Source organism: Xiphophorus couchianus, chromosome 15, assembly GCF_001444195.1.
Source record: "Xiphophorus couchianus chromosome 15, X_couchianus-1.0, whole genome shotgun sequence".
NCBI classification, from domain to species: Eukaryota; Metazoa; Chordata; class Actinopteri; order Cyprinodontiformes; family Poeciliidae; genus Xiphophorus; species Xiphophorus couchianus.
In genome coordinates, this window is record NC_040242.1 from 15,874,302 (window position 1) to 16,013,898 (window position 139,597).

The 139,597-nt window shown below is 41.0% G+C and overlaps 11 protein-coding genes across 19 annotated transcripts in view; 7 read left to right on the plus strand and 4 right to left on the minus strand.

Moving 5' to 3' along the window:
- Positions 1-4,821: 4,821 nt before the first annotated feature.
- naa30 (N-alpha-acetyltransferase 30, NatC catalytic subunit) lies at positions 4,822-11,963 on the plus strand. Of its 2 annotated transcripts, XM_028039571.1 has the most exons (5): positions 4,822-5,871; positions 6,819-6,942; positions 7,071-7,126; positions 8,189-8,353; positions 9,281-11,963. In XM_028039571.1, the coding sequence occupies exons 1-4, from the start codon at positions 5,044-5,046 to the stop codon at positions 8,324-8,326; spliced, it is 1,146 nt and encodes a 381-aa protein (XP_027895372.1). In that variant the 5' UTR covers positions 4,822-5,043; the 3' UTR covers positions 8,327-8,353; positions 9,281-11,963. The 2 variants fall into 2 exon arrangements, with proteins under 2 accessions (XP_027895372.1, XP_027895371.1); XM_028039570.1 differs by having other exon boundaries at positions 8,189-11,963.
- On the minus strand, positions 11,186-25,377 carry armh4 (armadillo like helical domain containing 4). 2 transcript variants are annotated; one of them, XM_028039568.1, is made up of 8 exons: positions 25,167-25,377; positions 22,644-23,467; positions 20,239-20,616; positions 19,203-19,322; positions 18,960-19,118; positions 18,654-18,685; positions 16,551-16,700; positions 11,186-16,472 (listed from the first exon to the last, which is right to left on the minus strand). In XM_028039568.1, exons 2-8 carry the CDS (start codon positions 23,443-23,445, stop codon positions 16,398-16,400), a joined length of 1,716 nt encoding a protein of 571 aa, XP_027895369.1. In that variant the 5' UTR covers positions 23,446-23,467; positions 25,167-25,377; the 3' UTR covers positions 11,186-16,397. The 2 variants fall into 2 exon arrangements, with proteins under 2 accessions (XP_027895369.1, XP_027895368.1); XM_028039567.1 differs by having other exon boundaries at positions 20,239-20,619.
- A 1,025-nt stretch (positions 25,378-26,402) lies between these two features.
- Positions 26,403-32,787, plus strand: actr10 (actin related protein 10). Its single transcript, XM_028039569.1, has 13 exons — positions 26,403-26,619; positions 27,580-27,652; positions 27,735-27,817; positions 27,952-28,060; positions 28,268-28,375; positions 29,143-29,210; positions 29,332-29,411; positions 29,931-29,966; positions 30,304-30,383; positions 30,532-30,605; positions 31,168-31,249; positions 31,350-31,551; positions 31,779-32,787. Exons 1-13 carry the CDS (start codon positions 26,543-26,545, stop codon positions 31,958-31,960), a joined length of 1,254 nt encoding a protein of 417 aa, XP_027895370.1. The 5' UTR covers positions 26,403-26,542; the 3' UTR covers positions 31,961-32,787.
- A 5,969-nt stretch (positions 32,788-38,756) lies between these two features.
- Positions 38,757-44,687, plus strand: pgfa (placental growth factor a). Of its 2 annotated transcripts, XM_028039407.1 has the most exons (7): positions 38,757-38,912; positions 40,846-40,879; positions 41,125-41,321; positions 41,402-41,463; positions 41,540-41,566; positions 41,645-41,707; positions 44,260-44,687. In XM_028039407.1, the coding sequence occupies exons 1-7, from the start codon at positions 38,871-38,873 to the stop codon at positions 44,276-44,278; spliced, it is 444 nt and encodes a 147-aa protein (XP_027895208.1). In that variant the 5' UTR covers positions 38,757-38,870; the 3' UTR covers positions 44,279-44,687. The 2 variants fall into 2 exon arrangements, with proteins under 2 accessions (XP_027895208.1, XP_027895206.1); XM_028039405.1 differs by lacking the exon at positions 41,402-41,463 and having other exon boundaries at positions 41,125-41,401.
- A 1,725-nt stretch (positions 44,688-46,412) lies between these two features.
- Positions 46,413-54,532, plus strand: cipcb (CLOCK-interacting pacemaker b). The gene is made up of 4 exons (XM_028040781.1): positions 46,413-46,588; positions 48,553-48,720; positions 48,807-48,991; positions 50,172-54,532. The coding sequence occupies exons 2-4, from the start codon at positions 48,624-48,626 to the stop codon at positions 51,033-51,035; spliced, it is 1,146 nt and encodes a 381-aa protein (XP_027896582.1). The 5' UTR covers positions 46,413-46,588; positions 48,553-48,623; the 3' UTR covers positions 51,036-54,532.
- Positions 54,533-54,732: 200 nt separating this feature from the next.
- On the plus strand, positions 54,733-67,813 carry znf410 (zinc finger protein 410). The gene is made up of 11 exons (XM_028039705.1): positions 54,733-55,174; positions 55,274-55,332; positions 55,471-55,603; positions 58,696-58,881; positions 59,397-59,615; positions 61,682-61,850; positions 62,189-62,370; positions 63,825-63,914; positions 64,016-64,135; positions 66,743-66,862; positions 67,647-67,813. The coding sequence occupies exons 2-11, from the start codon at positions 55,300-55,302 to the stop codon at positions 67,745-67,747; spliced, it is 1,353 nt and encodes a 450-aa protein (XP_027895506.1). The 5' UTR covers positions 54,733-55,174; positions 55,274-55,299; the 3' UTR covers positions 67,748-67,813.
- A 33-nt stretch (positions 67,814-67,846) lies between these two features.
- On the minus strand, positions 67,847-78,745 carry entpd5b (ectonucleoside triphosphate diphosphohydrolase 5b). 3 transcript variants are annotated; one of them, XM_028039707.1, is made up of 14 exons: positions 78,418-78,745; positions 75,435-75,655; positions 75,086-75,165; positions 73,868-74,011; positions 73,415-73,490; positions 72,979-73,014; positions 71,724-71,812; positions 71,561-71,643; positions 71,255-71,316; positions 70,889-70,990; positions 69,897-70,040; positions 69,537-69,593; positions 69,236-69,351; positions 67,847-68,487 (listed from the first exon to the last, which is right to left on the minus strand). In XM_028039707.1, exons 2-14 carry the CDS (start codon positions 75,646-75,648, stop codon positions 68,404-68,406), a joined length of 1,287 nt encoding a protein of 428 aa, XP_027895508.1. In that variant the 5' UTR covers positions 75,649-75,655; positions 78,418-78,745; the 3' UTR covers positions 67,847-68,403. The 3 variants fall into 3 exon arrangements, with proteins under 3 accessions (XP_027895508.1, XP_027895509.1, XP_027895510.1); XM_028039708.1 differs by lacking the exon at positions 78,418-78,745 and adding an exon at positions 75,775-75,795; XM_028039709.1 differs by lacking the exon at positions 78,418-78,745 and having other exon boundaries at positions 67,878-68,487; positions 75,374-75,552.
- A 671-nt stretch (positions 78,746-79,416) lies between these two features.
- LOC114158333 (methylmalonate-semialdehyde dehydrogenase [acylating], mitochondrial-like) lies at positions 79,417-92,687 on the minus strand. Its single transcript, XM_028039704.1, has 12 exons — positions 92,498-92,687; positions 92,176-92,220; positions 89,142-89,216; positions 87,625-87,786; positions 87,463-87,541; positions 84,872-85,174; positions 83,695-83,816; positions 83,403-83,592; positions 83,066-83,247; positions 81,226-81,405; positions 80,431-80,529; positions 79,417-80,306 (listed from the first exon to the last, which is right to left on the minus strand). The coding sequence occupies exons 1-12, from the start codon at positions 92,534-92,536 to the stop codon at positions 80,202-80,204; spliced, it is 1,581 nt and encodes a 526-aa protein (XP_027895505.1). The 5' UTR covers positions 92,537-92,687; the 3' UTR covers positions 79,417-80,201.
- On the plus strand, positions 92,204-95,135 carry LOC114158336 (sterile alpha motif domain-containing protein 15). 3 transcript variants are annotated; one of them, XM_028039712.1, is made up of 4 exons: positions 92,204-92,314; positions 93,032-93,122; positions 93,259-93,357; positions 94,845-95,135. In XM_028039712.1, exons 2-4 carry the CDS (start codon positions 93,051-93,053, stop codon positions 95,097-95,099), a joined length of 426 nt encoding a protein of 141 aa, XP_027895513.1. In that variant the 5' UTR covers positions 92,204-92,314; positions 93,032-93,050; the 3' UTR covers positions 95,100-95,135. The 3 variants fall into 3 exon arrangements, with proteins under 3 accessions (XP_027895513.1, XP_027895512.1, XP_027895511.1); XM_028039711.1 differs by lacking the exon at positions 92,204-92,314 and adding an exon at positions 92,773-92,845; XM_028039710.1 differs by lacking the exon at positions 92,204-92,314 and adding an exon at positions 92,788-92,857.
- Positions 95,136-95,819: 684 nt separating this feature from the next.
- Positions 95,820-121,587, plus strand: lrfn5b (leucine rich repeat and fibronectin type III domain containing 5b). Its single transcript, XM_028039703.1, has 6 exons — positions 95,820-98,354; positions 110,787-111,702; positions 112,761-112,935; positions 118,276-118,609; positions 119,335-119,635; positions 119,924-121,587. Exons 2-6 carry the CDS (start codon positions 110,812-110,814, stop codon positions 120,626-120,628), a joined length of 2,406 nt encoding a protein of 801 aa, XP_027895504.1. The 5' UTR covers positions 95,820-98,354; positions 110,787-110,811; the 3' UTR covers positions 120,629-121,587.
- Positions 121,588-134,402: 12,815 nt separating this feature from the next.
- yy1b (YY1 transcription factor b) overlaps positions 134,403-139,597 on the minus strand; it is a 6,258-nt gene continuing 1,063 nt past the window's right edge. The window contains exons 2-5 of one of the 2 annotated variants that reach the window (XM_028039851.1): positions 138,207-138,369; positions 136,997-137,057; positions 136,378-136,536; positions 134,403-135,490 (exon numbers count right to left, since the gene is read on the minus strand). In XM_028039851.1, coding sequence (XP_027895652.1) covers positions 135,308-135,490; positions 136,378-136,536; positions 136,997-137,057; positions 138,207-138,369 — 566 coding nt within the window. In that variant the 3' untranslated portion in view covers positions 134,403-135,307. The remainder of the gene's footprint in view (positions 135,491-136,377; positions 136,537-136,996; positions 137,058-138,206; positions 138,370-139,597) is intronic. The other variant, XM_028039852.1, reaches the window with a different exon arrangement.

Sequence of the window (139,597 nt, forward strand, 5' to 3'; positions counted from 1 at the left end):
CGTTCTGTCTTCATTTCTCCTCCGTTTCCCCTCCTCTCTTCTTCTGTCTCCGCGCTCCTCCCTGAGTGACAGTTCAATGCACAGCTCTCCCAGGCTTATCTAGCCCCAGCAGATGGTTGACTTGGATCACTGTTCGTACGCCACGATCTGGGCTAGCGATAAAGACTGCTACGGAGGGAAATATACGCTATCTGTCCCTCGCTGGTGCTTTCTTTCCTTTGACTTCTCCTCTCTTCGCCTCCTCCTGATTGTCTCTCCTGATTCGGCACTCTTCCCGCTCCGGCCTATAGACCTTTCCACGCCTCGGTCCCGGGCTCCCGCCTCAATATCACTCCTCACCTCGATACATCCCTCCATCTCCGTGCATTGAATCTGGTGCTGGGCGATTGTCTCTGGTTCCCCGCTGGGCTGGCGCCTGTCTAAAGGGCCCTAGGATTCCCAACCACCGAGGGGGCGCCAGCCATGCCAGAGGGCCCTCCTCTCCTTCCCCTCTCCTCCGCTCTGATATCTCATCTCATCTGGTCCCTCGTCATCTCTGCGGGACAGATTAAAAGGTCAAGCCGTACCTCTTCTCTGCCTCTAAGCGCTTTGCTGCGTCTATGCATTGCAGACGCATTTGAGAGGAAGAACAAACAATCCTCAAAGTGAAGCAGCATTTCATTTCTGTGATCGCCACACTCGTGCAACTGATGTACACTTCACAGGCAGCCTTCGCTCGTTTAATGTACACTTCACTAGCTTGGATTGCTCACATGTAGGCTTTTTTCTTTCTTTCTTTCTTCCTCTTTCTGCAGGAGTCAGGGAACAAAGGAGAGAAGAAGCATTTTAGCTGTCACTCGAAGATGAAGAAGGGAGCTGGGAGTGATTTGAACAAGGGAACACCTTGCGTGGCGACGGGGAAGTGGAACCAAACGTTCCACGGATCCAATCTGTGATGTGGGAGGGAAGGGCGTGAAAGCTAGCTTGAGTCGGGACGACTGCGATTACGGATTGTTCTGAGAAGTGAGAAGAAAGACTGTTGAAGTTTGTCTTGCGATACGAACGGCCATGTCAGCATGGATGCTCCTCTGCCTTTGACTTGTGTAAAAGTGTTCATACGCCTTCAACTTTTTATACTTTGAAATGTTGCAACCACCAATGTCACACGATTCTATTTGGTTAAGGGAGCTGAAACAGTCGTGATGAAACGATTATTGAAATAATAGTCAACTAATTTAGCAATTGACTAATTACTAGCTGGAGTATGCAGGCCCAAACAAAGTCCAGTTGCCAAAAGAACATACTTAGCAGTAGCTAAGCCAAACCTAACAAACCCAACAATGCATGGTCTAGTCAAAGTGATGACCTAAATCCAATTGAGACTTAAAAAGTGATGAGCATAGAGATTCCCAATCCGATCTGCAACGTAGTAGAAGTTCAGTCTTTAGATGTCCTAAAAAAAAACTACCAAAGATGGTTTAGTAAAAATACAGACTCAGGAGGGACTGATACAAATTCATGCCACATTGTCCTGAATTTGATTTACAGTAAGCTGATACTTTATGTTACTCCATTGCATAAAGTCCCAATAAAATACACACAAGTCTGGGACAAAATGGGGGAAAGTTCAAGTGTACTTTCATAGGCCATTGTGTTTCTCCGATGCCCCAGATAATCCGCAGCCATCTTAATTTGAGCTGTGGAACCTGGCAGCCACTCGGGAGCACCTGCATCCGTCCAGCCTGACCCGCTTTTGTTCAGGTGTGACCCCGCACCCCCAACTTTGTCCCTAATTAACCCAACGGAAACTAATTAAACACAGCTATGGCGGACCAGACGCCTGAGTGAGGAAAAAAAAAAAAAGCAGGAGGATGAGGAGACCAGCCCGGCATCACAGGCAGAGGAAGGAGGTGGAAACCCAAAAACCTGAGAGACAAAAACTAGATTGGAGTGTCAGTCCTGTAGCGCCTCACTGACCTCATACCCCTTCACTGGCTTTTTGTTTTTTCAAGGTATTTTGGGTCCTCGCTCGCATGCAAACACGTCTGCCAAAAAGCTGTAATCACAAGCACACCAGTCACATGATGCAACCGACACCCCGGAGATATTTGGAAAACGGTAGAGGCGGTATGGAAACAGCGGCGAATAGAGACAGAAGCGGTGTATAATGAAAGCGGGAGAGGGGGAGGGGGAAACGGGAGGAGCGGGTACAGTGGCGGGGGGTAGGAAGAGGCAAAGGACGGGCATGTGAGAAAGAAGATAGGCCTAAATAAATATAGGCTCAAAGCAGCCAAATGACTCTGGCAAGACACTTTCTGCTCTTAGTCCCAAGCAAGCGCAGCTCTCTAAGTGATAGAGAAAGTAATTAAGAGAAGCCTGCTCAAGTAGATAGGCCTGCAAAGAAGATTTGAAGGGGAACTGATTGTGCATGTCTGATTTCAGCTCTTCAGTTAGTTTTCAGCCCCCAGGCTTAGCCCGTTTACAGAGCCGCCGCTCTCCCATTCTGTCGCTTCGCCTCTGCCTTTGTGGTAATTCTTTAGAAGCACTATGTTGCTTTTATTTTCTCAAAATATCCCATTGTAGATATGCAAGAACATGTCAGAAATGGTTGAGAAATATTTCAATCTAGACTGTTATTTGTTTGTCCGTTATTTGTAGACATGGGTGTGTGGCTTTGAGGATGAAAGGTTCTCACAATGTCTTTACCAAACTAAAGCAAACCAGCTCCGGGTACCTGGAACCACCCAAGGACAAGTAGAGCAACATTGCCACCCAGGAAAAACACAGCCACACTGCAAAACAAGGAATAAAACCAGATGAATTGGACTATTAAAGTGAGGGAGATCTTCCTTGATGAATACAACACCAAACGTTGCACTTTTCAGTTTCTGTGCCTTAGAAAAGCCACAGTTTATGCCCAAAGTGCAATGAGCGAAAGGTTTAAGGATAAATATCTGAACATGCTTCAAGAAGCATTGCATTGTCAGAGGAGTACCGGACATCAAGTTCACAAGCCTGAGATTTTTCAGAATTTTCTCATTTTCAAGAATTGAAAAAATAGAAAATACATTCAAATAAAACCCGCAAAAGCTGCAGCATGGATTTGTATCCCAGAAGCTTTTGCTGCAAATGTAGCAACCGTCTTTGCCCATTTAGTCTTTTTTACAGTCTTTTTAAACACTTTTTAAAGTGTTTTTGCTACATTCATCTTTCCACAAACGTCGCCCGACTTCTCTCCCCAGATAAAAATAAAAAGCATATCCACAGCATGATGCTCCCACTTCCGTGTTTCAGCTTCAGTGTATCATGCTGTATAATGTTTTCAGCAGGCCAAATGATTACTCTCTTCCTTATCTGCGCTGTGTCCTCTGCATGGAGCTACTACAAATGGTGGTTCTAACATCTTTCGTTCAGGATTGGCTTTTCCTCTAAAAAGGTAATATCTCATATACAAAAATACTTTACTTATCCCAAAGGCAAATTAAATAATAATAATAATGGTAAACCTCTTAGCTTTTATTAGAAGCATTTCCAGAGTTACTATTACGGGTCTTTTGGCTGCTTCTCTAAATAATGCTCTCTTTGTCCTTGTTTGTGTGTAAACATTTCTTAAATAAATCAATTTTTTGTTCCACATCATAATGATGCTCTACTCCCTTCGCATATAAACCAAACAAACTGCATTAGTATTTGTGCTAGAATACAAAAAAAGTTTAAGAGGCATGACTGGTCTACGTTTGCAATGCACGGTACAGGAGGATTTTTTTGTGTATGTTCTTTTGCTATTGGCTATGGCAAGAACAAAAAGCAGGGTTATAAGCATTTCAGTTTCTCTCCTGTGGTCTCTGTCCTCCGCAAAATACTGGTGAAATCAGATACTTATTGTATATCTTTTTTTTTTTTTTTTTTTTTACCTTAATCCGTAAAGTTGTGGATTTAAAAGCCTTGCTACTGTTTCAGATACAGCACACATTACGGTAAATTAAACTTTAAACAGGGAATTATTTGTGTCAAACAAATCTACTGGTGCCATCTGCTGGAGAAACTGGGGTATTGTAGTAATGAGACTTACAGTGTCAACTTTTCGCCCTCTTGTGGTAAAGAAATGGATACCAAGAGTTACGCTTATTTTTAATCCTCTGGAAAAAAATATATGTATTTTTAATGTTTATTCTTTACGAGGGCCAAAAGTGCTACAATTCAAAACATGAACAAGTAATTAAAAATACCTATGTATGTGAAAGTTTAAATAAAACTGAAAGTAGATGCACTAAATAGCGTTTCAGTGATTGTAAACTTAAAAGTGAAATCATTCATTAAAACTGAATACATGAAAGCATTTCTTTTACTTATTTTACAAGGTTTAAGTATACAATTTTTTTTAAAAAAGTTTAAGGTTAAAAGAGTTAAATTCTGATTAAGGTTAAAAAATGAACAATATTGCACTTGGAGAAACTTCTGTTTTATTTAAAATAACCCTGGTGGTGAGTAAATATTGTTTTTTTAAATGGAAAAATATCTTCTTTGCCATTTACATGACAAGAACATGACAAAATGTATCCCAAAATAAGCTTAAATTGCGCTTCTCTTCAACAGTGTTAATGATAGTGGATCATATCAATCACTGAAAGATTTAGCTTTGTAGAAATTTGACTGTAGCTAGTCCAAAAGGAGTTTGTATCTTTATCTAGAGAAACACGGGGCGAAAAAAAACATTTAGATACCTCAAATATGTCTCTTGTTACATGTTGTGTTTAAAATATATATCTTTTCTCCAGTCGAAAGAAGTGTTGTTTTAATTAAGTCATAAAAACTACAACACCCACTGGTTACGCAACTGCCGTAAAACAACTTCTTCTGTTGCAATGGCGTTTGCGGCAGCAGGGAAATTGAGGGGAGAGCAGTGACAAACGTCGCCAACGGTCACGTTATCTCCTCAGAGTCGCTCGGATTTTTACAATATTCGGCTCGCTGTTTCAGATATTGGTTGTGTAATTATTCGCTTCGTGAATGAGATTGTGTTGGACGTTTCCGAAGCGCGTCTCTCCACTTTAATGCGGTGGGATGGCCACAGTGCCGCCTGGGCCTAGTAACGCACTGCCTTCATCCCCGGTTGAAGTTGCTCCGTTCTCCGGGGCAGGGAGAGCGGAGCCGGCGGTGGAAGCCGGAGAGGCGACCTACCGCGTGGAGGACAGCGTGTCCGCCGGTACGGGCAAGAAGTCGCAGCCGGCGAACGAGGTCAAAGGGTCGGCCAAGAAGAAGCATAAAAACATGCTAGCCCGGGCTAGCCCGGCGGCGCTCCACTTGAAAATGCAAGCCGGAGAGCAGCAGCAGCTAAACGGCTTGGTCAGCCCCGCGGAGGAGCCTGACGACCACCAGCGCGCAGGGGGCCGACCTGACAATCTCAAACCGTCCGAGGACAACTGTGACAGCAGCTGTGGCAGCGAGGCTGCGGCCGCCATGAACAGAACGGAGCACTGTCAGCACGTAGGCCGCAACCCCTTCTCCAAAAACGGCAACCACTCTCCTGTGACCAACAGCAGCGTGAACGGGATGCCGGCTTTCACGAGAACCGAGGCGGCCCACGCAGTCGAGGACCAGTTTGACCACACGCAGCCCAGAAGAGAACCGGGTGACAGCGACGGGCCCGGTGGGGAGGAGAGTCCGGCCGAGCCGCAGCTGCAGCCGCCGGCCGTGGAGCTGGCCCGGCTGGACCTGAGCGGCTCTCCCGGTAGAGCAGAGGGAGACAGCCACGGCATCCGCTATGTCCGCTACGAGTCCGAGCTCCAGATGCCGTGGATCATGAGACTAATCACCAAGGACTTGTCTGAGCCTTATTCAATTTACACGTACAGGTACTTCATCCATAACTGGCCGCAGCTTTGCTTCCTGGTGAGTACGACCCTCAAAACCTTCCACGGAGATTTTGTCCTCAACTCACAAACGTCTTAACATCCTGTGTTTCTGAGCATTTTTCACCTGTCAGTTTATTTCATACGAGGCATTTATACAGCAACTTACCTGTTATCAAAAGAGATTATCGAGGTATGATAACTTTGAATAAAAATACCGCAGTTTTACAATATTCAAAATATAACAGAATTAACGTAAAACAGCACAGCATTAAATATTTTCCACACATTGATCGCTAGAATTGTAGAAGTTGCAGCAAATAATCATTAATCAGTCCGTACTGCAAAATCCGATTTTTATTTTGTTTTTTTTTAAGATAAATACATCAACCACCAACATTTGATTCATTTTTTTGTTTAGTTTAGTAAAGCTTGTGTATAGTTTGGTGAAAAGAGTACCTCTATCTATTTATATGGTTTGATGCATAAATGAGGAATGTAATTGCAGTTTGTTTGTCCTCTGTTAGAATTACACAATATATAGTCAACATTATTAAAATAGGGGCTATAAGTGTTGTAAAAGCCATTGCGGAGGTGAATATTTCTTGTGTATTACGTTCTAATTATGAGTAGTTTGAAAGTTTGCATGTCAATATGTTTTGTCTGAAAACTGGAGCCAAAAACACAAAAAAAATCAGAGTTTTGGTAAGATCGATAAGAACTCTTTTCCTCGTTTGTTATTGGTCTTAAACGAAATCCCACAGTCAAAAAAAATGCAAAAATACTCTTTAAGTTCTGAACTTTCCACCCCGAAAGGGTCAGAACCGCCACATGAGCTGCTAGAGGAAGCATGATGATGAAATGAAAGTCAGAAGGCGACTCGCGGAGCCCGTGGATCTGACAGGATGACTGATCCGCTGGCGTCCTGCCTCTGACCCCGGCTGACACTCAGAGGAGCAAAGTACTGACTTTGTGCCTCTGTCACAGGCCATGGTGGAGCAGGAGTGCGTCGGGGCCATCGTTTGTAAGCTGGATATGCATAAGAAGATGTTTCGTCGCGGCTACATCGCCATGCTGGCTGTGGACTCAAAACACAGAAGGAAAAGTATTGGTGAGTGGCTCGAAACGCTAAAAAAACCATCTGGTAAAATACATCCAGACTTTAATCACTGTTATGTTTTGTTTGTTTGTTTTACTTAACTGATCTTCTTTGTTGGCTCTCTCTCGTTTTGTTTAAAGGTACTAATTTGGTGAAAAAGGCCATCTATGCCATGGTGGAGGGGGACTGTGACGAGGTAACACCAGTCAATCTCTCTTTTTTTTGTTTCGAGTCCAAATTTTAAAATAAATCTGTAGGGGGGGGGGAAATACAGTTTTGATTTAATCCTGAAGCACATTTATTGTATTTGTGCAAACCTGAGATAGAGCAACACATGGAAAATATGATTTTTGTAACATTTGGTAAGAAATGTATTGGTATCTAAAAATATAAGTTCCTACTGGGCTCTGTTTCTACAGTTCTGTTAAATAAATTAGTTGTGAAAGCACAAAAAAATCTAACTTTTAACTACTTTCATAAACTTTACAAATATTTTTTGAAGTAAGAAATGTAATACATTTTTGAACAAACTGTTTTTGTTTAATATCAACCGTACTCTATCAGGTTCTTTTTACTCCTGCACTAGGTTAAACGTGCTCATTCTCAAGATCTGTATTAATGCTTTGAGACATCTTATGTTCTCCCTTTATCTAGCTTCATTCAGTCAACTTTGCACTCCCACAGCATGATTCTGCCACCACTGTGCTTCACTGTTGGGACGGCGTGCAGAGACCATTCGTTTACACTGGTCTGTGCTACTAGCTAGCTGCGTTTCCATTACAAATGTGCGCAAATCTTCGTCTGTATTCTGCTGATGTTGAAAAAACGCAATTTCTCAATTGCGATGCTTCTATTAAGTTAAATATTCAATTAAAATCACGAATGAATAAGCTTGTTCACGCAATAAGGTATTAAGAATAATGGCAGTCAATAGTAATTTGTGTGTTGTGAAAAAAAAGTGTTTCCAGTGTAGTTTTGCGAAATCCGTCAATTTTGACCGGCAGACATTTTCTATCAAGAAACACAAGTCTTTTCAAAATTGCCGTGTTTCCTCTAAGCAAATTTATGTTCATAATTTCAATTTGCGCAGATTGAAACGACTACATCTGATCAGTCTAAAAATGTGGTGTGACTGTTCCAAAATGCTAAAACGTCGACGCAGTACGGCGGTGCACGACGTGCTGTACTTGTGAAAATTCAATTCCACTTTTACCTTCAAGAGTCTCCGCTTACTAAGCGATCCTCTGTGTACCCGCAGGTCGTCCTGGAGACGGAAATCACCAATAAGTCGGCCCTGAAGCTGTACGAGAACTTGGGTTTTGTCAGAGACAAGCGGCTGTTCAGATACTACCTGAACGGGGTGGACGCGCTGCGGCTCAAACTGTGGCTCCGCTAGAGGGGGCGCGGGGCGGCGGGTCTCCAGGTGCTGCTCACCTCTAACACTTAGAGCTCAACAGCCTGAGCTCTGCCCTTGGTCATTACACACACACACACATACATACACACAACAAACACCCCCCGTGTTGAAACGCGAGGAGTTAGCATCGACTCAGACACACCTACCTTTCCTCCTCGACGTCCGAACAACTATTGCTTAGGCGGAGAGAGACTGAAACGCCAACAGACGTGTTTTATTTTTTACAAAGAGGGGTGGCCTCTTCTCCTCCTTCGCCCCCCCTCACCCCCTGCACTGTGACATGACAGGATCCACGAGGACAAGCGGCATCACACCAAATAATCCTGCAGAACACTGGACCAAACAGACCTGCAGGAAATGACACGCAGGGAAGCAGGAAGCGACGACCGGGAGGAAAATATTTGTGAAGTTTCTTTTTTTTTGTTTGTTTTGCTTTTTTTTTAAGCTTTTGTTTGGTTGGGGAGGGTTAAAGATCTAGTCTGACTCATGTGTTTGTACTGCCACATGGTCTTCTTTTTTGGGTGTGTGTGTGATTTTTGGTTGTATGTGCTGCTGTTGGTTTCACTGAGATTTAAGCGAACATGTTCTGGGTGACTGCTTGGATGCGTAATGTATGGTTCAGTGTGTTTCCCGTTCTGTCCACTGGGCGCAGCGCCCCCTTCTGCTGTCTCTCCCATCACCCTGGACCAGAGCCTGTAAACACCTGTTTGTTTTAATGCGAGAGAAAAACAAAGCTCCTTTTATTTATTTTTTTTTTTTTTTCGTCCGGAGCAGTTGTTCAATTCAAATCAATCCACAATCACCTCAAACTTTTTGCCCAACTGCTTTTTTTTTTTTTTCTTTCACTTTGGATGTCTTTCACGATATCCAACCCTTTCAGGGTTATCTTGGGGAGTTTAATTTCAGTTTTTTTTGTTCTCTCTCTCTCTTCAGTACACTGCCAGCCTCTGCAAAATGCCCCCAAAAGAGACTCTTTGCCAAGGATGGTGTGGTCATACATGTCCAAGCTGTCTCTGTTTGCTAATTAACATGAGCAGTCCCATTCTCAAGTGCCACTCTATCCATTAGGACCGACTGGAGTTAGATCTGCACTTCTGTTCCCTATGCTGGATTCCTGTTTGAGTATGCTGTGTGTATTTAAACTGTTGATAAAAAGAAGAAAAATAGACAAGTATTCTTAGCAGATAACATTTTATGCCTTTTGTTTAAGCTCGGTTTATTTAGGATTTGTCCACAGTATGCGTCAAAAAAGCAAGCTGGGTCCACAATACTCGATGCACGACTCGCCTCCAGAACCTTCAGAGAGCTCACACTGACTGGCAAAGAAATACTGCTTCAGCTGGTTTGGGGTCATTATTTCCTTTACAACAAAAAAAAGTAAAAAGTAAAATGAACAAGGTCAGATGCACTTCTTTTTAAACTGCTGCAGTGTGTACGAGTAAAGAAGAGTGTGTGTACTGCGACTTTAACAGCAGCGTGGGTCGGTTCTGTTCAGATTTTCTGCGTGGTTAAGTCGGCTTTCTTTGCGAGCTTCGCCTCAACTTCCTTGGTTTAGTCGACAGTATTCAAAGCACCGCTGGATGCTGGCATGCGGCACTAGTGGAAATGTTTTACCTGTTATTAACTAGTAGGCATGGGCTGGTTTCACGGTTTTTACGGCACGGTATTAAACCACCTAAATGTTTATTACTTTCTAAATTTCCCTAATTTAGACGCCATGGTAAGAGTGAGTCGGCGCTGTCTCTTCTCCTGCTCTTCCTGCTGTTGAAAGCCGACAACATTTTACAAGAAACACAAATTTGTCTCTTTGGGAATATTTTCTACCACAAAGAAAGTATTGGCTGGGAAGGTAGAAATGCGCCACCCATATCTAATGAAGCTAATGGTGTTTTAAAACCACAGCTTGCTAGCGCCTAGCTATCCAGCATGGCTAGTCATATAAAACCTAGCAGAATTAGCTGTTTATTAGCATTGTCAGGGAGTTTTTATTACATTATATTAACGGTGGAGTTGACAAACAGTGCGTTTTGTTTTTGTACTCGACAGTTTTGGGGTTTTTTATTTTTTTTTCCAAAAGCAAGCACACCCCGCGACGAACTCCGTTTCCATTTTAGCTACGCGCATTTAAACTAATAAATTCTTAAATTATTGTGTTGGCTCTCTTGAGTTGAACATTTTTTCTTTTGTGACTGGAACACGTTAAATAGATAAACAGTTCAATAGCTGTCGATAGTAGCCCAGTAATTTGCAAACCTCGCTGGTTTTCGGAGTTAAACCCGTCAGCTCGGAAGCTCCAACTTCCGACGATATTTGAAGGCACCACCTAATGCCTTCGTGTTGCATTTGTGTTACTCTCCGTGTAACGGAACAGCCAAAGTAAATATACCCAGTGCACCAGGAGCACTTGGAAACTACAACTAAATTTAGTAGATATTTATTTTAAAATGCTCGGCTAATTCTATTTATTCACAGGTAAGATGATACAAACGTCCTTATGAGTAATAATTTTGTAACTTTTAGCAAGTGTAGGGACAAAGGTAATCAGAACATGTAAATTTTTTGTTTTAAATTAGCTTATTAATACAGTGAAGTGTTCATTAAACGTACAGTGGGACCCTCAGCCCGGCCCATGCCTAATAACAGAGCACGCATGTTATCATTTGAAGCTGCCATGACAGTCTATGGCTGAACGCCTCTTTCAGATTTACACTACATGCGTTTGTTGGCGTTTCAGGTTTATTGTGGATGAGCCTAAGAACAGAGCGGCCACGGTCTGTGTGAGTTTGTGTCTGTGTGTATTTGAAGCCACTGATCGGATTACCTATTTTCCTTTATTCAGATTTGTATAATGGTGTTTTTTTTTTAACGTGTGGGGTTGGGACAGAGTTATTTGACTAGATTTTTTTTTAATTATTTCTGTGATACTTTAACCCATTCAGAGGTTCGGTGAGAATGATGAGCAAAAAATATATATAATAACCTAGACCCTCAGAAGCAAAGTGTTCCTGCTTGTCTGACATCCTTGAGTTTTATTGGTGACCCTCTCTAGAGCTCCAGGTTCATTCTGAAGGTTGACCTTTCCTCAGTCTTTCCCACCGGTTGTTATTGCTTTTGATGAAAACGATCCACAATTCTGCAAGTATTGATCACTTCCTGGAATTTCCAGGGCATTACAGCCTCCATTCAGGCCATGATCACAGACTGAAGGGCTTTGTCATCATCAATTCACAGCCACTGACTGGTGTTGCAGTCGTTCCATAAAGCGTCAGCCGGACGAAGTAAGGCGGCCGGCTGCCACCCAATAGTTCTGACCATAAATTCCCAGCCAAAAAAAAAATAACCCACGCCCCTCAGATTATTATTGGCTCAGCCACACAGAGGTTCCTGCAAGTCCTTCAGAGACAGACGCACCACCTCCAACAAGAGACCCACGCGGCAGGAAGAAAGGGGGAGAGGAAGTCGTTTATTTTTGCATGTCTGTCCCCACACACACACACGCTGCTCCTCTCCCCCTCACCTCTCCTCTCTTATTCATTTTCGATCTGGAAATGTCCAATGGCTTTTATTTAATGTGGAAAAAGAACACAGAAATAAATTATTTGATTTCTTTTTTTAATGCTGTAAAACTGAATTGTCTTGTCTGCTGTCTGACTTGACACACACACACTTATCCACACACTCAGGGCCATTTCGATGTTTAAATGCGTGTCATAATTTGGGTCTTTTCTAAATTGCATTTGAGCAACATCAATGATTTTATTTTTAAGTACAAGAACAAGTTTTAATTTATGGCAGAGTTATGCATGCAAGTGCAAGTAAATCCATACTACCCTGTTTATATTTGGATAAGTATACTTGGTTAAGTTCCCGCCAACAATCGTTTTGCTTATTTCTGGCTATTTCATATCTCATGAGAAGTAGCATAGCTTTTCTATCATATTCCTTAAATACTTAGTAGCGTTGAGTTGAGAACTGCAGGGAAAAATCACGCAATAAGCTTCCAAAACCAGTCTGAACTTACTGTATGTTTGGAACCTACAACTGTGTTGAAGTCGGTACAGAAGTTGAACGTTTGGAAGGAATCGAGTTGCTTTGTTTCTTTTTAAAACCGTAAGAACACACGGTCATGCATGGAGGTGGTAGCGTCATGCTGAGGGTGTGTGTTCCTGCTACTGATACTGGAACTTGTACATAATTGGCTCTTTAAATAAAAAAGATTTCAAACACGCAAAACTCATTTGATAAAGTACATTTTATTCATACAGCACAGTAAAATCCTATTTGCTTTGAACATTACATCTAAAACATTTTTTAAAAAGGCGGCAACAAATTAAAGAGTCAAATATTTTTATTAAAAACAGGTTTGTTGTGGTCAATAAACAAAAGAAAGACATCTACAAGAAATGTTTATTTGATCACAACTCTTTGTATTTACAGACCGTAAACATTTTACATCACGCTCACATTAAAACAGAAATATGTAAACAAGCAGGAAGCAGGTCTCACTGATGAAAGGTTCCACGTGTTTTAATTAGACCTTATTGGTTATTGCTTATAATCATCCCATATCTTTAATCCCAGTTCACAATTCTGCTTTTTAAAAGCGGGTTAAGCAAATAAACTGAATCTCCAGAGATTTGGAAACATCTAATCTTTTCTTTCTACTCTCCCTCGGTGCGTCATGGAGGTCAAAGATGAGAAAATAGTCCAGCGGAGATGAGTTTACATACCAGTTATTTTGTACATCAGAGTGTATTTTATGCTACATGTTGTAAATAGAATGACGATGTTCAGTATGTGCTTTGTTCCAGCAACTTCTGTCAAAAGAATTTTATATAAATTTCCTTTAAAATATCATTTAAACTAGACATCGTTTCTTTGAAATAGATCACATAACTACAACACACAACAGATGTCATCACTGGAAATGACACGTAGAAATTAAATTCCAATTATTGACACTTTTAACTAAATCTCCTTATCATGAATAGAAAGCAGCAGAGAACCCCAAAGGCTTTTTTTTTAGGTCCAACATTTTGCTTCTATAAGCAATAATAATGTAACAATAAGCTCATTTTATCTCCTGGTGATAACATAAGGAGATGAGATGAGCTCATTTACCTCTTGAAAGAGTTGAAAGATTAAAAATGTCAAAACTGGTTCAATTTAAAGCTTTTTACAGCAATGTTACATCAGGCAGTCACCACTGACCAAAAGTTTGATCCTCATAAAGAAGCGAATATTTATTTTTACAGAGCAGTACGGTTTCTTGCAAAAGTATTCACACCCCTTGAGCTTTTCCACAGTTCGAAAGTCACTGTGTTTTACAGAACCACACGCAGCAGTCAATAATCATTATAGTGATTATAGTGGGCTGAACACATATATGCACACTTTTCTTCATTTTTTTATAAGTTTATTTGTTAAAAAAAAGAGTAAACAATTAAAATTTGCATTGAGGTTTGTAGCTGAAACGTGACAAAGTGTGAAAAAGTACATGAATGAATACTTTTGCAAGGCCCTGCGTGTGTAAATCTTAGTGTGAATATGATCTTGACACCAAATTGGTCTTAATAAGGGTTTCTTATTTTGGGAAATAGCTTTCTAGTGTTTTTTTTTTTTTTTTCTTACAACAGCCCAATTGAATGAGACATCATTCTAAAAGTGTCCAGGTGAGCTATTTACAGTCAGCTATACCTTCTTGCTTCTTTTATTGACACAAATATAAAACCAAGCTCGCAATAAAAGATGAAAACTGATTAAAGTAGCTTCTCTCATAAATCCTACAGCGACAGGATTAAAGCAGCAGTAGAAATATCTTGCTTTTTTTATTTTTATGATTTTAGTTATTCCACGACTGCTTCGGTTCTCAGCTGCTAAACATCCGAGGCTTTTGGAGGCCTCCTGATGTTTTCAGCATCCAAAACCCCACAGGTCACTGCGAGGCCTTCCTCAGTGAAGTGTGAACTCTGCTTTGGCGTCGGCGTCTCAAGGCTCCGACTCCAGCGCCGCCTTTCATATCGGGCTTATCTCTGTAAACTGGTCGGCCTCCGTTCCTCTCAGCCAGGCAAACAAAAGTCTCACCTCGAGTTCTTAAAAAGCTTTATCGGGACAAACGGGCGAGTGTTTGCTCATCGCTGCTGAGCAGATGTTTTGGACACAAGACTGCTGCGTGAGCCCTGTCAAAGAAAACGCTATCGCGAGCGAAAGATTTTGGAGGTAAACATCACACTGTGTGCAGAAAATGCTTAGATCAGGGTTTTCTCCAAGAAAACAATAATTAGGAACATGCAGAAGTTATAAAAAAAACAAAATAAGTTGAACATTGAGGAAAAGTCGTAAATAATTCTGAACTAAATATGCAAAACAGGATGTTTTAAATGTCTCCCTTTTTGCCGCTTGTCATTTATCTATAGCTGACATAAATATATTCTATGAATAGTTACTGCTAATAAATTATGAGTCTGAATAATTTTGGGCTGGACTGTGAAAGATTCTGTTGGGTTTATTTTTCAAGCCTACAATCATGGTAGAAAGAAAGTTAGCTCTCTTTCACAACCAGGACTTTATCTACGAAAACACATTAGAAATGATCCGGTCTTTATCAGATTCAAAATGATCTATTTTATTTGATAAATAATCAAATAAAATACAAAATGCCACTTTTCATAACGGATGCCTATTTTTAAATTATTCAACCCCTTCATGACGAGCATCTTTAGCAGCATTTTGCTTTCATGATCTGTTCCAAACATAATTTATAGCCAGACGCCATTTTAGAGCTTTAGGGAGTGTTTGAACTTTAGTTTCTGCAGCTGCCGAACACAATTGAAGTGAGAAAGATTACTAGACATCATTTAGGACAGTTGTCAATCCAGGTGAGACTCTACAATGCTCAAGAGAATTTAAATGTTAAAGTTTATAATAAGATGTTCTTTGTTGAGACCACATTGGAGACTGTTTTAGCTACAATCGTCTACAATCGTCCATATTTCCTGTATTTTGGTTACAGCCAATTGGCGCCTAAGAAAAATGAAAGGCGCTCCTGGATTGGCTGGATTTGGACATCTAGCATTAGTCCAAAGTGTTTCAGATTCCCAAAGTGCATTTTCTTAAAATATTTTAGATATGTCCAATGGAAGAATGGTCAAATAGGTAAGTTTTCTGCAAATTCAGATCTGAACAGCCTAAAATTGCTTAGTGGACAACAAACTCCTCTCTGTATCCAGACGTTTTCTCGACCTTTAGGTTAGCCGCGCGAATAGGTCAACAAAGCTGAAGTTGTTTCCCGATTCCAGCTTCCGGTGCGGGAAATGGCTAAAGGGCGATCCCACCTAATTATTCACTACCTTCCGCATCTTTAATCAACTCTAGTTAAAAAAAACTACAAAACCTAAATGTGGCTAGGTGCTGTAGTTTTGAATTAGAGCAGATCTAGTGTGACCGAGAAAAAGGACAAAAATTGTCCTTTATTACAGTTTCACAAATCAGGAAAAAAAAATTCACAAATCCCAAACATTGTTTTAAATATTCTGCTATTGGAGCAGAATAATCCAGTCCACGTTTGAAGTGTCTAGGTGTTGTCGTTTTGTAACTAAGAGTTGATTAAAGATGCGGAAGGTAGTGAATAATTAGGTGGAATCCCCCTTTAGCCATTTCCCGAATCAGAAACTAACTTCGGTTCAGCAATAGGTCATGTGAAGGAGCGAAACCGTGACAATATTTTAGCCTCGTCTTTGCTTAAAAAACCTGGGACAGAGTGTAAAATCGGTGTGTGTTTCTGTACATTTAAATATCAAGAACTGAAAGTTTGTGCACCTTCTTTCTGCAATGACTGTATATAATTTGAGGAACTTTCACACACACACACACACACACTCTGTTTACATTGCAAACAGTGTGTGCCCTTCTTCTTCTTCTGTGTGTATCAGATGAGCCGCGCCCAAACAGACGAGACTGATGGGGTTGATGCTGACGGAGACATCTTCCAGACCGCTCCTGCTGGAGAGCATCTGCTGATGATCGCTCACAAAAACAAGCCTGAATGCTCTCAGAATTCATCCTCGGAGCTGTCAGCCAGCAGCATGGCCTGATCCTGACAGCTCGTGCCAGGCTCCCGGGGTTGCTGGGCAGGAAGACATAAACAAGTGTTAGAAAAGTAGGAACCGTCCAGCCAAAGACTAGAAACGACTGGAATACCGACCTCCGGCTGCCTGGCCTTCCTCCTCTGGTGTTTGAAGCTGTTCCTTCTCTTGCGGTGGAGCATTCGGATGCTGTAGAGGGCGCCGACGATCAACAGGGCCCCGGTGATGCCGATGCCCACGGGGGCCAACATCCCGGACACATACCCGGCCTGGAGAAGAATAGAGACTTAAAAACTTGCCCTTTCTTCTGAGTAAAATACCGTTCGGTCAGATTGAAAGGAGAGTTTGTGAACTTCAATTTTCAAGTACAAGAGTGTCAAACTTTCATTTTGGGGCAAATCAAAAATCTGAATATTCTTAAAGGGCCGGTTGTGCCACAATGTATTGATAAAATCCATTAAGCTGTTAAAATATTAATAAATAGCTTGTTTGTTTCAGCTTTAAATAAGTGCTTCTTAAAATTAAATAATACCGAACATCTGTTCACACTGATCAATCCTCCATTTTTAAAGTTTTTTTGCAATCAGAATAACAGATTTTGTGACGCTGATTTATAAATATTTGTAGGACATTTTTACGATATTTGCATTAATCAACCTTGTATTAATTACCTTATCAAATTGATCAAAAACCCAATGTCACTGATCAATTTTGAGAAAAATCTGTAGTTTTCTGATTTTTTAAAAACTGCAGGGAGCTGCAGATGTTACCTGGAGTCTTGCGGGCCACATAAAGAGCTACGGCGGGCCAGATTTGGCCCCGGACCTTGAGTTTGACACATGTGCTCTATAAATATGTCTGTACACTGAGAGGAAAGTGAAAAAGAAGTCCTTGTTTGAGAGCACAAATTTGCCTTATAAAAATTTATTCTGGGTCTGACCGAGTATTCCATATTAGTTTTTCATATTTGACTCAAAAAAGTACATTTAGGTGTAACACCAGTGCCTGTGGCAAACCCCTCATGGCTGTCTGTCAACAGCGGTTTTCTTCTTGCCAGACCTCCATAGATGTCAGACGTGTAGCGTGAACAACCAAAACCTTTCTTGTGAACCAGTTTTTCCCTCTGAGCTGTGGATTTCTGCGGTTACTCCTGGATTTGTATGGATTTCATGGCTGAGTCACCGATTATCGATCTTCTTCAGCATCAGTTTAGGTTAGTCTTTCTCAAACTGGTGGTCCGCGGGCGCCCCTTACTGGTCCGCGAGGTACTGCATGTAAACGACCGTTTGTTTTGCCGTGACGTCAGCTCAACGTGCGACGCTACAGCTAGCTTACCAAAGGACTGTGTTAAAAATAATGATGGAAAACTGGGTTAGTCAAAAGAAAAGCTGCAGATACCAGTGGAAAGGAAACAACTGATCAATATTATATGATCAGAGGAAGCTAAATCATAGCTGCTGAGGTTAGCGGTAGGAATCGCTCCAGTCAGAACTATTCTTTGTTTTTATTACTTTGCTTGGTAATGAATTTTGCTCTGCTTTCAGGTCAACAGCAATTGTTCTTTTTATTTAGTTAAAAATATCAAGTTAAATAAATAAAATGGACGGAAATGGGTTAATTATTTATTTTTTATATTTAATGGTACAGAAAAAGATTTTTTGTTTCTACTAAAGCAGCTCAAGTCTATTTTTCTTTAATTGTGCTTCTAAATCACAAATAGTCCTAGATGTTATTAATGCACATAACACTCGGTAGTAAATAACAACTTCTTTTTTTTATTTCCATGTGTTTGACGTCATAGAAAAGCTTAGACTCCACACTTTCAAAATCTATAAATAACTCAAAATGTCCAAATAGACCTGTTCATGGCTTTGTCGTGGCCAGTCACATTTACCAAACAGCACCACTCTTATAATTTGGATGAACAAATAAAACAATAATACGTGAGTTAACAGACTAATATTTTCAAATTAGGTGGTCCGTAACTGTTTGTTAAATGAGTTAAGTGGTCCTTAGCCTGAAAAAGTTTGAGAAACACTGATTTAGGTGAACACTCAGCAGGTGGTTTATCTGTGTTTTTAAAAAAAAAATGTTCTCATGCAATTTAATCTTTAATTTTTATAATTTGAACTGTACTGAATTAAATAATTAGTTAATTTTGAGAACATGCATGGAGACCTAAAAACCAGGTGACATACGAAGACAGCAGGGGGCGGTCTTACCTTTTCTCTGATCCGCTCTGCCCAGCTGCGCACTAGAATATAAAAAAAAGAAGCAGAAGAAGACGATGCTTACATGATAACACATCCTGGGGCTATTTTATTAGTTTTGAAAAGGTGTTATTGTACGGAAGAGGATTAGGGCCACCAAAAAACAAAAAAAGAATTCTGAGATTAAAGTCAGAATTCTGATATTAAAGTCAGAATTCTGAGATTAAAGTCAGAATTCTGAGATTAAAGTCAGAATTCTTTTTTTTTTTCTTTTTTCGGTGGCCCTAATCCTCTTCCGTAGTTATTGTGCGCTCGTACTCAGCCGTTGGTTGCGCTGGACCCAGACCGGTGGCGGAGGGATCAGGCTGTACGGTGGCTGCGTGGAGGACGTTTCTGGCGCTTCTGTTAGGTCTTCTTCACTGTCTTCTTCCACCGATTCCTCAGAGTTCTCGTGGTCTTCATCTTCATCCAGCTCCTCTGAAGAAAGAAAAAAAAGAAAAACAACAACCGTAACAATTTTGTCAATAAAAAAAATATATTTTAGAAGTAAAGATGACTTACCCTCAGACTCCATCTCCTCTATTCCCGTTCTGGATTTGTGCAGGAGCTGGTGGCTCGCAATGGTTGTTATTGTGTTATGGCGGGATGTTCCTGCTTCAGAGTTTGTGGTCCTCACAGTTCCTGTATCAGAAATAGGCCAGGTAGACTTTGCTCGATGTTTGCGTTTAATGTTAGCTGCTCTTTTTCTGAATATCCAGGAAGATTTTACAATAATTACAATTTGCAGTTGATAAACAGCAGCAGTGGCGGATCTAGAAATGTTTATATGGGGGCTGGAGAGCGAAGGGAATGACAGGAGGTCCTCCTCAGTGAAGAATGTTAAAAAAAAAAACCTTATGTACGTAAGTAGAGACAACAAAATGCCCTAAAGACAAGATAAAAAATTTATTGTACCACTGTCACTTGGAAGCTTTAGGTATAAATGCTCTTTTCCTGTACTTATTTCATAATTATTTGTTCTATCTTTTCAAATTGTAACCTAAAATACCAGAATTTGCACACGTCGTCCTACTTCGTTATTCTAATGACATCATTTCTAGATATTAAATTAGGTTTTGTGAACAAGTACTCATTACTCTTTCTAACATTTACTTTTAGACTCAAGTAATTTTCTGGACGGCTACTTTTTACATTTATTCGAGTAAAAATATGTCAAAGTACTGCTACTTTTCATTGGGTTAATTTTAACCACGTCTTTTAGTTTGACTTGGCAGATTCATTCGTTGAATTTGGAATTATAATTGCACCTATAAATACGTATTTTTGCAGAATGAATCTTTAATTTGAAGGCTATAGGAGGCTTCCGGACAAGAAAAGAGTTTAGATTTTTAAGTGTCATTTTTAAAGTCATAAAATGTGTTAGTTGGTGGTGGTGGGGGCGGGGAGGTGGCAAGGCTTTGCCCCCATGGCCTCCCTGTGGATACGCCCCTGGTCGATAGATACAAGCATTACATCCTTTCAGCGAAATGACGTCCTTGTGTTTAATACATAAAGTTATTGGTTTTGTTGACCTTCAGATTCATTTATCCTTCCTCACCTGTCCCTGGATGGTCTTCCTCCTGCTCAGTCTGGACCTGCCGCTGTGAGGCAGCGGTTCCGGTGCCGACCGGCTCCAGCAGCTCCGAGCCAGACGCCTGCCAAGGTGAAGTCCATTCGGATAGAAGAGCCGGCGGCTCTCTGGAGGGGCCATCGCTCGGGTCAGAGTTCACCAGCTGGTCCGGGTCCGCCTCTGACGTGGGCGGCAGCCTGGTTGCCATGGCGCCAGGAGACCCGACTGGTGCCTGGGAGACCACCGCTGCTGCTCCGGCTGGTCCCTCCTCTGTGGCGTCTTCGAATGGCTCGAAGATCAGAGGCAGGGCCTCTGAAGACGTGGTGGCCTCTGTGGCTTCGTCCTGAGGGAGCGGGACCGCCGTGTCTGCTGGAGTTTGAGGCCATACAAGAGCAGAAATACAAGGCTTTGCAAAAATATTCACACCGCTTGTACTTTATATATATCTTGACCCCATACAGCCCAAAAAGTGTAATGGATTTTATTTGACAACACCAACAAACTGCAGGCCAAGTAATGTAAAACAGATAATACTTAACTGCGCTCATACTGAGTATAAGTGCACCACTCACTTTTCAGATTTTTGTCATATTAAATGTTGATAGTTATGTATAACTTGCCTTCATGTTCACAATTATTCACTTTTTTGTGTTGCTCTGTCACATAGAATCCCAAAAGGTTCAAGGGGTTATGAATACTTTTACAGCGGCACCATAGAGAAGGGTGCTAACATTTAAATCAACATTTAATATACAAAGGTCACATGTTTTTGGAACATTAAGATAAAAAACGCAGTCTGATAATGCGTTGTGATCATGCTGGATTTAACTGTAGAAAAAAAAAAAAACTTAAATGAAGTAGCAATGTTCACAAGTCCTGCAGTCTGTTGAGCAAAAAAACACATCTGACGACGGAAATAAAATATGTATGTTTCCTATTTGAGATGAAAAAATTAACTGTATGGATCAGCAGATGCATGTGTAGTATTTATGATGGGGTGAAGCTGCTTGGAAAAGGTTTAAAAACACTTTCTATAAGTTATGGCACTCCATGAACAATAAAATAAAAATGTTGAAATGCTATTTGGGAAAAAAAATTGTGCTCTTATTCCTGATTAGATGTCTAATGTAGCCCTGATATCCATATCATATCTATAATCCTTTCACGTGCCGTCACTTTGGGGACTGGGGCTTTTTGTCGACTTCATTTCCTTTTTTCCTCCCATTTCTGAAATAAATCTTTCTCAGACAAGACATAACTGTGAAAAAGTATTCAGCCCCTCACAAATTTCTCTGATTTACGTTTTGTCTAAATGTTTTAGATCGTCATCACACAACTTCTAATATCAGACTAACATAACTTGTAATTTTCAAATATATATAAATACATATATATATTTATTTATTTTAAATAAGGGCGAAAACATCCAAACCAACCTGATTGTATATAAATATAACTGTACGCATTGCCAAATCAATCAATTAAAAGTAGTAAATCACATTTTCACAAGTAGGTTTGATGTGGTGGACGTTCAGGGGAATCACGAAATCACTAATAGTACCTGTCACACAACGTGAAGTAGACTGGAAAGCAACACACCGAGACCCAATCTACAGAAATTAAAACCAAACTCACTAATGCCTATATATTTGTAAATATCTTTATTCTTAAAAAAACTCCAAAATACGAGTGAATTAAAGCAGAAGAAGAGTGGAACAAAATTCCTAACATAAAAAACAAAACAATCAATTCTTATCAATGGTACAACCAGAAGGGGGGATTACTGCTCGTTGATTTGGCTGGTATTTTCCCTAATGAACCAAATCCACATGGTAATAATAACAATCTGCCTGGCTCTTGTAACAAATCCTGCCACTAACCCTCTCCTGGCTGTTGTGTTCTTCTCTTTTCTCTCTTTTTTTTTCTAACTTGAGTCAGGAATAGAAAGTAATTAGGCTGCCATGAGTCCCAGCTGGGGTTCAAAGCGGAGCGTGGAAAAGCAGCAGCTTTCTTTCCCAACCATCAAAGCCAATCTCTGACTCTACACACACTTTTCTTATATATATATATACTGCTCAAAAAAATAAAGGGAACACTTTAAGTGTTAAACACCTGTTTAAGTGTTCCCTTTATTTTTTTGAGTATATATATATATATATATATATATATATATATATATATAATAAATTATTTATGTATTTATTTATTTATTTCTGCCACGTTTTTTAATGAAACTTCTCAGAGGATAATGAAGCAAGCTGGAAAATGTCTCGTCTCTCAGTGATAATTACTGGAAGATCGAAGCTTTGAAGGCGATTTTAAAAAGAAAGAGAAAGTCTGACCCAACCTGAACTAAGATTTTTTTATTTTTTGCGTCACTTTTGAAGCGTTACCTCCTGCAGGTCTCGTCGCCTCGGTCCAAAGACTCTCCAGGCCATCGTCTCTGGGCATCATGTTCAGCGGTCCGATTTCAGGTAGAAGGAGAAATGAAGGCGAGGATTTCGTTGGTCTGTCGTGGCCCCACGGTGACGGCTGTGTGGAAGTCCGAGGAGTGACCAGCACCAACGGAGGGACGGGACTAAGGGAGACCGGTTTGGGGGACCAGAGGGGAGTGTTTGGAGAAGACTGCAAGGTCGCTTCAGAGTATCCATCCTGTCCAGAATCAAAAGCGGACGATTTGGTCGCGTCTGTTCCGCCCTGTTTGCTCTTTTGGCTGTAGGAAGAGTCCGTCTGCGGCGCAATGGAGGCCCAGATACTACCTGAAGTCCGCGTGTGGGTGTTCATGTCGGTGTCCACCTGTTGTCTCCCATCTGTTGGACCCACAGGCTTGTCCTCCTTTACAAGATCTACATCTCCCCCCTCAGGTTCGCTCTCGGTCTCCTTTCGACCAGCCTCGCTCAACCCAAATCTTCCACCAGCGCTGATCCCGTTTCTCGCCTGCGTCACTGGACCTATCCCCTCCGGCCCTCCATGTGGGCCAGTCCCTCCTCCTGCGCCTACATCCAGCATGAAGCTGGTAACGCGCTCTTTCTCCAAGGGGGCGGACTCTGTGGTGCGCGCCACCCGGTCTGTCGCGCAGCGCTCTTCGCAGGAGCTGTCCTGCGTCCGGCTGAAGCCGGGGACGTACGTGGGGGCCCCGCAGACGTAGAGGCAGGCCTCTGCCAGGAGGAGCGCCTGGAGAATGGAGGGCATCATCTTCTCTGTGTCTTCTCAGCGCCTGTTGACAGACAGCAGCGAATTAATAAATGCTATAGCAGGCTTTGAAGAGAGGTGGGAGGGACGGCTGTCTGCTGGAGGTTTGTGGTGTTACTAGGCAGACATGTGGCTCCAACACAAACCAGGGATGACGAGGCATAACATGTTGGGGAAGGCTCCTTAATAAGAAGAAGAATAAAAAAAAACAGGATCGAATTGCTTTACGACTCAGTTAGCCTCTGAACGAGTCTTCTTTTTTTTAATGCAAATCCAACCAGTGGGGAAGTTAACACCCTCAAGGAGCCTGGAACCTGTCACGAGGTGACACAATATGCCATTTTAACATATTTCTTTGCATCTACATTCACCATAATAAAATACATTTGCTTCGAAATCGGCTGCACGGTGGCGCAGTTGGTAGCACTGTTGCCTTGCAGCAAGAAGGTCCTGCGTTCGATTTCCTGCGTCTTTCTGTGCGGAGTTTGCATGTTCTCCCTGCATGCGTGGGCTCTCTCACAAAAAACATCACTGTCAAGGTTAACTGGGCTTTCTAAATTCTCGTGTGAGTGTCTGTCTCTGCTGCCGTGCGCAGGGCAGCTGTCCTGCATCCGGTTTCCTTCGGTCGGATGCAGGACAGCTCCAGGGTGACTGTCCAGGGTGACTGTCCAGGGTGTACCCCGCTTCTCGCCCGGAACGTCAGCTGGAGAACAGCCCTCCTAACCCCACTAACAAGGGCGTTAGAAAATGGATGGATGCTTCAAAATCGTGGTTCTCTTTTCTCTTAATTAGACTAAAGACTGCAACTGCCATGTCATCACAGCTCCTTTTAAAGAGCACATGACTCACAGTCAAGCTAATTGGCTTTTTATTTTTTGTTTTGTTTTGTTTTAGTTCTCAGTAGTTGTGATTAGTTGGAAAATGCCGAATCATTTTTGGACGATGAGGTAGAAATCTTAATTTTCTTTTTTCTTTCTTTCTTTTTTTGCGAGGCTGCAGATTCATGGCTTCGCCCAGGTAGTGGAGGTGGGTGTGAAGGGAGTGAGGGGGCGAGTAACTAGGTGAAAATAGAAGAAAATAAGGAGGAGGAAGAAGAAAAAGAAGAGGGAAAGTGGGAAACAGATGGAGGAAACGAGAGGAAATCTGACACAGCAATCCTCAGCCCCGCTTCACTTCTGCTATAAATAGCACCGCTATAGGATCCACTTCAGAGGCTTCAATGCAGATCGTTGCAACATACATAGAAAATACACCCAATACCAAATGCAAAAGCTAACACTGCATGATTTGTGCAATAACATGTTGATACCCGTTTTTTTGCTGTCTCGGACAAGAGAATATATATATATATATATATATATATATATATATATATATATACCAATACCATATATACCATATATATCACCCCCATTCGATGCAGCATAAGATCAATGCTTCAATCAAACCCACTTTCCATGCCCTTGCAATCGATCCGATCAATATAATCGATCGGCCCCGCCAGTGCGCGCGTGCAGACCACCTCCCACCACCTGACAACACGGCCACGCCAGCATCTGGACTGTAAACAAATTCCCCACTGCGGTACTGAGTCACATTTCTCCAGCGTGACAGCTCGGAATCAGCCCCCCTGAGACCGCAACACCCTCAACACCACAAGCTGCGTGTCGACGGTCGCATGCAGGGCTAAAAAAAATAAATAAAATAAAATAAAACCAGAATACCTTTCAGAGCTCATGGTGGGTCTTCTTGCGCATGGACGCCGCCGAGGTTTCTCTTGCAGTGTGTAGGAGAATGCCAAATTGATGCTGCGTTACCAAACAGGGACTGAATTCAGTAGAGTAGAAACCAAGCTGGAGAGAGGCAGACTGTCTCTGTCCGTGCTGCTGCCACTTAAATGCTTTCAGCCTGCGAGGGGGGGGGATCTGTCTTTGATTTTCTTTTTCTTTTTTCTTTTATTCTGCAAGAGCACATCTCCCTTATTTTGTGGTCATCCTTCAGATTCCAGGTGGTGGTGGCAGCACCACGCTGCGGGGGGATTGACCTATCGACAGGGGGCAGCGATGTGGAGAGTTGTGGAGAAGATGGGCGGAGTTAAATACAGGGGTCAACCGTGGAAGGAGGCTTAACTCAGCAACATGGGACAGCCGCTGCAAACATCCAATCAGAGCAAGGAAAAACGTTTAGATATGCAAGCATATGTGATGATTTATAACCTTAAGTCGTAATAAAACTTAGACGTTTGTGGTTGTAATTTCACAAAATGTGTAAAAAGCTGAGGCTATTCTATAACTAACATTCTTTTTTTGTCATTTCGTTGAACGTGACTGTAAGCTGACAAATGCAGTAGATTACAACATAAGCATGATTTTGCGCATATCATGCCACATGCAATCAATTTGCTCAAATATTTGAGATATTATCTAAAGTTCAATATTAGGGGGTCAGATAAGATTAAGTTTTATTTATTTATCTATTGTTAATAACTTGCTTTGGCAGCTGTTAAATGATAATAAGTAGTCGTGCTTGTGTCTGCGTCTGAGGAAATGAGGTCAGCCGTAACCAGGACACCAAACAGGTGACGTAGCAAAAGAAGTCAACATATTTGAAGGTGTGGAGCTGTTTCTATAGGATTACATCTTAATCACATCTCTAAACCAGTTTCATGGAAGTAATAGTTATCAGGACAGAGGAATCAACAGTACTTTCTTTGGTCTTTTTTTGACAGATTGTAGAAGAGGAACGTTGCCAAGACAACAGATGCGTTTCAGTGCTTCATGGAAACTAGAGATTTATCATGTAGAGCTGCTTTTTAAGTTTAAATCTGTAATGTCATCTCTCTTTTGTTTTTTTGGATGGCATTTTCTAAATTGTAAATACTGCTATAAAGTGACATTACTGGACATAAACCTTTCCCTGACTCGAGCATGTTATTGAGTTGCTGTTTCCCAATTGCGCTTTTCCCCCTGCAGTCCCTCCAGTCTGTGAAGCGGCAGCCCAGGCTAAGAGGAAGAAGACAACTAGTTTTTTTATTATGCGATGCAAAGCCGTGACTGTTAGCGTTAGTAGCTAAAACCATTTTCTGAAATAAAATAGTAAAATGCCAATATTTGATGGGTTAGGAAGCGGAGGAGAGAAGACTGCCATTGTGATTGATTTAGGAGCAGCATACACAAAGTGAGTATGCGTTGTTAGCAAAACAGGCTACCGCTACCTGGTTAGCATGCTAACATTTAGCTTTTTAAAAAGAATGTAGCCCATATTGTTGATTCTCTCGTTATTACGATGTATCAAATGTTAGAAGAATTTACATGTTTGTGGCTAGCAGTGGAATTGGGCCGCATATGTTCAAGTTACAAGGTAGTGAGTTCCTCTAATATGCTAAGCCTATTAGCTAATGCTAACCTAGCTGCAGCTGACAGTTTTAGCTACAACTGGGTGGAATGATCAGTCAGCCGAAAACAAAACCCTTCAAAATGCTATTTGTTTTGTTTAACTAATATTGAATGTTGGTAGAAACGTTTTAACTATGTATGTTTTACATATGTAAGCTCCGTAATGTACTGGCAGTTTTTCCAATTAACATAAGCTAACACAGCGCCCCAAAAATGTTATTCACATATTTATTTAGCAGAGAAACTGACTTGAAGTCACATGCAGATCAAGTGGACTGCTCTCCTCTTTTATACAATGTTTTCCTTTGTGAGTCCAACAGCATAGCACACAGAGACCTAGTGTTAATTTGTTGATAGCAGATACTTTAAAATTAGAATTGTTCTTGGTATTCATTTTATTTATTTGGTAATGTTCAACTCCCATTTCAATATGGGTTTTTTTCCACTGGGTGCACACAGTACTTTAAAAATTGTGGAAAAAGATTACGTCATTATTTTTAAACCATGATAATAGTATAATAGGTTAAGGCAGCGAGCAAATCTTTCTGAATTTTTGTAGTTTTGAGATTATTCTACAGCAAGAAAAGATTTATTTTTATTTACATCTTTGCAATGAGTGGCAGAAGATTTGTGCCATACACCCATATTGAAGTGAAAAGAAGGCTTAGTTGTAAAGCTTACAAAATTTGTCATATTTGTAAACATGCATACCAGCTCTGTTGAAATAACTTGTTTTTTGCAGATGCGGCTTTGCAGGGGAAACGGGGCCCAGGTTCATAATTCCGAGCGAGGTCCGGAAACCGGGACAACAGCAGGTAACTCTCATGATTTACTGTAACTAATCAGTGTGTGGGTTAGCAACATGTGTGTCTTAATGCTGTGTGCTGTCTCATGCAGGCCACCAAAGTGGTCCAGTACAACATCAACACAGAAGAGCTTTATGCCATCCTCAAAGAGTTTATCCACATATTGTACTTCAGGTGACGTGCTTTTCCTGCAACGAGTGTGCTTATTTCAAAACTGTTGTGCTGTTACAGTAAACGAACACCATAGATGATGGTGCATTGTAACTGAGTGATGCAGCCTCATCAAATTAGAATCTATCCCCCATCAGGCACCTATTGGTGAACCCTCGAGACCGAAGAGTGGTGATCATCGAGTCCATCCTCTGCCCATCCCACTTCAGGGAGACGCTCACCAAGGTCTTCTTCAAACAGTTTGAGGTGCCACAAAAGACAACCATTGTTGTTACAGATGCTTGGTTAAGATTGTAAACGGGATTGTTCAGTCTCTCTGCTTCACAAAACTGTACATGCTCACTTGTAATGAATGGAGTGAAAACATATCTGATGCTTCTGAGTTGCAGACATTTGGACTCGGGTTTAACTCTGTAGCTCGACAGTGAATTTTCTGTTTTGTTTTTAATCCAGGTGCCCTCTGTGCTGTTCACTCCCAGTCACCTTATGGCCGTCATGACTTTAGGCATCAACTCTGCTCTAGTGATGGACTGTGGGTACACAGAGACACTCGTGCTGCCTGTATCCTTTACTTATTTTTGGTGTTATTGAGTAATCCAAAACAACAAACGGCAAGGCTGTAAAGTGATGTTTATGCAGATTGTTTAAGGGGAACCAATGAGATTTTTGATATTTGTTAAGAGATTGTTAGTAATCTTGCCGCAATAGGGATTTCTCAGTGAATCACATGTTAAATTAAAATGACCTCAGAAATTTCCATTCTGATGATAACATTTTTTTAAGGTTAATTTTGCTTACAGAGACATTTTATTCATTGTTTCTGATTGTGTTTTATTTTGGATATTTAAAACGCCTCCCAGTTACAGGGTTGAGGTTTTTTTCTTTTCTTTTTCCAACAAAGTTCATGTTGAGCCATTTTTGAAACAGCAAACGTGCATTGTTATGCCATTACCAGTACACTACTTGAAAATGGTCTCAAAACAACAATATTATTGTTTATTGCCGTAAGTACGATAAACGATAATATTATCGATTATCATCCAGTAAAATGTATTATGTCAGTAGATCATTTAGCATAAATCCAGATCAGTTTTACACTTTGACAATTCAATTTTATGAAATAGCACTTAATTGTAGCATTAAACAATACTCTACTTGCGTTCTTCACCACGTTTCAGTAGCATTTTCATTGTAAGCATGAAGGGATTTATTTACTTTCCCCTGTTTCTTTCGTGAATAAGGTTGTACTGTTCTCTCTTTTTCTAAAGTAATAACCAAGATTTACTACGGGTGCTTTTCTGAAAACAACCTTAACTTTGCTGCATTAGATTTATGAGTGTACTCCAATCCTCCCGGCCTGGGAGGCTCTGCCTCTTGGAGGGAAAGCCATTCATAAGTCAGTACCTCGTTGCCTGTTAATATTTTATTTTGCACTTACTTCACTGTGGCGGTTTTGCCTGTCAGGGTTAATTTAAAACGGCATTGTTTGTTGTTTCCGTTGTGTTTTCTTATTGCAGAGAATTGAACGGATTTCTCGTGGAGCAGTGCACCGTGGACACAGACACCACCACTGGGCAGAGCGTACCAGCCGCCATCGGTAACGACAGGCAGCTTGGACTTAAAATGTCTGCGACCCATAATGCATCATTCACTATTCATACGAAGGGCTTGTTTTCGCTCAACGTTCCCGTGAATCCCTTGCTCTGTTTTTAAATTATGCATTCAAAATGTCTGTGTTAGCGTTTCCGCTTCAGCTTTTCTTAGCAAAGGTAACCAAACTGTATACTTCAAATCGATAATAATTAAAAATATATATATAGATAACATGCTGAATAATTTACTACATCTTAGCGGAAATCGCAACAGATCTCGAATAAATGTATTGATCCTCTTTTTAAAAATTATTATTATTATTATAAAAATAAAGACTGACACGTACTCTGAAGTCCGTCTGCTGCTGTTTAGGAGATAGCAGCAGTTCCAGCTGTTTTTGAATCCTAATTAAATATAACACCAAGTCATTATAATTAATCTCTGCAGCAGTGTCAGTTTAGATTCACGTCATAAGTCTAATTTAGTGATGCAATAAAAAGTGATGCATCTGTGTTTTTCTCAGGAACCATCCCAGAAGAAACAGTGGAGGACATAAAAGGTGAGTTTAATTGGCACTTTCTACTTTTCCTTAATGAAGATCATTGACCAACTACAGCATTATGTAAGAGACATAATATTTCAGCCCCAAAAATCAGCATTTCAGAGTCGCATAACTCAATATCGAGGCATTGCTGCTGCCGTAATTCTATCACTGGGTGGCTTATACAGATCAGATTGGTATTAAGACATTGTTTCTGCTTAATTCTCTTTACATGTTTTGCTAATAGATGGCCTAACCTGTCTGCAAGTAACACCTCAGTTCAGAAGTCTGAGTAGATTGTTGATGTTCACGGAAGGAGTGTATTGATTTATGTGTGCTGCTTTGTTTCTTGCAGCCAGAACATGTTTTGTCAGCGATTTGCAGAGAGGCCTCAAGATCCAGGAGGCCAAATTTAACCTGGATGGTACGGCTGAGGTAAGAGGAGTGTTTGCTGCGCTGGTTTCATTTCACTGTTTTGGTTCTCCAGAAAGTTTGGATGCAAAAAAAAAAAAAAAAAAAATCTAAAAGGGCCCTAAATGTCGTAAGGTTTCCTGAAATCTGTGTAACTTGTGTGTCTTTGCAGCGTCCAGCCCCTCCTCCGGATGTCGACTATCCTCTGGATGGAGAGAAAATCCTGCATGTTCAAGGATCTATTAGGTAATCTTAAGATCTTTTCATCTGGTTTCAGTTTTTGCAATTTTATAACAACTTTATGCAAGTTCTTGTGGTATTTCTCATTGAAGAACATGTAAATTACTGTCTGGACTGTGCCGTTTTAGAGATGCAAAACTTTCAGTGTCTTAACGATTCGATTCAGAAAAACAAATTTAATTCAGAAACCAATATTTTATATTTAGTCTAGAAATGATGGTTAAATTATGTGACTGACCAGAGGAAAAGACTGTAAATAAATATAACATTTATTTAAAACAATTATGAAAGGTTCCATTAGTTTATATTTCAACAAAAATAGGTTTGTGCATAAAATTCTGTAACTTAAATTGCCAGTAATAGGTTAGCTTGGCTGCCTGGCTTTTCCTTAAATTAGAAAAAAATATCAAAGAATTTTTCAAAATACAATTTTACAAAAAACACAAAGCAAGCTAAAATCAGGTTTTGAGTGTTTTCAGTTGATTCAGAATTCCCAGGACTAGAAATTGCGATTTTCTATAGAACCTTTTTTTTTTCTGCACCAGAGTTATTTTGTCCGGTCTTGCAGGGACTCGGTGATGGAGATCCTGTTTGAGCAGGACAACGAGGAGAAAAGTGTTGCCACTCTGATCCTCGACGCTCTGGTGAAGGTACGCTGTCATTTAATAAGCGCGGCGTATCAAACAGATGTTTTAGTTTTTATTTTTATTAATCTGTAACCTGTGGAAATCTTTATTGTTTTGTTCTCAGTGCCCCATTGACACGCGTAAAGTGCTCTCCGAGAACCTGGTGGTGATCGGAGGCACAGCCATGCTTCCCGGCTTCCTGCACCGCCTGCTGGCTGAGATACGCCTCCTGGTGGAGAAACCCAAGTACAGCAACGTGCTGGCTAGCAAGAACTTCCGCATCCACTCCCCACCGGCGAAGCCCAACTGCACCGCCTGGCTCGGAGGTACTCTTCAAAAGAGCATTTTCAGTGTTATTTCCTGCTTTCTTGCTGACTCTCTAAGTGAGCAGATTGAAAAAAAAAATGGCTGTGTGGATAAAATATTTCTTCAAAATCAGCACTTAGGAGAAACGACTCAGTCAGCTATTTTTCAGAGCTTCAAATGCATTCTTTTCAGCATCTGTTGTTCCCTCTCTAAACTTTTGCTTTGAATTTCTCCTGATGCCCCCCAGGCGCCATCTTTGGGGCCCTTCAGGACATCCTGGGCAGCAGGTCGGTGTCCCGGGATTACTACAACCAGACTGGACGCATCCCGGACTGGTGCTGCTTGAGCTCCCCACCTCCTGAGTCTTTCTACGAGGCAGGGAAGACCCCTCCTCCACTGATGAAGAGAGCGTACTCCATGGAGAAGTGAAACATAGACAGATAGTTTTTCACTCAACAGTTCGGTAATCTTTAACATCGCAACACTTTCTCAGACTGATGTGTTGACTTCACACACAGATTTTTGAATGTCAGCTAGGTAAGATTTCAAAAGCTAATTGGTGTTGTCCTAGTTTGCATGTGTGTTATCCATAAATTTCCACCATAATGAATGGAATCTCAACAGTATTCCACTTAAACAGTAAATGTAGCAGCAATCCCTTATTGATTTGCAGTTGCACATGCTATTAATAATTAGATGAACACGGGGCTGAAATATCAAATGCAGACATGTCATCGGTCACAACGCTGTACGTGTGTGTCTTCACACTTCAATATTTTTATTTCCACTGAATCAGGAGAAAATTTGCTGAAGTCAGCAGAAATGTTGAAGATGACGTCTTACGACTGTAAGTTTTGTGTTTATCACAAAAAGTGTTGCTTATGTAATCAGACTGTTATGTCTGTTAAAATGAAGAAATTACCCATAGAGATTACAAACAAACAATTTTCACTTATTTATTGTTTCTACCTAGCTGTTGGAGGTTTTGGATCGTTTTTTACCCATATGTTAAAGCAATTCTGGATGGATTAAAATTTAGGTAAAGATTGTTGACTGAAGGTAAAAGGTTTGTTTTGCTCCAACACTACCATTAAAGGTGTAATCCACAATTTAGACACTCTTGACAAGATGTGGATTTCACTTACGTACCTGATAATATATTTGTGTGTCTTGTTTTTGGGCTATTCAGAACATTCCTTTGAAAATTCCTCTGTAAACCATCATCACTACAAATAAATGTCCAGAATTGAGTCTAATCTGGATTTGTGTTATTTTGTTTTAAAGTCTAAGAATCAGTCTTTCATAAACCTTATTTGTTGATTGTAAGGTTTGCACCCAAGGTGTTACCCCAGTGTATTGTAAGCCTGGCGGGCTACCAGACTTTACTTCTGCCCCCACCAGGCTTAGCATTGCTTCCTTTTTTAAAGTTTTTTTTTATATATATATTTGCATTTTTTAAGACTTTATAATTGGTGTTCAGGTCTTCCAATCGTTCAATAACACATAGTTATGAAGTGATATTTTCACATTTCCTGTTAACTTGAAACATTTTTGAACTCAAAAACACGACGCGGCGCTGGATGAATCACTGCCCTAGCGCCCAACCACTGGGCTTAGCGAGGGAAAATCTTGCCACCCTTAATAGTCCACAAAAGCACAAATTTACCATTGCATCTCATATTTTTAAAGTAAATGACATTTGCTGTAAATCTTCAGACTTCCCAGATTGTCACTGCGACATATAGACCAAATATGCTATAATGTAACACCTTCCAGACAGGTGACCTTTCATCGTCCACAACCAACCTCAAGTCATTTTGTATTTTTGTAACCTGATTTGTTGTACATTTTTTGTATCACACTAGAGTCCGGTTGGTGTTTTACGAGCATTATTGAAGAACATTTATTTTGACACAAATTATAGGGGTCTAATAAGCTGTTGGTTTAAGTAGTACTAAACATTTTAAGCAAATAAAAGCCCATTTTTCATACATCAAAATTGTTGATGTATGAAACTTTGAATATGATCTTTTAGTCAGTTGGATAACATGTTTTAAGTGGTCTTTTTTTTATTGGCTGTCTAAAATGCCTTAGCCTTTAGGTTCCCCAAGTCTGCTTCTGATTGGTTGACCCTCATGATGACTCCTTCCACTGAAGCGCTTCTGAAATAAATATCTCATTGTTTGCATTGTAAGTAGTCCACGTTTGTGTAAAATGAATCCAAGATTTTATTTCCCCACCATACACCACAAATTTATACTGTCAGTAAATGTCACATATGTTTACCTTTCAAAGTAGACGGAATATGTATTGAATAAATAGAGAAAAGAGATCAAAAGCCAAGAAACCAGATGAAATCATTGTGTGGACAAAAATCTTGTGTAATAACAGATCAGGCTGAGACTCTGGCAAATGGCAAAGAGCAAAGCTTTATTTCGTCTGCAGACGGAGAACAAACACAGCAGCAAGCTGCTCTGAGTTCTGATTTGGAGCTGCAAGCCCTCACAATATATAGAACTCATGTTACACAATGAATTTGGTCAGCAGCACCAAATTCCTGGGGGTGCACATCACTAATGACCTCACCTGGACTGTGAACACCACGTCTCTGGTCAAGAGGGCACAGAAACGTTTGTATTTCCTGCGGAGGATGAGAAGAGCACACCTGCCCCCGCCGATCCTCAAGACGTTCTACAGAAGCACCATAGAGAGCATTCTGACCAGCTGCCTCTCTGTGTGGTGTGGAGGCTGCAGCGCCTCCGACTGGAAGAACGTGAGGAGAGTGGTGCGGACAGCGGAGAGGATCATCGGGGCCCCCCTTCTCTCCATTCAGGACATTTCATCCCAGCACTGCGTGTCCCGAGGCCGAAACATCATCAGTGACCCCTCACACCCCCACCATGGACTGTTCTCCCTGCTGCCCTCTGGAAAGAGGTTCCGCAGCATCCGGTGCAGGTCCACCAGTTTCCAAAACAGCTTTTTCCCACTTGCCATCAGACTGCTGAACTCTTAACTGGACTGCACTTAAAATCTGGTCTCCACTTTATACCTTGCACATGTACAGAGCTAAATAACTTATATTTTACTGTCAGTCCTGCACTTTATATTTTATATTCATATTTTATACTGTATTTTATTTTATTCTGGAGTAACCTCACAACATTGAAAGCTCAAAACATTGTCCTGAGCCGTATGCAACGAAATTTCGTTCTGTATACACCCTGTGCATGCAAAATGACAATAAAGTCAGTCTAAGTCTAAGTCTAAGTCTAGTCATTCCAGTTTCAGTTGAACAATATACAAGCCACGTAATCACACTGGAGGGTCAGTTAACTCCGTGGATTATAAACATCTTGTTCAAATATGAGAGTTTCCAAAAAGTCAAGTTTGCTAATGGAACAATTTTGCATAACAAGAACATTGTCAAACCAGGATATCCAGCAGGTGCATCAATTTTTTAAAACTCTGAGCTGGTAATATTCCATAAGGAAACTTCTTAAGCCTCAGAACTTCTATCTAAACTATCTGTTCTTTTCTGTTAACAAATTCTGGTGCCTTGCTGTCGCTATCAGCCTGCTGCAATTGCTGCAGAAACCTAACTGGTTCTGCAGAGACTCTCTAGCCTTCACACTCTAACAGGTTTTAAACAAAACTAATGTGGTTAAATGAGTAAAAGAATTAAATAAAATTGTTAAAAGAAATAAAACAATTTTTACTTCACAATTGCTTCTGCAGTGTGGCAATTAGATCAGCTGATTTAATGTCAAATGATGGCTTATAAAAAAAAGGTTCCTCACTACCAAAGTATTACACAATACCCCAAAAAGTTTACGAACTGCAATAGTTCCAGATTTTCTTTTCTAAACTTCTGAAAAGCTGTGTTTCAGCTAACTTTAGTCAATATTCTCCTAATGTAAAAAAAACACAAGTAACACAATTCCGTAATTTAGATGCTTCCTTTAAATAACAAGTGCAATTAAAATCACACGTGAATAGGTTTGTTATAGTGATAAGTTGTTCAAAAAACCACTTCTTGTTGTCTTCTTTGTCTTTTCCGCCAGTAGTAACAACCAGTTGTTGATCACATGACTTGATCGATGTGAAAAAAGTGTTTCCATCGCATTTTTTTTTTCTTCTTTTTTGCAAAATACACAAATTTAGATGCGGCCGAAAATCTCATTCTTACCCAAAAAACTTTTAATAAAAAATACTTCTTTTTTTTTTTTTTTTTTTTAAATTTGGCATGTTTGGTATTTCCAATTTGCGCTGTTACGTTCTCAGTGGAAACACATTGTAAGCTGCATATTGTTGGGGTGTGGCACTTTCACACAGTCAGCGGTGGAGAGAAAAACAAACTGCGCTGCCCTGACTGTGGAGTTAATCTCTGACCTTCTTGAACAGAGTTGCACCTGTTTGGCGCTTTGGGTCACGTAAATCACTCAGCTCTGTTACGTCAGGCTACTGGAGCCAGGAGCATTACCCACAATGCTTCAGCGGCAGCTTAAAGTGTGGGAATTTGGTTAGTTTGGAATTTTAATCGCGGACATAAAAACAATTAACAGAGCATCACAGCGATGTAACTCTGATTACTAGGACCCTGTTTGGCTCTTATATTCAGAAAGTAAGGTGTTTCTGTAATTTTTCTCCCAGGCTTCTCAGTGTGGTCCTGTTCAATGTGCGCTCTTTTTCAGGTGATTTCCTTTTTCAGCCATGACCTTGCTCACATACAGCTGTTCTGTCCCACCTGCTGCTCCAGTTGAGGACAGCCGTCCTCCGACTGGAACTGGGACCAGATCCGCAGTGCGGTTCCCAGAGACGGGAAGCAGCAGCTGTCCGACTGACCTCTGCTTTTCCGGCGTAGCTAGAGGTCAGGAATTATACTCCCTGCTATGTGGGTGAAGAATAAGAAAGTGTCTTTTCAGAAGACTATGAAGATTTTTTTAAAATAATTCAGAATAATCTGAAATGGGATAGAATTTGATTATTAAATACATTCTTTTTTCCATTCTCCCCCCGCCACGCAATAAGGGACTTTTCAATAATTGTCATTCCCCTGGACGTTTTCTACGTTTAACTTCTACAAATTTTTTCCGTTTCTGCTGATCGGAGTTGGGGGGAAAAAGTGAGTGGATACATGAACGTGGTGGGTCTGACCCAGAAAAGCAGCGAGAGCTAAAGCAACTTAAGTGGCCGCAGAAAAGGCTGCCGAACTAAACCGATGTGTTCATCACACAAACTTCGACCTCTGGAGCAGATTACAGCCGGAGAAGAAACATTTAGTTGTATGAAAAGAAACTACGGGCCCCATTATGTTTCATATTTCTTCTAATAAGCAAATTATTTCTAATTTCTTAAAAGTTTGAGTGATGAGTGACTAAAACTATATGATTATGGTAGAAGTAAAGAGAGATGTATAGCTCTGGAAAAAAATAAGAATCCACTGCACTGAACCCCATTGATAACCTCCTGGTTATTTCACCAAATATTGATTTCTGAACTCTTCCTGACTTAAAACATTAATATTGTTGTTTCTAAATGAATATGAACTTGTTTTCTTTGCATTAGTTGAGGTCTGAAAGCACTGCATCTTTTTCGCTATTTTGACCATGTCTCATTTTCTGCAGATAAAAACAAAATCTTTGCTTGGAATTTCAGAGACGTGTTGTCAGTAGTTTATAGAATAAAAGAACAAACTTCATTTTACTCAAACACATACCTATAAAAAGTAAAATCAGAGAAACGATGTCATCCCTGCCCAACACAATGACGGCACCAGCGAGTCATTTCCAAGTAACGAAACGTGAGATGGGAACTTCAGGGCAGACTGCCATGGAAAAAAAAACCCTGTAAACTAATTGGCGCTGTGAGTAGACCTGGTCCACTGGTCTGGCAACAAATCCCACTTCTTCCCTGCGTGCGATTGCACCATGCTCAAATGCCAAGTCGTCAGAAAATGTCAACAAGACCACAAACTGTGAGCAAGCAGTACCTGTCTCAGGACACGTACCGGGCCTTGAACATCTCATCCGTCTGATGAAAATACCAAACTGTTAAACAAGACGGACTTAAAACAGTTTTCGAAAGACTCCTTGTTTAAATCGTTGCTTCTCCCAAACCTTTTGGTTCAAGTGAGATTTGAGAACCTGGTTACTCATTTTGTTTTTTGTTGGTTTGTTTGTTTCCAAAAGTCGGGACGGGCAAGAACCTGTCCAAGTCTGTGGCAATAAATTTTTACAAGCGTAGATTTTGGGTAATGAGCGCTCAGCTGACTCAACAGCAGAGTTAACGGTGATTGTGGTCAGATGGCGCGCTGCTTCCATCTTTGTTTTCGTCTTTACAGCGATTGACTGCAACAACAAGTCAGCCCAATTATCCAGTAAGCAGCACTTATGCTCATCTGAGCTCGTCCTTAGAAATGTGAAAGCAGAGAGAGGGAACAATATGTACACTCACGCAAACCGTACAATAAATCTCGACAGTCACGCACGCCGTTATCTCCAGTGGAGCATCACTGGATATATGATTTCCATTCAGTCCCCTTTTACTCCGATACCCTTAGATAAAATTCAGCTGAACCAGAATGTTTGTAATTCAGTAAACTGCAAGCCACGTTTGTCCTATTAAAAGGTTTGAGAATAACTTTTGAGCATGTGTGAAACATACTTTTGTATTTTTAAAAAATATATATTTTTTTAATAGTCAGATGTAATATTGTCATTTTAAATGTCATGTCTACATTTAAAATTTCTGCTTACATTAGCTGTAGGTGGAAATTAATCATAACCAACAGAAATGAAGACTTACAAACGTCCATCTGCTAATAAATAATCTATATACTGTTTCTCTTACTGTTCACGTTTCTGGATTATATTGACTTTTCAGTAACATGCTAAGGTATTTAATTGGTCTGTAATGTCAGTATTAGAAATCTCCCAAAACAAAACACCTGACAAACTTTGGTAGAAGAAAACAAATCTGTGTAAAGACATATTTTCAGCACAACAAGCAGACCATGACCGATGGTTGATTGACTCACTTTTATCCAAACTTTCTAAAGCTGCTTTTGAGTCACACACTCTTACTAGATGTAGGTTTCATCAGTCACGAGTAAGTCGATGGAAGTTGATGCAATTTTGTCTGAAGAGAAGTCATTTGCTCAAATTTCTCAGAAATTCTGACGGTGGTTTCCGCTTAATCACTTGTTGTCCATATAAACCCTCTTGCAACGGCGACGGCTCCATTTTCCAGCCGCTCCACGCCCCGTTTGTTTTCCTTTTTTCATTTCTTCCTGACTGCCTGGAAGACGGGACAGGGTAGGCTCGTCCTCTTCAGTGGCGCCATGTACCTCCTGCTGGTTCCTCTGCTGCTCACTCCAGTCCAAGTAAGAGGTTTTTTTTTTCTTTATTTTATTCATAAAGCGCACTCTTTCCTACATGTTTCTGTTTTTTTGTGCGTTTCAACTTTTTTCCCCACAGTAAAGTAGACCTTTTCAGGCTCTCCAGGTTGCATGAAGCAGCAGTACGAGTTTCTGCAGGATTATTTATTCTACCTGATTTCACACATTTTCTCAGATATTTACAGTTTTTATGAGATTACAATCACAAACTGTACTTTTGAGCAGATACAAAAGTCTGACCTCTGGAGTTGCAAGTGGCCCTTAAGGCCCTTCATAGTGGCTCTCAATAACTTTGGCCAAAAACAAATTGACTAATGTTTTATTTAATAATAAGGTGATTAAAAAGCTAGTTTTACCAGTTTTTGTGTTTTCTCTGCATAGACGTTTTGCAACCGAATTATACCAGAGGAGTAATAAACATTTTTCTTGTTCTCTCGTTTGTTTAGGTCCGTAATGATGCTGCATTTTACATTTATTTTGAGAGAATGAATTTGTTCCCTTTTTCCCTAAAAGTAAACTTTTTTCTTCTTCTCTAGAACCTGAAATAGAAATAAGACTTGATTTAGTCAGAACACATACTGCTTCATTTTTACGGCAGGCATCTGGAAAACAGTGAAGAGAATCCAGAGCATGACGCCTCTGAGAAGAGAAAGCCCACAGCATTGCTTTACAGTATTTATCTTTTATTTCATGGCGAACCCAGTGGGAGCGTTCGTTGCCAAAAAAGCTTCATCTTAAGTCTCATTTGATCAAAAACCTTCCATTTAAAGTCCCAGTAAAGCTCCACAAACTTTATGCTTCTGCTAATAGAACAGAAGGTGTTATTATTATTTTAACATGCTTTCCCCTTAGTGAATGAAATATTAAATCTCCCCAGTGACACTGGGTCTCCAAAATGGTGTTTAGGGTTTTCTACTTTGATGCATGATAGTATTTTTTCTTTCTGCAGCGTTTAGGTGAAACGTGTAAAACCACCGCTGCTGGACTGTATTCCTCATGCAATGACATCTGGTTTTTACTATTATCGTGAACGCAGCTGTTACACGCAGCTGGTTTAGGTTCTCTTGCGTCAGATTTAAGCACGACTTCCTAAATAGTCAGGAACACAGTGCAACTACTCACAAGAAGTAAAGGAGAGCAGCAATTACAGGAAGAAATTATGATTTGATTCTAAGCCATGTTCTGGTTAAGCAAACAGAAAAATCTAAGTACCTTTAATTATCAGATAGCTACGTTTACCTGATGTCCCTGAATGAACACTTAATCACATATTATTCCAATTTTATAGTCATTTCTGGTAGAGTTGAACTAATTTTTTAATATAACAAACATGTTTCTTTGACTGGACTTTATTTTAACTTTTTGGAGTAAAGAATGACAATTTGACATGTATATTGTAAATAAAAACAGACGCATAATATGGAAGAGTTTAAAACCACTGAAAAATAATGCAATAATTCTTTTTTTTAAATGTGGTTTCTTCTGGATATAACAAATATGTATTCACAATCAATACTCTTTTTACAGAACGGTGTTAGTTTTTGAGAGAGCGGCCTTGTTTGATTCCCTCACAAAAACAAACTCACTGCTTGATTTAAAAAAATTAAATAAAAAATGACTGCAAATCCAAATCTGCTGCGGGGTGTGAATAATTTTGAGCCCAACTGGACGCAGCAACATTTCATATTTTTCTTTTTTTCCCCCCCCCCAAGAAATCAAATGTTGAGCGTCGTTATTCCACCACCACTAGAGGGAGCTGTGCGACTGCTAGACGCGATTCCCCAAACTCCATTTGCTGCACATTTGCTTTGTACTTGTGGCCTAATCGTCGCAGAAATGAAAAGCGACCACACATGCGTATTGCTCTGCAAAATGGTCTATATTTGTTTATTTATTTATATGTTTTGTTTCTATTTAGATGCTCAATCTTCCAGGGAAGGAAAGGCCAACGGGTAGGAACGACACACTAATTTATTCTTGTTGATATAACTGCGTATTTTTCTTACCATGATTTACTACCCAGCGTTTATAGTTTTTTTGGGTTTTTTTGCTTGTACTGTATATATTTTATGCCTTCTGTAAGAGATCTACCGTTTTAATTCGTCTTAAGTATATCTGTTCTGTTCTATATTTGATCCAAAGTGTCTCCAAACTTTTTTATTTATTTTTATTTATTTATTAATTTATTTTTATGAAGCAATGGGATTCAGGGAGGTGCTAGACAAGAGCTTTTGTCGACCGATCGAGCAGCATGTGAACGTGGAGACGGAGTTCCCTGGCGGCGTGGAGGATTTCTACATACCTCATTGCGTCTCACTGTTCCGCTGCTCGGGCTGCTGCATTGATGAGACTCGGGAGTGCTACCCTGTCGTTGAACGCAACATCACCTTGGAGGTGAGGAGCGACCACGGGCGCTTTCAAACACAGTCGATTGCACGAAACGTTCACTTCCCTGCCCTCCCTCCTGTCTGCAGGTGAGTCGGTCGAATCAGGTCGTCAACCTCACGTTTGTGGAGCATCAGGAGTGTGGAGTGAGGTAGACTAATGTCAGACACGCCTGGTTCGGTTCAGCTGCTATAAAACTGGAATATTAAAGTTGTTCTCCCTCCTAGGCTGAAAGAGTATCAGAATAACACAAGGTCAGTAAATGAAAGGTTTTATCTTTTGGGATTTGAACTTATCTATGACTTCGTAATAATTTTGTTCCTCCTCCACAGCAAGGAGGACTCTCTCAGGGACAGACCTCGAAGGAGGAAGCACAGGAGGAGAAGATGCGAAAAGTAAGACCGATCTAACTCCTTTTTCACGGTCTGTGCTCGGCATCTGTCGTCGTTTTGTCTTGACTCGGCCTGATCGTCGTGAACAAAGCGTCCAAGACATTAAAAGTCATCACATATTATTATCTGCCTTGTTGCTCATCACTTTTAGAGGACCTTTAATCCAAAGCCATTTCCGGAAGGTCGCAGAAACTTTGACAGATTAAACCGAGGATAAACATTCTACAGATTTAAAGTAGGAAAAAGAAATCATTTAATTTGTCACCGGAAATATTGATTGGAGCAGATCACGAGATACTCCAGGGTGACTGTTCGTAGCGTGACTGCAGAGTCTTTAAGGAGAAACTTGACTTTTGAACAATCTCCTTTTTGTTATGCAATCAAACAAGCTTCCCGGTGGTTCTGTAGAGTAATGATTTCCATTTAGGAAGATTCTCAGGAAGAGAAACTGAATAACTCCACAAGATCAGCAGCTACTAAAATAGACTAGGTGTGGTACAGGTATAAATGACGGTCAAACATATGCGAAGACTCCGACTAATATTTGGGAACACGCCTTTTTTGTAAGCTGCAGAGAAACCACATGTTGCCATTAATAAGCTTGACAGAATGGCGTCAATATGAAATAAGTTAGTTTTTCTGGCAACTTGACTTGAGGTGCAGTCCGTGTATTTTCACCAGACCATTCCATTTCCAGTTCTGACAACATGGTAATATCCACATTTCAACCACCTACTGACTGGAGAAATTGGAGATAGTTCCAGCTATTTTTTGATGACTTCCCTCCTCTTTGTGCATTTCACCTGAACCACTGGGACAGAGCACAGCTGCCCCACTTGCGGGTCACTGCAGATTTTCGTCAAGTCTGTTGGAACAGAATGTGGTTAGAGCAGAACAGAGGAAGTATTTTCAGCCATAAACTCAACAGGATCTACTTTATAAAGAAAATGAGTCAGTAACACAGAATCTAATAACTAAAACTTATATACCAGTCAACCTTTTAACAATACTGTATGTTGCAGACGCTCAAATCCTCAACTCACCACGCGAGCTGTGAGCCATCTGGCAAACGGTTTAGAAGCCGTGTAGATTCCAAACTTAATTGGTCCCTACAACAGTCAGAATTTAAATAAAGTAGGCATGTGGTGTTTTGTCATGCTGCCGATACTCTGGTCTGATTTCTTGGTTTGTTTACTCGCTGGGATGTATGCGAGACTGTGCGATATTTTATTGAGCAATATGTGTTTTTGATTTTACCGTGCGCTGTGTATTTTAACGGCTTTATTTAGCGTATGATGTCCGAGTTAAATTTTCCCTCGGGGACAATAAAGTATATATCCATGCAACTTTTACTTTACCCAACTTCATGTTGTATTAAGTTCTTTATCTTGATTAAATAGCAGACTTTTTTCAGGTATTTTAGCGGTCTCTTCCAGTGCTAAGTAATATCTGCATCTGTGGTGTCACTATCAGCAATTTTCTTTTTGGGGAAACGAGAGAGAGAGAGTTTGAGGAATCTGGGTCAACAGCTTGCAGCACTGCCTGCAGGGCGTCACCAGCTCCTCTGCTTCACAAAAGGAGAATGCAGCAGTAGGAACACACACATTTTCCAAATCACTTCACCTAGAAGCTGGTTATTTTGGGCTTGGGGTCACTGGCAGGGTACCGCTGAATTCAACAGTACGTTTGGTTTCCCTGGAAACATATAGATGTGTTGTTTCATCACTCATACGTGTCAGAGCGATCATTTCGCTACATTTAAATGCGATTTTGACCCATTATCTCCTTACCGACTCTCCGAAACGTCAACAAAAAGTCCCTTGCAAACATATTCACCAACCTTTTAACTTTTTCGCATGTTGTCACGACAACGCCAAACTTCAGCGCAAGACTTTGTGTGATAGATGAGCACAAGGGATTTATCGACAGTGAGGCAGAAGGGTTTTGATGTTTTCTGTCAATCTGAAAAGTGTGGCCTGGATTCAGATTCGTACCCCACTCGGAGCAGCCTGTTGCATATCTAGAGAATCACATTTCTGCCCGTTCTTCTCTGCAAAATAACAACGCACGGGCACTATATAAAAAAAAGTATCCGTTACACCTTGAACACGTTTTCTGTCGCTTTTAACTTTACATAACTCAACAGGATGCTGCTGAAAAAACAGAGGATATTTTGCATGCTTTGTGCAGGAATACACTGGATGTTTTCCAACCCCCAAAACTTGAGAGGTCTGGAGGAAGGAAATATTCACTCTGGGTCCTAATTATGAAAGAGCCGCCACTGGCTCCATCTGTCTCCCTGTCCAGTCTGACCAGTTTCCCCGTCCTGACTGAGCTCTGCCATTTTGGCCAGAGTCCCATCTCAACTTTTAGTTGCTTTATAGATTCATTTCAAGCATTTCAATGCATCAAACAAATCAAAAGCGTGGTAAATGAACGCCAGGTGTTTTCTAAGTGAGTAAGAATCTGAAATTCAGTTGGAATAAGGGAACAAAAGATGCTATCATGCAGTTCATAGCGGTTTGAATTCATTTCCATGTATTTTGTCTTTCCAGGTGCCAGTTCTCTCACTAGAAGATACATCTTCATTGACAGAAACGTCATTTGGGATCAATATTTTCATCCTCTGTACATAGATAACTTCCTGCATTCATCCCACCAGAGGCCAGTTCTTCTTCTGCAAGCTTCTCTTCATTATTTATCAAAGAAAAAGGATCAGCCTTTGATCCTGGTTGCTGCTTGTTTTGGACCAAAGTCAACTCAGTCTTTCACATCTAGATCTTCTCATGTGACGTTTGGACGATGTACGTAAACTACGGAACACAGAAGACGTTTATTTAAGCTTTTTTATATACATATTTTTTATCAGTTGTTAACACAAAGACAATGAATAATGTACAATAGGCAAGGCATATGTGTGTATTTTTAAGGATTTATTTAATTAAATAATGAGTTCAGTGAATAAAAATATATGTAAACAGCAGTGATTCTCTGTGGTCTTTATCTAAGCGTCAAACACTCTGATACATTAAGGGTATTTAGACAACCCTTAGAATTAAAGGGTTTATAAGGGTTTATACTATTTATAAGGCAAGAAATCCCACTTATTAACCTGACAGGGCAGGTTGACCTATGAAGTGAAAACCATTTCGGGTGACGACCTCCTGAAGCTCATCAAGAAAATGCAGAGTGTGTGCAAAGCAGTAATCACAGCAAAAGGTTGCTACTTTGAGGAAACTAGAATATAAGGGGTATTTTCAGTTGTTTTACACTTTTTTGTTTAGTGCATATTTCCACATGTGTTATTCATAGTTTTGATGCCTTCAGTGTGAATCTACAATGTCAATAGTCATGAAAATAAAGGAAACTCATTGAATTAAAAGGTGTGTCCAAACTTTTGGTCTGTACTGTAGGCTTGTGATTTCACGTGATACGCTAACAGAAGGTGGGCATAACTGAAAATAGATGAAAGGATTCATAGTTTTCAAATTCTTACCAGTTTAGCGCGAGTAGGAGGACTGCAATTTTTGCTCATTTTTACATGCAGACAAGCTCAAATCTAATCAGATCAGATTAATGACCTCATTGTCTTGCCACATATTCTAAGTTGGATTTAGATTTTGACTTTGACTGTCTCTGTGTTCAAAGCTTCGGATGTTGTTTTGTCCTGGCTGATTTGTCGCTTTATCTTGATGTGTTTTGCTCACTTATGTTGTCTAACAAAACTTTTGAGACCTTCACAGAAAAGTCACATTTAAACTGAGCAGCTGTAGCACGACCAAGAGGAGTGGATACTTTTGTGTTTAAAAAGCATTCTCAGTCACTAGACTAGCACAAACGTGAATTGATACAGGTGAGGTTAGGTTTAACAGCAAGAATGTGTCTCAATTAGCAGCACAACAGAGTGAACTTGGTATACATTTTTTTGTCAAAGTCAAGCCATTGTTTGATTTTCTGTTTTCAAATGTGGCATCAGTTTAAACTTAGAGAGATTTTGAATATGAAAGACTTTAAATTTCCAGAAGCCGTTCAGATTTGCTCTCCCCAAGTACGGATTCATAATTTGATCATAAGCCTGTAATCTTATCCTCAGCGTAAAGATATGCGTAAAGGTTAAGATAAGAGCAGAACGCGTGCACGTGTTCCCGCCTTGTTTTTATGGGCAAAGTAAAACAGCTTTGTTTACTCGCCGGGACACGCTGCAGCAGAGCACACTAGTAGCTCTGCTTGGGTTAGCGCCAGGCCAAACCTTTAATACACCAGACGCTCCCACGTCACTGTACTGCTCTACGTCGCCCTGCTCTGTGTACAGTTCTAATCTCGATGGCAAGACAAACGCGTGGTCCTGAACTTGCCACACATTTGGCTCTAGTCACGTTTTTCAGCTGCTGGCGGCTCCAGCCAATCAGAGACTCGGACTGCGGTCACATGGGAAGGGGTGGCGGCCAAAACAATGTGACGTACCGGATGCTTCTGACGTGGCCACGCCCTCAAGCACCAAATATGGAGCCACAGCTGAACTAAATATATTATTTCATCCCGTTTTTATGTTTAAATAACAAAAAAAAAAGGTGAATTAAAGAAGGGGAAACAATTTACTATTATTAACACACTTTTCGTTTTGAAGCAAACAGGACAGACGGAGAGCGTCTGCAGTCGACTGTCGCCACGGTGCTCCGCATGTGAGCTGGAGGACGTGGGAGGAGCGCTGGGTCCCGTGGACGGCACCGTGGAACAGCCCCGTCCAGGCTGTGAAGCTGGGCGGCTGCAGTTAACCACGGTACTGAGGCAGACAGACAGGGTCAGCCGTGACTTCAACCCGAATAAAGGTTCCTTATTTGGTGTTTTTCATACCGCCTCTTTGGAAGAACATCTCGACTACAAGTACGTGTGTTGTTTTTTGTTTCCTCTGTCGTGTCCGTGTCGTGCTTTTCTGCATTTTCGACGACTCACACTTCGTGGGAGTCGTCCCTCATTAGCATGTCTTAGCCTCTAAACTGCTCACTGCAGTCCGGCGAAAAATAATAATAATGCTGTCGACTTTTTCCGCTTTATTGAATGCTAATTTGTTCGTCCTTGTTAAGTCACAAACATGGAGTTTCACACCGCTTGGTAGTTTACGTATGTGAAGTTTGGTTTTCTGCAACGTTTACACTACAGTCAGGCCTAATGAAGACCAAGGACGAGCGTCAAACTTGTATCCAGTTGTATACGTCAATGTCGGATTATCCAGAAAATATTTATAAATTAAATAATGGTTGAATTCTTCCTACATGGACAGTGCCTTGCTTGGGTATTCATTCCTTTTGAACGTTTTCATATTGTGTCACGTTACAACGCCACATTTCTGTGTTTTATTTGATGGATCAATACCAAAATCTTTAAAGAAAACGTGGGTACATTATGTTAAAAAAATATTTAGAAAAAAAAACACCTCCTCACTCTGACACCTCTAAATAAAATCCAGAATCCGAGAAGCAGCTAGGAGCTTTGTGGCAGCTTTGGAGGAGCTGCAGAGATTCTCAGCTCAAGTGGAAACAATCTGAGACAACAGCAACTTTGTGCGTTCCACAAACCTGATGCCTTCTGTCATTTTTCCAACCCTAAAAGTGGTTGGAAAAATGACACATTCCCACGCTGGACTGTAATATTGACAGCATCACACTGTAGTGATGTAGAAAACCTGTTATATCTTGCAGAATAGTTGAGGCAGGGCCAAGGTACACTTTCCAGCAGCGTGAAAATCCAGCTAGAAATGGGTTCAATCAGAGCATGTTCATGTGTAAGAGTCGCCCAGACTAAGTCTAGACCTGAATCTGTGGCTAGACTTGAAAAGTGCTGCTCAGACCCGTCAAACCTGACCTTGCTTCAGCTGGTTTGCTAAGAAAAGGGGTAAAAATGTGACAGAGACATACTGCTAAAGAATAGCATCTGTAATAGTAGATGGCTGCATGTTTTTGCAAAAACATTGCTTCTTCTTTATGCTTTAAGTTGCTGGCATGTCATGTATAATAAGTTAGCGAAATTACTTACACCAGTTGCAATAACCAATAAATCAATTAATTGCATGATAAATTAAAGAGAGGTCAATAATTTCTATTCTGATGATAGACTTCATAATCTGTTTCATTTATGGTGTTAGTTGTGTGTGTGTGTGTGTGCGTTTGTTTCTAATACCTTGTGGGGACCATTTTCCTGACATATACTACGTTGTGGGGACCGAAGCCTGGTCCCCACAAGGGGAAACGCTGTTTTTGGGTCAGGGGTCAGATTTAGGACTAAGGTGTGAATTGAGTTTTGGTTAGGGTTAAGGTTAGGTATGCAATGGTTAGGGTTAGGGTAAAGGTAAGGGTAAGATTTAGGCTGTAGAAATGAATGGAAGTCAGTGGAAAGTCCCCGCAAAGATAGCTGCGCAAACGTGTTTGTGTGGTTTTTATTTCCATTTCATCTGTTTTTGGTCGCTCTGTGATTTATTTTTTTGTCTGTCTAAATTACCTTCCAGTTACAATTCAATATGTCTCTTGAAAATGATCTCAAAATAACAATATTATTGTTTATTGCAATAATTTCTTGGACAGTTTGTCATCTAGCAAAATTAATTATTTATTGAGACAGATGTAGCATTGCTACCTTAGCAGTTCACTGTAAAATGGAGATGATAACGTAAAGCGATCCCAACTAAACATGGAAGAAAGTATTTGTAGCATTTTTAGTTTTTTGCTTAGTTGTAATCACCAATATTTACATGCAACTTTTCAATGTTGCTGCTTGTGTTTTTAGCTACTTGCCACAGTGTCATACGCCACCTGTTTGAAAAGAGGGTCAACTTAGTGTTGTTTTGTCCGCAGCTTTAGCATTTGATATGCCGAACTAGTTTTGGGGGAGCTTGTGGACGAGAGGACACCGACGAAGGACGAGGATGATGAGCACCAAGAGGAAGGCAGAGAGTCTCCGACCTTGCATCATGAAGTGCAGAGGCTCCCAGGTGGACTCAGAAAGAGACTCTGGATTCTCAGGTTCTCTCCCCGACCCGTAGGGCGTTTTGAGGAAAACTACAGACGTCCCAGTGGAACCACAGCTAAAATTTCTGTCTGCCCTACAGACGCCAGCTCAGAACACCAGAGCACCATGGACACCACGGACTCTGAGGATTCTCCTCAGCCCAGAGGGCAGAAAGGGGCGACGGGTGCTGGTTCAGGCCCAAAGCCCTCCCAGCTGGCTGTGGTTGGAGGCTCCTACTCCGGACTCTCGCCTATGATCATAATGAACAACGTTGTGCTCAAGCAGGTAACAAGATGAAACCTCTGCTCTGAAATCTGCAACTTATGTGGGGCTGAAGCAAGCGATTTATTTTAGTAATTAACTGATTAATCAGATAGAAAAATGGCACATTCTGCTGATTTTTTAAAATTTATTTAACCACTTATTAGCCTTATTTAATACATTATTGGAATTACATAAAAAATACCAATAAACACATAATTCAATTTTATATTATTGTCTAAAATGCAATAACACAGCATTCTTTTAATGAACACTTGATCATCTGTAGCAAAAGAGGCATCTGCAGCTATAAAAAATATAAACATATAACAATCTCTGCTTGACTTTAACATCAATACAGTGTAGGGCTGATCTGTTGAGTATTTTATTGGATTAGCTGAATAGCAAAAGGAGATTTTTTCCCCTGAATTTTAACCAGATAAAGTTAAAACGGCTTAATTACTACTCTAAGTATGATGTTCTTATGGCCTTTATTGAGTCTATATAATCCAGTTAATAATCGATTAATCATTGACTAAATCAGTTGACAGTTATTTCAGTAATAAATCACAATTGATCCAAATAATCTTCTTAAACTTTTATGTTAATGCTTCTCTGCTTTTTCTTCAAGTCTCAACTTTGATATTCAGATGAACTCTTATGTTTTTGTTTTATATTGGTATTTGAGTGACTTTGAGTGCTCTTAAAAATAAAATGTATTAAAATAAAAACCTTTTATTATAGTTTAGCAGCAGCATGAATTCTCAGCACCCCAAGTTTAAACGCAAGAGCCGACTAAATATTACATCCAAGTAGTCCTTTGCAAATGCAATATCAGTTATAATAACACTGGGACGACTGTTTGATATACTGTTCAACTTTTCTGAGATGGATTTTGATGTAGTAGAAAAAACAGACATGTCGACATTGCACATGGAAAATGTATTTATAAAATGTTACTGATTTAATTCCAGTTTGCTGAAATGAATGTGATCAAAATGTTTGAGCTGTTCAGAAGAACGCTTGGAGTCAGAAACTTGTTGAGTTTAATGTTGTGTCTTTAGGATATTTCCATAAAACTAGTGTAAACAAGCTATTTGTCCCCAAAGATCATCTGGTTTAATTTAGCATTTAAAGATTTGGAAATGAAATGAAGAGTAGAAGCGGTTCTATGTGTAAACCTGTCGCCCTCCTTCCTCTGCAGCCTGTGGAGAACCCGCCCTCTATGAAGCCGTGGGGCTTCAGCCCCGCTGTGGAAGTGGTGCAGCCCGTGGTGCCGCAGTCGCAGGTGGTCTTTCTGCAGCCGGTGGTCTCCCGCCAAGCTTCGCCATCCTCCAAGGAGGCCGCCTCCAAGCACAGACGCTCTAAAAAGTATTTTCCAATCTTAAAGTCCTACCCTAAGATCGCCCCTCATCCTGGGGACAGCTCTGCTTCCTCGGGAAGAGGAACTGCTTCTTCTTCTTCTTCTTCTTCCTTCTCCACCACCTCGTCTTCATCGGGGTCAGAGAAATGCAGCTCGTTGACCTCTAACCTTTGGGAACAATGTCCGAGAGAGAAGGTGCAGAGATCTCTGTGTAGCAGCACCAGCAACTCCAGAGCTGCTTCCCCCAGTCTTCCTGGTACTCCCAGTACTCCCAGTACCATGTCCCCGCTGCTCCAGAGCAGACTCTCCCTCCCCGCAGCAGAAACCAGCAGCGGCGTCACGCCCGCCACAGAGAGGCCTTCGTTGGCGGCCGACGCCCCGCCCTTCGGTCACTCCACGAACCAGGCGCTCACGCTGGACAGCATCTCCTCTCTGGAGTGCAACGAGAGCGACGGCAACCCGGACACCAAGAGGAAGCGCTTCTGCAACACGTACAACATCCTGAGCAAGTCGGGGCTGCTGGACATCACGCTCCGCACCAAGGAGCTGCTCCGGCAGAACCAAAGCACGCAGAACGAGCTGGACCGGCTGAAGAAGCACACGGACCTGTTCTTCCAGGCGCTGCAGAGCGGGGACACCAGCATCTGCATGAAGCTGCTCACCAGTCTCCGGGAGGAGGACAGGGACAGAGCTGCTCAGCTGTGAGCCGGTAGACTCAGAGGAAGACCTGGAAGTGGGGAGAGGGGGAGGCGCGGCGAGGCAGATGGGCTGAAAGTAATGCGCTCTACATTAGCGACCCCTCCCCCAGACGCACACAGACGACACACTGTGGCCTACATTTCAGCAGTCATTTGCCTTCGGGTCGGTTCCTGATGCACCAAACTGACCTAAAAATCATCAAAGCACTTGTCCGCTTGCACTCTACTTGTACAATGTTCCATAACACTGTAGCTGGATCCTGCAAATTTCCTTCACTAATGCGTCTGAGGAACAGATTCAATCCAAAGTCTTCTTGCAATGCACAAAAAGAATTTCTAATGTATTTAGTTAATTAGAGCATCAACAAACATTAATTACTACAGAGTGCAATTAGGAATGCTAAATATAGTGAGAAATAAATATAGCATGATGTTGCTCAGAGCACAAAGCGTAGAATTAGACTGAATAGATCTACCCTTATGAATTGGACACATTTTCACTGATTTCTTTTCCATATCGGATCAATACAAATATTAATATCGGATCAGTTCATCTCTAGTGTGTATAGATTATGTCCCCTACTGCTAAGTTGTGCCTCCTCCTGCAGAGATGGTCACAAATGCAGTGTTTGTTTTACTTTTTTATTTAAATTTAAAATTTTTGAAAGATTAACAAACCTTTACGGCTGTAATCACTTTAATCTGAATGCCAGAATATAAATGCTGGAAGATATTCCAACTTTTATGAGTTTAAATCTCTGTTTAAAAGGTCTTTGAGAAGAGCTTTACTTGGTCTGTGTCTCCATGGAGACGCTTAAAGAGGAGGTCCACGCTTCCAATGATTACATTTTTCCACGCGTTACTGGATTTCATCAATATATTTCATTTAGCATTCTGTAAAACACTTCAATGTCGAGCCCAAGTTGTTTTGAGTCAATTGTCTTCGATCAAAACTACAGAAGTTGACTGAAAATATGAACTTAAAGGAGCGAAAACTGAGAAACGACTGAGTAAAAATTCTGGAGATATTCAGCTAGTATGAAACGATTAGCGAAAATGCAGGGAGAGGAAAAACTAACGCAGAAACACAAATTTAGAGGCCAACAAGTTTATTCTGTATGGGGGAAAAATAGAGAATTTCATCCTAATGTGCGCCTGATATTCTGACAACACTTTATATGTCATCTTGTTACATTATCTCTCATTCATTTGACTCTCTAAACATAATTTCACAGGTGTGTTTAACTGACTCCAGGTTTGGACATGTTGAAAATGTTAAGAGCATTTTGCCAGTTTGTAGCATAAAACAGCCAAACGTGCATGAAGTGTACTTATCCTCTGCTTGTCTGGTTTAGCTGTTTTATGTTGAGTGTTTTTGTGTTGTGATCTCATCAGGTTGGCAGACATTCATGCTCAAATTGACTGGAGAAAAAAAAGCGTTTAATGACCAGTTAGATTCCTCTGCGATAACGGTTCACTGTCTTGGAGTTAAAACATGTTTATTGGTCACTTCTGAACGGGTCTGTACTCTTTTCTTCAGCTTTATTGTTTTTAAATATTCAGAACAGTGTACAGTAGGGTGACTGAGTCTGTTTTTATGTTGTCTTTTCTTCTGTATTTTTTTAAAATATTTTTTTTAAAAAGTGTGTATTTAAATTTACTTTTGTTCAAAATGTCAGAAGTATTAAGGCAGCTACTGATGAAAGCCAGTAGTTTTCAACCTCATCAATCCAGATTTTTTTTTTTTTTTACTCTAAATTTAAATTTGTTTTTAGTAGATCATGGCCTTAAAATTTTAATTACATGCAAGTTGAAGAAGAAATTTGCACTAAAATCTAAGAAAAGCTTTGAAACAATTTGTGGCTGAATTAAATGGCAGCTGTGGCACTGTAGCTTAAATAAGATGAACATCATTTTTTACTTTTTTATTTTTACACTAGGTGCATTACCAGACATTACAACTGCACAGCCTGAACGGTGTGGCGATTTTTATTTGATCTAATTGTAGTCAACTCGTAGCTATTTGATATTTGTTGTTTATACTGAGATACAGTGGTCCATATTTAACATCATGTGTAAAATACGAGTTTTATAATATTGCCATCTAAACTGCTGTAAATAGGAAAATGTTGTTTAAATGGAGAATGTGAGAAAATATTTCTTCAAAGCTCAAAAGTAATGTTTGTAAATTACACATTTTATCCCATTTTAATGACTATTTTTGCTTTAATAGACACATCAACAACTCTGTTCTCCACACTGTCAGTTAATATGTATGCACAGTTCATACTATTAAATTTTTTTATTATTAAATATAAAGTGGATGTTTTGTGGCTGCTTCACAAAATCGATTTAGCGTGAGCTAAGAGGAGCTTTGTGTTAAAGATGTTGGAGGTCATCATCACTCCTCCCATTGTTTTTCACTGCAGTGCACCATTTCCACTATCAGCGGACCAGCTTTATGCTGTACAGTCTTTAACGTTTTACGGTCTGTCCCAATATTATATCTGTTCATCTGAATTGATCTCTACATGTTGATAGATATCCGGAAAACCTCACGAGTTGAAAGGTTTTCACCTTCTGACACAAAGACTCACCAATACAAACCTTTTTTGTTTTTCTCTCTGATACGAATTACTTGTCTGGTATTTGTCTACAAACAGTCCTGCAGGTGCTGCCTGACCTTTGACTTTGCTGCTCTAAAAGGCCACAGCTTACATCGTTTCCCCCCCTCTAAACTAAATCAAATTTCTCATTTGTAATTTATTATCTTTAAAGCCTTAAAATGTCCAAGGTAGAGAAGTAAAGCCTTTCCTTTTGTGAAAACATAAACCGGTTTTGCTATTTCAGCTTAGTTTAAATGGTTAATTTGTAGAATGTTTCTGAGACGGAGATTAATAATCTATGATTTAATTTACTTTATATAGTTTGATGGCCTTTAGCTGACTCAAACTCTTCCAGTTGGGATGCAGTATATGTGCTCTTGCAATTGAATGAATAACACTAGAAGTCAAAAGATCGTTGTAGTCATTGTGACGTGGTCATACTTGGTCATGAGAATTTACAATGTCGGCTTCCAAAATGTTGATTGAAACAAAGTAGTTTTCATGTACAATGGGATACTTTTGAAGTATGCTTGAAAATTGGCAGCTTTAAATTCTTTTGTCTGCGTATTTTTTTAAAATGTTAAGCATTGGGATTGTTTATTAAAAATGCACGAATGACGATGTAGATATTGCGAGCTAGCATTTTTTAAAGGTGTAATAAAAAACTAAATGAGTTAATTTAATCGAGTCATTCTGACTTGCAAGCAATAAGTTCTTGTTTTCTAACATTTGTGGTTGGTGAACATAGAAAACTGACTAAATCATAACTTTGTATGGGTTTTAATGTGAACTCACTTCAATAAGACTGAGTTATGGTTTGGGTTAATATCCTGTTTTGTTTTGTATGTTTACATTTATGATGTAATTGCCTGTGTAATAAATATTATTTAAAAATATATATATCCATATGAGAACGGTTTCTTATTTGGTCCATTGTTTTTTCCAGATTTTTCTAAATATTAAAAAACAAGGTGCAACCAGTTGCTAAATTGCAAGCTACAAATACCTAAATACATTTATTTTTCTGCCCGTACTTAAATTGACATATTTGACCGCTGGATGGCGACAGTGAGATGCAAGAGTTTTGCGCGGATGAGCAGGAACATTGTACCTCTGGAGCCTCCGTAGATCACAGCTGCCTTCTGTTTTGAGAAAATTCTTAAGCTATTTGGTTGTGTCGCAGTTGCAGCACTGTCGCTATGATGAGCGGTTAGCTTTCTGGCATTGAAGAGTTGAAATAGTTAAGCAGACATACAGTCAGTCGGTGGCCATGTTTCACAGGGAAAGGTAGCTGTATTTTGGAGACGTAGCCCCGGGTAGCTAGTTTTCTCCTGCTAGCCAAGCTAACAAGGCAACCTGTCAGTTTTATCCAGCGCGGTTTTCAATGAACACCGCCGTGGCATCCTCTCGCCATCAGTTTTGCTGTTGTTAATTTAAAAGTTTGAGTGTATGAAGCTGTTTGTTGTTGCTGGTCGTGGGATGAGTTTGACTCAGAGATGACCTACAGCTGCTGACCCACAGGAAGTCTCACCCTTTCACGGTAAGAATCAAGCTCTGCTCTGCTCCTCTGTCTGAGCTGATCTCATGTTTACAGTCACTATGTCGGCTGATTGATTCCTGTGGTATTTGTATTAAACAGCTGAGAGCTTCACACAAGGCTGACTCATGCTTTCTGATGAGCTGGACTCTAAACCAGAGGTGGGTAGAAGCTAGCCTTGTCATTTACACAGACTGATGGGAGTGTTGAAGTACGTTAAACTGTAGCAGCCAAGCTTAAAGAGTGACATTATTGTAATATTATCATTATGATGGTGATGTTTGTTTTTGTCTTGTCAGCTGCTGGTGCAGTTTGTCCAGAATGCCTCCATCCCATTGGTCCAGAGTCTGGAGGACTCGGAGTCCAAACACTCCTGCCTGCCTCTGCTGGCCCCAGCTGAGAGCTCTCTGTGCTCTCCTCTGGAGCTCACAGGTTGGATCACAGTGCTGCCTCACTGTTGGACATATTGTTTACATTTAAAGGGGAATTATGCTCCAAAGTTTACTGCTGTTGTCAATGAATTACTTCCTTAAATCTGGAAATATAGATTTTAACCAGGCGGTGTTGATTCCTTTTGTGCGTTCCCATTAACGCCTACTTTTGTTTTCTTACTCTAAAATAGATCACAGTGCACACAAAAAAATGAACAAATAAAAGCGCATATATTTCTATCTTCCTGACACTCATGTCAAACATATTCTGTGTATTGGCGGAAAAAAAGCAGAGCTGAAATGGACAAAAAAAACATTTAGCAAATACGGAGATGCACCCATAAAGCTTTAGCTGGCATATGCCCGTTTCTATTTTTATTTACTTTAATTTTTAACTGTTCAGATGTTCCTTTTTAATAATTATAATCGCTGTATAATAATATTAAATGAAGGTAGGGAACTGTTTTCTCTAGTAACGACTAAGAGCATATAAATTAATTTCATAATTGTTCTGAAATCTTCACATTCAACAATATTATTTATGTAATAATTGAACTTATTTATCCTTTATAATGCCTTGTTTGTTTTTGTTGTGTTAGTAATTGGTAGTAATTGTTTTCTTTTCTTTTTTCCCCCCCTCTTGATAACCAAATCAGGTACAAACATAGTAAGCACTAAAATGTGACACTTTACACCTGAAATAGATTTTTGTATCTGTTTAAAATAAATGCAAAAATAATTCAACAAATTTTCAAAATAGTAACTGAACATTTTTATCTGCTATTTCAACTGTATGTTCAGTTTGCACCGGTACAAAAAAGCCCAACAACAATCATATAACCAGAGTTAAATCACAAATTTCAACTAGAAAACACTTTAACTTAAATGAAGCTTTTAAATCTGACACTTTTATAATGGAGAGGAGGGGAATCCAGCTACTTTGACCCGGTTTAGTGAGGTAAATTGATCAAGTAAATCTCTAGCATCATAACAAGCTCATTTCCTCCCACTTTTCTGTTCAGCCGTAGCAGAGCAGCTGCTCTGTGACTTTTTTTGTCGTTCTGCTATTAGCTTTTAGAAAAGTAATTGTTTCTGTCGACGCTTTAAAAACCACCAGCACGCGTTAGAGAATTATCCTAGACTGCAGCAAACGAAGCAGGTGCAGTGAGGCCGTTCTGCAGCAGTGACGTGGCTCTGACCGTGCAAGAGGAAAAAGGTAAATCTGCTCAAACATGCAGCTTTTTGTTGCATCTATTTTAGTGAATCGGAGAAAAAAAAAGGTTTGTTTCTCTCTAGTAGGAAGCTGCAGTCACGGTTGGCCCGCTTGTGGATCTCCTCGTTTCACCACGTCCCTGCAGCAGTGCTGCATTGCTTACGCCCAATTATTCACATCGGCTTCTTCTGACTCTGCGTGATCTAATGAGCTGTTAGAGAGAGAAGCGCAGAATCAGGCTGGCTGTATTCAGAGATTCCTAACTTGGTTTAAACCCTCAAACGCCACATTAATAGTTTGCATTCTCGAACCTTTATGACATTAAAGTAGTAGTATTATTAAAACATGACATTCTTATAGTATTACAACCTGGAATAATCAAACATTTAGGATTAACATAGTTAAAATACAGTCCTCTAACTATGGTTATAAGCTAAGAGAGGTAAAATCTTCCTGGCTCTAATAGTTTTATACATCTGTCTTTTTTATGAAGCTGGCTCTTAAATGTGTTAACAGCCTTGTCCCAGAGGTAGTCGTATTATTTTAAAGCCACCCAAAGCAAAGCTACACACAGAGACTGTAATCAAATAAGACAGGCAACATCTTCTAAAGAACTCCATCTTTGGAACAGTTTGTCACCAGGAATTGTTGACTAATTTATTTTATTTTTTTTACATCCCAGATGAAAATAAATGCTTGGAAAAAAGCAAATCTGTGCGCTCTGAAGTCCAGCTCAAAATGATCAGACTCGTCGTAGATTTAATCTTTTAGTTTTGTCAACATGTTTCTTCTGACGGGAAGTAAAATCAGCCAGGGCTGCGTGATAAATCATTGTTAACTTTGGTATCAGCTGATGGCAAAGACTTGGAGCTAATCCCAGCATTTGATGATTTCTCTACAGTGTCCACTAGTATTTTGAGCAGCGGTATCTTACTTTGCTATGCAACAAAAGGCAGCTTAGCAAGAATAAGAAGAGTTTCATTGCAAAGGTTTCACTCGTCACTTCCTTAATTTTGGATGAGCTGTGATTGGCCAATTCTTACATGTGAAACTGATCTCATCCACCGACGTTGTTTACTTCTGCAAAGGTCTGAAAGTCAGCCACTGTCCAGTTGTGCTCTGCTGTGAGAGAGAGCAGCTAACAGTAGTCATCCCACTACTGCCAACGTAGCAAATTAGCAAACTGTCACTTTATTTAGCAACTTTTCAGACAAAAGAAAAAAAAATGGCAGCAGCCAAAATCAGAATCAGCAGATTAGGGTTTTCAAAGATCAGTGATCGGTCAGAAAACTGAAATCTGTTCCACCCAACTCTTCAGAACATTTGTGTGTGATTTTTCTAATGCCACTATATTTACTTTGTACAGAATATTATCTCTTTATGAAGTTCATCCCTTTTATGTTGTAACACAAGTAGAACAAGCTGACATTAGCTGGTTATTTAGTTGGGGTTTCTGTTCAGAAGGAGCCTGCAGTCTTCATTTGAAATTATTCGCTTGACGCTGTTTTTAATTGAACGTTTAAAGAGCGATGGCGGCGCTCGTTTTGTTTCCGCTCAGTTTCAGTCTCCACTCTTTGAAACTGGGAATATTTCATTATTTACTGGAAGCTAGGGGTTATACAATGATTTTTTATTTTCTTTTTCACAAATTCATTGCTTCAGTTTCCATAGCACAGAGTAAGGTTTGGCTTATCTTAGGTCTATTCTTTTAATTCAGGTCAACTCAAAGATGAGATGGTTGGAATAAAATCCAGTTTTTGAACACATTCGCTGTCATTTGTAGTTTATATTTAAGAAAAGGCAAAAAAAATTGGTTAGAATTGAATCAGATTTTATTTTTGATCCACATTGCTTTTATTTATTGTTAAACCGTTTCCCAGGTGGAGGCCTGGGCCAGGAGCCGGACAGTTCTTCCTCGCTGCCGGAGTTCGGCGGTGTGCCGCAGCAAAGCCCGCTGGTGGTCCAGACCCACGCTCAGCCTCCGGCGCCGCAGAGCCCCCCGGCTATGCTGCACGACCTGCAGCAGCCCGACAGCACCTCCTACGTCCTGCTGAACCTCGCCAAAGGTAGAAACGCCCAGAGCATCGCTCACTGTACCGACCGGTTAATTAGTTATTTACTCGCAACTTTTCCTGGTCAACTCCCAGCTGCATCTCTGGACTTTAGAGAAGAAAAAAAAAAACGAGAGTTCAATTCTGAGACTGTCTGTGAATTTATAATCGGAGGCTCAAACAGGTAATTAAAAATGAACAAGAGAATACATAATGAAAGGAATCCTTGGCTGCGGCCCACATCCAGCATAAACAAGTTTCACTGAAGAGGCTCCAATCTAAGCTCGTTTCTGTTCTTCGTGTTCTCAGCGCAGCAAAGAAACGAGGTGACACATTTTCCGCTTAAAAAAAAAATGTTATCGAGAAAGAAAGAAGATCTCTGGAAAGTGTGTCCTTTAAGTTCATTAGCCCGTCGCGGGAGAGTTTCTTCACTTGTCTGTGTTCTGATTTAAATGTAGAGCTCTGATCTAGAAGGATACTAAACTCTGATTTGTGTTTTTTTAAAGTTTTTAATTCTCCTTACATCTCAGGCATCACGGCCTCCTCCGAGTCGCTGATCTTTGCCGCCGACGGCACCGTGGACGACGAAGACGAGGGCATTCCCTCGGACTACGGGATGGACGGCAGCGCCCCTTGGTACCTGAGGGTTCAGGAGCTGGCACACGACAGCCTGATTGCGGCGACGCGGGCGCAGCTCGCACGAGACGCCAAGGCCAACCAGGACGCCAGAGCAGCGGGCGTCGGTAACGGTGAGGCGGCGGAACCGTCACCAAAGCGATTTTCGGTCCCGTTAGCGATTTATAAGGGAAGTTCAGTCTGGAACGAAAACAAAAACAAGAAGCTCGACCGCGCTGCTGCCAGCTTCTAAGACCAAGCAGAAAACGAGGTTGGGGAGATGAAGCTGTTGTGTAATCAGCAGTGACTAAAACTGAGCTCAACACTTGCCATCACAAAGGCTCCAAATCAGACCGAATTAGTCACTCTCTCTTGATGCTTCCGTCAGTTTGACAGCTAGTATCCCGCGGACTTGTAAATACCACAGCTTTTCCAGGCATTGGTCGTCGGCGGCTGCGTATACGGTCGGGCTCATCCATCTAATCAACTCGCCGCCGACCACGCAGTCGGCAGCTAATAAGCATCAGGAATGAGCTGTCCGCCTGCAACTCCTGCTAAAAGTAAGACGCATGATGAACGGGCATCTCTTCCAGAATTTACAAAGCCCATAAAATCGTCCAAATACACGCCAGCGTTCTAGCAAGGTGTCACTGCTGTTATCAAACTGTTTACACAGTCTCTTTCTCCCGTCTGAATCCAATCCCAAGCGTTTTTCTGCGCATTATCTATTATTTATGGCCATATCAGTCTGTGCATTCATCTCCTCTTGCTGTGAAGCCTCTGCTTTGATTTGAAACAGACCTTCAAGTCTTGCAGCACGCAGCGCCGTTGCAACCTATTGACTCACACCACAAGTCAGCACTTCATCACAGGCCGTCCTCGGCTGCCTCCGCAGGCCGCCGTTGAGAGAGTTTACCCGTGACATTTGGGGGGCATTATGACTCCCAGCTACATGTCTGATCTCTGAACACCTCCTGAGTCAGTCTGTGGCTGGAGGTCGTGGAGGAAACGTAACGTGTTGGGAAGTTTTCATCACCTCTCTCCTGCAGGTTTTTTCTTTTTTCTTGATTCCCCTCTCCTACATTTTCATCCTGGGATGTTACTTTTCTTAAATGCTGTTTCTGATCATTTGCACATGAAACATAGAGCAGAGCGACGCATGTATTTGTCATACTTGTGTTTAAAATGGTTATAAATGGTGTCATTAATCCTAGACTTTGAAGCTAAACAGCAACTTCCAGATAGAAAATGAGCAGGAAATTATTTTTTTGAACCTTTTTTGGGTTTCTTTTTTTCCCCCCCAACTCAGTTTATGTAGTGGCAACTCACAAATTTTTATGGCATTCACAGATAAGTAGAACTTATTTTTGTCACTCATATCAAAGATAGATGAGTAACATGTCATCACGTCATTTTCATGATTGTGCATGATAATGAAAACCCCAAATTCAGTGCCTCACATTATGAAAATGTTATAGAAAGTTGAGTGGAAGAACAAAGGTGTGGTAGGGAGAAGTGGACCTGAAGGCAGCTATTAAAGCAACCGGTGCATTATTAGTGTAATTCATGCAAAAGGAGCCCAGAAACCTGACGTGTTTCTGTTTACAGTGTCCATTTTATTGATCTTTACTAAACTTGTTTTCAGGAACGCTGCATTATCCAAGCGCCATAACAACCAAAATTGCACAAAACAAAGGGTTGGAATATTTCACTCTGCTTAATGAATCTATATATTAGCTTTACCTTCGGAAACGAGGGAGAAAAATCTCAAACTTTTTCATGACATTCACACTTTTATATATTTTTTTTCTTTAGCCGCACCATACCATATGGTGATGTGCGGTGCTTCTCCGTGCAGCATGGAACTAAAACTGCTGGAGTCAAGCTGCTGTAATTGACGCCCTCCCACTAACTTGCATTACATCAGACAAGTTCCCATCAGCTCGTCACTGGCAGAAAAGTAAAAAAAAACAACAAAGAAACGTGGGCTGTTAGAGCCGCTCGAAGCGGGGCGCCCGGTCCGGTTAAAAGGGAGTGATTGCATTCAGCTCTGGATTGTTTTCTTTTCCCTGCAGCTGTTCAGCGAGTCGCAGTCAGTGGCTGGTGATTTTATAGAGTCGAGGCTCTAGAGGCCAGCCACCTCGCTCTCGTGGCTTGATTACTGCGCTCACCCGCTCCCGTTTTCCCCCCGGTTGCCTAGGTGACCACCACACGCACGGCTCGATCGAAGACGGGGAAGACAAGCGGGAGCTGCTGCCGCCTCGGCCCGGCCGCCCGCTCTCCAAGCAGGTCCTGCGCTGCTCGTTCGAGGGCTGCGGCAGGACGTTCACCTGGCCAGCTCACCTCAAGTATCACCTCAAAACGCACAGGTAATGTCAAACTACGGTGGCCCTGAGGTGCAAACCACGTCAACTAATTCAAAAACACAACAACATTAACAGAGCACAATTACAAATTTTTTAAAGCAGTAGCTGCAGATGAGAGATTTGTGTCAGTTTCTGTAAGATTTCTGCAGATAGAATTATCTAATCAGTGTTAGCGCTGTGGAAACGCCTACATTTTAGGTAAATATTCCTTTATGCTGCAAATTTGTCTGAGTTTACAGGCACCAGTCACACTCTGAAAGTTGTTCATGTTGGAGCTAAGCTGAGCAGGAACCTTTCTAAGTTGATTGTGTGTGTTCCTTGCGTTTCTGCCTATTGTCCAGGAACGACCGGATGTTCCAGTGCAGCGCCGAAGGCTGCGGGAAGAGTTTCTACGTGCTGCAGAGGTTGCAGGTTCACATGAGGACTCACAACGGCGAGAAGCCCTTCATCTGCAAGGAGAAGAACTGTGGCAAGAAGTTCACCACCGCTGGAAATTTAAAGAACCACAGGCGCATACACACAGGTGGGCAGGCGGGGAGATGGACGTCTTAATAAGTTCAGAGATGCTGCAGGCAGTAACCGGCCGAGGTCATTTACTGGTGGAATGCTTCCTTGGCGCAATTAAGCTGCAGATTTGAAGAGTCAGCAGTGCTGATGCCTCCGTTTCACTGCTGCACTTAATTCAGGGTGACATTTAGATCTTTGATGGTCAGTTTTATAGTCTGAATCTTCTAGTGATTAGTTAACAGACCACATGTAGCAAATAAAGTTCCAAGATGCTGCTTCCTCAGGGGTGTGCTAGGGGTCACCGTTTTATGAAACATCCTTCTCATAAGCATTTTCTCTTCGAAATGAGGCAAAAATGACTGGAATGCGATCAAAAGACCCATTGCCGTAGTAAAAGGAGCATTCCTATAGGCGTCAGTTCTCTGGCTGGACCCAGAAAGAACAAGTTTGGTTTTATGTTAACCACTTCATTCAGCACATCTAATTTTTTCCTAGCTTTTTACAGTGATCACCCGGCTGCACTGCATTAGAAAATAATGCTATGTATGCCTATTCTTTTCTCAAATCTGCCACTGGACGTTGTTTTAAATATGCCAAACCCACAGGGGGCAGTGTAGCGCAAAGCTAAAACCTATGTCAACAATCAGATTGCTTAAAAAAAGAGACACAACTTCCTGTTAGGAATTAAACGTTGTGTCAGGAGGTTCATTTGGTGGAACTACTTTTAAATAGCGTATTGGAATATAAAGTTATTTAAACACAAGACAAACATCAATCGAGAATCATGTTCAAACGTGGCGTATTATTTGTCACAAACTCAACCCCAAATTTCCTTTTTACAGTTTTCTCAAATTTTCACTTTGGTCAGAGCTTTTATAAATGTTTTTAGTGATATTAAACTGTGACTGAAAGACCAAAACACATATAAATGTATTTACCAGATATCCGTCTTTTTTCTTTTTACGTTTTTACCATCCGTTTAAATGGCGGCTTTCTGTTTTGGTTTTCAGATAATTTTCTGTTCTTTTATGTTTCCCTCTTTACGTACTAAACAGACCACGTCGTTCTCTGCTCACTTTCCCCCCTATTTTCAAAGAGGAATGCACAACCAGCAGCATTTACGGAACAAATGACCTCGGTGATTGGATTGAACGTTATTACCAACACGTCCCTTTTAATGAATGATTTAATTACACAGAATCAGCTGCATGCGTGCCACGAGTGTCGGACCCGTTTGTTTTCTGTTACCCCGCTACGCCAACAAGCTAATTATTTACCATGTAGAAATAACATTGATCAGAAACGGCGATTTGTCTGGTTAGCGATGTTGGTCTGCTGTTATTCTGAACACTTGCTTACACTGAGCGGCACTTGTTAATCTGCCAGTTTAAACTAATTCTAGAAACTTTAATTAGGTTTCATGTGTTCACAGATGTGTTTTTTTGTTGTTGTTGTTGTTTTTTCTTTCAGGTGAGAAGCCTTTCCTGTGCGAGGCAGATGGCTGCGGGCGGTCCTTCGCCGAGTATTCCAGTCTCCGGAAGCACATGCTCGTACACTCGGGTGAGCGAGGCCACAGTTGTTTCTCCGTGTAATCCTTCAGATGTTTCGCGTGCGGCAAAGAGAGAGATGGCATCACTTTGAAACGCCTCCCTGCCTCCCAGGTGAGAAGCCTCACGTGTGCGGGATCTGTGGGAAGACTTTCTCTCAGTCCGGCAGCAGAAACGTTCACATGAGGAAGAGGCACGGGGAGGAGGGGCTGGCTGCTGACGGCAGAGAAACAGGTCTGCATTTCACACACATCCGCCCACTCAGTGCGATAGGTAGATATGCTAATGGCTGGACTGCGTCGCTTCAAGCGGCTCATACTACCTGCTCCAAGATGGGCATCAATTCAAGCTTAAAGTGAGGAACGGCGTTTGATTTAAGGACTTTCACCTCGTTTTGTGAAGAACAGCTATTGACTGTAATCACAAAAAACGACACTGTTATTTAGAAACATGTCTTTAAATCTCCAACTGCTTTATTTAAACACCCTTTTTAGGGTTCTTGCAATGTCTTTTAAGTTTTTAAAAGGCTGTATTTAAAATAAAAATGAAGTTAAATACTTTGGCCAATGAACCTGATGGATTTAATGAAGGGAAGGACAAACCGATTAATGATCCGTGCTTGAAGAACCCATGGATCATCAGTTGGGCTTTCCACAATGGCTGGATGTGGTTCTGTCGATGTTCTCTGCGTTCGTCTGCTACTTTTTATACTCTTGGTGGCGGAGAACCTCGCCGAGCGGAGTAGCGGCATTGTTTGCTCGCGTGAACGGCTGATTGCGCTGTGTGGGCCTCTGCTGCTGCCCGGAGACGGGCCTGTGGTCCCGGAGGAGACGACGGGGCTGCAGGTCTGGAGTTAAACGGAGGTAGAAGAAGAGACGGCGCAGGCCAGCGTTACTGGCGATTATCGTGGGGAACGTGAGGTCTTTGGTAAATTGGACAGACGAACTCACAGCACTGGTTAGGACCCAAAAGGAGTACTGGGAGTGCAGTATCTTCTGCTTCACGGAAACCTGGCTGCACTCGCTTATTCCAGACTACAACATGGAGGTCCCTGGATTTTCCTTGGTACGGGGGACAGGGACTATTCCAAGAGTCGGAAGAAGAGGGGCGGCGGGATTGCACTTTATGTGAGTGAGAGGTGGTGTATTCCCGGCCATGTTAACGTGAAGGAACAGATTTGTAGTCCGGACATTGAACTTCTGACTGTGGGAATGAGGCCGTGTTATTTACCGAGGGAGTTTACGTCCGCCATTTTGATCGCTCTTTACATTCCCCCATCAGCTGATGCAGCGGTGGCCTGTGACGTCATCAGCGCTACTACAGCCAAACTCCAGACTCAACACCCGGACGTTGTTATTGTGTCTTGTCTTGTCTCTATGCTGTAACTGCGAAGTAATTTCCCTGCTGGGATGAATAAAGTACTTCTATTCTATTCTATTCTATTCTAAATAAGTGGACAGATGCAATATTTAGGTAATGCAGAGCATCCTTGCAAAGTTGTAAATTAGTGCATCTAAAATTAAAACCTTAAAATGTCTTAATTATATTTTAAAAATATAAGTTGGCCCTAATTACGTCAATCACAGGACTTAAATCTTCTGTCCTGGCAAGACTATTTAATCTGTATGTAAAAGGATTCGGGCTGCTGGGAAAAAAAGAAGTCAGATTTTTTTTTTTTTCCCAGAATTTTGACTTTTATTTCAGAAATCTAAATTCTGAGACAAAAAGTCAGATTTATTTATTTTTTCCCCATGTGGTCCTAATTCTCTTAAGTAAATCTTGCATCTTCTGTGTGGTTTTATCTTTTTTCTCGTGGGACCTTTTTGTCAGACGTCTTCATTGCTAGCTGCTAATCGGTGTAAACCCTAGCTAACTAGGTTTTTTTGCATCTGTCACGGGCAGTTCGTCTTCACCGTTGGCTCTCTTCTGTCGTCAACCCATACAAGGCTTGGTGAGCTCTGTGGAAAAATGTCAGCACTATACCGTAGAGAGCCCTAAAGAAATATGCAATTTTCTTCTGTACGTTTCTGTTTCTGTTCATAGCGGTCTAAAAAGGCTCAATTTGAGTTGGTGAAAGCTACAGAAACCCTGTAACAGGACAGGAAATGGACTGGAAGTAAATTCTTCCTCTCTCCATACTTACCCAGACTCTGAAAATACCTGAATCACACTCTTCCAGTCGGTGTGTGTGTGTGTGTGTGTTCCCTACGTTTTGACTTTACAAATTGCTGACACGTGTACCGTGTTTTCACGAATCTACCGTTTCTCAAACGTCAGCCGTCATAGATCAGGAAATTCTTCGGGACCAAAGCGTTTCACAGCGAGCTCTTCACCGTTTCAGACCAATCGCACAAGACGCTGGAAATTCATGTTTAGACAGAAACAATGACAGCAGACAGCGCAGCATCCTCTCGCCTGTCATTTTCGCTCGGCGGCGGCGGCGGCAGCAGGGGTGAGTGGGGGGGGAAGCGTCGCAGCTGAATCACCACACGAAACGCTGCCAAAGCTCTAATTATAAACAGATTTATTCGGGTCACCCTCCCCGAAGAGGCTGGTCGTTTGTAAGAGCCGAGCCAGGGAAGACGCGGTTACACAACAGACGGGTAGTCTCTCCGTTCTACATAACACAATTACCGGATGAATTATTAAACCGACTTTCCCTCGGCTCTAAACAACATGGAGAGGCGAAACTCGGAACAGCGAGGCGCAAGTTCGTTTCTAAACGCTTACTAAGAACTCACGACCCTCTTTGAAGAACGACTCGTTTAAGAATCTGAATAGTTTGTGAAAAGTAAGGTGTTTTTTTTTTTTTTTTTTTACTGCCTGTCTTGCTCTCCACAGGAGAGGCTCTAACACAAAGCAGCCTGCTGGAGGCAGATGGTGAGAATGGAGGTGGTTTGGTCACCATGACAACAGCTGTGGAGCCCATGAATCTTCATCATGCGATGCTGAGATCACCAGGTAGGCATTAGAACATGAGGGAGAAAGCACACACACACTCAGTGGGAGGAATTACAGTCAACACGTCCGACAGCGTTACCGTTAATGCAGCAAACGCCTATTTGGAGTTAGATCATAAATGTCCTGTTGCTGTCAGAGATGCTGAGTCAACTTGTTACCAGTGTGTTGTCAACAGGGAGTCTTAGTCATGTCTGCTCCTTTTTAGCAGCCTTGATTTAAAGGTTTCTACGACCTTTAATCGATCAGCAGGCATTCTTTGTGGCGCTCCTGTTTCATTTCAAGTAATGTTTAACAACCCGACGTGAACGACGCAAATGTTTTTAGAAAATCTTGGTGGGTTTTTTCGTAGGATTCGTCGTTGGGTAAAGAAAGTGGTGAGAAATCGGTCATCTTTTCATGAGTCAAAGACAAATTAGTCAAATTATGTTCATTTTTTCCAAATTTTGAGAAAGTAATTTGGAAGTAAAATGGATTCATAAATCTGAAAAGTGTGGCATGCTTTTGTCACAAAGATGAAAGCTACCCTTAAATAAAATCTAGTGCATCTAACGATCAAGCAGCCAAGATGTCCACAGCTACAAGTAGTCCTCTTGTATCTATGTTGATACAATATGGAGGTAAAATGTGAAATAGGGGAGTGAATACTTTTGCAAAACAGTTGATCCACAACTATGAGGTGGTGATTGGTTCAAAGATTACTTGACTAATGTGGAATTATTAGTGCAACTAAAATGTTTTCCATCTTGTTTAACTTGGCTTTTTTTTCTTGTTCCTTTCATCACAGGATCTGCAGACTCGGTGGTAGTCCTTGCTCAGCCGCATGAGCTGGTGACCATGACAACGGAGGGCCATGCTTACGGAGACGACGTGGTTGCTCTGCTTTAGTCTATTTCAGCAGCATTAGACTGACAGGCTCAGTGGGATAAACATAGACATGGCTGTTTGTAAAAACAAAAAAAAAGAAAAGTCTTTAACACTTGTAGATATTTGTAATTAGCAAACAGTTTTATTTTGACACGTGTGACATGGTGGTGTTTGTATGAGCCACATTCCCCCCCCCCCGCCATCATGATTTCTAAAAGCAAATGCTCCCAAAGAAATGCAGAAACGGGTTGGAAACGATTATAAAGCTACGACGGAGGAAATGCAGCAACGCTTGCAGACGTGAAAACGATTACTCACTAACCTCAGTGGCTGCTCCGACGGTCACACTTGCATTGTAACACACGTACCATTTTTATGGTAAAAAAAAAAAATTTACTCTTTTTAATAAAAACAATCATGTTTTGCACAAACAGCCAAAGCCCCCTGTAGTAAACATCTATATGAAGCTAAAATAGTTTTGTCCAGTTCCAGCTGACAGCATCCAGTGCTTCACCCGCTCTTGCTAATGCAGATTTACAGCAGAATATATTGACACCTGAGTGTTTAAAGTCAGCCAAAGTTATTTCTGTCTCAACAGCTGGTTAGAAAAGGCGGTAAAAACGGAATCAGTTTGAAGGCGAGCACCGTATAAATCGACCTCTGTTCATTACTGCTCCTTAGTGGATCGTCAGCTTGTGAAAATGGTCCAACATGGCACCTAGCGCCCAGCTAGCCTCCACATTCTTCACTTTCTTGGTTAACTAGAAGGGGAAAAAAATAATCAGGTCACTAAACTATCTGCATTTACAATACAAAGAATAACGGTTTGAGCATTTTTTGAGGTAAAGATAAAAGAAACTGCATATTTGAACTAATGCAATGAAAGAAATGCCTAATTTATGCAAAATCATGCTATTGAATTGGAGTTTAAATTTAAGTCCTGAGCTGAGTAGGGACAAAATTAAATTTCCTTGATGGTCGTGTCGGATTGGTCTCAGCATGTTTATTAAGTCTGCAACACAGATAAACCTCGACAAGAATGCACAATATAAAGTTGCATTAATCTATTTCTTTATAGTATAATAAAGGTGCAGAAGCTCATTAGACAGTAACAAGCACAGCGCACGCAGCCCCGCCCCTGTCCTGCTCTTATCAATCACACATCCCAGAAGATTTGCGCTTGACTCACCCTGCGGTTACAACAAGCAACAAAACGGAGCTGGATGTTACACAAAAGCTGAAAACGGGAGAAGTTAAACTGCTTACTAAAATTATAGCCTAAAAACAAAAGCAGTCAAAGCTAAATAAAACTAATATGCCTGGCTTACTTCAGGCTCGGGGCGATAATTCAAGTTAATTAGTCGGACTGGGCCCTGACCAGGTCTGGTTGGATTTTTTACGCCCAAACTAAACTATGTTCAACTAAAACACCAACCAAGGCACAATGCTCCCCCAGCCTAAAAGAGACTGTTGTGTCATAAAACAAGGCTCTTCACTTTGCTCCCTAACCTGCAGGACGGTGCTGTCCTTGAAGCCAAATCCATCCTTCAGCAGACAAGTGATGTAGGTCAGGTCCATGCACAGGAAAGGACTGACAGCCGGGAACTCGCTCATCTTATTGCACGCTGAGCAGGAGACAAGCAACATCATCTCCGTTAGCTTGGATAATCACTCATTTGTATTCTGCTGACAGATGAGGGCAGCATTTCAGATAGAAACCACTCAGGGTCCATTGAGATGCGCGCTGTGTGTCAAGTGCAGGGAGCAGCAGATCTGTCATCGTAATGATGTATTCCTCAACCGGTCTCACCCTCTTTCGCTCTCTTCTTGAAGTCTCTGACCCGCACCGTTCCTCCTTGGACATTATCTACAATGGGAAGAGAGGGATGAGTGGGGGGGGGGGGGATCATTATATATTTAAAATGCCAAAACAGTAATTACAACAGATCATCTACATGCACATTTATATAGTCCTAATAACAGAGCTGATGGCCTTTCAGTGCAGACTGGCAGCGGGACGACAATTTCTATAATAACTGCACAACTATGGCTCATCAAATCCCCTGATACAGGAGCAGATGACTCACATTTTTCAGCCTCTGTCTCGCATTCAGGCGCTGTATAATTATGTAAGGTGTGGACAGGGAGGTGTGTGTGCACACACACTTACTGATAAGGCCCGCATCCACAGCTCTGTCAAAGTAATAGGAGAACGCGTAGAACACGTTGCTGTCTTCGAGCTCGTGCGGCTGATGAATAATCCCCTTCACCACCTTGAGGACTTCCTGATAGCAAGGCTTGTATCCCGCACGACCTGAGGGGCAAAACGGAGGCAGGCTGGCAAATTATGTATGTTCTTTTTGAACAATGTTTGCTGAAACTCTTGGAAATGTCAAGCTGGATAATGCTCAAATGTATCACATGCCCTGTTTTAGCCAGTTAAAATGATTAAGGAAAATTACGAAATGCTTTTATAACTTATATCCGACCTGTATCTTGTGTCCTTTACTATTAAGTAGAGCTGAAACGATTCGTCGAGTGATTCGAGTACCTCGATTATTAAAATTTGTCGAGGAAAATTGATCTGCCTCGAAGTTTCATTAAATTATGCTTTATTATTTAGCGCGCGTGTTCCACCCGGGTCATTATTTGTGGTGGGCAGCGCTCTCACTTCCGCCCATGAGTTGTTGCTAAGCGCTAGCAGCATGACGCTGAATTGTCCAGCGTTTTCTGAGGTTTTGGGAGACAAACAAGTATTGTTGAATTGTGTGGGGCGATGCTTGGAGTACAACAATTTTTCTGCGCTCAGAACCGCGTCATCAGCGTTTTGGAGCGAAAGAGAGAGATCTGATTACTCGATAATCGTAAAAATATTCTATAGAGTACTCGATTACTAAAATATTCTTTTACAACAGCCCTAATATTAAGCCTCATAGCCTCCCGTCTGCTCAGGAGAGCAGCAGATGTCACGGTTGGACAGATTAGAAATAGGGTGGTTGGGTGTCCCGTCATACCGTCAGTTCCCAAAACCACACAATCAAAAAATAAATAACCTTGTAAAAGTGCATGCAGGGTCAGTGTGGCCCCATCAGAGGGCACAAAGCTTGCGAAGACCCCAACAGGGTCAAGGTGCCTTCAGTAGACAACTTGAACCGATCTTACCGTCCTGCTCTCCGCTCACTTGGTAGGTAAGACCTCCGAAGCTCCAGTCGTCCCTGAACTTACTCGGCAGGCAAAGGCTTTTAAAAACCTGCCACTCCAACCCTGGGAGAGAGAGCACACACACAATTAATCTCCTCAACGGTCCAACAGCTTCACACCAGCTTATCACGGCCCGAGCTCGCTGATACCACACCGCTTCTGCAGAAGCTCTTCCCTGACTAATCTCCAGTTATAACATGATATGTATATTAGCATGGAAACTGGAAGTACACCCTTTATCTAGATGGACTGAAGGAAGACTCTCGTGAGTCCCTGCAGCACTGAGAGGCAAAGCGATGACAATGAAGCTCGGTTAACCGTTTGTACCTTCTGCGCCCAGAGCACCCAGGGTGGAGAGACGGGCGGCCATTAGTCCATTTCCAAGATAACTGCAGGAAAAAAAAAAAGACACGAAACCAACCAAGTGGATTTAACCGGTCATTGTGAAAATTATATTATAGCTAAAATAGTGGTTTGTTACTAACGTCACTTTAAGAAGGCACTAAAAGCTGTACTAAGTACATCTACATCCTGCGACTGTAAGATATCATTTGAAGCTTTTGCATATATTGGCATTTTAAAGACAGAACAAATCTGAAGCAGTAATGCCATCTGCATAATGAGATCCGTTACCTGTGAGTGTACAGCTCAAACGTTGAGTTGAGGAAATCAAACCTGGCAACATAATTGCCGTCAGGAGCGCTCTCGATCGTTTTCTGCAGCAAATTATAAATGTGATATTAAGCTGGTGCAGTTTTCCAGAGAGTGGATCAAAAGTACAGAAAAGTAAGCCGACCCTCAGTTTGGGCAGGAACGTGATCTGTGTGGATCCTCCTCCCAAGTCCAGGATTCCCACAGTCTTCGTGGCGTGAGCGTTCAGATGACCTGAAAAACAAAATGAATCACTGTAATCCAGCATCTGCAGCCGGGAGCAGCTAATCGCTTCCCACCTGAGATCCTATCTTCAAAAGGCCCGCTTCGGCAGACGCGCACCGTTTGAGAAAACATTCCGGCTCGCTCCGTCGGAGAAAGATCACAGAAGTCGGCTTTAGGGAACAAACTCATCCTTGCTCTCATCGGCTTCTATTTTTGGACGTCGGCGCGTAACGCAATAGGACGCCAGGTTAGGAAAACGCACAGAGTCAGGAGAAAACACAAGTCATCTGTGTTACGAAGGAAACAGTTGGATGTTTCGTTAACAAGCCTTGAGCCTTTTATTTTCCACTTTTAGTCATGTTGCAACTGCAACCATGTATTTTACTTGGATTTTAGGTGACAGATCAACACACTGAAGTGCGTTAAATGTGAAGATTGGTGCATTAATCATTATCAGGGAAAGAATTGAATGATAAGAAGTGCGACTTATTGTAGTAAGAAACTGACGATTGTTATAAACAGTATAGTTGGCCTTGTGATTTATGCCCTCTAAACTATTTTGTCATTTACCCCATTAGGCATGTCAATATTTATAGAGGTGAATTTTTAAGTCGGTATTTGTTGTTTATTGCACTTTAAGTTTATCCTGATTCTCATTTTTATAATTTTGCAACAAATTCCAAAAGCATATTGTGATAAAATTCTAAACACACATTGGCCGTTCACATTGTGAAGTTAAGGCAAAAAAGATGCATCGTCATTTTCGCATTTTTTTTAAACAAATGTCTGAAATCTGAAAAGTGTGGCATACATTTATATTCAGCCCAGTGAGTCAGGGTATTTTCGCTACAAGTACAGCTGGAAGTGTTTGGGGTGGGTCTTTACCAACTCTACAAATTTAATACTGGAATACAGCATGATGCTGCCACCGCCGTGCTTCAGGTTGGGGATGGTGGGGAAGCATTTTGCATGTTGTCCAAAAACTGTCCATTTAGGTTTTACCTTACTACACCTGTTCCAAATGGCCATTTTATTGCTTGTTATTATTGTTATTTTGCATTGCTTTCGTCTACATAACAAGTACAGGTCACTTTGTGTCGGCCTGTTTGTTGTCGTGAGCGTACAAATTGTCAAAATGTTCCAGCTGTATAAATACTTCGATTTACAGTACTTGCCTGTTAGAAAGTTCAGAGAAATCCAAGCCAGAATGCCTAGGTTTGAAAAAAAAAAACACAGGGACATATTTAAAAAGCTGTAATTTCAGAAGACAAAGAAAAAAAAAAAAACACACACACTTTGAAACAAATTTGTGAAGTGCAAGCGCATGCAAGGACAGCCGAAAATGCTGACCAACCAATTATCCGGCTGTACAACAGCCTCTTAATTACTGGCTTTTAGGGCTTGAAACGACTCCGCTGAAAAACTTTTGTTGTTTTTAATGCGTCATCGCAAAAAACATCTATAATCTTCTGTAATTTAGTTAACTGCCTTCATTAAGCGAAAGGTCCTGACAGAAGATCCATCGGGCGCATCGTTAAGATGCAGACACCTTTGAAACAACAACAACAATGCAGAGGGGGGAGAAAGTGCTTGTCGGGGCAGATGCTGTACCTTCGTTTGTGCCGTTCATAATGCTGACGCTGTTGTCTGGCACCAGAAACGGGGATTCGTCAAACACGAGCTGGACCTGAGAGCGAGGAGAGGAGGGGACGTGAGGAGGAGGAGCGCAACAGGAAGTGGGAGCTAAACGGGCCGAACATTATCAGCTGTAATGGCAGCTCATCCAGAGGTGCCCTCCGCTGGATGGGATTAATTCATTCCCTCTGGGACAGATTATTAAAGTATAATTCATCTTCCAAGGTGCCTCAGGGCTACCCCGTTTTTTTTCCCCCCTCTTTATCCTCTTAAACGATAGCCTTTGACACTGAGCTTACAGCTGCATAACTCTCCGCTGCGGCATCGACGGATAAAAACGTACCGTCCACACTAAAAGGTTACAAGGCCAAACCGCGTCTCTATGTTGAGGAGCTGCTGCCTACTTTTGCTGAATCGTTACGGTCTCACCTGGTCCAGAAGCGCCTGGGCTTTGGCCGCAGGCAGCAGGCGGAGTCCGGCTGTGGCTCGGAGGACCAGCGGGGTTCTCTTCCAGTCCAGACGAGGAACCGTCTTCTTGGCGACCTTCAACAGCATCCTCACCGTTTCACCGGCCTGTGAGAACGGAAATGTTCACCGCAGAGCAGCAGTGACCCGGAAGGTTCTTTGGTGAGGTAGAGACATTAAACGCGACAGATTTAAGTTGGGGGCAAAATACCGCAGGTTAATTTGCTAGGATCGTCCTTTGTTGGGAATTTGGTGAAATAAAAGCTTAAGATTATAATGTAAGTTTTACTACAAATACACAGCAGGGTTGAAAACATAAATGTTATGTTATTAACATGAATAATGAAACAGCACCATGAATTTAGGCATTTTAGAGACAGAAAGATAGTTACAAGTCAGAACAGTTTTGTTGCACCTTTTGCTTCACTTTTATTCAAAATGACATTTTTCCTTTGCGGGTCAGAAACTCCTCATGTCGACCCCTCATACACTGAAGAATGTTTGCAATGTATGGAATAATAACTGTTGTTGCTCTTATCAGCAACATATAAACTGCATTAATCAGGACAGGATTTTGGGAAATCTTTTGAACAAACTAAAAAGAAGTGGACTAAGGACACAGACTTGAGGTACACCAGAGTCCACTTTTGTAAATTATGATTTCCAGCTGATTGTGACTCACAAGTGTCAATCATTTAAAAGCATTATAAACCCATCTTACAAACGGGACAATTTCAGGTTAAAACTATTTTAGTAAAGTAAAAAATAAAGAATTCATGTGCACTGCTACATGGACATAGGCAACTGTTTGATTCTCGTCATCTTAGTCAATTCAGCCGTTGACATCAACTGCTCCAAATATGAAATTGCCAAACCTCTAACATGTTTCTACTTGCATATCAACTGCTAATAGACATACTAATATGTAAAAGTGACATTAAAAATGTATTTTTGTATTTACTCATAAACAGTTGCATCTGTAAAAAAAAGCATAATCTAATTAAGCCGATGAAACCGGACCGTAGTTCAGAGAAATAACGTTACTTCAGACCTCATTATTTCAAATTTCTCTCCTCTTTATTATTTCCAGCAGGAACAACTCCCGGCTTTGTTTTCAGAGGCTATTCTTGACCTTTCACCTCGGCGAAAGTGTCCCTGATCACATTCTGACGATGAGCTCACCGTTTCGGGGTAGTCGGCGTACGCTGACAAACCCGGCTTTATGGAGTGGAACATCTCATTGTCCAAAACAGGCAGCGGCTCTGGAAAGGCACAACATCCACCCACGTCATCAAATATGAAGCAGTCGCTAAAAGCCCTCAAATGCCTCAAACCTCTTAGCATGCGTATGCATGATTTAGCAGGCAAATTAAGGCCTATGTGACTTATGGCCTCTGAATTTACAGGTTTAATGAAGTGTGAAAATGGAGTAGGTGCCAAGCAAACTTCTATTAGTCAACCAAAACACACATTTTGGGGAAGCGTTTTAGGAGAGAGCCGGAGCGAGAGAGAGATCTCTTCCTGGTTTTACCCGAGTTGCTCTGGATGAAGGTGTAGACGTGAATGCGCGTCCCCGTGCTCCCCGCGTCGAACATCACGGCGTAGAAGATGCGGCTGTGGTTGGCCGGTCGGCTCAGGCTCGGCAGGATCCCGGACAGATCCAGGAGGGACGTCCTGAACTGGGCCCGGCTCAGCTCGGCCGCGGCGAGGAGGACCAGCAGGAGGAGCGGGCCGGACGGCTTCATCTTCCCTCTGCGGCATAAGAAGGAGGAGGAAGGGAAAAAAAAGAAAAGGAGGCTGATAAGTAGATGTGTTGAACAGCAGAAAAGCAGCTGAACTGGGTGAAGACTTTGTTCCGAGGGTTAAATTACAGGTAGCGGAGGCATGAGAAGACATCGGGTTATTTACGCCGTCGGATCTGACCACGCCTCAGGCGAAGATGATGTCCAGCCAACCAAAAGCAATGTTTACCGTCTGCGTCGGCTCGCACGGAAAGTTTAAACACGTCGCTTAACAATCAGAGGAGGCGGCACACCGAGTTTCAACAATGTATCATAAAAATGTTTCAATTCCCATAGACTCCGGTCAAATACTGCTAAAATTACACGGGCGCCTCTTACGGGATTCATAATTACAGGGTTGTCCAATAATCGCTGCCAAAACCCCTCTACCTGTACTACTAAACACTTCACTGAGGTGTTTCAGAGTTGAGAGGCTTTTTAGATCCATTTCCCGTGGACGGAGTCGTACTTCACTGTCACCCTGTTGTGTGACGGTAAAAATGTAACTTTAAACCACTTTTTGGTCTCAATGTTTGCTCATTAAAGCTGCATCTGCAAAATGAAAAAATAAAAATAAAAAAGCCACAACAACAATATCCAATTAAATCTGACTGACTAGGAATTACACCGTCTCACATGTAATCACATAATTTGTCGTCTCTTATTACACCTTTCCATCCATTTTGAGCACTTAGACGAAATTACACATATGGAACAGAGACCGGGGTCTCTGCACATTTTTTCAACCCGAAATTTCACACTTTCATTGAAAATCGCCTTCACAGTTCTCAGTCGATTTTTACAAAATTTTAATGTTGAATATGCATCCATGCTGATTTAGCTTTAAAAAAACGATACCTAATTTTCACACGGCTGCATAAGAACTCTGAAAAACAGACACACATGTTTAACAATGCCTTCGCTCCGACTGTGCAACCTCAGTCCCCTGCGACTTGTGTCGGTGTAAATTAAATATGTGGCTCCATAGCAGCAGAACACGCTCAGCCAAAGGTCACAGACCAGAGCCACAAAGCGTGTTCATCCTCAATTCTTTCGCTGCGAACCGAGCCTCAGAAACACCAGGCGCTCCAGAATAATAAATCCCTATTGATCAGACTAAAAATGGTGCCCACAGTGCAATCGGGTGGCATTTGTACTGTACCCGTTTGACCCCTTTGTTGGCAAATCAATTAACGCAGCAGCGTAGATAAGGACGCTTTCATTTTGGATCTTCAATTTTAAGTCTTTCCCAGAGGCAAATGCATATTTTTTTTGTAAATAAAAAGCACAAGTCAAGATTTGGTCCGTCTACATTTGCGACACCCGCCCTCGACATTTCGTAGTTCTCTGTCCTTCACGCCTCTTTGTTGTGAATTAGCGCTATATAAATAAATGTAACTGCATTCAATTATAATTATAATTTGTAGTTTCAAAATTACAAACATGTTAATTTTCTGTCTGTCATACTGTGTATAAAATCTAATCTAGAGTCAAGGTTTTACTCGTACAGTTTCACATTCCAGGATTGCTCTGCTTACTTTATTTCTATGAAGATTATGACTGAAACTAATCAGCGGGGATCGCTAAGCTAATCTGCCAGCAAGCATTAGAGGGGAAAAAAAGTAAAAAGAAAAAAAAAAGTGAATATTTAAGAGTAAACATGACAATTGGATTACAAGTGACAGATATATTGAAGGCAGGTTACATACACTGAGATTATAATTACAGTTTTCAATTAACACTGTTTCACAAGCTAACAACTAAAGAAGCATGAAAATGTTCCAACAAAATAACATCCATCAAGAGAGTACTAATAGCATGCTGCTGCGTAGCAAATGAGAATTTTGTCTCATTGTGCACTAATATTTGCAGATGTAAAAAATACATAAATGTTTATTTAAATAAATGTTGGCTTAGTTAAACAGTAAATTTATAAATTAATATAATTAGTCAAGTAAATGTCAGGTACGACTTAAAACAACATGAGATTGGACATAAAAATTGTCTATTTTAAAGCGACCAGATGTAAATAAATTTTTTGCATATAGAAGATTAACTACTTTTGAAATGTACACAGCCACAAAACACATAGCAGGAGTAAAAAGATATATTTATATATCTCTGCAAGCTACACCTCCCTGTAAACCATTTATTTGTTTTCTTTTTTATTTACAATGACACCATACCCTGCAGTAAAACACATTTATGTACACGTCATTTAAGAAAGCTGCTATTGAGTCCATAGTTAATTTGAACACAAATTATATTAAAATAAGGTTAAAATAAGTGCAAACTTATTTTAACCTGAGTGCCCCCTTATCGCCCCGAGGCCTCTTACAAGCTTTGGTCGCCTCTGGCTGTGAATATCTGTTTACAATTTAGCAAAGATAGTTGTTTATAACAAAAACCGCCTTCAAATGACTCAAAAGAGATATTCACAAGAGAAATTTAAACGCACCCTACACCCTCACTTTATATACTTAACATTAGATAACTTTATTGGCTACAGCTGTAAGTAAACAGTCATGGTGATTAGCATCCCTGCTACATTTCGAAAGCTAAAGGCTAAAGTTTGAGCAGCTAACATTAGGTTGTTAGCGGTTAAATAAAACGACGGGTTTACCAAACTAAACTTTTAATCATAAAATCTTTAAAACAGTGAAATAACAAAGAGTTAGAGTCTGTAGCTAACGGGACAGAGTGGTATTTAAAGGCTAAAAGCTGCAGCCTCACCATGATGTCCGACTGGCTCCTCGCAGTGGTACCAGGAGTAGTTTGGGTTCGGTGCCGAACTCACATCGGTACCAACTCCGGGTTCTAAGTAATAAACTCCTGAAGTCCGGATCATCAGTTTACTGAGTCTGTGAAGGTTAATCTTCCGCCGGAAGTAATTCCTCTCTAATCTGTCATAAACTGACAAAACATCAACATGGCGTAAAGTGATTAGCTAGGCTGTTTTTGTAACATCAATATGTGGTAGTTTGGCACTTATGGAGCCCCGTAAACGCCTCATGGTCAGCTTATGCCGTTTTGTTTTGCTTATTTAATCAATGTTAAATCTAAAAGCAAAACACGGAAACACTTTAGTGACATCACATGAGGCACAAAGTTCTTTAGCATGCTCACTTGTTTTGTTTTTTTTCTCGTACCATTTTATAACTGTCACTTAGTTTTGTGACGTATTTAGCCATTTTAATCAACTGTGGGCCTAAATAGTTAGAAAATGTTAAAAATTTGTGTGCAATTTGGTTTGGTTCTGATCTCCGTTTGGGCCAGTTGAGTCCTATAAAATATGTGAGATCAGAACCTTTGTTCAAACCAAAATATCTTTTCACTAAAATCTGACCAAGTGGATTTTTTTGTGCCTCTCGTGACGTCGTTGACCCAGATACAGTCGAATCGGGTTTAGCTGTTTTTCTTTCCTTCAGAGCTCCTTTTGAAAATTTTTTACGTTTTTATACGGCTGCAGTGGGAATCCATACCTCATTACCCAGCTCCGTTTTACTACCAATGTACAATATTTATTTTTTTTAAAAACAGCACTAGATGGAACCTTTAAATCATAATCATCCGGATCGTCAGCTTGGTCATTCCTTGGTAGTTAATTTTACTCCAGAAATAATTGCCATCTATTTATAATTCATGAACTGCTGAAACAGGAGTGTGCAACATTAGTGTGCATTACAGCATGGTTCAGATGAGCCAAGCACAAAGTACAAAAGTGCACAGAAATCAATGTTCACTCCACCCAAATGACTGTTTTTATTACAATAGCTCACAGTGCCATCACCGTTTGCTCTCACAAACTCATAAGGGAATTTCAAAAACTGTAACATGAGTAATAACAGTTTCATCTCAGATATTTTATCATACTGGCTGATTGAGATTCTTATGGTTCAAGTTCATGAGATGCAGTACAGTCCAATCTAACCGTAACACCATTAAGGCTACAAACTGAATCCGACAGTAATGCAAATCCAGCCCCACAACACAAGACACTATTTAGTGCACTTACAAGCGCTTACAGTAAAAGAAAGAAAAAAGATTTTCTTTTAGTTTTAATGAAGTAAAACTGCAATTTAGATCAGTTTTGTGTGCAACAGTTGTTTTTTTCCACATTTAAAATCCGATTAATGGAACTATTTGCTCACAAACCTGCACAAAGATTCTTGTTCTGCAGCTGAAAACCAGAATGTGTCTCTTGGTAATATAATAAAACCGACTGGCCTTGCCTAACTGACCAACCCTGAGGTCTGTTCAGGACGAGCAAGAAAACAGGTGAGGAATATAACCTACACCTGTGCGTAGGTGCACCACATGCGAGGAAAAAAAAAAGCTGTAATTTGTTGGTTTTCAACAAATTTATGAGTTAAAACATTCTGCATTTAAAAAAATAAAGGGGTTTATTTTCCCAAGCAGAAAAATAAAGAAGTAACCGATAATAGCTTCCTGAACTCCACTCGGTCTTCTTGTTAAAGCAGGTAGGAAGTCAGTGAGGTATAAACTGTCTCTTTAGCTTAGCGTCCCATGGTCGGCATGGTGACAGCCGGGCTCGTTACCGTGGCGTCCTCTGCCTTCCACTGAGACGTCACAGTCTTGATCTGAGTGAAGAACTGAATGCCCTGGAGGGAATATGGGGCGAATTTGTCGACAGGAAAACACTTTTATGTCTTTGAGATCATTAATGCAAAGCATCTTGGAAAAAATAAATAAAAAAATGGAGAAAATTTGTTTTCGTCTTTTTACCTGCTTGCCGTAGAAGTTTGTGTCTCCTCTGAAGGAACTTCTAGAGCCGGTGAAGGAGAACATGGGCAGAGGGACGGGAATAGGTACGTTCACCCCAACCTGTGGAAATGCATAAAACCATCCATGTTTCACTGCCAAAATGAGTGGAAATGTCTAAAGCAGCAGGGACAGACAACATACATTTATACCAAATGAATCTCTTTATTCCCAAGCGCTGAAATCTGGATTTAGGGATTTTGCAGAATCTAAGAGGATTTGTTGCAAACACTGACGAGAACCAGACAAATCTGAGAACTCCTATTTATAAAGCCGCGACAGAACAAAACAATCCATCTTCCTGATAAGGGGTCATGTTTGATAATTACGACTGCTCACTGGAGCTCTGCCGAGCCATTTTACTCGGTGCCGTGTTGCACATTTTGTCGCTCAAATTGGTTTTTAGGTCCACCCAACTGCATCCGGAGGCAATTTGGTCCACGTTATTAATAACTCCGCCTAGGAAACCGACAACAAACGGTGAGGTTCCGCAGCGTTGTGCGTATACAAATTCATCAAGTAATGACAGGCTGAGATGATGATGCAAATGAGCTTCAAGTCATAAACCACTGATGCTTTAGGAGTGTTTTCAGCCAGCGGGAAAGCCGATTCTCACAACACAACAAACCCCGGCTTCCAAGGTGCGCGACTGAGCTCGACATCGCTAATTCAAAAGCCACCCGTCTCCGTTAAAGCTGAAACGCTTGTTGATTAAACTTAACCCTTGCGTCTTTTTACAAACATCTCTCTCTCTCTCACCTGGCCCACATCCACCTCGTGTGTGTATTTGCGCGCCGTGGCACCGTTGGTGGTAAAGATGGCCGTGCCGTTGCCATAAGGGTTTCTGTTGATCAGAGATATGGCTTCGTCCAAGCTGTCGGCTTCCAGGATTATGAGCACCGGCCCAAAGATCTCCTCCTTGTAGCATTTCATGTCCGGCTGAAAACAACAGGCAGGATCAGAGTGCAAAGAAAAAAGAAAAAAGAAACAATCCTGAGAGCTATTAAAGTGTAAGACTGTTACTAGTATGCTCATTTTGCAGAAAATAATGATGCATTTAGAAAAAAAACTGCACAGCTTCCATATTTTAGGAGGCTTGGAGTGTTTCATTAGTCTGCAATATACAATGTCTGTCTAATAATAACCATGCTGGAGAGAAGAAAATCTGTATTCTCCTGACTTAATGCTATAGTGGGACTTTTAGGCTACAACTCCACCGTCGTTGAGCTCTGTAAACTTACCGATTCATGTCAACAGAATCAGGAAAGAAATGGGGAAAGCAGGACGAACTTTTCGATTCCCCTGATGAGCAAAGAGACTGATGGGAGTTTTCTTTCACTTTAGCTCCAAATAGCTTTTGCAGAAATGAAAACTTCTTCCTTGGTGATATTATTCCCTTTCCATTTTCAGAATGCCCTAAAGGGACATGCAGCCCCAGAGGAAAATTGTTCCTCTGTACAGTAAAGAATAACAACAGAGTCAGCTGAAGTCCAGTTCATCTATGGTTCCCATTTTGTCCAACCTATAGAGGTTCTAAAAGTATTCACGCCCTTTGGACCTTTTACATTTTGTCTTGGGTTGCAACTAATGATTATTTTAGTAATCAATTATTGTGATATTTTATTAATTAATTGGATAGACAGATTTTTCATTTAACCATCCGAATCATTTTATTCAATATTAAAAATACACTGAAATATGCAAATACACAAATAATTCAATTCTTTTTTTAAATAGGAAAATAAACATTTTATTTCTTAAAATGCATTCCTTAAGTAAATCTAAACCGGGTGAAGTTAAAACTATACAACTTGAGGAGTTTTGGCTAAAATATATTTGCATAGGAAGGTGTTTTTATCTTAAATGTAAAATGTGCATTTCTTTGTACATTTTTGGCTTAATTACTGTTCTGAATATGTTTCGTTTCCCCCATCAACAGGCCTTTTTTGAGTATGTATACTTCAGTTAATTAATCAAATATTATTATTTAAATAATTTATTATTCAAGATTAATCCAAATTATCGTCTCAGTCCTAATTTTGCTATGTCTTTTTTGAGGATAGAGTGTGATGGACCAAAACAAAGTAGTGCATGATTGTGAAGTGGATGGATACGTGTAAAACATATAAACCCAACTACCTCATGTTGGTTCATAGCATAAAACTAGGGGTGCACTGATTTATCGGTGCCGATTTCCTTCATTTTAGGAGATCGGTGATCGGCTTCATTTACATGTGAAGCCGATCTTATCCACTGATGTTATCGACCTCGGCAAAGGTCTAAAAATCAACCACTGTGCTTTTCTTTTCTCCCGTGAGAGACGTTTGACCGACAAACCGGCCGACCAGGTCATGTCTGCACATTTACAGTTAACAACAGTCACCCTATTGTTGCCATTTCAGCAACTTTCTTGATATTTGAGCAACATTTCAGACAAATAAAACCGTATCGGCCAAAATCGGAATCAGTAAGTTAGGCTTTTTAAAAGATCGGCCAGAAAACTGCAATCGGTGCAGCCCTACATAAAACCTAATAAGAAAAAAAGCCTGGGGGGGGTTGAGTACTTTTTCAAGACTGTAAATTCAGATCGTCAGCTCACCTTTACGTTGCTCAGGATGGTGGGTCCGACAAAGTTTCCGTTCTCGTATCCTTTGACGTGGACATTCCTCCCGTCCAGCAGCAGCTTAGCGCCTTCATCCACGCCGCTCTGGATCAAATACTCCACCTTGGCTCTGGCTTCAGGGGAGATCAGGGGCCCCACGTCGGCCCCGGGCTGATCGCCTGGAGCAAAACAATTTGTATATTTGAGCAGGGCAGCGTCCTGAATGGGCATTTTCTGATAAAATCTGCAATAAGTGTTTATACTTTAGGCTGTTTTGCATATAAAAAAGAAGAAGATATTAATCTTCTATTGACTGTTCCTGAGGTGGAGTTACCTGCGTTTACGTGCAGCGATCTGGAGCGCTCCACCAGCTCTGGGAGCCAGTCACGAGACTCCCCAACGAAGATAGCAGTGGAGAGAGCCATGCATCGCTGGCCGGCTGCTCCGAAAGCGGCCCCCACCAGCTGGTTGATGGTGTTCTCTTTGTTGGCGTCAGGCATCACCACACCGTGGTTCTTGGCACCCTGAACGACAAAATTGAGGACAGCTCTGCGACGTGCGAATTATCACTGAAAATAATTGGCTCTTTAACGTCAGAGTGGTGCAATTTGAGAGCGTGAGAGTACCATGTTGGACTGAACCCTCTTTCCGTTCTTGGAGCCGCGCTCGTAGATGTACTCTCCTGCTTGGTTGGATCCCACAAAGCTGATGGCTTTGATGGCCGGATGGTCACAGATGAAATTCACAGCTACACACACAAAAAGAAAAAAACCCAAAGTGGTTTAAGCCTTTTTTTTTTTTTTATCTGTGCCTAGGCTTTAACGGAATGCATCCAAATTATGATTTGCACAGCTTCGAACAAGCATTCCCAACTTTCCACAAGTTGTCATATTACAGCCACACACTTTAATTTAATTTATTAGGATTTAATTTTGCAGTTATGAAGCCAAAACTGTCCAAAAATGAATATATGATTCATGTCAGGTTAGAAAGAAATTCATTTGTCTGTAAATATACTTGGAACTTCTCAAATGGCTTAACCTGGTTAAGACTTAACCTGGTTAAGTCTTAACCAGATTAAGTCTATGCCATTTGACAATAAAAAATAAAATCTCCTATTAAGCACCTTTTACTATCCAATTAGTAATTGATGAATCAAAAAAAGTCAATAGATTAATCATACTCTGTCTTGACATATTTTCACTATTTTATTACATTTTAGGCAAAAAATTTCAATTTTCTTATTTAAAAAAATTAATTGAATTATTTAGTTGCATTTATTAAACTGTTTCTAACATTGTATAAAAAATGCCAATGCATTTAAATAAAAAAAATCTGCAAAATGAGAATTTTTTTTAATCATGACATTTTATAACTACTACTGTTTTTCTAATTTACTGTACGACTGTAACTGCGTGTCGCAGTTTTTATAGTCCACAAACACAAATGCTGCTCCTGCAAAACATTCCCATCTTTAGGACACGAGTCACATAAATAGCGAGTGCTGTAACTAAAATGCACAAAGTAACTTCATTTAATCATATTTTCACATCTATTAATACACCTTTATTGAACAAACAGTAGAAGAAAATAATTTTAAAAAACCAGCAATCCAAACAAAACCCAGAGTTTTATGATAAATCAAAATCTTATAAAAACTTTATCATGAAAAATGACAAACAATACGATAAATGCACATGTGACTCCAGTTTATATGATTTGTGGAAGGGAGTTATTTTTGGACTCCTCACTATTGTTTACCACAAACTCGCACTGAGAAGCCGTGACGGAGCAGAGACTCACCTGCATGCTGCCCATGGATGATGTTCAAGGTGCCATCTGGTGCGCCCGCGTCCTGCAGCAGCTTGGCCAGGAGCATGGTGCATCCTGGGACGCGCTCGGACGGCTTCATCAAGTACGTGTTGCCGCACACCATCCCGACGGGGAACATCCACAGAGGAATCATGGCGGGGAAGTTGAAGGGGGCGACGCCGGCGCAGACGCCGAGGGGCAGGCGGTACGTGTACGTGTCCATGTCCTTGGTGATGGAGGGGAGGGTTTCGCCCAGCATGAGGGAGGTGATGCTGCAGGCGTGCTCTACCACCTCTGAGGGGGGCAGGTGAAGAACGAAACCGTTTTGGATTGATCATTTACATGTAAAAAAAAAAAAAAGTTCATGAAATGTAACGAGACAGCCAAAACGCTCTTGTTCTGCTCAGTTATTTACACGCAGGCAACTTGGAACCAAATCAAAAGCGTCGCTACTCTGATAAAGCGTGTTCTCCACGTTGCGTTGGTATTAACACACACGTTAATTACCACACAAGCTACAGCTCAACTGTGATTGGAAGCAGACGGCTTTCACAGCCAAACGTCTTGCCCCCCTCCACCACCTACCGACCGACTCTGCGTATTTGTATGCAGATATCTGTTTAAAGAGATTAACCTGCTACCCTGAGCCTGATTGTGTTCATTAGGGACAATTAAGAAGGCTCCCACCTGCCTCGGTAAGCTCCCGTAATAGATGGCGCGTGTCAGGGATAAATCCAAGCCGAGACACGGTGGGGAATGTCAGCAGACTCGTCAGGCAGGATTGCATTCACTTCCGAATCGGCAGAAGGGTGAGCCAAAATTTACAGTGAATTGCAGAAGTATTTGTACTTCTTCAAATCGAGATTTTAAGTGACAGATGAAATAAAAGTGGTGCATAATTGTGAGGTGGATAGAAAAGATGCTAGGTTTTTCTCTGTTTTTTTAATAATCAGTAGCCGTTTGTTTTAAATAAATAATTCCTTCATATTGATTTTACAAAGTTTTCATCAATTACTGACTTAAAACTATATCTTGCTGAAAAGTTACTTGCAAGTCCGCTTTGTCTTATTTCAAGTGTCCTAAGATATTTGCACTAGAAAGTAGACCAAAAAATACTTAAGATTTTGTGGTTTTGCAGTGTTCAAAAGTTAACCAACTTGCATTCAGGTTCCCCCTGTGTGTAATTAAAGCTCATAATAAATCCAGCTGTTCTGTGGGGGATTATTAAGAGACCGCTAGTGAACAAACGGCATCGTGAAGATCAAGGGACACAGCAGGCAAGTCGGGGAGAAAGACGTGGAGAAATTTAGAGCGGGGTTAGGTTATAAAACACAATCTCAAGCTTTAAACTTCCCTCTGAGCATCTTTCTCTGGTAATTAATCAGAGAATCAGTCAATGGGAGAAGTGAAAGTCTTACAATAATGGCACTGTGGGTCTTTCTAGTTCACCCTCCTATCCAAAGTTTGTATTTTAACTTCTACAAAAATAAGAAAAAGTTCAATTTCCAAGTAATAAGCTGTGATAAAAACTTCAACAAACTTCAAGCACCAGTGCCCCCCTGTTCAGGAGAAAGTCTGTACTCCAGGCAGCGGCGCTCCAAATGGAGCCTGTCTTTCAGCTGATAATAGAAAAGTTATCATGCCAGAATAATCCGAGCACACAAAAACTGGGATCTCCACCAAGTACCGAAAAAATGAATATCTTTTTTGTTGCCACAGCTCTATCTTGTAGTTACTGAAATAGCTCTTTTTTTAATTTTATTTTAAGTGGGCAGGACTCTCTCAGCTTCTCAATATGTTTCTACTTGATGCCAGAAAGACTCGGTGAGGTGAGCTAAACAATTACTCTTTTATTCCAAACAGAAACACAGCCTGGAAAGACTTTTTCACATGCTGTCAAATGAAATATCCTAACGCTGCACCGGTACTGTTCGCTACAGTGTTTACATTTCAGAGATAAAAACCCTGCGACCGCTTAGTTGTCAAACTTTGAACTTGAAAAACAGACAATATTTGATACAGTTTCAGCTGAGGAATGTGGATTTCTGCTGTTTTTTCTGCAGCTCTTAATAAACGTTATTCCACCAGAAGAGAAGAGAAGAGCTAGCTATTTTAGTAATCGGTTAATCAATTATTCTGACGATTAATCAGTTAATCAGATTTTTTTAAATGGCACATTCTACAGATTTTTTTATTTAACCACGTAATCCTTTTTTTATATAATATTAGACATATATTAAAAGATGCAAATAAAAAATTCACTTAAATTCCTTTTTTTGATTAAGATTTTTTGATTTTTTTTGCCTAAAATGCAATACCACAGCATCCCTTTGACAAATCTGAAGCAGGTGAAGCTAAACCTTTAGTATTTGAGGGGTTTTGACTAAAACATATTTACACACAAGTGTGTTTTTATTTTAAATGCAAAATGTAAATATTATTGTTTTGAATACGTTGGGATTTTTTCCACCAGACGGCCTTTTTTGATTCTGCAGACTCCAGCTAACGATTAATCGATTACTAAATTAGCTGCCGATTAATCCGATTAATCGTTCCAACTCTACAGTGAACGTTTTACTCACGGAGTCCTCTGAACACGTCTCCCTCTGCGTCGGCAAGCGTTTTGCCCTGCTCCAAGGTGATTAGCTTTGCCAGTTCTTTCTGAAACATTCGAAAAAACACGCGAAGCTCAGCTCAGCTCAGCAGACGAGATAACCGTGTAAGAAGGCGGCCAATTTCCCTACAATGTTGTCCTTGATAAGCTGCTGGTAGCGCAGGAAGATCTGCTGCCTGCTGAGGACGGACGTCTCGGACCACGAGCGGAAAGCTCTGGAGCAGGAATCCACGGCGGCCACCATCTCCGCCTGAGTGGCTTTGGGAACGCGTCCCACCACTTCGTTAGTGGCCTGAGGGGAAGGAGAGACGTTATTCAGAGCTGACTGGGAGAAAAAAAAAGTGATTGCTTGGCAAGAAATGCTGGACATTATTCCATTAATATTAACAATAGATTAGGGTTTGTTTGTTTTTCTCCTGTCATTTACAGCTTTTGTGTTTTTTTTATGTGATGAGATGGATCTGTTCCAAGGCAGTAATCAGACACAGCGTAGCTAGCGGCTAATACTTGACAAGCTACAAACTTTTTTCTCTTGCTTAACAAATCAGGCAACAACACAAAGGCAACTGGAGAGACTAATTTATCCACGTGTAGCGTCTTACGAAACCCCTTGAGCCTTTTCACATTTTGAGAATCACTGCAAAAAAAAAAGAAAAAAAAGAAACCCTTATCAAATACTTTTGGTCTAGTTTCTAGAGTATATTTGAAATAGGACAAACCTAATGGACAAGTAACTTTTTAAGCAAGATACAGGAGCTTGTTTTAAGTCAAAAGTTCCTTAATACCAGTGAAAAGTAGCTCCGCAGGCAGATTAGCTCACTTATAACATGGAGGGAAATGTCTCGTTACACAGGGTTTCTGCAGCTTTCACCAACTCAAATTTAAGACCTGTATCTCCACAGAAATGCACAAACTTTGTCCAGCCAACTGGATTTGCACGTAGCCATCATAGAAGCAAAACAAAGCTAGCTAGCTAGCAAAGTATGTTAGCAATGAGCTACCAGCAGCCTCAACTGTCCGAAGTCACACTCAGTGTAGAAATCTAAGTGTGTCTCAAACCTTTGCCTTACATAGAGTACCAATTAAATAGTCCTGTCAAGACACAAGGTTAATTTATGTTGTTTTAAGGCCTTAATTTTAGCTATATGAATTTAAGATTTTTTTAAGGATACATGGACACTCTGCTATAAGTAGAACTAGTACATTTTTTGTCAATATCAGGGAATTGCTTACTTAAAACGAGTGCCGACATCTTGCTGAAAAGTTATTTGTTAGCTAGCCTTTCACTCCATTTTGAGAAGTGGAGAGGAAATTATACATGGTTTATTTTATACAAGTAATAGTCAATACTTTGTAACTCGTCTATGCAGAAGTTGTAGCTTTTGGAGTTTTTTCCAGCTTTAAACACCAGAAAACTTGAGCTCATTCCAAAACAGATCAAGACTTCACACCTCAACCCAAACCCTACCATCGTGGCTCTGACTGTGCCTGTTACTCTGCCTCATTCTCAAGTCTTTCTCCTCATCCAACAGGTTTTTTCTGGTAATATTTTCCCGAAACTAAGAATGTTTTGGTCAATTGACATCAACCTCTTCGTAACCTGTTATTGTACTGCTGCCGTGTCTCCGTGTCTGGATGAACACTCACAGGGTTGTGGATGTCCAGCCACTCAGAAGAGTTGGACTCAACAAACTTGCCATCGATGAAGAGTTTGGTCGTCGGCTGGAAGATAAAAGCAGCGTAGAATTAACGCCCCTTTCCTGCATGATTACATTCTTAATAACTCTGCTGACAACATCCATCAATCACTACAAAGTGAGCCGAGAGTGTAATGTCTCCTTGAAGCGTTTCATAGTTGACTGGCTGCCATTAATTGAGCTGACCACGATAATTTGGCTTAATGGTGTGTCTATTTACCTGCTGTGTGTTTTATTAAAGAGTATAAAGGTGAACAAACCAGGTCTTTTTCACTGTCCTATTTTAAACTTACAACCTAGTGATGCACTCATCTTCTGCAAATAATTTAGGAGGTTTAATTCAAAGCTTTAATTGAATTTGAAATGCTCCAAATATATTACAAGGTTTGCTTCAATGTCATCTACTCTGAGAAAGTGATTTAGCGATGCGCTTCTAGATGCCAATGAAACATAAAAGCACATCTGGAGGGATGGAAGAATTATGAATAAATAAACGTTAAAGACGTAATTTATGCAATATTTTTAATTAGATTGAGTGCAATAAATAAATCAACTGTTTAGAAAAAAAATATTTGCTTTTGTCCCCCCAATAGCTACAGCTCAGCTCCATAAATCCTAATTTCCAGCAATTATCCGAGTATAAAATGTGAAGGTGTTGATAAAGTCAAAGGCTGGCCGACTAGTTTTCAATGAATGTTTTTCCGAGGCCAGAAAAAAAAACAGTACAGCTCTTTTACAGCTTATTAGTTTCTAACCATGCATTAGGGAAAAAAAGCTTTGCTTTGCCTACAAAAAAACAACAATCATAGATAAACTAACTTTGATTTATTTGTTTCTGTATGCATTTACTTGGTAACAATACATTTTGATTTTTCACGCATTTCCAGACAATCGCCTAAGATTGTTTGATAAAACAACACAAAGCAAAAATAATCAGCATTCACAAAGCAATCACTTGCATGAAACAAGTGAACTCTATTTTGATCGCTTCATAAGGTTTTCTCAGCAGCTGATGACGGCGCGCCATTTCACTGCGTGAAGCTCTGAAGACGAAGAACTTTCATTGAACGGAGTCGACATGGCCGCAGCTCGAACACGACTCGGAAACGCCTCCAATTAGAAGTCCGGGATATCAAAAATAATCTTGTGAAGGTGATGTCGTTGCTAAATATTGCCATGACGATATTGGTCGTGATAAATCCACTCCTTCTTGACTTTTCTCTAAACTTTAGCGGTTTTAAACCCTCTCTATGACCTTTAGCAACGCATCATCTGAGTCAGGAAAATGAGCTGCTGGCATTAAACACTTACTGCTTTCCAAACAATCCTTGTAAAATCCCATATTAGTGGTGCACATTATGGTAAGGATAATAAATCTGTGATGTATTATTTAGCTCTGTCTCACAACCTCACCATGAACTCCCTCAACTGTTGCTATCAAGAAAAAATAAAAAACGTACCACAGCATCAAAAGCAGAACCGTCAGACTGCTACACAGCTTTCCGCCTCAAGCTGATAAACCGCTGTGATATTATTACCCTTACTTTGAACGTTGCAGTTTATATTTTGTATTTCATCTCCCCAAACTTTTTCCTTTTTCAGAATAATATTTGAAGACCCCAGGAAAACTGTCTTGCTAAGTTGTACACCATTAAGTAAACAAGGACATGAGAATAAACTGATTTGATTTGATGAAGCATTTGACTCAAGATGCATCTTTGCTGCATTGATTGTTTGATGCTGCGTGACAGATATTTATAGCTCTGCGTTTCTATTATGGAGTAGTCTGTTACAAGGTAGCCAAGGCAATAAAAAGGTATCTGCCAGCATCTGTTGCTGTTCGGTTGGCTTATCTGTCATACTTAAATGATCCACATTATGAAACAAATATTGATATTAGATAAAGTCGGTCCTAATCTAAAAGGTCTCTGACCTTTAGAATAAAGAAAATCACTTACGGGCCTCGTCTGACAACATGTAGTCGGCGAAAAGACGTCAAAAAGCAACACATCAGGTTCCCGATCTAAATAAATACAGGCCCACACGAGAGACAAAGTCACTGACATTTATCTATCCAGGAAAGGTTACAAATCCATTCCTAATGCTTTGTGACTGCAGATCCAGAAATAAAAAAAAGACGGAACAGGCGGCTTACCGCTAACAGTCAAAGAGCGCATCAATAAATTATTAAGAGTGTCGCCAAAAACTCAGAACAATCTCTGCAGATTGGTCAAAAACTGCATTCATGGGAAAGTTACAAGCCCACAACTGACCAAAAACAACACAAAGACACGTCTCTTGTTTTCTTAAAAGGAAACATCTGGCTGATGTTCTGTATACCGATAAGACAATAATGGGACATTTCGTCCTGTCAGATGTTGAATAAAACTGCAGGAAGCATTTATACCAGCAGCCACGCATGCTGGTGAAAGAGCAGAAAGAAAATGAAGGTTCTGAAGTGGCCTAGTCAAAGTTGGAACGTATGTCATGTTGAGATGCAATGAAATGATGTTGAACAAGTCGTTCACGCTTGAAAATCTGCTAACGTGGCTGAATCAGTACAATTCTGCAAAGAAGAGAGGGTCAAAATTCCTCCACAGAGAGCAATGTCAGTTCATACACGAACTTGATGGAAACCTTTGCTGCCATGGGGGGCAAAAATGATTTTTTTTATGTCAAGGAGGCACATAAGCTAATCTGGAGAAATTTATTCCATTAATAAAATTATTAAATGAATGAGAAAACTGCATTTTGTACTTATTTAGATCATTTCTCTCTGGTAAATATTATTTTTTTCAAGATTAGAAATATTTAAGAGTGACAAAAAAACTAAAGAAATCTAGTTTCTCTGCTCTGTAAGCACACTTCGAAATGAACAAAAAGGCACATGAACTGGAAGACAGGAGAGACTTTGCAGAACACGTGATGGAGTCGGACTTATTTCTGCGTTGTAGCAACAGCTGGGTGTCGGTGTCAGAGCTTACCACCGAGGAAGAGGAGTAGCACATGCGACCAAGCTGCAGAGGAGCCTGCAGGAAAAACAACACACATTAACCAGCTTAAACGTCATTTATCGCAAACAAACAACCGAAACAATAATAGTCTCTTATGAATAAATCACAGGTTTGTAATTATTATCCACATGCAGATAAATAAAACCTAACTATCTAAAACTAGGATTAACTACTTGGAGAAAAAGAGGAGTGAAGGTGTAAGGAGCATGACTTTGTTAGCTAAACAGCTTCTTAGCCTCGACAGGTCAAACATGCATTAAAAAGCAAAGTTTTGTATTAATACGAGCTTTACCTTGTTGTTTAACAGTGACCGGAGGACAAGCGCTGCCATTGTGTTGAGTCAGGTGTCTATTTTTCCTTTAACCGACCCACAGTGAGAAGGAAACTTAATCTCCAGCGCTTTGCAGAGGACAGGACAGCGTACCTGGAATTTAACCGATCTACAACACATTTACACGCGTTACAAGCGAAAAGGAGGGTCGCAGATGATTAGTTGATCTGTGAAAACCATGCTTTGCGCCCATTCGCTGCTTTCTCTAACGTGGGCGGGACATAAATCGTTAACAACCAATCACTCTACGGCTTTTAAAAGCCGTAAATTAAGAAGGTGCTGATTGGATGTGGATCCAAACAAGCTAAAGTTTGTTGATTTGTATGCGATTTCCTGGAATTAGGATTTAGATTTTAGCTTTACTTGGTTGAAATATTAGCTAGATCAAATTTCTTAAAGTCTACGAATCCGATGTTTTTTTTGTAAATATATTAATATTTGCCATTGCTGCCGCAAATACTATCTCAACATTAACGTGTCCAACCGTTTCCATAGCAACATTTTCAGAGGAAATATGGAGTTCCTGAATTGGGACACTGAAGATGTTGCAAATTGGGTTGAGTCTATAGGATTTTCGAAATACAAAGTAGGTGAAACCGTAGCTAAAACCAAATAACTTCGCTGTAAAGTAATACTAAGGAAATGTTAATCAAGTTCAGCTAACTTTCCAATGGACTAGCGCTATTAAGTCTCTAAACTCTGGCACTTCATTTCTGTTGCAGGATTGTTTCACCGAGAATTTCATCAACGGAAAGAAGCTCATTCATGTCAACTGTAACAACTTGCCAAAGCTTGGAGTCACAGATTTCAGAGACATCCTGGTATCGAGAATAGGCAGAAAAGCATGCAACATTTGTGTCATTATAACAGCATGTTTATATGATAACAATACTGTCCCATCAGATGAATTTCAACTGGCAGAGTTGATTCAATATAATATTAATGATGGCACTCCTAAGTGCACTTTATTAGTCAATGCTGAAACATCAATGCGTCCCATATCATTTAGTCTAATCTCAACAAACAATTACAAGTCTCCTCTGAGTGCACTGGCAGCCATTTTCAGGCTTGGCACTGTCACACATCCTGCTTGACTCTGTATCTTTGCATATGTGGCATCCAATTAAAGCTGTGTGCTGTAACCAGACCTTTTTTTTTTTTTTAGCAGCAGCAATGCCTATTCATTCAACCCTGCTAAGAACAGTTTTTAGGATAAGCTGTTGGGATGTGTGAGCTGACAATGAAAAGACAGTGAAATCCCATGAAGAAATTCCCAAGCATATGCTTTCATTATTTATATCAGTTTAAAATGTATGGTTAACTTGCATAGATATCAATATCTCCTTAATTTGTTTCACATTTATTCCACATCAGAATCTTAAACTTTATATTGAGATTTTATGTGGTGGGTAAAGTGGTGCAGAACTGTGAAGTGGAAGGAAAATATTCATGTTTTAAAAGTGTGACCTGCAGCTTTATTAAGCCGACCCGAGTCAACGCTTTCAGATCCAACTTATGTTGCTATAATATTTGAAAATCTTTGGGGTATTGCACTTATAGCGACTGAAATTTTTGCCCATCCTTCTTTGCATAGCAGCTAAACTTTAGTCTGAATGGACAGAAAGCAGTGGTGGGCAAATCTTGCCTCTGACTTTCAATCGGATTACAATCTTGACTTTGATTGGGCCACTCTAGCAAACAAATTGATTTATGCCATTTTACTGCAGCTGTGGCTATAAGTTCACAATCATACCGGAATGCGAATCTCCTGAACTTCTCCGTATTTATTTCTATTCATCCTTCCATAAACTCTGCAGCCTATCTATTCCTGCTAAAGAAAAGCTTTGCCTCACCAAGATGCTGCCAACTCTATGCTCCACCTTGGTGGTTGTCTGTATTGCGTCAGATGCATCATATCGTGTTATTTTATTTGGAGCATTTTGCATCTTAGCTAAAAAGATATTTTTTAAAAAACAATGCACACCACACTTTGCAGATTTTCATTTGCACTGGCCTGTCACATTAAATTCCCAAATAAACATACTGAAGATTGTCACTTGTGATGTGACTAAATGTGGAAAAGTCCAAAAGTATGCTTTTGTGCAATGCCTAAGGATTCACTTGTATAAGTCCATGTACTAAACTGACAGAAAATGTTTCTTTTGCCTGTCTTTACTCTTGTACACAAGTGGTTATGAGGTCTCCCGGGCCCTCCATTCCCTCTGTGGGGATACTGCTTTATTAAATAGATTTAAACCGTGTAAAGCTTGCGTTTTCAAACGCCTCATCCCTGCTTTGCGTTCTGCAGGCCATCTCCGCTTACGTACGCGAGCTGCTGGAGATCACAGAGACCCCGTGGAACAACAGCATCGCTGACCCCCGGCGGGACACCATGGCCCTGTTCTTGGAAGTAAAGAGCCGCACGGGACGATGGACCAACTCCCTCACCTACCAGCAGTTCCTGTACTACTTGGAAGACCCGGACGCCGAGCCGGAGGATGACGAGAACAAGGACGAGAACGAGGACGAGGATGACTTCGACGACGAGGAAAACCAACAATAAAGAGCAAAAAAAATATATAAATATATATAAACAACAGCATCTCTGTGTCATTTCATATCAGTGTCTCATCTGATGACACAGATGAGACACTTACAGTAGGTCAGAGACGGGCCTTGGCATTAACACTTCCCAGCAGCAAAATGCCACTGTTGTCAGTGCGGCCGATAAACAAAAAGAGAAACCTTTCAAGTGTGCTTTCTGCTGGCTGTCTGCATGTGTTTAAAATCGCTTCAAACAGGAGCGAGCTGCTGGAAATTTACCGACTAGTGGGTGATCTCATGAAATGAGAGAAACAACAGAGACTGATTGCATCCCACCCCCAGATATATCCATCAGATTTTGCGACTGTAAAACAGCACAAATCAACTGATCAAAGGGACTCCTGCCAGCCTGGTTGTGGAGAAATCCCCAAACCACCTGTAATTCTCATTGATCTTGGGTACACGTCATGGAACTGGATTAGTTAATTGATTCCTAGAGATCCTTGGGGTAATTTTCAGGACGAAGTCAACAAACAGTTGTTTCACAGGAAGCCCCATTAGTGGCGACTCGATCGTTGTCCTCAGTAAACGTACTCTTGTAAAAGTATTTAGACTCATTAAAGGTTTGTCACATTTTTGTCAGAGTGACTTTGACGTATTGTGTTGGAGTTTTATGGGATCGAGCTCAAAGTGGAAAGAAAATGACACATGGTTTTCAAAATCATCTACAAATATTTTACTAATTGGCTTCTTTTAATCTGATACCCCTAAATTAAATCTATTTCATTCTAATTATTACAACCTGTCTGTAAAAAACCCCTAAAATTTCCCTCTTTTAGGCTACATTTCCTCTATAGTTTATACAGGGCTTAAGGGCTGTAGCCCAGGGTGCCAATTTTGTGGGGTGGCCCAAAAGATCTTTATTTTTCTTTTTTTTTTTTAATGAATGCATGTTTTTCAAACATTTTTGCTTTATTTAACACTAATAGGCCCACATCAGGTACGGTCCCTTAATATTTTGTAATTTCTGTGAACGTAAACAATACTCAACTATTTGAAAAATGTGAAGTTGTGCTTCATTTTTATGTAACGGCATGAAGCTGTTGATCAGGGAAAGAATCAAACATGCATCAATTCATAGCTGCTGATGTGAAGGACTAACTAAGGATAGGACACCAAAACTGGCTCCGGCCCCGGGACCCACATCCTTCTAAATTCGGCTCTGCACAACGCAAAGACATTGAAAGTCATGTTTGATTAGCCATTAAAATTTCAACCAGGCCTGGACCATATTGGGGAATTATGTAGAAAGGTAAACATTGTGATAAGTGCACACTTTCCTCCCTCCTCTCTCTCTCTGTCACTGTGCATCCAGAACTCTGTGTGACTTTTGGCACCTCAGGAACTGTCACCCGTGTCAGGTGTGGACATGGCTGCAACACTCTTTATCAGCAAGCAGAAAATGACACTGGCAAGATGTGGGCTCATAACACTTGAAACATTTGACCCAGCAAATTATTGCTTGGTGATATTTATGCTGTTGCATTGCAATTATTATTATTTTTTTTTTCACATTTTAACTTCGAGTCACAGCTTTCCATTGTTAAAATGGAAGATTTTTGTTACTTCATCAGTATAAATTATGTTGGGAGATTATTAGTCATGGAACTCCAAAGTTCTGGTCTTTATTAGAAGGAGTCAAGAAGAAAGCCATTGTTGGAAGCAGCGATTTTTAGAGACATGGCGAAAATGAATGAAGCTTTCTGGAAGAACCCACACTGTCCTAGTAGTTTAGATCTAAGCATATTCAAGAGATAGGATGTCCTACTCAAAGTCCATATTAAGAATTGAAGCTAAGAATTGAAAATGACACACTTTAGCAATCCACCTCAACTCAATCGGAGCAATTTGCAAAGGGAAATGGAAAGAAATGTTGGTTGATGAGCAAAGGTGGATACTTTTCCTGTGAAAAACTGAAGAGGGGGGAAAAAAAACGCTTCAAGACAGCTACCTTACTGTCAACTTATGCACTTACAGGGCCATACTTTGCCAACTTGCACAAAGGCTACGGGGTGGGTGCATCAGATAATGATGGATTCGGTGCCAAGTAGACCCTCAGGGAGCCAGGCCTCTCTGTTTTAGTCAACTCAACACTTTCTGCTTCCCCCCCCCAAAAAAATCTATTGAATACATAAGGGAATGTTCAGCTTTACAGGCTGCTATTTTTGGGGTTGTCCATGATTAGAAAGAAAGAAAGAAAGAGAGAGAGAAAGAAAGACACAGGCAAAGATTTTATGCAAAAGAAACTGATGGATTTTCAATAAGCTCGACTCATGTTTCATCTCATCTACGTGTGAATCTGATCGACAACCCAGCTTTCTTTTTATAAACGCTCATAGATTATAGGTCCGATGCGTTTCTTTCTTTTTCTTTTTTTTTTAGTGCAGCAGTAGTTCGGTCTACATGAATAAATTATGATGCCTGCCTGCGAGATAGGCTGCGAGGTTCTACTGCTGCTGCATCTGCCTGCTGCACACAAATGGTCTCTGTGCGGCTCGGAGCGCACGAATTACCATTCCGGGCACAGCGCTGCTGCTGGTCAAGAAATGGAGCCGGGTCGGTGGCAGACAGCGGTCCGGGGGCAAAGCGGGGACTACACCGCCTACAACGGCAGAAAGCTCTCTGTCAGTCTGGATTAAGTCGCTCTGACTGAGCCCCTGCGTGGCGGACTGGGGGGAAAAAAAGGAGAAAAAAAAGCCTGTGAAAGCGAGACGAACATCTGGTCGGATTGAGCGCAACACCAGCCACCCAGCGCCGCGTATTAAAGCAAGCGTACAAAAAAAAAAGGCGTTTTCTCCTCCTCTGGATGCGCAGGAGAGGCGATCCACACCGGGACCCCTCACGCAGTTTGCGCCCCCCACACACTCTCTCTCTCCCTCCCTCTCCTCCCCCCTCTGTTTTACCTCCTTCTAAAAATGAAGACAATTTTTTTTTTTTTTTCTGAGTGTTATCTAATGCGAGAGGATCGCTGGAAGGAGGAATTGCCCTTTATCCGCCGGGTATGGATTTCTTGAAGGGCATCGCTCGTTTCGCAGGCCGTCACACATTATAGGAGCCAAGACTCATGCTTTGGGATAGCTACCTGAAATATCTCCAAGAGGCGCCGACGGTCCCATTTTAGGCGAGCCGCCCCTCAGTATGCCAGCAGAGCTCCTGGGAGGAAATAAGATCGCAGCCTGCCTCCTCTGACTGGGCTTGATGTTTCATTTGCAAGGTAAATTTGAAGATTTTATATCGCGGATTTGAACTCTTTTCTCCTTTTTTTTTTCTTTTTTTGAGAGAGAGAGAGAGAGAGAGAGACTTGAAGTAGTTCTCATTTGAATGTGACAGGGATTCTCATGACAGCACACTTGTACCGCAAGGTCAAAAAAAAATCTCTCTATTCTTCGAGGCATGCCGTCAGATATAATGGTTTTATTTATAGTATCCTCTTGGATGCATTTCGAGCTGGGCTTCTTTTTTTTCTCCTACAGGTGAAACTGAGAACGGTGCCTGGTTATTCAGTCTTCTCTCAGTATAAATGCGGGGCAAAAAAAAAAAAAAAAAAAAGGATTTGTTTGATGGTATCCAGAGGATACGGTGATGCAGACTGTCTTTTGTGATTATAGCTGATATGCAAATTGCACTCCGTCACTAGCACGGGATGAAGTCCCAATTAGTCCAATAGCAAAACTGATGAGTCTGAGAAGAGGTGCATGTTGCCAGGTGACTGGATCACCAGTGGAACAAAAAAGAAAAAAGAAGGAGAAAAAAAAAAAGAAAAGACAAATATGATCATTATTGACAGAAAAGGGTCTTGCCCTCTGTGGAGTGTTAGTTATCCATCTCCTATTATTCCTGAGAGCCAGAGGCCCCCATTGTAACTGCTACCCCTGTGAAAGCAAGCCCACGCCTCTCGCTGCTCTGTGAATGTGCTGAGTGTTTTCTGTGCTGCTGCACCTTCCACTGATGGCCGGGATGTGATCGGTGGCTCCGCGTCCACACCGGCCTCTCGCGTTCACTGACCCAAATTTACCACTCGCCTCGAAAACGGGCCGAAGAAGGGCTTTCTTTAAAGGGAAACCCGGTGCCAACTTCTACGTGGAGCCACTTCATCTCCCTTTAGATGCGATTTGTTACACATAGGGTATTTTGTGGTCAGGTGTTGTATTTTTTTTTTTGCTGTTGTAAGTTGTCATTGATTTGAGACGACATGAACTCCTAAAGACTAGCTTCCGAGCGGACGCCTGTGCTGTGACATCACAGAAGGTATTTGTGATTTTCTGTTGTCCTTGTTTCAAATGAAATTCCTCTTTCGGAGATCTGTAATTCGCATCAACGAAACGCTGGAGAGAAAAGTATGGATTTTGTGAAAAATTGGCAAAAATAATAAAAAGAAAGACATGGAAGCAGTTTATGAAAACTACAATGTCATTATCAAAGATCTACAAAGATCACTCTTAAAATATGTAAAACCGTTAAGTCTAGTCCTCGGAAATAAAAAATATTTAATAAGAATATTTTCTGCAGATCTGAGTGACCGGTTCGGTCGAAATTTACTTTTTTTATCCAACCAGCTAGCCCCTTCCTCCATTCACCTGCAGTCCAACTCATCCCATCATCATCACTTTAACAAACACAACAGAGAAGAAATGTGTAAATAATCCCATCATCGAGTAGTTGGAACAAAGGAAGTTTGTTGGGCTAGCTAGAGCAGTTTACGCTGCAAGTTGTGTTTTTCACTGGAAAATCAAATAAAGGTGTTAACTGTCAGAATATGGCATTTTACAGGCCCATTTTATGAGTGGTGAACATGCACAGAAACCAATTAGAATCAACAAGAATATAAACAGATCTACACCAGTTATGGTTCTGAAGCTAAATATCGTCATTGTCTCCCATTTGCTCCACCGTCCGTCCTGGAGTCAAACGCTGACTCAGACATGTAAAACTCAACCCCGTCGTAACCGACGCAGAATCACAACGTCAGAATCCGTCAGAAGTTGCTCACTCAACACCAGCTGATCAGCTCAGCCCTCGTGCCGCTTGTGATGTCGTTAGCCCACATAAACACAAAGTGCAGTTTTGCTGTTTTTGTCTTTATTGTGCTCTATTCTTTGTGAAATCCTGTAGTGGAAATCCATACTTCATTAACCAGGCCAGCTGTGTTTTTTTGTTGTTGTTACTGTTCTGTACTTAGAGAACACACACACACACACACACCCACACACCACTGGATGTTATATTTAACTACTTTCACTGCATATGAATGTATGTGCACTTGCTTCTCTGTGTGTGTGCATTATATGGATATGTTTACAGCCTATTATTATTAAGCTGTTTTGTTGCTGTGCGAGGCAGAAACAACAGTACCCCAAAGGTCTTTGGCATAGAGAAAAATAAACAGTAGGTGCAAAGATGGTTTCTGTTTGGCCTTTGTCTTCTCACATATAAACAAAACCATAGAAAATCCTACGTGTAACACAGCATAGCATATTATCCAAATTCTCTCATCTACATACCAATAGAACTACGTTCAGCCTGTCACAATTATGCTAGCTGGCTGCAGTCATTTTGTGTATTCTTTTAAATTGTCTTCAGTCATCTATATGATAATCAGCTGGGTGAACTTTACAGAAACATCATATTTCCATCACTGTTTTCGCTTAATTTTCCAGAAATTTGCTCTCCTGTCTTTTGCTACGGTTTAATGGCACCGACTGTTTATCTTGAGGCATTCGACTTCAAATATTAATCTGACTGCATTCCGATGTCTACTGACATTTACTTCACGGCAACGTTACGGCTTCATCTGGGGGTTTGAGGCAAATGAAAAAGAAGAGCGTAATAACTTAGAACCAATTTGTCAGATTAGCCCCCAGTGAGTTAGGGATAGATTTCAAATTGGGAGACCCAAATGGGTAAATGTTGACAGGGAAGAACTGGGCGTAAAAACTAGCCGAGCAGAAGTTTGTTTTTTATTCTACTGGGAAATATCCACCTCTGGTATTCTTTATTGGAAATACCAGTAGATTAAGCCTTTCAGTTGTTTGCCATTAAAAAAGAAAGTGATGTTGCTTTTTCTCTTTGTAGATTTATGTGGAGCATACTTTGCCAAATATACTTTTAAATATCATGATGGATCATTAACAGCAATCATAAAGCACTCACACTAATATTGAAAACTGCTAAATTCATTCACTTTACATGTTTATGTGGACATAAGTTTAACATAATTCCCTTCATCTTACTTTTCACTGATATTTTCCCAACTTCCTGCTGTAGTTAGCTTGTCTGCGGCGCTAATGCTAGCTTGTGTGCTAGCAAGGTTTCAGCTGTGTGATTTTCATTTCTGTGCTCTATGCCAACACCACCACTATATTTTTGTAAGTTTATCTTCTAATGAATTAAGAAAATATTCTTTACTGCTAATTGTGTAAAGTTTCTCTTACGTTAAGGCAGCAAATCTTTCCGCTGCCAACTAAAATACATCATCCTTTTGTTTACGTGGCACATAAATAATACTGTTTTCTTTGAGGCATTAAACTACAAATGTGAACCTGACTGCATTGTGTTGGGCAACTACTTCACGGCAACACTATGGTCTCATTTGGGGGTTTAGTGAAAAACAAGAGCCCAATAATTTAGAAGCAATTTGTCAGATTAGTCTCTGATGGGCTAGGCATTGGTCTCAAAATGAAAGACTAAGACGGGACCCTGGTGGATTTAGACAAATATGAGAAGGGAAACATACAAAACAACAACGTCCAACAGACAACCCTTTCCAGGCATTTCTCAATTCAAGGATATGAGCATAGTTCTGCTTTTTATTAACATATCTATCAAATTTTGATTCATGTGTGAAAACGCTTGTTCATGGTGGCTGGCTATCAACAATAGATTTGTACGAAGTCGGCTTAGGTCAGCAGTACTGTATGTTTCTTTACCCATTTCTGTCATTGGAAAGGTGCTCCAGACCACTAGATGCTCATACGAAGCCAATTCAGACAATGTTGTGATACCTGCATATCCAATAAGCACTGCACATGCACTCTGCTGTGCTCCTCCCCTTGTGCCTGTTCTCCGTCTTATTCAGGAGGCCAACAAAGGCTCACGACCGCCATTCATTCCCACTTAATCATTAGACTCAGTTCGTTCTTTATTGTCACGACTCTGTGTTGCCATTGTTAATAAGAACTTTCATCTGTCACTTTTCTAACTTCCTGTTACAGAAGGCTGTGCTGCAGCAACAGCATTTTGTATCCAAAAAAGAGCAAATGGAAATTCAGTTTCCGATGTCTTCTTTGTCTATGTTTTCTACAACACTACAGCTGAGTTTTGTTAGTATCTTCGCTAATGAAAAAAAAAAAAATATATATACTGCTGCTAATAGATATATTACGTGCCACAAAGAAGGTTGCAGCCTAAGCAACCCTGCAGGTCCCGCAGCAATGAGATCCAAACAATATGAGGCAGCTTACATGTTGGTCAGAAACCCGAGACCAATCTCACACGAGGCATCATTTTATCACTGTTTAGGAAATCTACATAAAATGGATTAGAAAGTCTGGAGTTGCCAAAACCACCGGTGAAACTAATAGTGGTTGAAAATGCAATAAAAACACTTAACTTGATTTATCTGATTTGCAGCTATAGCTGACAAGGAAAAGGCATGCTCACTAATTATCACATCTCTGCCATTAGGCGAGCAGTTGAATGTTATTCACAGGGATTGCTCAGAGACTCTTCATTTGTCAGCCTTGAAGCAAATTCCAGGTTACATCAGGGTGTGTTGCAATGGAGCAAGCACAAAGATCCAAATCCCATTTATAATTCACATTAAGATCCGAACATGATTTTTTTGTTTTTTCTCTCCCCACCCCCAGACCAGCTTGGCTTACGCATAAAATGAAGAACAAGAGAAGAGTTTTGACCTACTCTCCAACTGGGAAATATCCCGCAGATCGAGTTAACACGGAATATCTTGTGATGCCGTGTGGAGTAAAACACTTGGAATTACAAGGAGGAAATGTAGATTCTAATGAACAGCACTTCTATTGATGCAGTGGGCTCTGCTTAGTATGCTATCCCCTTGGCACACTCAAATGCCCACTCCCACACACACACACACACACACACACACACCCACAAGCCTTTCTCACCGGAAAAAATTATTTCAACTGCATCAGGTTTCCCATCAAGTCATTTAAGTTTTTTTTTATTATGTGCAAGACTGGGAAAAGCAATTGAGACATTAAATCCAATACAAAATTAGCTGAGTTTGCAGTCTTCTCCTGTCATAAATGGTGCAGTGGGTCTCCGTCATGGCCTTCAACCGTAACCTTTGCTGTAGATCATGTCAGGGCTGCTAGGAAGAAAAAAAAAAAATCAGCTGCTGATTACTTTGCGCCCAAAAGTGACGTTTTCTGTGTTGCCATGACATCAAGGCTGTCACCCAGGAGTTATCGGGCTCTAACATGGGCAGACTTATTGCTGGTAAACAGGCGTCACAGCACATGGACACATTTACACTAGAAAGTGTGTGTGGGGGGGGAAATGTATGTATGTATGGTAGAAAGTCCTCAACAACATTTCTGTGGTCAGAATTTCTCCCAGCTCAGTGAAAATATGATCCACTACTCGGGGATCCGTTTGGCCTCACGTAGCAGAGCCGTTTCACTGCTGCGTTGAAGCCGTTTTGCCATCACGTTGCAGCATCGCTTTACCTCCAGGGCCGCAAATCACCGAGTAACCCAGGGTTACACGCTGCCATGTGCCGCCATTGAGTCGACGGAGCTCATTAACGCGCCGGGCCGCTTTCCCTGATTTCCAGTCCAGAAGATTATACGTCTTCGCATGACCTCCACCATAAGTTAGACCATCTGAAAACATATCCCCACCTCCCTTCCCTAATGACCTCCCAAGGCTGATTGGCACGCGACGTGCTGCATAAGGATTTTCTTGGCAAATGCCACCCGAGGGAGACCATGGATATCCTCTGCTAAAGCACGCTGCTGCGGCACACGAGTGTGTCTCTGTAGCTGGAGGATGTTGTTGTTGTTGTGTGTGTGTGTGTGTGTGTGTGTGTGTGTGGTAAGCTTGTGCCTCTATTAGGCACAAATCCACCCACCAGTGTGCATATGTGGGTGTGGGCTGTCAGTCTGCTCCGCTCTCTAAGGGTGGAAGTACCTGCTCGGAGGTAGTAAGCGAAAGTTTGATTGACAAAAAGCAGGACTTTTGCGGTCCACGCGTTGATACGTCATCTGCTTTCTGTCTTGTTTATTCCCGGGCCTCCCCGCGTCGCATCGCTGTAATGAAATCTGCAACCTGGACGGTAATGATTTTCCGGGAGGTGGGGTGTGACATTTAAAGATCAAGTGTGTGATTGATGAGAGCATTAATTGATTATCTACCTATTTGTTCGTGTACCTGATGAGTGCAACCTGTTATGCAAATCTCCGTGGAGCAGAGCGGCCATAATTAAATGCAAATCGAGGAGACGGTAACAGATAGGACTGTTTCCTGCCGGACCCTCTGCGGTGAGGCCGGGCGGGAAACACGTGCTGTACTTTTTCTTTTCTTTTCTTTTTTGTCCTCGCAGAACAAATCTTGAAAGGATTACTACTGCAACAGGGCCACACGTTCGGCTGGGTTTTTAGCAGCAAAAGAAAAAAAAAGAAAAAGAAAAGAGAGGGCCCAGTCTCTGCAGAGTGAATCAATATCATGTCTTCAGCGTCATTTGAGACTGGAAATAGCAGGTTCTCTTTGCCTCAGTGCACAACCAGACCATTCAGTAAGGGGAAGAGGTGTTTGGCACACACTGATTACACCTCAGCTGTTGCAGCCGTTTTATTTCCCCCTCAGATACATATGCACACATAGATTAAAGTGGGAAAATATTGTGCTTTGCTCACAAATAGCTTCAGCTGTCTTGTTAAAGCCACACACTTGAATATTTTTCATTGGGATTTCGTGTAACAGACCAAGCTGCATTTGGATTTGCGCCTGAATCAAACCCAGTTCTGCCAGCTCCCTTCAAAACTCGCCTCATCAGTAACCAGTTCCAGCTGATTTTTCATTTAAATCAGCTGTGTTGTGAAGGCCGGGCAATTTTGTTGGCGCTCATTTGAACAAACGGCAGGATAAAGACCAGGAACTCAAGAGATAAACACTAAAATGACCAAGTTTTAACTTGTTAAACTGTTAAACTCGTCTGACTTCAGCACAACGTCCAAACCACAAACAAACTGGTGTCGCCACAAACCGGCACATCGGTCAAAGGGAGTATTGATCAGAGAAGAAGCAAACGTCCCTCGGCAACTCTAGAGGAGCTGCAGGGACCAACAGCTCAGGAAATAAAACCTGCTAACTGGACAGCTACTGGCCGCGCGCTCCACAAATCTGGCCTTTACGGCAAGAAGAAAGCCACTGTTGACAGAAAGACACAGAGAGTCCGGTGGGCAGTTTGTAAGAAGCCATTTACGCAGAAAACATTTCAACTGAGGTGTTCTGGTCAGATCAAACCAAAATGAAACTTCCTTTGGGCTACATAATGATAGCAGCATTAGAATTTATTTAGAAGCACCTTTCATAATACTCAATGTCACTTTACTATGGAAGGAGGTGAATAAAAGGCAATCATGAAGGAAATCTTGTAGGATACTGCAGTCGTTCATTCATTATTGTTTATTTACATGGGGATAAATGTTACATTTGAACAAAAACAGGACTCTGCAGCATTTATACTCTTAGCTACTTTGAATGTGTCCCCCAGATGAGCCTTGAACAACATAAAAGGCAATAACAACATAGCAAGATCACATATCACACATTTCTTTAATCCACAATGAAAGAAGAGCCATCAGGGAAAAGACGAGACTAAGCTGGAGGTTTGCCTTCTAGTGTGAGGAGTACGTATTGTCAAGAAACCTGGTATGGGGGTGGGAGATCTGTCCAGGAACACGCAGAAAAAGGGCATGATAGTCTGAGAGAAATAAAGCAATCTTGTAAGTTGATTATAACAAACAATGATAATCGAAATAATGTATAACATGGGTATAAGTAATCACTGAATAATTTTCTGAAATGTATCTCTGAATAATGATCTGTACGAATAACACTGTAATGATTATGGTTAATGATTTATAGTAAGTGAAAGAAGTGATTACTCCTAATGAAGAATCAAAGTTGAAACAATTTAAACGTGATGATTTTAATACAATGGCAAATGATTTGTAACAGATAACATGGTGAGGAAGTTATAACGTTGGAGACAACATGATGAGTAAGTGTCTGCTGACAAGAGATGTCGCAAGCTCAGGAAGAATGGGACCTTTTACACAACCCAGCGAACAGGGTGGGGGCCGTCGGGGCATTCCAGGAATCAGCAGATGTGCTTGCCATACACAACTATGGCAGAGAAAAGTATAAAAGAGGACTGAAATGAGGAAGCGTTCGTTCTTTGTCCGCGGCGTTGGAGGAGAGTCAACCCGGAGAAGCAGACTGAGGAAATAGCAGGAGACCGCACATCGGAACCACAGGAAAAGTTGAGACTTCGCGCCGCATAGAAAGGACAAAGACCCTATTGCCCCAACTCTGGTTCCTGATTTGACCGTCGGCCTTGCCTCAGCCCAATGGTCTCGAATATTGCAACAGACTTGGAGAAAAGACAAAGGTCCCGGAGGGATAAAGAGCTGGGTTTTCGAAGGATTTGGACCCATTTTGCTTTGCTTCTATTCCAAGGAGGATCTTCCCACACAAGGACAAAGACTCTGACCAAGGCTACTGGCTGTTCCTGTTGCTAAAGATCCATTATCAACTGGGAATGAGTTGAATCTGCTCTCTAAAAATATATCTCAGAGCTTGCGACATAGGTATGTCGCATATCCCTGCTTACGCTTGCTTAATAAATTTATAATATAAAATTCTGATGAGGTTGGTGGACATTGGAAGTAATTGAGTCAATTAATCATTTTTCAGTTCTTTTAATTGAGGTAAAACTAATGTACATGATTCCAGTAAAAAGGTGGCTTCATAATTTCCTTTAGTGAGTGTAAATAATGACCCTGGGACTTACATCTAAGTCACTAAACTAATCTAGCCGGTTCCAAGAGCGAGTTATATTTTAGGAAGCGAGCTACCGTTAACAGGAGTGGTTATTGGAATTATGCAGCTGCGAGGGCTACTCAGCTGATTGTTTCTTAACTGTAAAGGGTTGTAACTTCTGGATCGGAGGTAGTTAGAGCTAGACGAATCGCTTTCGCCACCAGTTCGAACAGACTATCTCTTAAAGATCACTCGCAGGGTAATACCCAGGTCTTAGAGATTTTCCGGACCTGTTAGACAGAGAACTGGTCAGTAGTCAGCCCAGGAGAAGTAGTGAGGAAGTGGGCGGGGCTAGCTATTGCGGAATAACAGACAGTATATCAAAGCACATTCAGGTAATGGAAGGGCCTAATCAAAGTCCAGATTATTCCACCGAATCCAGGAGTTTATGTTATTCACCAATCTGACTCAGCCTAAACTCCTTCAATCTCAACAATTTACAGCTACAATTTAAGTAACATACCATGAGATTATTGGCTCTAAATACAAATGCTAGCCACACTTTTTATATTGCCATTTGTAAAAAAAAAAAAAAAAAAAAGATCCATCCATCCTTTTAATTCTACCTGACAGTGCTTTGGTTTGGTTTGATAGATAAACTCCTGATGAAATAGGTTGAGGGTTTGTGGTCTCGGCGTGACAAAATGAGAAAATGTGAAGGGAGATGGGATCCGAATATTTTCCCAAGGCCCTTTAAGAATAAGGACCCTGGCAGCAGTCAGTGCCGTCTCCCCACTCCATTTCTCTCCTAACTCCAGTCCACGCACCGCCACACAAAATCCACAAATCTTGCGCGATCTGCCGAAGTTGTCCCACATAAAAATGGGTCAGGGGAAGACGTTTCTTCCTCGCCGCTTCATCAGCAGCGCCTCATAAAAATGTCAGCATGTTCTCCCCAATAATATTCCTCCCCTCGCTATTATGTGCCATTTAAAGGCGACCTCGTTCCTGCCTCCTTGTCAGGCTGCGCTACTTTTTACCCAGCTGACAGCGGCTGCCACTGGGCTTCCTTCTCTGCCAGCCTCATGTGAGGTGGAGGAAGAAGAAGAAGACAAAAAAAGAGAAGAAAACTCAAAGCGTGCCCCTGCTTGGCGGTGTGTCACTCTTATCCTGTGTGTTGTTTCCTTTATGAGCTTTTCAGCATACTCAGAGGGGCAAGGTTATTGCACTGTGAGCTGTGCGTCGCCACTCAGGTGCAGAAGCTGCTTTCATAGCATGACAGTTTCTTTTTGCTGAAGCGAGAATTTTATTTGCTCTATCTGAGGGCTAACGTTGATATCATGGGTGGGGACGCAGCTATTCCTTTAGGTGTATGCAGACACATGATAGCATTTGTGGCCCTTGATCACAAAACAAAAGTGTCACAACTTTGATTTTCCAACTTGAGGTTGAAGATTGATGGGGGCAAAAAAAAAACCTAACTAAAAGTGAAATTTTCCAAAAATATAGATGAATTCAAGTTATATTTTGTCAATAATGTCTTTTACTTTTACTTCAAGTTCATAGTAAGTAGAACAGTAAACATTCAGTGAGACCTTGGTGGTAAACTCAGCTGAAAAATCCAATAGTTTCTAGAGAAAGAGGGATCCAAATTCTGTTGCTTTGTTGTTTTAGGTGGTAAAAATGACAACAAATCCAAGGATATTAGAAATAAATGTTAGCTTTAAAACATTGCCAGCAGATTTTTGTGTGTCCCTTTTAAACAAGGCAAAGTTGGGAGATTTTATCACATCTACAGCTCAATTTTCTATAGAAATCAGACTTTATTTAATTAAAATAGAACAAATAAAAAGGAAACAACAAAAAAAATCTAAATTTTGTTTCTCTTTATTAGTTTCAAACTGACAGTTTTGGCCCCCAGGGCGAAAAGTTTGGATCCCTCTTCATTATAGGCACAATTACTGGCATAATTATTACCCCATTGTTTTGGCGCCCCCTCTGGCAGGGAGCCCCAAAGCGTCGCATAAAGTGTACACACCCAGATTTTGCGCCACTGATTGTAGGTATTGATGGCAAACTCTGGAAGGTTTTTAATAATAAATCAGCCGTTCCTCTCTGTATTTAAAGGTTGTCTTTCGGACTTTCGATTAAACTGCTGTACCTTTTATGTGCGCCGCTGGGCCCGCCCAGAAGGTTAGAGCCTCCGTAATATAATCACTTGTAGTGTCACTTATGCTCTGATACATTGTGGCTCACCTGCAAAGCTGTGATCTGATCTCCAAGGTCTTAGTTTTATGACATTCCACATCCCTGACAGCGTCTCCGGATTCATCAAATGGATCTCATCTTATCCTCTCGTCTCGGCTGTGTCATAAGTAAAAGAAGCAGCAGAGAGAGGCGAGAGAAAATCAATAGCGAGGCATAGCACACACCCGTCGAGGCTCTGGGCCCAATCATCCCTTCCTATTGGCGATATGATCCGGAGAGATATCGGTCTAATTTTCATGAGGCCCCCGAACTGCCAGTCTAGACTTTCATCCTTCTGTACACAAACATAAAAGCGTTGGCATTATCATATCAAAAAAAAAGGAAGTATGTGGCGGCTTGAAGGGAAAGCCGCCACAAAAAAAAAAAAAGAGAATCATGCAAGGTTACTAACGATGTTTCACTCACAAGTCAGCAGGTGATTAATTAGTGTCATGTGTAATTGAGCAGCCTGTATTTGTTTGTTCAGGCGTTGACTTGCTTCACTTCTTGCCCACTGTTTGGTTTCCCAGAGCTTCGAGCTGGCGGCATTGGCGTTCCAAATGCAGCAGAAAAGCTTAAACTTTCCAGGGCAGAATTCCCTCAGTTAAAAGGGAATTATCTCACCATGTGGGCCATCGCTCCAGCAACAAATAATCCACTTAGTTAGTGGCGACACAAGTAATATTTCCATAGGTTACATGTTGGTCTGCTTCAGAAGTGTGGGGTTCCTACACATGTTCCAGTTCTCAGTCCGTAATGTTCCAATTAGAATAGTTCACCACGAATGGTAAATATGTCTGTAGTGACAGTGTTTAAATAGGACAGGAAAGGAAAGTAGGAAAGAAGCAAGGAGGGACAATAGAAGCAATGGGAGATTGGAAATGCAGAAGAAAGTAACAAATGAACAAACTAAGGGAGTTAGGAGCAGTGAAGGAAGGAAGGAAACTCGGAGCAAGTATGACATTTCTCACTCCTAGAATACTAGGAATGAGACCTTCTTGAGATACAATTTCACAAGAAAGAAAGTTAAAAAAGAATAAAAAAGGGAATCATCAATGGATGTAAGGATGGAAAGAAGGAAGGACAAGGACACGACTTAGGTAGGGCAGATGAGGACGCTAAGAAGGACACAAGCAAGGAAGAAAATTAGAAGGGTACATGAAATGAAACGAGATAGGACGCAAGGTAGTATGGAAGGTCACATTTAGGAATGCAGCTGTAGGTAGGAAGGTAGATAAAATGGAAGAAAAGCAAAAAGGACACAATAAAATGAGTATAAACCCGAGAAACACTGAAATCCAAACCCTTACTTTTCCTTACTGCATATAAACCCTAGAAATAGCTCACCTTCATTGTTTTGCATCTCTTTTTTTAGGTCTGGTTACCTGATTTCACATAAAATGGAGTCGTTCCTGGTCTACCTGATCATCCTCGGCGTGGCTGTGAAGGCGCACAAGGTCCAGATCTGCCCCAAACGCTGCGTCTGCCAGATGCTGAACCCTAACCTGGCGACGTTGTGTGACAAAAAGGGGCTTCTGTTCGTGCCCCCCAACATCGACAGGCACACGGTGGAGATGCGGCTCGGCGATAACTTCGTCACCAGCATTAAGCGCAAGGACTTTGCCAATATGACCAAGCTGGTGGACCTGACCCTCTCTCGCAACACCATTGGGTCCATTGCACCGTATGCCTTCAGAGACCTGGAGAACCTCCGAGCTCTTCACCTGGACAGCAACCGACTGACCCGCATCACCAATGACACCTTCAGCGGCATGTCCAAGCTGCACCACCTCATTCTCAACAATAACCAGCTCACCCACATCCACAGTGGGGCCTTCAACGACCTAACAGCGCTGGAAGAGCTGGACTTATCCTACAACAACTTGGAAAGCGCCCCATGGATAGCCATTCAGAGGATGTCCAACCTCCATACGCTCAACCTGGATCACAACATGCTCAGCCTGATTCCAGAGGGCACTTTCTCTGGGCTGCAGAAGCTTAAGAGGCTGGACGTAACCTCCAACAAGCTGCAGAAACTCCCTCCTGACCCCGTTTTCCAAAGAGCCGGGGTCCTGGCGACGTCCGGCATAATGGGGCCCTTGTCATTCGCGTTGAGCTTTGGCGGCAACCCGTTGAGGTGCAACTGCGAGCTGCTGTGGCTGCGGAGGCTGCAGAGGGAGGATGATCTGGAGACCTGCGCTTCCCCACAACACCTAGCTGGGCGTTATTTCTGGACTGTTTCAGAGGAAGAGTTCCTGTGTGAGCCGCCTCTTATCACCAGACACTCTCAGGTATAATCTCCAAATTGAATTGTTCACTGTTAAGACATAACACACTCTACTGTTACAGGCTCTGAGCCAGAAATGGCTTTCGCTAATCCAAGGTGCCACATCGGGCTTTCCAGTAACTCTCAGCAAATACTAGCTCCAGAGCATCAGAAGTCTTAGAGAAACTGCTGGATTCACAGTTGGAGGAGTTTGGTTAAATGTTTACCTAAGTGTTAGTCTGTTGTAAGGCTTTTCAAGGAGATTCTTTTTAAAGAACGTGCTTGTGTTGATTAAAATGAGAACATGGCTGTAGCAGAATCATGCGGTGGGGATGCTTTTTACTCTACAGGGACAAAAAGCTGGTAAGAGTTGAGAAAGGAGCTAAATACAGAACAATCCTGGATGAAGACTTTCTAATGGCTGCAAGAGCTGTGAAACTGATGAGGTTCACCTTCCACTAGGATAATAAGCTTGCAGCCAGAGATTCAACTGAGTGGTTTAGCTCAAGAGTCTCAGACTTCAGAGACTCAGAGAGTCTCAGACTTAATGACTTCTTACAAATGTATTTTTGATTCACTGTAAACCGGTCCTAAGCTCATGTTTTAGATTAAAGAATGTTTATGGGCTAGGCAGATCTAGTCAAAGTCCAAATATAAAGCTAATTCAGAAACTGTGGCAAAATTTTAAATTTGACGTCCACAGATTAGACGGACAGACAGATAATTGCAAAGTTTAAAAAAAGCACACATCATGTCCCTTCTGTTTCACAACAATGTGCTATTTTGTGTCGGTCACATAAATTCCCAATGAAATCCGTTGAAGTCTGTGAAGAAGTTAAAACATATGAACCTTTTTAAAGTGAAACGTCTTCAGCAAATCTGTGCTATCCAAAGCGACAGAAAATTAAGATTTTCATTCTGAACCATCACAGTTTTCAAGTTCAATTTTACGGGGGGAAATGGAGTAAAGCGGCACCATCACTGACAATAACTCAAATGTAATATCGACTCCGTGTGTGTGTGTGTGTGTGTGTGTGTGTTTACATAACGTATTCCTCTCTACCTCGCGTCCCTCTGACTCAGGAGCTGCATGCTTTAGAGGGCCAGAGCGTGACTCTGCGCTGCAAAGCCAGGGGCGACCCGGACCCCATCATCCACTGGATCGCGCCGGACGCGCGGCTCATGTCCAACTCTTCCAGAGCCGTGGTCCACACAGACGGCACGCTGGAAATCCTCATCAGCACCGTCAAGGACTCAGGTCTGTTTACAACCCCCGTGGCGGTGCTTGTGATGTTGACAGAACGGAATGACATGTTTGCTCGCGCCACACAAAAGTCCCAAAGATGAAGTATGCATATGCACAGCTGAGATAGCGGAGACCGACAAAAGCAAAAAGAAGAGCGACTTCTTCTCTGCCACAGCACAGTTCTCCCAAGCACGTTGGCTCTCGCAACTTAAGCGAACATCATAACCTAGTTTAGAAGAACCCAACTCCTCTCTTGTGGGGCTTCTCCTGTCTTTTAGTTTTACACTGTATAGCTTATGTAATTAAAAATCCCAAATTAGACACCAAAGGGAGTAGTTACTCCCAACAAAAGGCACAGTGCTGCTGAGCTGCTAGAAAGCTTTGTCATATCGCCATGAAACACAAGCGTCTGGTCTGGCAGCCCTGAAGAATTACAGTAGAAACTCTCTTTGAAGTTTTAACCAATTACCTGACCAATCAGAGGAGATTTGGGTTTTTGTTTGGTTTTGTTTTGTGACCCTTAAGAGAGAAGAGCTAGTATTTCACTTTTGATATGAAAATGTGCAAGCATAATACTCTTAACTTTTAAATGACTTTGCAATTCAGATGAGCATCCTTAAGGCAAAATGCACTGTGTGCAGGAAAGATTTGTAGTTTGGGAACATCTCATTAGAGATACGAAGCAAAAATCTGTTTGATCTTGTCTGGAGATAAAGACTCTTTCTGAAGTCACAGAAAAAAAACAACTTTTCTACACATTTTCCCAGGTGGTTTAGTTTTTTTTTTTCTGCAAACTTTACTCTTCAACGATTGGACAGTGACCTTTCAAACTGGCCAATCAGAGCGATCATTGAGTTGCATTTTATAGAGACATTATTTCACTCAAAAGTGTAAGAGGATAAATTTACCAACTTGTTTGGATATTTAATTTCTGTATTGAGTTTTAGCTTCAAATAATGTTAGGTCTGTAAGCACAAGAAAGTAAACGTATTAGTTTAGCACTGGTATCTTACAGGTGCAAAAATAAATCTGTCAAATCTAAAATGTATAAATCTCTAGCCTAATCCTAAGTGAGGAGTCATTTACATGTAGAAAATCTTAACAATAAAATTTTAATTGAAAGTAAATTTAGAGACTGCTTATTAAAGAAGGCTAATAATAAATGAGAGAACTCAAGCTGTAGAGAAAAATGGTGACTAAGATTTCAAAAGTTATTGTGACAAATTTTAGAAGCCAAAATGGATGGCATTTTATGGTGTAGTTTAGTGTCTAGATAATGGAAGAGGACTGGTATCAGGCCACCAGCAACATTATATTCAAAGACACCTAACTTTGGTCCAAAATGTGTGGAAGCAAAGGGGGAAAAACAAAAATAGAGCCTTGCAGAGCTTCATTCAAAAATAGAAAGCATAGAAAAATATTCTATGACTAAATGTGGGCTGTGTTTATGCCATTTAAGAGACAGAGCTTGTGCAGAGCAAATTATCAGCAGTGACTATTGTCAAAACTGCACAGCAGTTTGAAAAGTCAGAAAAACGTTCTATATTCCGTTAAAAACAGCGTATTATTTGAAGAAAACTGCTGAAATGACTAAACTCTTGTTTCATTTTATCATAATCATGCAATCTGCTGACTTGGATAAGAGAACAAAGAGTCTCCGGAGACAACCGGTCGAAATTAAGAAGGGTGTCGCAGCAGCGTTCATCCTCAGCTGTACCCTTATTTCTCTTGAGTTAAACTTAATGACAAAATCTTTTTTTTTTTTTTTGCATCACCTAGTTTGATTAGTTGCTGCCCAATCAGTTTTATTGTCCATAGTCGGAAGAGAAGCTTATAAGGATATCTATCGCATATCTTATGACAGGTATTCACAAAACGCTCACTAGAGAATCACCAAAATAAATCTTTTCTACACATTTTCACAGGCATTTTATCTCACAGGTTTGAATTACAAGTATAATCTGTTTTTCCACCTCCAGATGCTGACTCCAGAAACACCTCAGATAAAATAAATAAATAAACTCAATTTGCTTCTTAAAAACTTTGTAAGTATAGGAATTTGTAAAAACAAGTTGAACTTGTGAACCTGAGATGAGACAAATGATGACTAGTTATTTAAGTTCCTTAATAAGAACCCAAATGTAATACTAGCCTTTCTTAATCTTGTTTTAAAAAAGTTAAACATTAAAAGTAAAATAAATCAATATTCTTTCCAATTTTCTACATTCCACGGTAAAATTAAAAACAGAAGTGTTTCGTGTTTTTGTGACAGACTTTAGCTGAGCCAATGAAACCTGCAGAGCTTTAGATGTATTTCTATGTTGTCTCGCGAACTCCTGGTTGAATCGTCTTTATGGTCCTGGAGTAATTTAGCTTGATTGTTCTCTTTTGGACATCTTCAGCAATGCTTCATGCTTTTTTTTTTTTGTGAATTGTTTGCTGGCGTCTCAATGTCTTAGGAATGGCTTTGTAACCCTTTCCAGACAGATTGATGTCAACTGCGAGATGTTTTTAAGAGTATATGTTGCTTTTTTTTTAGATCTTTCATGTTGTCAGAAAGGTTATATTTAAATTACTTTTCATCAGCGTGTGAGGTAATAATAAGTACTGTGTTTGGCTTGTGAAACTGAGCTCAGCGTTCTTAAAAATGACGCTTAATCACAGATAATTCATGATTTAACAAGAAGAGCCATTCCCTTTTCTTCCCAGTACACAAGTTTAGTGTGCATAGTTGTATTCCACTAATGAAAACTGCTTTTGTGTATTTGGTTTATCTTTTTGCAATAAAATTTGCTTGACCACCAAAAACATTCAAGTGTGACAAACAGCAAAAACAGAAGAAATCTGTAAGGAGTCAAATTCGTTTTCATACCCCCACACTCAGATCTTGTCTTGACTGACTGAAATCCCACATTAAATTAAAACCTGTCGAAACGCAGAATTTTATTGAAAATATAAATACACATGTGCTGAGGTAGTTGTGCTCTTACATAATCTTCCATTGCTCTCTTTCTTTTTGTAGAACTGCCTGAATCTTGGGACGTGCATAAAACAGTCTTGTCCTCGATGCTGAACATATTGACATTAGATTTAAAAGGAAAAGCTGCAGTTTTTCCCATTTGCATAGTAAAGCTACATTCTGAAGAATAAACCACACCGTTTTGGGAAAGCCACAACATGACACTATGCTTTCAAATGCTGGGTATATTCACATTTGTTGAGATTATCTGGTTCTTGTGGGGCGACGGAGGCTCAATGGGAAGACGAGCCCTGTTTTACCGGTCTGTGAGTGGATGTGTAAATGTGTGCAGGTTTCTGAGTGCGACTGGGTGAAGGCGGCTAATGTCCAAAGAGCTTTGAGTGGCTAACCTGAAAGACGCAATATAAATCCAGTCCATTTACCATTCCCATAAAGTTTCCTATTCTGTTGTCTTGTGAGACTCAAGAATTAGTCCTCGGGAGTTTATATATATATATATATATATATATATATTTATATATATATTTATATGTATATATATCGATATATATATATATATATACAATGTACAAGAAGACTGATCTATAGTATTACTCAAGCAATGCTCCAACAGTGCTCTTTGCCCTCCGTTTCAGTCTGGCATCTTCCAGATGTAAGATTGAAATGATTTATTTCTGTTTTTTCTTTGCACCAAGAGCTTTATTTTCTATTATGAGAGATATAATAGTAAACCTTGAGGATCGTGTTTTTCTGCCATCATGATGCTTATCTTGACATCTGCTGCAGGGCCAAGCCTCCTAGGAGGTTTCAGTCCTTTGCTGTTGTTTTCTCTGGCTTGGAGATGTTTTCAGAAAAATAAAATGTGCATAAATGTCACTTATATCAATTGTTAAAAATGTAATTTTGAATACACCAGATAAAATGTAAATACAAAGTAAATCAATTAATAGTGCAGATCTACATTCTAATGAGTTTGGTCAAATTTAGGCTGATGGAAAACCTCAACATATCTACTTCTCCATTATCCAAAAACAACAATGTGTGGATTTAACAGCCTCACATGTGGAAAGACTAGAACAGGGACTAGAAGACTGTATTTCTAATCTCTGGTATAGAAGATCTAGTGATCTAGACAGTGCATTACAGAGTAAATGTAGTCAGTCGGTGATTAAACCGCCTCTTTTTTCCAACTGCTTTAAAGTTTCAGCTTAAATATGCAAGTGAGCTCAAAGGAAACAGCATTGAGAGAAGCTGCTGGTTATCAAATCCCCATCAGCTGTGAGTTCACGTTGCCACGGTGAGGTTAAATGCAGTGCTGTTTCTGACTCAGATAGTCAGATTTGTCCTGCTCTGCAGCTGCTAGCAGAACAAAAAAAAAAAAAAAACTGCTAATACTTCACTTTTGCTACTGTGATAAAAACCAGGCGCTCGCTAGCACATTTTGGCAGCATAAAAAACAACCAGGCGCGGTAGAAACAGACTGTTCAGTTTTTATTGGACTCAATAAGGAAGGTTTGCTGTCGTTTAGAGTCTTCTGGTGCAAAAGGTGACTTTTATGACTTTTCTTTGGAAAAATGTGCGTGTGATGGTAAATCTCTCGGCATTGTGGCAGATTAACTCTAGCCGAGTTTATCTTTTTATGCAGATTCGCTCAAATAAATTGCATGATGGTTCGGCGTTTAAACTGTGTCACTATGTGTAACATCCCAATACAGGTCAGTTGACAAGAATAGTAAAAAGATATTATAATAATTACAGTAAGCCTTTTATGAAACAACAAACTTTGCTGCACATTAAACTGTCCCAGTAACTATTGCTATGAACAATAATATTGTTGTTTTAAGACTATTTTCAAGTCATATAATGATGACGGCTTAATATTGCAAGTTTGCTCTCTCAAAGACCAATAAACGTTAAGTTCGTAAAGGACAATTAACACTGGAACTGATCAAGTTTTTTTAATTTATCATGCGATTAATTGATTAATTGCTTATTGTGACAGGCTTAGAAACAACTTCACACTTGGGCAGCAATCTCATAGATAAATTAATTCTTCTTTAATAAAAAGTTGCATAAATTTTGAGAATCTAATTAAAAAGTAATGCAAAACCAACAACAAATAGCTTTCCAATAGCCTATCAGAAAAGTACCATAAAAGTTATTAGCCCAATTTAGAATTTTGTGGAAAATTATAAAGTTAAAAGTTTGTTCTAGCTTGTAAGTGGCTAGCAATTTAAAAAATTTGAAGGTGGCAGGTTTGTTGTTTTCTTCTTTTCTTGTTTAACAAAGAAAACAATACCTGCCAGGCGGTATTGTGGTCACAGACATCATAAACCCCTCCCGAGTGCTAATCTCCTCGGCTTGTGTTTCAGGTTCCTTCACCTGCGTGGCCTCCAACCCGGCCGGAGAGGCCCACCAGACGGTGGATCTGCTCATCGCTAAACTCCCTCACATCACCAACGACACGATCGCGGAGCAAGAGCCCGACCCCGGATCGTCAGATATCGCCACGGTGACCAAGACGGGAGCCGAGGCGGGAGGGGTGCCTCTGGGGAACGCGAAGACGAGCCAGGAGAAGAAAGTGGTGGTAGCCGAGGCCACCTCCACCTCGGCCCTGGTGAAGTTCAACTTCCACAGGAGCATCCCTGGAATCCGCATGTTTCAGATCCAGTACAACGGCACATACGATGACTCGCTGGTGTACAGGTGAGCAGAAACATTGAACTCGATATGACGTTACAGAAGGTGTAGAAAGTTTTCTTTGCAGTCATAAAATCTTAATCATTTTCTAATGTTCACACTGAGCTACGAATGCCTGAATGTCTTTAGCAGTTAAGTCATTAAAAGCCGGACCCGACTGTTTGCCTCATTCGCCGTATCACTCAAACTCATCAGGAAGACTAATGCACTGCACATGAATTTATCTCCTTTGACTCTAATCCCCCTTGTGTATTATTTACTATATGCAAGGCCTTGATAATGCCTAATCAACAAAATCAAAACAGAATGTCAGCATTAAGCTGCAGACCCATGGGGAGATGAAAGAGCCGTATTCTATTGTTTCACAAAGAGCATCAGATGCTTCATATGAGCCTATCTGAAGACGCACAGCACCCAGCTTTCTCTTATCCCAGCCTGCTTTCACTCCAGATTTACTGTTAATCACTGAGATATGATGGGATCATTGCACCAGCTCTTTTTTTTTTTCCAAAATGAACTTAAGGGTCAGCATCGCATATGGTCTTTCAGCAGTGGCTGCTAAACAAACAGTCATACTGCGCTCCCAAGCAGGTTTTTACCAGTGATATTGATGAAAGAATAAGTCATATGTCAAATAACAGATTTTGTTTATAAAGATCTTAAGTAGCCCCGTGAGAGTCATTTCATCCAAACAACAGTAGGCTTAATAATCTGTCTGCTTCCCTTTGCAGAATGATCCCCCCAACCAGCAAGAACATTCTGGTGAACAACTTGGCGGCTGGCACGCAATACGATCTATGTGTCCTGGCCATCTACGACGACCAGGTCACCTCGCTGACCGCCACCAGGGTGATAGGCTGCATCCACTTCACCACCGAGCCGCAGTATCTGCGGTGCCACTTCATGCAGTCGCAGTTCCTCGGCGGGACCATCGTGGTCATCATTGGAGGGATTATCGTGGCGTCCGTGCTCGCCTTCATCATCTTCCTCATTGTGCGTTACCGAGTGTGTAGCCAAGGGGATGCAGACAAGGTCAGTAAGGCTGTTGTGTAGGTTTAACAATTCCCTACATGACTTCCTGAAAGAGCAGTCTTTCAAGAGACAAAGGACCAATTTCAAGGCGTTATATTGCGAAGTCACATTTGATATATTTACCACATTCATAACAACTGAAAGTAACATATTGACCAGCCAGAGCAGGTGGTCAAATGGCTGCTCTGGTCAAAGAGCAAGGTACTGTACTGCTTTGAAAATGTGGGAATCTACTAAATGTGTCATTGTTTTTCCCTTCTCTCTTGTGTTTACCTCATGTTGGACCAGGCCCTGGAGATGGGGGATATCCGATCACTGAGCAGCGATGGACAGCTACAGGGCTGTGGCATCCCCAAGTCCCTCTCTAAACAGGTCCTCCGTCCAGAGAAGAATGACAAGGAATGCGCCAGAGTCGCCCTCCCACCTCCGGAGCCAACCAAGCAACGACCTCCCGTCTCGGTGCCCACCACAAAACCTTCTGTTCCTGACTGCATGGTGTCTACCTCTGCTGGCAGTCATAGCTGGCACCCGGCCTCCCCAGGAGCGCCGAGGCCCAAGCGTTCCGGCGCTCCACCGAAACCCTCGGAGGGCCGGCGAGCTGAAGCTCAGACGGACGTTGAGCTCAACAACATGAACCGCAATAACTCTTCGGAGGTCAAAACAGCCACTGCCGTCTCCACCGCTCCCCCAGGGCCCGGCCAACCCCAGAAATGGACTGCTGCTCCGAGAGTCCCGCGACCCCACCAAACCTCCCGACATTACATGACTGTTCCTGCAGGAGCGGTGAGAGTGAACCGCCGGCACTCGCTTAACGCAGACTCATCGTACAGGGAGCGCTGCTACGTAGCCTACCCCAAAGTCGGGGCTGGCCTGCGCTCCAAGCGCAGCCTGTCAATGAGCGGAGAGCTTCCCCAGCTCGAGAGCACAACAAACATTCATCGAGCCAGGGGCAAACTATCCAGGTCTGAGTGGCTGCTGGAGAGCACTTTATGATTTCAACTTCACTTGTGCATCCTTGGCTTTCCTTGGATTGGGTTGGGAAGTCCGCTGTGAAACATACTGAGAATTTTCTTCCTTGTTTCGACATCCCTCTTTGGGGAACACGAGGAAGGCAGGCACACAGGGAGTCAAGGGAGACTGTTCACATTTGTTTTCTACCATATAACCTATCAGAGTCTACTTTATATCAACTTCAATGAAAGGCACAACAATGTATAAAAACAATGCCATGTACAAAAATGTTTAGTTCTGTGAGATACCATATATCTCAGTGCAACCATAAGTGTTCATGTGGTTGTGAATGCAGTAACCTGAACATACTGTATAATAAGGAGAGCATCACACAGGGGGCTTGTGTGATGGTATTATACCGCCTCTAACCTGAGGTGACGGCATCTCTGAAGACTTTGAACGTCAAGACTTTTCAAGAGATTAGGAATGTGCTTTACATCCTGGAGATGCGGGAACAGAATGTAGTAGACAAGAGAGCGCTCCGGCTCCTCATCCCAACACTCCCAGTTCCAGCACAATGCAGCATTTCTTTTTCCTTTCTTGTGGCACAAGTCGACTCAGCCTAATACTGCCGTCCAGTTTGAATCGATAAATTTTTATCACGTAATTACATAAAGACTCCGCTCAAATAGGATTCCTGTCACGACTGATTCGAGCGGCAACCTGAACCAGCACCGGTGGCATGACAGGTGCTGCAACTAATCTGATATTACGTGTGGGTGAGATCCAGAGGAACGGCTCATTTCCATATTTTATACTCGCAGACGTTTATCTTGTCATGCCGACAACAACTATTGTAAATTAACTTTGTCGATGTAAGAAAGAAAGGGAGAATCACGAGAACGGGAGGCCGACCGCTCTTGATTTTGCTGTTGTTTCTGTTTGATGTTTACTAGTACAAATAAACCAGTGATAAAACAAAAAAGGGGAAAAAAACTGACTTATCTCTTTTCCAGCTTTCCTGTGAGCTTCGCATATCAAATTAGTGAATAGCGATACAGCTCTCTTTGTTCCTGCACCCCTCATCTTGCAGAAGTGGTTGCAATTTGGGGATTTTCTGTCGTCTTGCAGGAGCTTAATTCCCGTCTCTCTGCAAGTGGCGGACCTCTGACAGATCCCCGAGCTCTAGTGTTTGTTCAGAGAGAGCGGGGAGGCAGATGATGAAACGAGACCTCGCCAGTCACGGGGGACACCCTGCTTGCTCACAGATCTCCTTGCTCATCTAACTGCGGCGTGTCTGTTCCTCTCTGAAACCTGCAGCCACTGCGGAAACCTGCGTCAGAAGAGGTTAAACGCAGCCTCCCACAGTGGGAACCCGTACACAGCTAATTGTGAGGCTAAAGTGGCGGGATTGAGGTGTCATCCTCTGGAATGAGATCTTTAAGACCGATTGCTCGTTGGCTTTTTCCTTTTTTTCCCAGGGAAAATCTTTCAGGATCAGCTGAAGCCTAGACTGTAAGTGTGAGACATGAATTAATTCCCGTCATCTGAACTGGATGCATTCATCATTTGGGTGCTCATTACAGGTGATTAAAATGCCAAGGAGCTTGGGCCAGGCCTTGGTTTAGCTTGTTGGCGGGAGCCGAAGGTGTTTGTTAATAATAGATGCTTTTCTGGAGCGGAGACAGCGCGGAGAGGCGTAAATGGAAGCTTTTGTGAAACAAATACAGCGAGGAGGGTGGGAGGCTGAGGCACAGGGGTTGTGGATGAAGAAGCAAGAGTGTGGAGAAGATAACTCAGAGATTTAGAGAGAGACAAGACAGAATGTAGAGCAAGGGAGGCAGAAAATAGCTGCCTTTTGTGAGGCGGCCCTGCAACCTCTTAGGTATTCTGCACACCTTCTCTGAGATGGTGAGCATGGGGAGGAGGTTGCAGCGGGGTGAGAGACCTCGACTGGAGGTCAGACGACAAGCATAGCAGGGTGTAACCCTGCGGCAACATCAAAACCGCATGGTTCCCTTCACCAAAGTGCATGAGCCTGACCCACTTTCTAACCCCTGTAATGTGTCTCCAGGCCCCTGGGTGGCCTCTCCCCTCCTGCCATCACCTCATGACCCCGCGCTTAATTCAGCTTACTGTCCTTCCTCATGCTGACAGCTGAAAGGTGATGTCATGTTTCTGGGGAACACTGAAGGCAATTACCATCACAACTCATAATCTTTGATAGAATACATTCTGGAGTCGTTCCTCGCGTCTTTAAATGTTGCTCCAAATGAGTCAGGTTCAAGTTTTCAAGCTGTTTGAAGGTGCCAATTTTTCTCTAAATCGTCAATGCTGTCAGCTCAGTAATTGACTAACTGAGTTTGTCAACTGGGCTAGGTTCTTTGGTTGAGTCGCTCCACACTTATCAGAATGGATCTTCTGTTGTGTCTCTGCAAAGAATTATGAAAGAACAAATACGTAAAATTATGGATGTCCCAATTGGGTTCCTATCAAGACATTTTTAAATGATCAATATCAGACGGCCTGACTAAACCCAACTTAAGGTAAATCAATGTTTTAAAACGTTTAGAGAAATTAACAGAGCACTGCACTCCTCTCCTCCAACTATTAAAATAATTTCTGACTGCAGGCTCTATCTGATCCAATGGCCTAATTGCCCTCATTAGACATAATTAACTAGCTAGTATCAGCTTGTTTTACTCTATAAAAGACAGAATGGCAAATATGTGTAAAAGTATCCATATCGAGACACTTGAATTGAAGACTACTGCTAATGTTAGCTTGTGTTTATTCTTTGTGTTTGGCTTAGGTCTATGTCTCAAAAATCAAAACCACAATAAATGTTAAGGAAGGTATGATCAGAACTGTAAACGTCAACATGTTGATGTAGTTATTTTTGCAGCAGTAGGAATAATTTTGTAATGTCCCTTTTCTTTTTTCAACAAAAGCACCTGAGGGAAAACCAATAATCCAAACAACCAAAACAAAACAAAACTGTCATTTTTCACTTCAAATTATGGTGCTAAATATGGCATCTGTTATGCAGCCCTAAATAAAAGGCTCTTCCACACTGCAATTGATTATCTGTAAAACTCAGAGAGGTCAGATGTGATTTTGGTTATTTAACATTAAAAATAGTTTTTTCAAACATAGTTTAAGATTCATGGAAGCTTTATTCTATTCTGTTTTGAAAGAGCCTCTTAAGATTTTTTGCTTGTTTGTTTTAGAATTGCCTGACATTGAGACAAACATAAAAAGTCCTATATAGTACTGTTTATAAACAGATTGGTCAAACCTGGACTGAGTTATTCAACTCTGATTATTGGATGCATCATTCATTTTTATGAGGTCCAATGCCTAGTGTCATACTGATTGATAGTCTTTCAGTTCCAAGTTGTTCTGTGGGGGACGGCTGCCAGAGTGCTGCCAAAGGAAGGTACTTCTCTACAAACCTCCGCTGGTCCCAACAGCTGCTAGTGCTACTGTAGTGGGAAGCAGCTGAGATGCAAGTTGTTAAATTTTACAACTTTCAAATCACTTAATTAATGAAGGATGCGTTTTGTCTGCACAGAAACAATTTGAGCCACACAAGATATGTTATAACTGAATCTTTAGCAAGTCGTATAACAGAGAGGAGACATGCTAATGTTAGCCAAACACTTCGGCTAGCTGCTACGCATGAAAACATTGTCAATATATCTGGAGGAGCAAGATTGTTTGCGAATAAAAAACAAATGTCATTGGTGGGTTGAGGTAATACTGATGAAATTTAGTGTGTTACTGAGATTTAAGGCATATAACACTGATTATGTTTTATGTTAGAGTCAACATTGTGGCAAACGAGAAGGCTTGCTGCTACTGTGGAGAAGTTGGGTTAGTGTTAGCCTAACCCTAACCCTGACCATATTGACAGATACCTAATCTTATGTGATTCTGAACAATATCTGTAACAAAAATGTTCGAACTGGGAAGTTAAAAATAGCATTTAAACTCCAACATAAAAAGAAAAGCATTACAAAACACAAAGACTGGCAATTAATGGTCCATTAGCTGACAGTGTAAAGTACAGTATGTTTTTCTATTTATTATAGACCTGACTTTCAGATATCACTTATCTACCATTTTTCTTTTGCCGTGTCATCTATTTTGTCTTCCATGTGTTCACAATTGTTCTGAAAACGAGTCTAAAGAACAACTTTTAAAAGGTCTGTAGATCAAGGTTACATTTCAGTGTTGCTAATTTGGGCTTTTCGTCCCTTAATGGAATTTCCATGGTTAACTTCCAACCAATAAGGCGTCTGATAACAGCTGACTGTCGTTAATGGCAATCGTGTTGTGGAGAAAAATTACGTCGGCGCCCTGATGTGTTCAATTTGCGGTCAATTGCTTTATTTAGAGAGATCATCGCGCTCACTTCAGCGAATTGAAGAGCCTTTTACCGGCCCGGTTCGAGGGGAGTAATGAGAGAACTGAGCTCCTTCAACAAGTGAGTTAGCACCTTCCACTGGCAATGTTTCATTATCTCCAACCCAGCAGGCGGTGTTAGTCAAAGTCACACATGAGACATCATTTCTCTGGCAGACATTGTTCCTAGGAGAACACATTAAAAACAAAGAAACCATGATGAGCGTTGAGCACAACCAAAACATCACCGGTATCACTCTGGAGAAGGAGGTGCCGTTGAGTAAAATATGCACAGGCAATTCCAAAGACTATGCATTATTGAGAAGAGTCAATGGGTCTGGAATGAGCATCATGGCTCATTAATAGTGAATGTGATTACTGTTTCTGGGAACACAGCAGTCTGGACAAGAAGAAAGATCATTTAAACGGTCAAATCCAAAAACTAAAGGTCTGCGTGTTTACTCAGCACCAACTGTCGGCATCAAACCTATGACTCAAGCCGAAAACTCTTCCCCGCCAAATGTCCTGTTGTGATTACTAACGTCTCACCGTGAAAAGCCACTCGACTGGTGTTTGCCAGGAGAGTCTGGAGACAGGTTGGAGCCGGGGTTTTTATTTATTCATTTATTTTGACAAAGCTGACTGAAAATAAGAGAGCAGTTTCATAACATGGAGTCGTCGGGCTGAGTGAGGGTGACACTCCGGTTGGTGCCTGCGGAGTGACTCCCCTCCTGGTTGACAAACAGACTAAGCGACACATCGAGATCCGGAGGCACATTCAGAAGATCTGATTTGACGTGAACTCAAATTATTGTGGTGCCCCCCTGAGGGGTTCCCACGCTGAACGAACAGATGCCTTCCTTGCTTACTTCTCCTCTCTCGCAGCCTCCAATCTTTCTGTTACATGTGCTTCAGGGTGATGGACGACTGGAGAGGCTGGCTGCAGTTTGAGCCAGGCAAACCAGGCACCATTAGGAACCATTTTCTGCCCATTTCCCTGATAGCTGCTATCTCTTATGGAAGTGATTTGCTCTCCTTCTCTGGACTGTGTGCTTCTCCGCCAATGATGGATCTGCCATTGATTCCCCGGTGCAGGAGATCACTGAAGGAGCAATGCAGGCAGCCAGGCAGATGTGCCAGTCTGCTCTCAACTATTTATCAACTGCTGGTGAAGGGGGACGTTTAAAGCTTCAATCACAGTGATTTACTTTGAGTACTAATCTTGTTATCACTTCAGGTTTATGATACCAGAAAATACGCTGTTATTGGGAGGTGTTGGGTCAATATTATTATCTTAAGTGCCACCAGGCATTTACAGTGTCTCGCAAAAGTATTGACACCCCCACCCTTTTTCCACATTTACAACCATTTACTTCAGTGTATCAGTGTATTTTGGGGGACTTATAATGTGGTGAACCAACACAAACATAGATAATTATGCACTAGAAGGGAAGTGATAAATGTTTTTTATGGGGTTTTTAAAAAAGTGTGAATTTGCATGCAGGCCTTTAACTCTGATACCCCTAAAAAGGATCTGAGACAATCTACAATCAAGCTGTAATACAAGAGAGACAAGGGGGTTAAATGAACTAAACAAAACTATATTGAATCCTGTTTTCAGCCCTGCAGAAGACACAACAACGAATATGGCCAAATGAGAGTGAAATTAAATATATTGGCCAAATTTCAAAATACTATTTAAAGCAGCCTGTCCTGCCTAAAATATAGTGGCAGTATTGTGTTGAGAAATTGCTTTCTTGGTTAGATTTGCATGGGTAGAGCTAAACATGAGAGGAAATTTTGAAGAAAATCTGTTCAGTCCTGCAAAATACTACAAAATACTAGAGATTGGGGCCAGAGTTCACGTTCTGACAAGACAGCAATCCTAAACATACAACTGGAGCTGCCATATTGTTGTTTCGTATAGAAAGGACCCAAATGCAGGCAAGTAGATGGGCCGGTAGAATGCAGATTTCTTTTATGAATGGCTAAATTTCAAACAAAAAGTCCAAAGTAGAGTAAGAAAATCCAAACCTGAGACTTTGTCCAGTAGTGGAGGAGGAGGAGAAGGCAGCAGTAGAATCCAGCACAAAATGAAAGAAAACAGGAAGAAGATACTAAGGGAAGTTTATTACTGGGATAAGGTGTAGGTGAGACTAATTATTGAGTGAATACAGCTGGGAGAGAAACTTCAGAACATAGACAGCAAAGGAAACCTTATGGAACTGATAGCTAATCAAAAATAAACATATGGAAACTAGAAAACGACACAATCACCAAGCAAGAATGAGTCAGAACACTAACCCAACAGGTGACTAACAAGATCAGAAAAATGATTAAACGAAAAGCTTGAAGTAAATTCAGTAAAGCGCGCAGATGAAATAAAACATAACAATCCACTTACTGGGAACTGAAACTGTAAATGGAAACTTTTAAGGTACAAAACATATAAAATCAACACAAAGTCCTGAACATGATGCCAACATTGGCCCAGTCGTGAAAATGTGACAGAGTTCTAAGGGGTACGAATACATTTGAATACATTTCCAAGGCTGGTTACTCTGTGTCTCTCCTGTTAATCCGTGTCTCCGTTTCACTTGCATATTGTTGAATATCCACTCACAGAAATCAGCATGGCTTCAGGCCCTAAATAACCAGCTCATGGGGGGATTATGAAAAGGCCATGTTTCTGAGCGTTAATCTTATTTGTTGCTTCGAGTGGAGCGAGTGCGCCTAATAAGATGATGCATGAATCCTCAGCGTGACATTCAACGTGAATTGTGCGCCGACTGGGATCTGTCCGATCAGGTGATCGAACAGAGCAGCTGCAGATGGTCCAACCGTTTAGGCCTGCAAAGGCATCTTCATTAAACCAGGAGTCTATTTTTCAACATGAAGTCTGCAGGCTGATCGTATCGCTGCACTGCCACACAGTCATTTGAAATGCAGATGCAGAGGCCTTCGCTCCTTTTTGATGCAAGTTCACCTTCAGCGACCAGCTAGAATGAGAACGTGACGGGGATGCAGAAATACAGCAATAATCAAACAAAGGTGGATTTGGGAGTGACACATGATTGCCTGATGTCAGACTGATAAGGAGAGAGGAGGAAAAACAGAGTGCAGAGATAAGAGCCAGTGCACGGCATGCACATGACATGGATGAACAAGTGCGGAAGAACGGTGGCGTTCGAAATGTTTGCACATCTGCAGCAAATCCATAATGTAACCTAATGGTGCTTGGAAGCGCCGAGCAGCACATAAACAGACGAGTGGCTGTTTCCGGGTGTGAACACAACTTTTAATTCAGAGAACAGTTGTCACAATGTTTTCTCTTTCTCTCATCAGGGCTAGAATATCCATAAAACCCTTCTCTGAATCCCGTTTAAATAACCGATATCAATTCTGCTACGAAGAGTGAATCAAATATCCAACCAGAATTACACCAGGGCCTAGCTCATGGCCCTTGTGCAGATAAGAGAGAATCTGTAATCAATTCAAACTTGTGCCTCTAACTTTTGGTTTTAAACTTCAATGAAGTTCATTGTGTCTATTATTTCACTGTGGAAAAAAATAGCTCAAATTAAATATTAAAAACCCAGAAAGTTACATGATATGGTGATAACTTGTGACTGAGGCTGTGCTAAGAGAGACGGCGAGGACATAGGATGAGGCAGTGATTGAGGAGAAGCTCCAGCTGAGGCAAGAAGACAGGTAAGCTTTCTATTTTTAGGTCACAGACAGGTTCTGGGAGAACCGATAATGGGACCAGAGGTGAGATATTTAGACAGGACGGGAAAACGAAAGGGTAACTCCACAGCTTCTTCTGTAGGGAGAAGAAGACAACAGCCTAGAAATAACACTTTTAAGTGGGCTGACATTTTAATTTGACTCAGAGACGTCGATGTTTGCATGTTAGCAGGGTGGAGCGCTGCACTCTAGCATCTGCAGCAGCAGTGCTGGTGTTGAGGGAAGGTTGTGGTGGGGGAGGGAGGGCTCACTCAGCCTCGTTCTCTCTCTCACACACATGCTCTCACTTCTCTGTTACCTTGGTAACATACTTTCTGCATAGAAATAGCATCCCTTGCTGTGCCACACACACACACACACACAAGTATGCCTTTCTATTTTCACAGGGACTTTGCATTGACTTCCATTCACTTTTTCATTCATTTCTGTAGCCTGGACCAGACCCAAACTCTAAAACTTGCCATTACTGCCACATGTCCAACCACAAACCTAATCCCTAGCCAAAAGCAACACTTGCTATGGGGCCTGGGCTTTTGGTCCTATGAGAAGTAGTGGGTCCTCACAACATTTTATGTGCTAAGGAAATGGGTCTTACAATGTATCAAATACAAGGCCACACACACACACACACACACACACAAACACACACATTCCTGTACTTCTATACAAACTGAGAACTTTGTATTGACTACCATTCATTTTATTAAAGGGGCAGTATTATGTAAAGTGTACTTTTTTGAGTTTTACATCATGTTGTAATGTTATGTCTTCATCAAAAACATATCTGGAGTGTTGCCTTGATTCTTTCATACATGTTTAAGAAATCTTGTAATCTCCCATGGCAACCACTCGACTGTACAAAACACCTGGGTGGACCAAGCATCAGCTTAGAGACCTCCTCGTCGGAGCTGCAGTTTCAAGGTTTCTCAGCTTCTGCCTCACAGAGGAGCCCTCTACCCCAACTCCCTCGCTCAGCTCCTTCAGACTAGTCAGCAGTAATTAGCAAACACTAGGGGGCACTGTACTTCAGCTGAGTTCATTATATGAGCTACTTCTCAATGCATCGCCGGCGAAAACATTGTTAAAGGTTTAATAGAAGAGCCATGTTGTGATGACGTCCTGAAGGCAGAGTTTCAAAAAGAGCAGAATATTTTTAAAGAGACAAAGGCCAAATTTTAAGACGTTAAAATAGTCTATTTTCTTTTAAGTCATATTTGATATGTATATCTTTTTATAACAACAGAAGTACACATAACATAGTTACTTGATTGTGCTATGAAATTATACAATGTGGCTGGAAAACACATAATACTACATTTATGCCTAACCCAGACATATTCCTTAACCGTAACCAGTACTAGTCTATTCCTAACCCTAACTTTAGCCAAAACTTAATTCACACCAAACCTCTAAACCTAACTAATAGAATACAGTAGCTCTGCAAAAAAAAATAAGTGAGGAGTGGAAAAAGGTCCTTGCTTTCCACGAATGACCTCCTTTTGTTGGTAAACATCATTGAACTGGTCCTCTCCATGCAGTATATACAAGTACACACACACACTCTATGCCTTTTCATCTTCACAAGGACTTTTTATTGACTTCCATTAATTTTTCTCAAATTTTTATAGCCTAACCTTGACCTATATGTGTCTAACCTAAATTCAATTCATACCTTAGTCCTAAAACACACCCTGAACCCATAAATTACGCTTCTTCTTATGAGGCCCAGTATAGCAGACACACACACACACACACGCACACACACCACAAAGCACACTTCAACAGTTTTAAACGTGTGAACAGATTTGACCTACAGAAATAGAGTTATTACTGTTCAACTTGTCTTACAAGCAATTTGGCTGTGAAGAAGCAATTTAGAAGTTAAGGAGGGATTCTCACTGGCAGCGCCTCATCTTATGTCGAGGAAGGTGTAACCTTCAAAGAAGCTCAGCATTTTAAGAGTGAAGATCTCTCTTTCTGTGAACCAAGAATCAAGTGTAAATTATTTGAGTGTTAAAACCAGACCGTCTTATCTCCCTCACTCTGCTTCGGCATGATAAACCCGCGTTTGCTCGCCGTCAGAGCGGCACAAGAGAGGCAGAGGAACTAATGAAAGAAAATTCGGGAGCTGAGATTGCTGGCGAGATCCCACTCAGCTGCAAATAAGCCAGGACTTGACCAAATCAGAGGGCGAGAGGGAGAATGAAAGAAACAGAGGCAGAGTGATGGAGATAACAAAGAAAGAAAAAGAACAAAGGCCAGGTAAACATGTGGGACAACTTCTTTTTTCCCCTCTCTTTTTAAGAAAAAGATTTGAACTCCTGGGAGAGAGGGAAGCTGTAATGAAATAAGCATCTGAAAGAGAGCAGGTGTTGAAGGCTTGACAGACTTCAGCTGCATAACAAGTAGCGCATTCACTCGTCTCCCCCTGCTTTTGTCAATCAAAACATCCAGTGCTGTAAATAAATGCTCCCTCAGAAGAAGAGGAGAAGAAGAGACAGATATCCCCAAGAGGAATCAGCTTTACATACTCTGACTTGCTTTCTTACTCACGAACGAAAACAAGCGGTGGGAGGAGAGGCTGGGCTCGAACGTCACTTCAGTCAAAAGTTAGTCCCAGGTAGAAAAGGGAGAGAGAGAGAATAAAACAAAACAACACTAGGTGTGAATTTAAAGTAGGAACACTGTGCTCCTACTCAGAGGCTAAGAAAGCCAATAAGACATCCCAAATGCGCCAAGGTGAAATTATTTGATTTTCTCTCCTGGCAGGCTGAGGGGACAGGAGTTTTCTAACAGGGGAAGCACGGGAGGAAACTCTTGAAATATTTAAAAAATACTGCTTTTAAAAAAAGTATTCGTAAACCATGAACTTTTTTTCATGTTTTGTCTTGCTACAGTGCATTATAGTGGAGTTTAAAGGGATTTTACGTGATACATCGGCACAAAATAAGACGTGAGTGAAGTTAGGTCCCGCCCGCCTCCTTCACGTCAAACAAAATCTGTCAAAAGTTTGTGTTTGTGTGGCGCTATCATTTTAGAGATATTAAAAAATGTTTCCAGAGGTCATCAAAAGTCAGCCAGCACCACAGACATTTACAAAATTAAACAAATGTGGCGTCAATGTCAGTCAACTGTGCTACGAACGTTTTAGCTGCACGAGTAATTTATATCAATTTCTTTTGACTAATCTTCTTTGAAAACAGCTGAAGCTCTGTGAGACTGGATGGAGAGTACATGTAAACTGTATTTTTTTTTTTATTAGGTTTTAACATCAAAATACAAAATGTACAAAAATATATGAACAAGATATGTAAACTTTTTTTCTATAACAGAACCGAACATAAGTCGTACAGAACACATGAACAAAACTGTATTTTCATGTCTCTGCAATTAGACTAATATCTGTACCTTGACTAGGCCATTTTGACTCATCAATATGCTTTGATCCACAACCATAAAAACAGGTTTTCTTTCAGGATTACCCTTCCTTTAATTCCAGGTATCTTCTCATTAATGAGCCGAACTTGGTGGTGCTAATTTAGAAATATCTGCAAGGAATTTTGCAGTATTTCTGTTTATCTGTGACAGTAAATGTGATTTTTTTTGCTACTCACCACATCGATCACGAACTAAAACTTGACAGAATTGCAAAAACACTGGAGGAACTGAAATAACATGGCAGCACACAGGTAAAAACTGATTTGATAAAAATAATATTAAAGCACAAAACTGTTATCTTGAAAGTTTGATTTATGTGTCCTTCTGGAGTCTGCAGGGCCACATAAAAAGCTACAGTTGGCCGGATTTGGCCCCCAAGCCTCGAGTTTGACCCATGTGACGTCCACTTTTTATGTCACTTAGCAGCCTTCTCATCATTTTTCACCTAAAAATCCCAGTGAAATAAACTGACGTTTTTTGCTCGTATCGTGACGAAAGGAGAAAAAGTTCGAGGGGCATAAATACTTTTCAAAGCACAGGATGTTTCTCTTTAAACACACGGAGAGTTGGTGATTAAACATCCGGAGGCTGCAGATCAGCACCACGGATAGTAGCGCTGCCATCGCTGTTTGGGGCCCGAAGGGGGCCACAGGAGCAGGTCTGGAGTCTGCAGCAGGAGGGATCCAAAGAGCGGGATCTTAGAGGGACGCTGACATAGCCGGTTCGTGCTAATCCTGCTGGCTGAGCGGAAAAAGGAATGGACTTATGAGGCGAGTCAGAAAGTGCCAACCGACCCCCGAGAGAGGAGGATGGAAATCCTCCTGAAGGGATATAGCTTTTAGGACGTTATCCTGAGCTCAAAACAAATTAAAACTGACAGTCTGTCCTTATGGACGGTTAGATTTAGTTTGGCTTGATCCCGAAAAGAAACACACAGATGCAAGATGTCCTGCGGTGTTCTAATTCCAGCTAATAACATCTGCTGGTGCACTCTGGAAAACGCCAGCTTTATAAATTCGGTTTTCACCCGGTGAGGATGAGCTTAGCTCGTTTTTTTTAGCCAGCCTTGTATGAACTGCATGTTTAGGATGTACCTGCAGATTCCAAATGATGCCTACTCAGGGGAGAGCTGCTCCAAAACTTGTAAGATGTTTTTTCTTTTTTTAAAGTCAGCCTTCTGGCTTTAATTCTCTCAACTCATTGCATGACATTTCCAATCTCACCACAGCGAGTCAGTCTGCTCCACCTGCTGCTACACAACTCCCAAGCAGGAAACTTTGATGGATGCTTTTCACCGACCGATTGTCTTTTCCACTCCATACCTGTGAGGATTTTTGGCTCCATAGTGGTTTAGTACGCGTCAGTCCCATTCCATTCAAGCATTTAAAAATGCAAAAATACACTCTTAAAAGTTTCTTTGCAGTTAGCCATTGAGTTAGTAAAGACTAGCCATGGGTGCCACAACTTTTTCCTCAGATATATTTTGTTTAACAAGGTTATTTTTTTGTGTTTACATGTAATTAAATCCCTTTCTCAACATGCCACATACATTTTTGAACATTTTTTGTCAAAGACCTAAGTATTTAATAGACTGTCAGATTAGCTACATACATTTATAAAAGTATGTAACTTTTATAAAAAAAAATTTTTTTTACATATTTTTTTAAACCACCACCATGTTGTGACAGTATAATATGAGACAAACTTCCTTTCTACCTCCTGATGGTCCTACACTCCTTTGTCAAAAACAACCAATCAGAGCCAGGAGGCGGGTCTTAGTGCTGTCAATCAATCTTCTGTTAAATGTGCTAATGTTAGAGAAAAAAAAATTTAACATTACAAAAACATTTTTTTATCCTTTGTCATTGGTAGCCATGCTAACTAGCTGTATATTACTAGAGAGGGGAGGGTGTGAGAAACATGTACACAAGAATGATTGACCGATCCAAGATGCTCCTTTCAGCTCTGACTGGTTGTTTCTGACCAAAGAGAAAAAGGCAGAGGAGCTAGATTTTTCACACCTTATCTGTCTCATGTTATGCTGTCATAACAGAGTGAGTTTTTAAAAAAATGTTAGAAACTATATTGTTGAGATAATCTACATATGAGTTTAAATAACTTTTTGAAAAATCTTCTTCCTTTGTGACCAAGACCCTTAGCAATTTGTACCAACACCTACTTAAAGAGACCCCTTGAAGAAGATGCACAGAGAGAAGCTGTAGAGTGTAGTTTGACAGAGTTGGAATGACCCAATTTATTGTGGGCAGTTGAAATACATGGGTGTAAATACCAACAAAAGGAAGATAATGGCTGACTTCTGTACATTACATTCTAACAAAGAAGTGATGGTCTCGCAGTCTTTACCACGTATGCGTCAGACCCTTCAACGCGACCGCCGCCGAATACAATTATATTACTCATTCATCTGTGTTAACAGTTAATATAAAATGTAAAGCAACTCGTGACTAAAACTTTAATTGGTTAACACTTTAAATCACACCTCTATCTATGTCTACTTAATTTTAATACAGCCATACAATACAAGTATACAAGGTTATTCTGTGGTTAGAGAAAAGTACAACCAAAGATGGTGGAAATGCAAACAGTTGGTGTTTCGACTCCTATGTGTGATTCGGATAGAAGGTGTCATAGGTATGATCTTATAACGCAGGAAAATAAAAGAGAGAAAAACTGTTTCGCTAAACACGGCCTGAGACAAGTGTACAATATGCACACTTGGAGGGAAATAAAAGCAAAAATAAAAGTACTAATATATACCACTGTTTCTCTGACTTCTCAGGTAAAAATAAATCTCTGATGTTTGTCCTTGGGTTCCATCTTCTGGTAGCAAAGTGCCAATAGAGAAATGGGGACAGGTGGCTGCGAGGGTCTTCTCTGTGTTCCTCATCCAACATGACAGCAGGGGAAAAAAAGTTTGTTGGGGAAAAGAAAAACAAACAAAACCCCCCGTAATTTCAGTGTTTTGTGTCTTTTTAAACTGTCAGACCTTTTCGTTTTCTTTGTTTAGTTTTTTTTTTTATATATAAATCAATGAGTCTCAAGATTTTCATCACGTCTTCAAAAGAGGTTTTTTTTTTTTTGCCTTCGTGGATCGACGCTGACAAACCCTCATTGGTTGTTTTTGGCTTTGGCGTGTGTGAGAATGTGAGACTTCAGGTTGGTAGACTGGGCGAATTTCTTATTGCAGCCGTCGAACGGGCACACGTAGGGCCGGTCACCGGTGTGGATCCTCACGTGCGTGCGCAGGTTGAAGTCCAGAGAAAACCTTTTCCCGCACCCTTCGAAGGTACACTGGAGAAAGAAAAACAATACTATTAATCTGTTGATACAGGGAACTCCTTTGACTCTGATTCTGTTTTTTTTTTTAAACTGTAATCTTCGGTGCATTCGATACAAATTGATGTGATAAATTACTGCAAAGGTCTTATTGCTCATTAGCTCAAGATGAGCTTTATAGTTAATAATGTAAACAGTGTTTCAATTTTAAATTAGCTGGGTCTTTGCAGGGTTCATCAACTTAACTTCAAGACCATTCTGAAAGTACTTAAGACATGTAACACGACAGAAATCTACAAAAACAATTGCAAATAAACATATCATAGGGTTTGGCAACACAAGTAAACTAATGGCGAAGGCGAACATCTTCCACCAAACCGACAGTAAATTTGCGTGTACTTACCCATGATCGACGAAAAAAAAACCTCACCAGATAACTAGCAAAGGGATATTGGCAGCTACGTAGAGTTAGCTGCAAACGCCTCGAGTATCAGAACGTAGTGAAGATTCGATTCAAATTCAAAAATAGTTTATTGATCTTAAAGGGAAAATAAACGTTTGTCCAGGACTCAAACTTTCGCGTAACAGTAAAGTCCCATAAGAAGAAAGAAAGCGACATGAAATATATTATCACCTTCCTAAAATAATGGCCCAAATGATTTTGTAAAAAAAAAGAAAAAAAAATCACTTTTGGCAAAAGGAAAAAAATGGCTTACCATGTCATTATTTTGACAATATGGGAGTCCTTCCTTCCACGGCAAAATTTATGACGTGGTTAACGCATTGAGGGCCAACTTATGTTTTGTAATGAATTCAAGAAATTTTAAGGCCTTAATTTTAGATACATGAGCTTAAGACTTTTTAAGGATGTTCGGGCACCCTGCTTTGGTCCTGATACCGACCTGAAAGGGCTTCTCTCCTGTGTGGACGAGCTGGTGGCGCTTGAGTTTGGAGCTCTCGACGAAAGCCTTGCCGCACTCTGCGCAGACGTGAACGCGGGGTCCGTGGGTATGCAGATGCTTCCTCATGGCCGAGTTATCCCTGAACATCTTTGTGCAGCCCTGTGGGGGGAGGAGGAATGAAAAGGAAGCACGGCACTGAGTTGACAAACAAATAACGGGAGGTTCGTCGGAGCGACGGTGTCAATATTTTATTGATGTGCGAGCGGGGTTATGTTTCCTTTCATACAAATGTCAGCGACAAGTGCTCTCAGCATTTTGCCAAGCTTTCGGAAAGAGGCTCTGAAAAGAATAGAACAACAGATCTATACCGCGCTGAAGAGGCGATGCTCTGCTAACAGCCCGAATGAAAAAGAGCAGACTGCTCGCAGAGCAAAGAAAGCCATTACATTAGCGGCTGCAGATAAAGCCTGATTGTAATTGTGCATCAGAGCACTCAAGTGCTATCAATGCTTTTCAATAACCTTCAGTAAAAAAAGAGAGCAACAGGCAGAACTAAACCTGTGTGAACAGTGAATTTCATTTCAAAAGGGTTCTTGAGAGGCAGCATCTTTAGACTCACTTTATGAGGACAGGCTATCGTTCGGGGAGCGTCGTCTTCTTTCACCTTCCTGGGCTTCATTCTGATGGGAGCGGAGGGGGAAATAAACAGTTAGAAAAAAAATAAACAGACAAAGCCATTCTGTCGACATAAGGTTTTAAACAGAAGTTTAATGCAACTTATTGAAGTAGAGATGCACCAATCAATAGGCCAAAGATCGGAATTGGCCGATTTTCCCTGTGAATCGACTCTGGTCTGATAAATCAGATAAAGGGAAGGAATGCTTTGATGCAAAAAATAAGACTGCTAGTGTAATTCTTTGTTCTTGACGGTTTCAAAACTACTCCCCCTTATCAAAGAGTATGTCTAAAGAGGAAAACCAGAACTTGGAACTGGAAAAAAAATAATTGACTGTTGCATCTGCTGAGAAATCAGAGGTCAGCCTAAGATTATGTCTGTTGGTAAAAAAAAAAAAAAAAAAAAAACAATTCAGGAAACTTTCTAAAGAAAATTCAGTCATGAGGTTTTCAGCTGAGCCAGTGCTCAGTTCAAAAAAATGAGAAACTTTATTTTAGACATGAATCTATTGTGTGTTGATACGACTCATTCAAACTGAAACACAATGGACATTTTGAAGTGTTTCTGTTTTTAATATTTCCAAAAAAAACAAACGGAAAAATGTCCAGTGCTTCAGTTTCGAATGAGTGTGCATGTATCTTCCTGTTCGTGAGAATTGTAAACAAAAACATTGGTGCTAAATGTTGAGATTAAATAATATCAAATATATATTTTAAATATGAATCCCCCTCGCACCCTAAGTTTGTAAACATGCAGTTGTGGCCTGTCTAAAATTAACTATTTGCACCGCCTCCCTCATTCTTTACACATTAACATCTTTGGTTCTCTATGTGTGAAAGTAGGATTTAATTGTGTAGGAACTGTTGTGTTTAAAAATAAAAACACAAAAATAGACTCTGATCTTAACAGGCAAGCAAGTTAACTTAACAGGGCTTTTTGTTCATTTAACCAAAGCATTGGATCAAAATTAAAGCGTCCATAAAATAACGCAAACAATTCTAAGTTCATATCTAAAATACAAGTTTTGACATTTAAAACTGAAGCAACACAAAACAGCCTCTTCAGCAGCTGCCTGCTTATTCACGGGCTCTGTGTCGACAGTGTAAACACGTCTGTTTACCGCCGGGAGCCGCTGACGCAGAGGCGCCCTCACCTGGCAAATTCAGCCAGCTGTTTGGGGTCTGAGAGGTCGATCCCCGGGATGCCACCAGGGGGCAGCTTCTTCCCCGTCATGTACTCGGAGTAATCCGGAGGAGAGTTCTCCCCGACGATCTGCTCCTCCACCACTGACTCGTGGTCAATGTCTTTATTGTCATCTAGGAACACATTACAGAGACTGAACCGATAACATATTGGTGGAACCCTGGCTACAAGCCTCGGGAGTCGGAGAACATCTGCTAACAGCATGCAGGCCACCTGATTATGCTAACAAGCACTTCGGTGCGGCATAATTAGTGAATAACATGAATAGGTTTATCACTTCCTCACTCTTATAGTAATCACAAAATTGCAGTTTGATGTTACACAGTAATTATACTTACCACATTGTTATTTTGATTTTTTTTAAACATTAAACATGATTTTTTTTTTTTTAAAGTAGGGTACATTGTACATTGAATTGCATGAATTCTACCATAACATTCAAATTAAAAGTGCTGTAAATGAGAACTATATACACAGCAGATTAAGGGGTGATTATTTAAATCAAATTGTTTCACTAGTTATTTGATTATAGATTGATAAAGATTTTTTTTGCACAATAAGAAAAAAAATCAATATTGCTTTCTGTTCAAAATGGTCAGTTTTTAAGTGCACCATTTTATACTTTAAAATACTACAAAAAAGAATTTGTTAAAATTAATTAATGAGAAAAATTTATTAATTAAATTGCAAAACATCACAAACATTTTACATTCTCTATTAGCTATGTAAGGGTGGTTGTTTTCACTATTTTAATACGGGCCTTTAAGCACAAACGCCACAAAGTTTGCAGCCTCTCAATTATATTATTTTTTATATTTTATAAATGACATTTTACGTTTATTTCCATCCTTAGCATTCGAAATTTTTAAAATGCTGTTAGGTCAGAAAATGCATTTCTGTTAACATTACTCTTCACCAGCCAGCAGAGAGCACTAAAAATAGAGTAACACATGAAAAAGGTATGGCTCTCACTAAACGGGCTAGACAACTTGTTATACCGATGTGTTTGATTCATTAATGGACCTGTTAAATGCCAGTTCTGGGGTGTTTTAGAAAGATACCTATATAATGCTGACTGATTACTGGCTGCTGGGTCCCTTTGCACACCGTCGCTTTAAAGGCTTAAGCCATAAGGAGTGGTTTACCGTCAGCCGCAGGAACCAGACAAAGCTAACGGCTAAATAATATACTCAAGAAATAGTTCGTAATTACACAAAAGTCGTCTATATAAAAGTTAAACCCGAATAAACACAGTCGCCTGGAGCTGCAGTGGCTATAATTGCGCTGAAAGTGCGCCACAGTTTTGAGGCCTGCAGATGTGTTAGAGCCAGCTCTCTCCCG

Excerpts from the sequence above, each read along its gene's own strand:
- entpd5b (XM_028039707.1), bottom strand. The coding sequence starts at position 75,648 with ATGAAGCCGTCCGGCCCGCTCCTCCTGCTGGTCCTCCTCGCCGCGGCC. Across the intron at positions 73,491-73,867 it reads CCCAGGCGCTTCTGGACCAG|GTCCAGCTCGTGTTTGACGA; the intron begins GTGAGACCGTAA and ends CCTCGCTCTCAG. Across the intron at positions 73,015-73,414 it reads TATGAACGGCACAAACGAAG|GCATTCTGGCTTGGATTTCT; the intron begins GTACAGCATCTG and ends TTTCAAACCTAG.
- armh4 (XM_028039567.1), bottom strand. The coding sequence starts at position 23,445 with ATGATGCCCTCCATTCTCCAGGCGCTCCTCCTGGCAGAGGCCTGCCTC. Across the intron at positions 20,620-22,643 it reads GGCGACGAGACCTGCAGGAG|CAGACACGGCGGTCCCGCTC; the intron begins GTAACGCTTCAA and ends CTCAAACTCCAG. Across the intron at positions 19,323-20,238 it reads GGAAGACCATCCAGGGACAG|GAACTGTGAGGACCACAAAC; the intron begins GTGAGGAAGGAT and ends TTTCTGATACAG.
- pgfa (XM_028039405.1), top strand. The coding sequence starts at position 38,871 with ATGTACCTCCTGCTGGTTCCTCTGCTGCTCACTCCAGTCCAA. Across the intron at positions 40,880-41,124 it reads AGGGAAGGAAAGGCCAACGG|CAATGGGATTCAGGGAGGTG; the intron begins GTAGGAACGACA and ends ATTTTTATGAAG. Across the intron at positions 41,402-41,539 it reads GCCCTCCCTCCTGTCTGCAG|GCTGAAAGAGTATCAGAATA; the intron begins GTGAGTCGGTCG and ends TCTCCCTCCTAG.
- naa30 (XM_028039570.1), top strand. The coding sequence starts at position 5,044 with ATGGCCACAGTGCCGCCTGGGCCTAGTAACGCACTGCCTTCATCCCCG. Across the intron at positions 5,872-6,818 it reads GGCCGCAGCTTTGCTTCCTG|GCCATGGTGGAGCAGGAGTG; the intron begins GTGAGTACGACC and ends CCTCTGTCACAG. Across the intron at positions 7,127-8,188 it reads TGGAGGGGGACTGTGACGAG|GTCGTCCTGGAGACGGAAAT; the intron begins GTAACACCAGTC and ends GTGTACCCGCAG.
- LOC114158333 (XM_028039704.1), bottom strand. The coding sequence starts at position 92,536 with ATGGCAGCGCTTGTCCTCCGGTCACTGTTAAACAACAAG. Across the intron at positions 89,217-92,175 it reads GCTACTCCTCTTCCTCGGTG|CCGACGACCAAACTCTTCAT; the intron begins GTAAGCTCTGAC and ends TTTATCTTCCAG. Across the intron at positions 83,248-83,402 it reads ATCGCTGCACGTAAACGCAG|GCGATCAGCCCGGGGCCGAC; the intron begins GTAACTCCACCT and ends GTTTTGCTCCAG.
- cipcb (XM_028040781.1), top strand. The coding sequence starts at position 48,624 with ATGATGAGCACCAAGAGGAAGGCAGAGAGTCTCCGACCTTGCATCATG. Across the intron at positions 48,721-48,806 it reads AAGAGACTCTGGATTCTCAG|ACGCCAGCTCAGAACACCAG; the intron begins GTTCTCTCCCCG and ends TCTGCCCTACAG. Across the intron at positions 48,992-50,171 it reads ACAACGTTGTGCTCAAGCAG|CCTGTGGAGAACCCGCCCTC; the intron begins GTAACAAGATGA and ends CTTCCTCTGCAG.
- actr10 (XM_028039569.1), top strand. The coding sequence starts at position 26,543 with ATGCCAATATTTGATGGGTTAGGAAGCGGAGGAGAGAAGACTGCCATT. Across the intron at positions 26,620-27,579 it reads TTAGGAGCAGCATACACAAA|ATGCGGCTTTGCAGGGGAAA; the intron begins GTGAGTATGCGT and ends TGTTTTTTGCAG. Across the intron at positions 29,412-29,930 it reads GAGCGTACCAGCCGCCATCG|GAACCATCCCAGAAGAAACA; the intron begins GTAACGACAGGC and ends TGTTTTTCTCAG.
- znf410 (XM_028039705.1), top strand. The coding sequence starts at position 55,300 with ATGCTTTCTGATGAGCTGGACTCTAAACCAGAG. Across the intron at positions 55,604-58,695 it reads CTCTCCTCTGGAGCTCACAG|GTGGAGGCCTGGGCCAGGAG; the intron begins GTTGGATCACAG and ends ACCGTTTCCCAG. Across the intron at positions 61,851-62,188 it reads TATCACCTCAAAACGCACAG|GAACGACCGGATGTTCCAGT; the intron begins GTAATGTCAAAC and ends CCTATTGTCCAG.
- lrfn5b (XM_028039703.1), top strand. The coding sequence starts at position 110,812 with ATGGAGTCGTTCCTGGTCTACCTGATCATCCTCGGCGTGGCTGTGAAG. Across the intron at positions 112,936-118,275 it reads CAGCACCGTCAAGGACTCAG|GTTCCTTCACCTGCGTGGCC; the intron begins GTCTGTTTACAA and ends CTTGTGTTTCAG. Across the intron at positions 118,610-119,334 it reads GATGACTCGCTGGTGTACAG|AATGATCCCCCCAACCAGCA; the intron begins GTGAGCAGAAAC and ends TTCCCTTTGCAG.
- LOC114158336 (XM_028039712.1), top strand. The coding sequence starts at position 93,051 with ATGGAGTTCCTGAATTGGGACACTGAAGATGTTGCAAATTGGGTTGAG. Across the intron at positions 93,123-93,258 it reads TAGGATTTTCGAAATACAAA|GATTGTTTCACCGAGAATTT; the intron begins GTAGGTGAAACC and ends TTTCTGTTGCAG. Across the intron at positions 93,358-94,844 it reads CAGATTTCAGAGACATCCTG|GCCATCTCCGCTTACGTACG; the intron begins GTATCGAGAATA and ends TGCGTTCTGCAG.